General features: G+C 42.3%; 7 protein-coding genes across 13 annotated transcripts in view; 4 read left to right on the top strand and 3 right to left on the bottom strand.

Moving 5' to 3' along the window:
- Positions 1-26,858: 26,858 nt before the first annotated feature.
- Positions 26,859-34,679, top strand: KRR1 (KRR1 small subunit processome component homolog). Its single transcript, XM_064449818.1, has 10 exons — positions 26,859-26,991; positions 27,538-27,713; positions 28,220-28,354; positions 28,619-28,744; positions 28,840-28,923; positions 29,575-29,631; positions 30,139-30,309; positions 30,478-30,555; positions 30,669-30,762; positions 34,030-34,679. The coding sequence occupies exons 1-10, from the start codon at positions 26,907-26,909 to the stop codon at positions 34,170-34,172; spliced, it is 1,149 nt and encodes a 382-aa protein (XP_064305888.1). The 5' UTR covers positions 26,859-26,906; the 3' UTR covers positions 34,173-34,679.
- A 3,760-nt stretch (positions 34,680-38,439) lies between these two features.
- Positions 38,440-49,984, bottom strand: LOC104051995 (glioma pathogenesis-related protein 1). Its single transcript, XM_009513149.2, has 6 exons — positions 49,701-49,984; positions 45,160-45,405; positions 42,529-42,638; positions 40,809-40,891; positions 39,608-39,634; positions 38,440-39,523 (listed from the first exon to the last, which is right to left on the bottom strand). The coding sequence occupies exons 1-6, from the start codon at positions 49,878-49,880 to the stop codon at positions 39,372-39,374; spliced, it is 798 nt and encodes a 265-aa protein (XP_009511444.1). The 5' UTR covers positions 49,881-49,984; the 3' UTR covers positions 38,440-39,371.
- Positions 49,985-51,600: 1,616 nt separating this feature from the next.
- LOC104050850 (glioma pathogenesis-related protein 1) lies at positions 51,601-60,535 on the bottom strand. The gene is made up of 6 exons (XM_064456934.1): positions 60,258-60,535; positions 57,202-57,447; positions 56,677-56,789; positions 54,347-54,429; positions 53,048-53,074; positions 51,601-52,929 (listed from the first exon to the last, which is right to left on the bottom strand). Exons 1-6 carry the CDS (start codon positions 60,435-60,437, stop codon positions 52,700-52,702), a joined length of 879 nt encoding a protein of 292 aa, XP_064313004.1. The 5' UTR covers positions 60,438-60,535; the 3' UTR covers positions 51,601-52,699.
- Positions 60,536-73,521: 12,986 nt separating this feature from the next.
- On the bottom strand, positions 73,522-78,980 carry LOC135311893 (glioma pathogenesis-related protein 1-like). Its single transcript, XM_064442932.1, is given in 4 exon segments — positions 73,522-73,696; positions 76,010-76,037; positions 76,039-76,250; positions 78,843-78,980. Coding segments are annotated over 4 exon segments (486 nt in total). The 3' UTR covers positions 73,522-73,588.
- A 375-nt stretch (positions 78,981-79,355) lies between these two features.
- CCDC107 (coiled-coil domain containing 107) lies at positions 79,356-87,017 on the top strand. Its single transcript, XM_064449796.1, has 6 exons — positions 79,356-79,609; positions 82,513-82,718; positions 83,936-84,002; positions 84,386-84,476; positions 85,611-85,720; positions 86,332-87,017. Exons 1-6 carry the CDS (start codon positions 79,444-79,446, stop codon positions 86,604-86,606), a joined length of 915 nt encoding a protein of 304 aa, XP_064305866.1. The 5' UTR covers positions 79,356-79,443; the 3' UTR covers positions 86,607-87,017.
- Positions 87,018-88,583: 1,566 nt separating this feature from the next.
- On the top strand, positions 88,584-120,409 carry CAPS2 (calcyphosine 2). Of its 3 annotated transcripts, XM_064449767.1 has the most exons (19): positions 88,584-88,875; positions 89,318-89,447; positions 90,518-90,624; positions 93,011-93,057; positions 94,303-94,348; positions 94,477-94,596; positions 97,638-97,811; positions 100,185-100,307; positions 103,994-104,061; positions 106,687-106,806; positions 107,932-108,006; positions 108,888-108,983; positions 109,104-109,197; positions 111,082-111,197; positions 114,119-114,195; positions 115,802-115,956; positions 116,512-116,631; positions 117,665-117,761; positions 119,054-120,409. In XM_064449767.1, the coding sequence occupies exons 3-19, from the start codon at positions 90,547-90,549 to the stop codon at positions 119,227-119,229; spliced, it is 1,782 nt and encodes a 593-aa protein (XP_064305837.1). In that variant the 5' UTR covers positions 88,584-88,875; positions 89,318-89,447; positions 90,518-90,546; the 3' UTR covers positions 119,230-120,409. The 3 variants fall into 3 exon arrangements, with proteins under 3 accessions (XP_064305837.1, XP_064305853.1, XP_064305844.1); XM_064449783.1 differs by lacking the exon at positions 108,888-108,983; XM_064449774.1 differs by lacking the exons at positions 88,584-88,875; positions 89,318-89,447 and adding an exon at positions 89,790-90,421.
- An 18,686-nt stretch (positions 120,410-139,095) lies between these two features.
- KCNC2 (potassium voltage-gated channel subfamily C member 2) overlaps positions 139,096-141,638 on the top strand; it is a 103,413-nt gene continuing 100,870 nt past the window's right edge. For all 5 annotated transcript variants that reach the window (XM_064449757.1, XM_064449732.1, XM_064449748.1 and 2 more), the window contains exon 1: positions 139,096-139,819. In XM_064449757.1, the coding sequence (XP_064305827.1) occupies positions 139,184-139,819 (636 nt within the window). In that variant the 5' untranslated portion in view covers positions 139,096-139,183. The remainder of the gene's footprint in view (positions 139,820-141,638) is intronic.

Genomic DNA, 141,638 nt, shown 5'->3' with positions numbered 1-141,638 from the left:
TGTTTGCTTATTACCATTTGGTGATAGTGTGTCGATGGACCTGCAGTTAGACAGAAGAGAAACTGGGAGAAGAGCGATCCCTGAACAAAGAGCCTGTGCTTGTGCCTGTGACAGAAATGTGATCCTTTGCTTCAAAGGAACACCAAATAGGTCTTAAAGCTTTGTCATCTTCCTGAAGTTTGCCAGTGATGTACAGACAGGAGAAAAGGCAAATGAGGCACAGATAAGGCAGTGGCACGCAGCAGTCTGCATCACTTGATAGTCTGGTTGCTGTTCAAAACCATGCACTTAATGCAGCCAAGCTCAAATCCAGACACCCGAGGAGATGGGGTGCAGAGCATCCTTCTGGGGGAAGGGAAGCGCTTCCTCCCAGGAAACTGCAGCAGACTGGAAAAGACCTGGAGGCCACGCTGAACATGAGCTGTTAACCCAGCCCTTCTCACTCTCTGCCAAGTGATTAAAGGCAGGGGAATACTGAGTGGGAGTAAGTAGGATATATTACCTCCATGTTTGGCAGCAGCACAGTGGTCAAATGAGTCTGTTTCTGGTGTGAGCAATTCAAAAAGGATATTGAAAAATTGGAGGGGATTCAAGTAAGAACTACCAGGATGACAAAAAAATGGAAAACATGGGGAAGCCTCAAGGAGAGGAGTCTGTTTATCTTATCAAAAACTAGGCTAATGTAGCCTGTGAATATCTACAGAGGAAACAAATATTTATTAGCAGATAAATCTTCAACCTAACAAATACATAGCAACATCCGTCAAGAAGAGCCAAAGACAGGAACATTTTAGATTAAAAATAAGGTGCAAGTTTCTAACAAAAAGAGTAATTAACAATTAACCTCATTAATAACTACTGTAGGTTGCATTTTTTTCCTGCTGAAAGAGATGCTCTTGTTCCAACAGAGGTTAACAAGGAAGACTGAGGTCCATGTTCTGCAAAATGCCAAGCCAAATGATCTCAGTCATCTCTTCTAGCTCTGCTTTTGAATATTGTGACATATTCTCTTCCTAATTCAATATGGGAAAAAGGTTTTGTTTCAGTATCTTTAATTTCTACCAAATACTTTTGCATTCATCTTCAAGCGTTTTTGATTTCCTGTAATGAAATTTTGGCTGATCTTTAGCTCTGTGTTCATAAACATTGCTGGCAGATAACGGGTAAGGACTTGTTTCACAGTCGGGCTGCAATATCCAAAGCTTCACAGGAGGACTCTGTAACATAGCAGGCAATTATGAAAATAAATTATTAGATTATGAATCTCCTTCTGTGTCCTGAGGGAATTTCAGCCAAAATCCTACCCCTTTTTTAAAAAGAACAGTCAGGCCTTTTACCAAGGACTTGCAAACGGGGATTGAAAAAACAACTGATTGAAGCCCATATGTCACCTATACGCATATTTTATTGTATTTGCATATTGCAGATGTGTATTCAGGAGTACATAATTTTAAAAATAAATCTTTCATTGCTAGTTTGTGTGAGATTTTAATTTTTCAAAGCCTTCAACTCCCTTTCTTCCAGCAGCCACTTTGTTAGGGCACTGGAAGCTCAAAGCAGCTTTCAAAAGCTGCAGGATCCAGATTGGTACCTGGTGCTGCAATGAGCCAAAAGTGAGGTGGCACCAGGAGAGAGAGAAGCTAAAAAGAGCAAGTGGAGATGACAGTAACAGCTGTGTTGGTCTCTGGTTTTCTCACTGGAGGACCAGTCTGGCGTGCACTGCAAGGGGTGCACTGTGACGGTCCCCGCGGCCGCGGGAGGGCTGAAGGCACGCAGCAGCTCGTGGAGATGTGGGAGAGCACACGGAAGAGCTACCTCACAGTGAAGCTCTGCTCGCTCATGTGGCATCAAGGACCAGTGGTGGTTTTTGACATGATGTGACATCTTGTTTAAATGTGGTGCTTGCTGAAATGCACCTCTCTGACCTGGTTTGCCTCAGTGACTGTAAAGCCCACACCAGGCAAATATTAAAAGCTACTGAGCTACAGGATGAATATTTTACACTCATTTTCTCTGGGGGAGAGCGGGGTGATCATCTGAGCTTAGGGATATCTTAAATCAGGCCTTGTTAGGTACAGTGACTCAGTTACCCTACTGCTTGCCATGCCTACTCTGTGCCTCGCGTTTGAGAGAGCTATAATTTCCTCTTTTGAGGGATCCCTGCATTAGACCATTCCCTGGTTTTAGAATATCATTATCACTGTTTTACTACAATGATATTTTAATAATTATTATTGTTGGTATTACCCAAAGGGTTTACAAGGCTATGGCACGTGGACACATAATACATAGCATTCACACCACCATTGCGAACTGACCGTAAGCATATGCTAAAGCAATAACAAAAAAGCAGCTGTGTTTAAGGAGATAATGTTGCCAAATGCTGGATGTAAAATTTGAGAAAAGAGGATTTTTATTAGGGTTGGTTTAAGACGTCTGTTTGAATGACTTGTACGACTCACTTTTCCACTCCTGACATGGAGCAGTCAGAATCTTTTCTAGTTTCCATTTTTAAATGGTCTGGTATGTGCAGACACGGATTGATAACCCAGATCAGGCTGATGAACTGGGACAATGAACTCAAATGAACACATTTTCTCCATCAATTTGGACAGTACAGGCACACTTGTTTGACAATTAGCTGGTCAAACTAGCAATTTTTTCAACCAAAGTGGGGGAAGTAAAGGGGAAAATCCAATGCAAAGTGCACGGATTACGGTCTGGACTTTGAGGGCACCCCCAAAAGGATTTGATATTTACAGGGGTTTAGATTCAGTGTTTCAGTGCTATTAACTCCATTATTAAAGTCAAACTTTGTTTTTGGATTTACCATGCACAAACACGTGGTTAATACAAGCCTTCTGTGTTTGAATAACAATAATTTGAGTCACCAGTAAGCACAGACAAATTCTACTGAAAGACCTTGAGACCCTTTTTCCACACTTGCTTTAGAAGTCACCCCAAAGCCTTGGCTCAGACTTGCATTTTTGTTCCTCTGAGAAGCCTAAAACCCCACATGTTCAAAACACACACACCCTAAAATCAGAATTTGAGGCAAATTTGGTCTACAGACACGTGAGGGCTGAGACTGAGTCTTTTGCCAGAAAAAGACAAACCAGTTTGGCTTTGTTAGGGGAGTAGCTGGTCCAGTCTGGGTTTCTCAGTCGTGTCATATGAAGGCAGGTGTGTGTTTGCTGTTGCTTCTGTTTCCTTATTTTTGTTTCTTTTTTTTACTTCCCTTTTCATAAAAGATGCCTCGTGTCTAAGGCTGTATTTCAAAGCAACACTCCCCACTACAGGTCAGCAGTGAAAAAGAGAAAAAGCCACGGCCCTCCCGTGAGGAAGGGAGATAAGGATGGGGAATTTTTCATCAAATACTCTTTCCCCTGAGATGATCGGCCCATTGGGAACTTAAAATAAATAAGACAATTCTGTGCTTTAATAAATTTATAGGCAAGCCAACTTACTAATAAACTTTTTCTAGGTCTAATTACTTAAACCTTTTTGAGTTTTTCAGGCTAAAGTAAGGCTAGGCTTTGGATGAGCAAGGGTACACTGCAGAATTAACAGGGGTAAGTCAATAACTGCTTATGTTCATTCTTTAATTTATCAAGTTTTAAATTCTGAGCTCTGCATGAGAAGCTGTTCATATTTATGGATATGAAACTTAGGGAGGTGTAATTTCATTCTCAGCCTGCCTTCCAGCTAGCCTCCCTGCTTCTGGTCCTGGGCAGTGAGCAGCCCTTCCAGTGTCCCTGTTACGGCAGGCGGCTTTACGCCGACTGCTTTTATAATCTTCATAATGCCATGATAAGACCTGCTTCGAGGTTGAATGTGTATGAGTCATTAGTCTAAAGCAAACATGCATTTGCCCCTTGCAAATGCCAGGACGGGCTATGCCTGTAACTGGTTTTTGTACGCTCCAGTCACTGAAATGTGAAAACAGGAAGAATAGCAGCAGCAAACAAAAATGCCATTCCAAGAAAAACCATTCTGAGAAACCCCTGCAGATAAAAACTATAAGTATTAATGAATGTATTTTTGAGGTATAACTTTGCACAGGACTTTGTTCTGCATGCATGCAAGTCACTAAAGCTGCCTTATCGAATTTTCTGCTGGAGACACTGTCATTTACTGTGAAGGCACCCGTGGGAGGTAAGGATTTCAACCCCTTTTATTCAGCTGTATTTTCCTAACACCTGTTAATATTTCATTTGGAGTTAGATGTATACATGATGAAGGTGGGCATATTTCCTCAGGACCACCTATCACTAAAATGTCTTCTATGAATCATGGAAAGTGCATTTAATGCTCCTTGGTGCTTCACAAATCAGTATAGGAGTATGAGAAACAAAGTAAAGGCATGGTTGAGCATCTGTGTCCGTAAAGACATGGCTAAGCTGTTACTAAGGGTTATATCTGTTAAAAACAGACATAATTCAGAAACAAGGGTTTGCTCTGAGTTCACTTCTGTATTGAAGAAGGCTGAGGTAATTCACAAGGAGGCTTTATTATCCAGCAATGGCTCAAGACAAAAAAAAAAAAAGAAAGGATCTTTTAATTATACCCCAGTGACAGAAAAGTATGAAAACACTATTCACGATACCCTGGAGACCGCATGATATCTTGGTGGCAGTTGTTCTGTACAAACAAAATTATATAAAGGAAACTATTTACCTTTTGATGAAATACAGTCCTCCAAAGATTAATATTTACAGGGAATTTGGGAAAAATTGGTTTCATCTCAATGCAGATTATTTAAATGAGAAGCTGGACATTACATTACAGGATAAAGGATCCCAGAACAAGGTATAAACAGTGGCCCTGTTTGCTAGGACAGAGAAATGTGGGTGTTGGGAGTCAGCCTGGAAACTCGACTGTCAGGTGCTGGGTTTTAACTAATGCTGGCCCCAGCGAGGCTGCAGATGTGGCATAAGCAAAGGTGGCCAGACCCCAGGGAGATGAGGGGCCATGGCTGCTCTCTTTGAAAGAGGACAATGCTGGGGTTTTGCAGTTGCTAGTTCAACAGAGTTGCCTCATTCCTTTGTCTGAGAGAAATGAAGGCATTTTGAGTGTATATACCTGAAATCCCGCTGCTCAGATTTACTGGCCTGGCTGGCAGGAAATGTAGCAGCCCACAGAGATGGGCATTTGTTTTGTCACAGGCAGTTTTGATAACACACAAAGCTGATTTTCATACAAAAGAGGAAAAAAAATTATAGGTGTTATCTTTTATGTTCCTTATTATGTTTGCGTCTTGCCCCCTGGGGGTTTACACCTTTTTTCAGGGGGAGCTGTAACTGGTCCCTGCTGCAGGCAGAGCACTGCTCTACAAGGAATACTGGGGTGAGCTATTTCGGTTATTCCCCATACCTAAAATATATAGCTTTGTCGATGTGATTTTTTTTTCCCTAAAGCTGGGGGAGGGGAAGAGAGACAACCGCAGCCTTTCAAGGAAGGAAGGCCAATGGGAATTTTTGGTGTGCTCCCAAGTCATTAATTAATATCAGCTGATGCGTCAGAAAAATGTGGCTGTCTGCTGACTTGTAACGTGCCTTAGTAACAAAACAGGTTCCTGTAGCAGCAGTTCACCATTTCTAATGCAGAGCCAAACCCTCTGTCAGCCCTATATCCAAATAAAGGGCTGCATTTTGCTTCCAGTTTGCTTGTCCGATCTCTTGGTCCCCCTACCGACCTCTGCAGGCAGCCAAATAGTTTTTCTACAAACATGCAGCATGCTGTATGCAAGTATATATACATTTAAATGGAATCAATAAGGACACTCAATTGTGTCATATTCAGTGTATTTAATAAAATAGTATTCTCCTTTTTTAACACTGTATGACTCTCAGTGTTGAAAACTGCAGGGGTTTTGCAGAGTTTTGGGTCATGCTCACGGCAAAGCGCTCAAGGCAGTTGCTGAAGGCATCCCTTACCCCCTGCAAGACGTGCCCCCCAGCAGCCTAGCACCAGTTCTTACTGCCTGGAGAAGAAAGCAGCTGCACCGACTGGGATACGCCGCTGCAGGCACCTGGCTGCATCTGCTGCAAGACAATCTGCTCCTCGGGGTCAGCTGTGAAGGAGCAGAACTAGGGAAAGGGAAAGGCAGATGGCAAAGGGGCTGATCCTGCACTGAGCAGGAGGCTGGGCTACAGCAATGACCTGCTGAGGTCCCTTCCTACCTGAACTCCCTGTGATCCTTTAGCCCACACCAGGACCACTCAGGACCACAAGCCCCTGCACCCGCTTTCTTGAGTCAAGTATTTGGCTCTCTGGCCCATTTCCAGCCTTGGCTTTTGGCCACACATTTGCATCTATATCATCATTTTGTGACTTAGAAATCTGTTCCCCTCCTCTACCTCTTCTGGCTGTGCACAAAATGAAAAAGAACATTTTAGTTTAGGGAAATTATCCAAGCCCATGTTTTCTGGTGGATTTTTACAGCTTAAGATCCAGACTTGCTATCCAATCCCAAAGCTGAGAGACACGATTGTCCTAAGAAACCTTAGGAACCAGAACAAGAGGCATCCAGGGAGCCTGAGCTGCCAGTCACTGGGGTCCTCTATGCTGCTGCGTGGCACACTTTGCTTCCCGAGACACAAGCTGTTGTGGCCACCCTCTCCTGAACAGAATTGCACCGTGGTAACATCGCTGTGAGAGGTTGGATGTGTAGGTCCTCAGGATCACAGCAGAGCTCCCAGCCAGCCTGGGGTGCGGTGGCATCGCACCCTTCCCGCCACAGTGGCTGATCAGTCATTTCACTTCTCTTCATTCCTCTCTACATGCTAAAAGTAACACAAGAAATCAGGCAGGCAAAACTAGGAGAGACCGCACGTGCAAGGTGTTGCAGGATCTCAAGGCCAACAAAAAGGAAATGAAAAGGGAGGTTGGCCCCTTCCCTCGCAGGGGCTGGGATCAGGGGAGCACCCAGAAGGACACCCACTTCGGGTACGATTCAAATCCATCTCTCCTCCTGTGTTCAAGTAAAACAATTTGGTATTGCTCCCAGTGGACACACTTCTCAAACAATGTAGTGTTCGGTTTTTCTAACAAACGGGACTGAAGGGGGTTTGGGAGGGTGCATACAGAGACACATAGTTTCCTTGCAGCTGCTGGTTCACCTTCTCTGCTCCTCCCCTTGGAAATACCAGGAGAGACCTTGTGCAGGTGGGCTTGCACATCTTGCAGTCATTCTCCCAACCCTGAAGTTTGCCAGCAAACATGCAGCAGGGAGGCCAAAGCACTCTGACAGCCCATCTCAGGACTGAGGTAATGGTTCCTCCTCCCAGCTCTTGCCTCATGCCCCTCGGCTGCAGGGGTGCTTGGTCCCAGGCGCAGTGCCTCCTGTCGAGAAGCAGCAGCTGCGGCTCACCAGGAATGGCCGCCGTGGAGCTGGATACCCCTGCTCATGTGGCGGGACCCAGTGCCCGTGGGAGTCCTGTTGCAGGAAGACTTGGCATCCACATCCAATGGCTGCTGCATTGGGGGTGGGGTGGAAAGTCTTATTTTCCTTTGCAAGTTACTTTTTAAGATACTTTTAGGTATTTCACCATCAAGCAGTGACGCTGACCTTTAAAGCCCCTTTTTGGGGCAGCCTCTTCAGGTCTCCCTGTGGCTCAGGGAGGCAATGGCTCTGGGCTGATAACTGGCTGCTGCAGGAAGGAGAAGGAGAAGGAGAAGGAGAAGGAGAAGGAGAAGGAGAAGGAGAAGGAGAAGGAGAAGGAGAAGGAGAAGGAGAAAGAAGGAGAAGAAGGAGAAAGGAAAGGGGAAAGGACAGTTCAACCCTCACTCATGCCTCAATCCAGCAGCTGGCTTTGGGTGTTTCCCAGGGCCTGGCTCGGCTGCATGATTTCATCTGGCCACACATGTTGGTCCACAGTGACTTTCGCTAACCAGGTGAGGCCTTATTTACCCTGAACAGCCAAGGCTTTGTCATGGCCATCAGAGGGGGGCGATGAACACCTTGGTCCCCAGCGGGATGCACCAGCCCATGCCACCACCACCTGTTCCATGAGGCATCTGAGCCATCTCCTCCACAGCCTCCCCACTCAGACACATCCCCACCAGTGACACCAGCTGCAGGCAGCTCGCTGCCCATAGCCCTCCCCCTGGTTGCCAGCCCACAGCACCCTGGCAGGCTTGTGTTGGGTGGAAAGGGTTTCAGCCAGTGGCTTGTCTCTTTTCACCCAACCCGACCCGACCCATCTCCCCATGTTGCAAAAGGAAACATCACCTGCAAGATGCCCGACAGGATTTGGTTCCCTTGTAGGTGGCATGTCCTCCCAAACCCTGTTAGTTTTCAATATGGGAAGCTTTTCATCTGTATTTTCATTATATCCTTTTGGTGATCTCTCAGCCACGGTTTGAAGGGGAAAAAAAAAAGGCGGTTCAAAATGCAGTGTCCCCAGTCAAATAAAGGCACTGGAAATCCATTCACTCCTTCATATAGGGTAATGACTGCTCATGAATTATCTAAATTAGTTAATAGCTCAGAACAAACCTGTTTATCTGCTAATGTAGTAAATAATTGCTGGGCCACAGCACCATATAAGTGATGGCTTAGCAAAGGTGCTGTGTTCCAGGCACCTGCCAGTCATTGCTAATAGTGTTTCAAGACCTAAATGGCAAATGAATTGTGTTTTTTAATGTGAACTGAGTTCTTTTGCTTATCTGATTAGGCTTGTTTTCCTCCTGGTGGACCTCTGGCTAGATGAAAACCAGTTAAGCTAAAAATCAGCTTATGAGGCTGTTCTGTTTAGCTTCACAGGTTTCCATCTTGCTTTTTTTTTCCAGCTAGCTGCATATTTTTAATCAGTCTTGTTTGACAAGCTCAAAGGGAAGAACCTAGCTGCCTTTTATTCACGTTCAGTGGAAACTTAGACACATCTCAGTTTAATCATGATCACTGAATCTTATTTTGAGGAAAAAGACTGCTCAGAATATGTACAGCATCACAATGCATGCACTGTTTCCTCTAAATATGAAGCAAACTGGGGGAGACTGTAGGAAGGACATAAATATTTTGACACAAATAGACAGAAAAAGCATTTTTTCTAGTAGTTAATTTTCAAAATAGAAATCCTGGGGGATTTCAAAATAGAAATCACTTCTACGTAATTAAATCTTTTGAGACGTTCATCTGCATGCTTGTCCCTGCTGTAGGACTGGTGTTTTGCTGTCCATAATTAGGCACAGTTGGTTGCTCCTGCAGCTCCCCAGTGAATTGGTGGTACGGTCAGCAGCTCCTGATGTGTTTGTGGGGGATGTGGCCACCGCTCCAAGCTGGCACGCGCCTGGGAGGAGAAGGGCATTTGAGAGGACCAGCTAAAATGAGAGAAATGATCACATCCTCCAGGGGCCAGACTTTCAAAGATAAGCATACAAGCCCCATTTCCAACAGTGTTGCATGCGTAGCTAATGTCCACCCAGTCTTCCAACCTGGAAATACATTATCTGAATGTAAAGAAAATGGAAATGATGAGCTATTACAGAGATTTATCTCCCTCTCTGCATGGACTCAGGGTGGGGAAAAAAATACTCCCGCAAACATGAGTAGCACTCTGCACTAAAAATAACAGGGTAGTTTTGAGCAGACTGCTTTCATATGTGGGTGTCTCCTCTTCCTTTCTCTTTCTGTCTTTAGGCTCCATGGATTTCTCTGCACAGCAGAGAACAATGGCCTGTTATCTTTTGGAGTGCCTCTGTGTTTAAGACCTCAGTTGCGCGTATCTCCGGTATAATCTATCCAAAACGCACCATGCCCAAGCCTGCTGAAGCAAAGCAAATGCCCCTAAGCTGAGCAGTCAGCATTGGGGTGATGTGGGAAGCTGTTTGCTCCCGTGGCCGGGGCAATTGCTGGCAGTCAGCCCTCATCCGCTGCGCAGGGAGAGGGAAGGGGGGCAAGATGCTTACAGAGGGGTGGCAAGACCCTACACAGCCAGCTTCCAGAGTGCCCCGGGAAACATGTCCCATGCACTTGGAGATAGATCAGTGCTTGCAGGGAGGGTGGGGAGCAGGGAAGCAGCCCCCTTGCCCAGCGCGCCCTCCTGGATGAGCCTCAGTCCTGGGGTGAGCTGCTGTAGGGAGGGTGGTGGCTTTACGTATACAAAAAACCACAAAGTGGTTCCCAGTGTGATGGGCACTGGACCTTCCCAGGTGGAGAAGGAGGGCCCAGATGCCACCAAGGCACTGATCTGTGTCAGTGCTATGGGGCAGGCGAGCATCAGACAACAATGGCGTTGGAAAGCTCATGGAGGCTTTCCACCACGGGGACACCCCGCAACAGTCCCAGCCCCACTAGGTGTCATTCCCTGGGATGGTTCTGCGAGGTGAAGCCTCGCCAACACCACCACACGCCAGCTTTGCCTGCTGCCCTCGGGGGTGGGAAGGAGCCACCTGAGCACCTTGTGTCGGGCTAGGGGTGATTTTCATTGGTGCCTTTTACATGCTCCAGGAGCTCAGGAGTAACAGATGGCAGCATTTATTGCATTGCATGCTGTCCTCTGCCAGCTTCGCATTGATCCAAGCCCGACGGCGCAGGACAATCCCTCCCATTCATAAAACCCTGGGATTTTTATTGTTTCCCTTGATGTTTGGTTTTTGAATGATACTGATTTTTGCTCATAAACGTCTTAGTGATCTTGTGAAAAATAGCACGGTGGCATGGGGTCAGGGGCAGGGCAGCAAAACCGTTTCTCTTTTTGCTCCAGTTCTCCCCCAAGCTGGATGTGAATTATCTTCTGCAGTTAATGATGAAGTGCTGAGGCTGCCAGGACATTCTGCTTACCAAACAAAAGGAAGAAAGCTCATCTTTTAGCAAAAAGCAATATTTTTTTTGTACCTGAAAGACCAATGGTACCTGCAAAACACTGAGGCTTTGAAGTTGGTGTTCAGTGGAAGGTTAAGTGCATGCGGCAGTAAAGCTAACTGAGCGCTTTAGAAGTAGGGACACCTAAAAATTTTACCTTCTCAAATAGAACAGTGACACATATAAACTGTCCTGGATTGGGCTGTTGTCTCTTCATGTGCTACTATTCTACTTTTGTATTTTGTATTTGGATTTGAAGCTTACAAGGAAGAAAATTACTTCTGCTGCCGCTGCTTTTTAAGCAGAAATTAAAGATTATATTAGCCATCTGTACAAAGTGTGGAGGCTCATTTCAAGTGTTTTCTCAGAGACTGCTTGAAAGAAAAACATCCTTTTCCATAGTGCGTAGGTCTACCTCCTGCTCATAGCTGTGGTTACAGCTGGGAGTAAATGACTGTCAGAATAAAATGCTGTTATGGCATGGTGCTTACATGATCCTATGTGCAGTTATAGCACAGCTATAACCCGAAGTCCTGGTGAAAGGGGACTGTAAATGTCAAGACCAAAAGAGTCTTGACAATATAATACAACAATATAATATGATTTCTCAGTACTAAAGCTGCGAGTCTGCCCTGGGTTTCTTAAACATATGAACCGGTATCTTCTGGCATGGTAATTCAGATAAACCCTAGGCCGCCAGGCTTCTCAGTGGGTAGGAGCAGCCTTCGATGCAGCTAGTATCCCCTGAAGTTCCCCAGCACTTCACAGACAGGGGTGTTTGCTACCCCAAAGAGCCTCACTCCCCCTCGAGAAGTGCCCAGCTCCAGAGGTGGGACAACTGTGAAAGCTGCTTCCCCACACAACATGATAAATACCCATGTCCTACTCATTCAGCCTCCTGCACAGGGTCCCTGCCATTACTGTAACTGCGGACTTAAGCCTCAGGCAGACACAGTGGAGGTACATAGCACTGTAACGCCTACAATGGAGGGACAATAAGTAAAGGGAAATATTACTTACAATTTAAACAAATATGGCATATTGCTTACCAAGTATTATTAAATATAGTTTTTGATTTACACATTGACAAACTCATATATTATTTTTAACTTCATTTTTTTTCTTAAAATAGATTTGAAATTTAATTCACAGTCATGATGGCCTATTTTAAGGTCACCATAGGATATTAAAACAGCATGAATCGAATAAACACTGATAGATAATATTCAAAAATATGTGTCTGCTCTCAAAGTCCTTGAGACAGTTGGAGCTCTAGAATAAGGAGAGTCACGGCCGACCACCCTGAACCAGGGTTTTACCGAAGAGGTGTACTAGCTTTTGGCAGCAGCAGCCTCTTCTCCAGGTACAGAAGGAATATCTGCTTTACTTTCCTTCAGCTGTTTAAAATCCTTGACTATGGATAAGGCTTTCAGTAACAGAGTCATTAATTTCCAGTGCAAAAAGTAATTTGAGAAGAGCAACTGATACATGTGAAACAAACTTACCATGGTTTTAAATTTCTGCACTTTAATTAAATCCCACTGTCCATCCAGAAACAGCAGGATGCAAAAACGAGTTGGCTTTTTCAGTTTTCATTTGCTGTTCTCTGTCATATAAAATGAAGAACCTAAGCAGGGTATATTAAGTTGTGTAATGGCCTAAATATGTTCACCATGTGTCCTCCTGGATAGCAAAAACAAATGCCAAATTCTGTGCAAAGACCATATACAACTCCAAATCAACACATCTTCATGGCTAGTAATCAGCAAGGTCTACATCTCCCTTGCAAAAGAATCAGGAAAGAAATGCAGAACAAGATCCAAATCAATTATTTAAAGGAAAGTGTCTTGCTGCTAATTTAAATTGCAGTTAAAGCCACTGATAATAACCACTTTGGTTGTAATGAGTCTATTCAGATTCCCTGCCTTCTGAAGCTGCTGCTCGCTGTCTCCCTCCGCTAGAAGTCACAGATCCGGGTGGGCAGAAACTTTGAGGAAAACCAATTGCCCAAAGCCCTCTGCTGTGCATGGAACAAATCTGAAGACCAAATCTGAAGCAGGACCTGCTGGCCAAACTGGGCCTCAGGAGAGGAAATGTTCTTGCTGTAGGAGCGGGCAGGCATAGCCTAACTCTCTACTCCTAGCTTAAGGACCAGGTATGAAAATGCTCCTGCATCAAAATGTTGTCCCATTGCAGTGTAAGCCCTGACTTTACTTCTCTGAGACAGGGATAAGAGCCGTGGTCTCTCTGGAAGGGCTGACTGAAGCGGTATGTAAAATATGCGTGCTGCTCCTACTCGTGTGCTACCCGAATTAATCGTGAGGTGCTATCTGCTCTAACGTTCCTCATTCCCCATAGAGATGTCACAGCCTACTTGTTACCAAACACAGTCTCATAAGTTATAAAGAGATAAGTTTCCTCCTGGATGAGAAGGAATAAATGATGCATTGTGGTATTCAAAACATTGCAGGCATCTTTCTAACACATCCATGCAGAGCTTTGACAAACGGGCAGACGTTGCCTTGCTGAGATTTCATAAAATCCCTTTAGCAACTTGGGGTCCCTTTTCTTTCTGCGTTGCTGTATGCAGAAACCAGCCCATCCTGCTTCTTTGTTCACCAAAAGTCCAAGAGATCTTCCAAAGTCCTCTGGAGACTTTTGAGTGACTGCAGAATACTGCTGGCTCTCAAGGAGACCATTTCACCTGGCCTGGTGATGTATTTCCTGGTGTTTATCCCTCTGATTTGCAGTCCCAATGACTCATGAGTCTCTGTGCATCGCCCAATGTCTGCCCTGCAACACGATGCTCTTCCGGAGTTTTATCTGGGGCACCAAGAGCTTTGCAAACCTGTCCCAACTGTTGAATTCGTCGCAAACTGAAACCAGGAGAATTTTGCCTTGGTTTGGGAAGCAGCAGGTGCTTATGACTATTTTGGATAAGGCTGTCTGTAGAAATCCATGTTTCAGCCAAACTACTGAAAGAGAACTTTTAAAATTGGTGAGGTGAAATAGCCGTCACTTACAGTTCCTGCTGAACTGCTCCTTCGGATACTGAGGAAGCAGCAGGAGAGAAACTGCTGGATTTTATGACTTTTTGGGAAGTGTTGCTTGTCTGCTATCCTTGAGATAATAGAAGAGCATCAACCCTAAAGCAATACAGTACTTTTCCCTGCACTACAGGGTTGTGGGTTTTTTGCCCATCCTTCATCCAGTTCTAAGTATTGTCTGATCTAAATAAACAGTTCAAACTCTTTCATATCTTTATCCCATTCCCATGTACTCTTTGGTATAAGACATTTTACATGTTTTAAGTGTTTTTTATCGGTGATGTCGGGTTACTATTCAGCCGTTCAGCTCTGACCATCTTTTGACCATCATCCAATTATAGTCTGATTATTAGATTCCTGCGGGTAGATTTTGCTAGGTTATGTTTGACTTTTCTCATTTGAAAAGCAATCCTCTCTGAAATATTATCTTCCCTTTTTTTTGCTTTTTTTTTTTTTTTTTGTTGTGATGAAGCAGCCTTTGGTGTCAATGTAAATGCTGTGACATTTATAGCAGTTCAGCTGGGAACATACTGCCTGCCTATTCCTTTTATACCTAATTTGCTGATGATTTCCAACAGTGTAAGAGCACAAGCAAGCACTCTGTTTGATAGCAGTGTCTGATGGTGCCCTTTTCTTTTTTTTTTTTAAACCCTTATCTAATTTTGGCAGGACCGCGGTTCCTGCTCTTAAACCCGATAACAGGATCACCACACAGTCCAAGCCTACAGTAAAAGGCTTTGAGGCCACTTAGGCAGGATGTTTCAGTCCAGCACATGCTGAAATGGTGTCACCTGACCCATGAGATTGGCCGTGTCCTTCGGTCCCCATGAGCTTGCTGGGTGCCCGCGGCCCTAATAATCTTATTAGGTTACTGTTAGCTTACTGTTGCTACTGCCATGTCTTATCTTTCTTGCTGACTCCCTTTGTTTCCACTCTCCTGCTTTGAAAATGGTCTCAAATCCTAAATAAGAAACGCTGCTTAACCACAGTGATTTACAAGCATATTTTCTACTCTATTTGTGGTTTCCATGGCGCAAGCCTTAATGTGCAGAGTGATGTGGGGAGGGAACTGGGAGGGTCACAGATCTGAAGGCAAGAAAGGACCCTTAGATGTAGCACAGTTGCCTGCAGGGAACAGATCATTACATTTTGTTTGAACTGCCATATATTGAACTAAATAACTTGTGGTAGACTAAAGCATATCATCCAGAAAGGCACCAAATCTGCAGCTGATGCCATCAAGAAGTGGAAAAACCATTTATATTCCAACCCTTTCATAAACATTCTTCTTTTTGAAAAATGTATTTGTGTCAAAATTGCATTTCTTATTACTGCTACCTAAAACTGATCATTATTATCTATTGATAATTTGAATATTACTACTGAAACCTTTATCTGAGTTAATACCTTCTTAACACTAGGTATTCTGAAAACCTATAGAAGCATTCTGTACAGATTTTGACAAGCAAATGACATTTTTCTTGGAGCTTTTGGCAATTTACCTGTCCTCCAGTTATTTGGTGGGTCTCTCCTGCAAGTTAATTTTATTCTGTAAGAAATGTAGTCTCTAACCTGATGCAGGTTTCCAGGACCACCTCACCAACGTTGTATGTAAGCATTTGTGTCGCTGTGTTGCTCACTATTTTCTTGTCCACATACCCATATATCTTTTTTTGTGTGCCACATATATCTTCTTTCATGTCACGCCTTTTTTTTTGTTATATATCTATTTTTTTTTCTGAGTTGTACTGCTTGTTCTCTCTTAATTCCCAAACGCTACACACAAGTCATTTCTTTCCAAGGTCCTATTTCCCACTGTGCAGGTACAGCAAGCGCTCCTCCTTCCTAGATGTGTGGTTTTGCATTGCCTCGTGTTAAAATACTTCTTGTTTGGGTGACCTGAGCTGAGCAAGTGCCCCAGCTCACCCTCCATGACTGCCATATCATAGCGCATTCCCTTTGCAACCTGGGCACCTTCCACACATAGGCTTTGCAGTGTTCTTGTAATTGCTTTCAGGCGCTCAGCAAAGCCACTGCCTTGGTCCTACACTGATTGAGTCAGAAGTCTGGCAGTACATTTCACAACTGTTCCTCATTGTTAATCACCGAGGTCTTAATCCACTGGCTGTGTCCTGTATTGTGTAGTGGAGATTTTTTGTTGACATTGGTGGGGTTTTTTTGAGATAACAGCCGGCTAGCCTGTTACTACCAGTATGGGTTAGAAGTCTGTCATGCATCCACAATTGCCTTTTATCAGCCAAACTTGTAAACTGGAAAAGTAAAAGTCGTGTTAAATAATGCCAGTTTGTTCTTATAAAACATTGATGTCAGTAATTAGATGTACATCTTCTTGAGCACTGAATTGCACACCAAGCTTCTCCATAGTTTCACCCAGGATGAAAATCAGCCAGCCAGTCTACAGCTTTCAACCAGTGACCTGCTGCTTGTCCTGTACAATTAGTACATCACCATCTCGCTTTAAATTTTCTGTTATTTCCCTGGTACTTAAGAAGCTACTGAAAAATCACCTTTTTCAGCCAGTTCATTTGGGACACTTGGGATGCACAAGACACTCTGCTCCTGTTACAGGAGCCAGCATCCTGCATCTTGCAAAAGTAGAGAAAAAGTACTTTACTGAATATTTCTGCCCTTTTTTTTGTCTCATTTGAACCATTGTTCTATTTCCAGCTATTTGAGGTCCTCACTCATTTTCAGTTCTTGTTTTGAATATATCTGCATTTAATAATTTTCCCTGAACAAATGGTAGATTCCCACAGTAAGGAGATGCATCTATCCTGCATCGGCCATGAGATGTACTAGAGCTACCAGGACGACTGTCCTTCTCTGAGTTTCTGGAAAATCCTGGCATGTCACTCATGCAGCTATGGAGTGATGGGACTAAAGCTATACTGTTTTGGGGTGAGTGCAGCTGTGATGTTCTGCATGGGAAGCTGTGTAAGGTCCCCCTTTCCCTATAACCTAGCGGTTGTGCTGAAGGAGGGCTGGAGCCCGGCACCCGCTGCCTGCCCCGCGCCCGCCCGCTCACTCTACTTCTCACTTTTCTTTGGAAGCTGCAACAGCAACTTTGTGCTTTACAAGCGTGAGTTCTTTTGAGAGATTTCCAAAGCTCCCTGCAGCTTTTCCAACCTGCTCAGACTTGGAGTCTCCTTGTATGACAGCCTTTTGAAATGGCCACAAATATGTTTTCTCGCTACCCATTCATGTATTAAATACTCATCTCAATGATGAAATGCTTGCCCAGGTCTCTCTTAATGAACAAGTGTCAGATGTTTAGCACCAGTAGATTTTACTGCTCAAAGGCACAGGCTTCTTGGAGCTCATCTCAGCCACTTCCAGCTCTGTCTGACTGAAAGTAATGGGAAGGGGGGTGAGGGAAAGGAAGAGGCTGTTCCTGTCAATGGGATTCCAGCTGGTTTGTAAATAAAATCTTTCCAGGACACCCAAAATGCTTCATTCACCATTTGGACGTCACATTCTAAATAAAACCAATTATTTGGTTGACATCTACAACCCTGCTGAGGTATGTGATAATGGTGCCCCTTGTCTGCTAAGACAAACACACGCATTCTCCCCGCAGCGAGCAGCCAAGCAGCCCTCGCCGGCCTCGGCGGCAGAAGAATGCACCCCTATTCCCCACCGCTTTCTGTCTCTGCCTCCCCGTTCTGGCGAGCCAAGCCCGTGAGAATACCCTGGCATAACTTCCTGGCAAGAACCATAATTTTTATGTTGCTTTTGGGTAAACTTCAATGACTCATCTTGTATTCATGCTCATCTATGGTTGGGTTTTTTAAAATTTTTTTTTTCTTCTAATGTTCTGATCTGCCAAGCTGCGAGCAGTTTGCTGAACAATGTGCAATGCTCGGAGAACAGATGGGCTCTTTTCTTCCTCCCGGTGGCATGCAAAAATGAAATTTTATCAATCAAACTTCAGTCTGTGACATTTTATCCAAAATGGTTGTTTTAACAGCTACTTTGCCACCCACCAGCTCCGTTGTATTTCCTTCCGCATCGGATACGGCTTTACAACAAACTCAACGTTCAGCAGCCAGCAGTCTGCATTGCAGCTGTACCTCGCACAAGATCATCTCAAATTGCCCTCTTGTATAAACACATACTTAGAGGAAGTTCCTGCCCTTCAAAATATACAGTTTAGGCAAGGAAAGTGGTTTGTCAGGCTTAGTAGCAGCTCTGATAATGAATACCCAGGTCAACCGTAGAGTAGACTACACTGCCTGACTCCCCTTTGCCCGGGCTGGTGCAAATTCACTATTATTCAACCTATGAACTCTACTTAAACCCAAACAAAACATTTGGGGGAAATAATGGTTTGCTTTCCCATATGCCATTTCATGAACAGCTGACCAAAAAGATGAGGAGCAGGAGAAGGAGAAGTGGATCTGCTGCTCCACTTATTCAGAGGCTGCCTTTCCAGAGGGTTGACTGGTATCACTTTTTTCACTGAAACTTTGTTTGCTGCCATTAAGAAATAAGTGTGCATAATAATGCACACTGCATCTACACAAAATACCGAAGGGAACAGCTAAAATCAGAGTTAGCCTAGGACAACATGACTACTCAGTAAGTTAGATCTGTGACTGCTGTATTGCATACACTCGGTCCAAAGAGCTCTGGAAGCCTTGCTTGCCACCTGTGCAAGAAGAAAGGGTTTGCTCCTTGGTTGACCAAAAGACTTACTTCCCTGTAGATAAAAGAAAATGAATGTAACAGCTTGGACATTCCTATACGGAGCTGGTGGAGCTCTGCTTCTTGAAGCTGTTAATGACTGGCACAATGCTTGCCTAGAGCAAGATCAGCACATGGACATGCTAGGCTTTTGCAAGCTTTGAAGATGGATTAAACCAGAATATTCACAAAGCCTAATTAAGCGATAGCAGCTGCTCTTCACAGGTCGGTCTGCAGGCAGTGGAGGGAGGCAAGCTCCCGTGAGAGCGACTAAGAGCACCTCCCTACCTTAAATTCTTGTTCTGAATCACCTCCTGGGAGAGCCTCTGCTCCCCTTGCAGATGCCCCTCTCCATCGTTTCACATCACTCGCCTTTCCAGCTGGGTCCCCTGGGCTCCTCTGCTGCCACTGGGGATCCAGGCCAGGGGAAATGCTAAAAAATCTATTGTGAGTGGAAGGATAAGCATGTTGTAAATGACTTCACAGACTCAAACTGGGTTTGATCTTTCCAATTATGAAACACAGCTTGCTAAATTCTGGGTTTTGAAATTCACTGCTAATGTTTTAAAATTAAAAACAATAACCGTATGGGATTTAGCAAGGCACAAGCCAGGTTATGATGAGCCACTTGGTTTGTCAGTTCCCAGCTGCTACTTTGATAAATCACCAGGGGATTTCCTCACTGGCTAAGCTGCCAGGTATCCTAGAGTGAATACAGCAAACAAGAAGTTTTGTATTAGATTTTATGGGCTGGAGCTTTCAGTGTGCCCAGTCCCCTCTGAGCCTCATGAATGTGAACCAAGGACAAACTGACTCTGCTGAATCCCTGCATTTATGGGGATAGAGCTCCCCATGGGCACAGAACTGGTAGAGACACTGTTCCAGCTCCAGATTTCAGACACACGTCCCCTGGCACAGAGAGGTAGGAGGAAGGAAGGTATGTGGGAATAGGGTTCTTCTGTGCCCCATCCTCTGAGTTGCAGGCTCATAGCTGCTCCTAGCACTCCTAGGGACAGCTGGCCGTCACCTACAGCTACACATAACCACATTTACTGATAGATACATCTAACCAGGACAGGAATTGAGGTCATATGTGCGCTCCAGCACAGAGAGTGTGAGAGTGTTTCAGGGGGAGCCAGATGATTGCTGTAGCATCCCTCACCCAGGAAAGCCTTGTCAGACTTTGCCCCCCGGAGCGCCTCACACCGTCAGCAGCTGGGCGCTCGACCACACAGCCCAGCCGGACTCAGGGTGAGGAGCAGCCGTGCAGTCAGCTGTACAAAGCTCTGAATCTCAAAATTAATTTGCCTGTGGTTCTGCTGACACCTTCTGATTATGCTGCTCTCCCAGTAAAATAAAGGGTGTGCTGAAATCAATTTCCCATCCCCTACTCCACTGCAGATAGAACACAAAAGATATATTGCTAATTAAAATGTTCTTATCTGCTGGAAAGCAGTTTGTAGGATTGATTTGAATAAAACTGATGATGCAGCCCACTCAGATCACTGGGAAATGACCTTTCTATTATGAAGTCCCAGAATAACATAGCAAAGCAATATTGATTTCCTAAAATCTGTGAAAGGAAGAACTTCTCAGTTAGATACAGCACATAATATGGATACTCCTGAAATGTCCTCTGCTTAATGAACAGCTGATATTGGCTAACCTCGTGGAAATAAAAGAGAATTAGTACCAGCTGCAAAATGCATTCACTGGATAGTGAAACTGGCAGTTGGTATTATGCCTGCTATAAATATTTTTAATTAAAAATTGTTTTCTGTCTCTTCAATTGGTATAATAGCGATGATGCTTGCTGAGAGTTACTGAAGATGTAATAGGATTCCCCTTCATATATAGCAGAGCTATTTATTCTGCCGTAATATTGCTATAGTGGAAATCTGCATAATAATGTCCAGATTCTAGTACAAGAGAAAAATAGACCTAGGGAGAGTTTTATCTGTGTGTTTCAGAATAATGCACACTAGCATTGTTTCAAATTCCAAAAGAAAAGCCATGCTCAAACTCTGGTTGCTCAGGTATGACTTTAAAATTATTTTTAACAACCTTCTTTTGTAAATTCCAGCTTCAATCCACAGCCTTGCAGCGCCGTATGCCTTTGAGAAAGGGTCTGCTCTTTGCAAGTTTACAGGGAGCAGCACAGCAGATTCCCTTCTGCTGCTCTGGCAGGGCCCTCACACAGGGCTGTACCAGGGAGGACAGGGGCTTGCAGGTGCTTCTCCCACCCTGATTTGGAGAGAAGCAGCCCCTTGCCCCACGGCTCCCCAGGCACCCGCTGTGGAGGGGCTGGGAAAGGCACTGGCTGAGGGGACCCTGCAGCACTGTTGCAGACCTGAGCCTCCAGGGACCTGCTCCCCACATGGTGCTCTCCTGCCACAGCTATTCACGGGTGACAAGGGACACCTCCTCCTTTGAGGAGCTGAGAGCCATTAGACCAGCTCTGCCCTGGCAGGCACAGCCCGTGTTAGGCATTACCTAAATAGGATGGATACTGAGACAGCTGGAGAAATCTCTGTTAGCCGTCCCTGCTGGGCCTTTGGGAACGTGTGATTGCTGTCTGCACTATGTGGGAGGCTCTCTAAAGCAGACAGGAGCGATCATTTTCTAATCCCTGCTTGACTCTCTTCCCCTCTGGGGCTTTAGACCAGTATTCTGATTTAGGCATTTCCTCCCACTGCCTTCCTCAGCCCCCTGCCTTCCTCCTCCCTGGCTTCCGAAACACCTACCCCTGACCAGCACTCACCTTCACTCTCCCATTTTTACTCTCCTGTATATATCTCAGAGGTCCTGGCGCAGCTTGCGATGGCGTGGTGTTTGCTTTCAGACAATTCCAAGAGGCTCAAGTCAAGACAAAAGCCACATTCTGTCAGTCACTGTATGAATACATGATTAGGCACATTCCCTATTTCAAAGACCTTTAGATCTAAACCTGCTGCTTTGATTTAATAATGATTCTAAATTCCTTTCCCAGTTTGGCTCTCATCCCTTTCTTTTCCCCAAATTGACAGCAATTTTATTGCAAGTCTTTCCCCAGACAAAGCTATTGTCTTTTTTACCCATTGGTTCTTCCTTCTTATCCTGCGTTCTTCGTTCTGCCACAAACCATCTTTGCTTTGCTTTTCCAGCCAGCCCTTTCAGATGCTTTTATGGTTTGCAGTCCTCTCATTTTCCAGCTCCTTGTTCCTCTCAGGGTTCATCACGTGCTCTCCTCTCTGCTCTCTTTCAAAGGGAAGCCCTTGCTCTCACAAACTCAGCTACCCCTTAGCTGAGCTGAATTCATGATGGCCACCGTTCCCTCTTCTTTATCTTTTCACCAACTTCACAGGTATCTTCACTCTAGCTACATTTGATAGCTTTTCTAACAGGTCAGCGGTCACATAATCACAGAATCCCAGGTTGGAAGGGACCTCAGGGATCATCTAGTCCAACCTTTCTAGGAAGAGCACAGTCTAGACAAGATGGCCCAGCACCCTGTCCAGACGTCTCTTGAAAGTGACCAACATGGCCGAGTCAACCACTTCCCTGGAGAGATTATTCCAATGGTCGACTGTCCTCACTGTGAAAAATTTCCCTCTGGTGTCCAATCGGAATCTCCCCCAGAGCAACTTGTGTCCATTCCCCCTTGTCCTTTCTGTGTGACTCCTTGTAAAAAGGGAGTCTCCATCTTCTTTGTAGCTACAAAGTGATATTCTTGCAGAATCTTCCTCATGTCTTTCCAGCCTCAAAATATGAACAGATATCTGACTCTGTGTGTCCTTTTTTCCTAGGTTTTAACCCCACTGACAGCGAATGTGGGTTTGTTTTTGTCTATCATGTCCTTGTGGTAAGATGCAGATTTGTTATCAGATGAAAAGATAGCTCAGAAGGATAGGAATTAGCATATGATTCTGTGATGATACAGTATGTATCTTTGTTTCTTTTGAAATCCATGTTTTGGACTCCCATTTACCTGTTGTCACCTATGACGAACTCTGCCTGCTTGGGCATTTCCCCAGCTCTCCACAGAGAAGGCAGCAGCACCACTGCAGTGCGGCTCCTGCCTGACTGGGTTTGTGATGGGCACCATTACCTTCATCTATCAGCGCCTCTGCAGATCACTGAATTTGACAGCAAAGACAAGAACAAAACAAAACCAGAGAAGTGATTTACACCACTGCCCAGAGAGAAGGAGGGAGAGGGAGGGGGAGAGGGGAAAGAGAAATGAAGACCACAACCCCATCCGCCTAAGGGCACAGAGGTCATGTTAGCCCGATGGGGAATGAATCAAAAGGGACTCTTCTCGAGGTGGCTGGGCAGGGGGAGTTTCTGTTTGGTTACTTTAATCCTGCCAGGCTGCCCCACAGTACCAGGTCACTCAGAAGTGTAATTTTGTTCCAATAACGAAAGATCTCTATATTAACAAGAAAAAGGACAGTGCATTTGTGATTTTTTCCTCTATCCGGTCCAATTAATAGGTTTCAGTGGGCAGTCTGAACTGTATTTTGATCGCTTGAGATGTTTTGTATGAAAGAGCTGATAATTTAAGAGCCAGTCACACCAAGAGAAGCTCGCGCTTGCCTGTATGCCTGTTTCCTGCCCTGTTGTAAACTAAAAGAATTAAGAACACCCTAAGCCAAGATAAACTTGAAATATAATTCTCCAGTTATTTGAATCAAAAGGCAGTATTGATTATTTAATTATGTAGAAATGATCCAGATGCTGAGCATTTACTACAGATTAATGACTGTCCCAGAGCAGTTAATGACCCTTCTCGCTGCCATCAACACAAGCTGCTTATTAATCCCTGGAAAATGGCTTGCATAACAATCATAACCTGCTGTTAAAAGTTTATAAATAGATAAAAGTGTCACATGAATTTACGAGTGCTGAGGCTGAATGGGATCTGTGTGGCGTTTCTAGTGAATGAATGCCATGTGCATGAGCTCATCTGATTGCTTGAATTATCGCAAAATCCCAAGTTGCTCTTTTGGATTGGAAAATGGCACATAAGAAAGTGCCAAGTGGCTGGAGTCCTATCTACTGACTGGGAAATAATTACTTTGCTGCATAATAAAGCGGTACCTTCATTCTAACAGCAGTGCTCTGCCCTTTTTATCATATAACCTGAAATACATGTAAGGGAGGCTGTGTGGCTGTGCTGTTTCATTCCTTTGCTTTGCTTTTAAAAGGAAAAAATGCTTGCACATATGCACACACACAGAGCTGATCCAGGTCCCCCCAAAGCCCAGCAATGGGTTCAGTAGGCATAGGGGTCTTGCTAGGCTGGGATCTGTATTATTCAGACAAAGGTCTTTAAAGGAGCCCTTCACACCTGGGTCTCTCCATCCCACAGTGGGCTGCCCTAACAATGAACATGGTATGTGCTGCCAGCAAAAGCTGCTTTCAGAAAACAAGTTGTTCCTTGATGCTGGCAGAGCTGTGAGGGTGCGCAGGCCCCTGGGGCTGGGGGCGCTGGGAGCAGGGAATTCCAGCGGCGCTGCGTCCCACTGGCCGTGGGGTAGCTGTGCCCCACCACTGCCCTGGCACTCACGCTGGCCCTTCTGCCTGGAAGTTCAGCTGCCAAGCCAGTGTGTGGAGGACCCTGCTCCTGCGGGGCTGCAGCATCCCTGCTGCAGCACAGCCCAGCTGGAGTCACCTGGGCACCAGCCTTCAGCCCCCTGTCCCCTCAGCAGCCACTGTCCCCACAGCTACCTGTCCTCACCCTCCTAAGCCTGCCAGATGAGTGGTGGCTGGTTATTGCATTTGAGCAGTGACTAATAACAACTATACAAATATGCTATTGTCTGGAGCCTGAGAAGGCTGCCTGGAGGAGCGTAGCGGGTCTGTGGGAGCATCCTGTCCCTACCAGGAATTAGGGAAGTGGCTTCCCTGTATCCGACCAGACCACAGATCCTGGGGTGAGAGGAAAGATGAGAAATTACTGTGTCCTTCAAAGAATCAGACAGCAGGGGACGTGAGGGCCCTTCCTGAATCATAGCTTCCAAGCCTGTTAGCACGACTGCCTCTGCTTTCTATTATTTTTAGCGGACCTGTCTCAATTGCGCAAAGACACGTTTCAGTGTGGCGCTGGACCAGAGAGGGTTGTCCATCCTTTGAATCAGAGAAGCTGGGTGCCACAAGGCCCCAGTCCCTCACCCCCTACACCACGCACTGTGCACCCCTCTCCTTCCCTGGCACAGAGGCTCGGGGGTCTCAGTGACCCCCACGCAGCAGTAGCTGGCACAGGGGCTGGGATGCAGGAGAGGAGCAGGTACATGAGTGGGCTGTTGCTGCCACTGCAGAGGCATGAGATGTATACCCAGAGCAGGCACACTGCCCCAGAGGTCTGCAGGTTGGAGAAGAAGAAGGTGTATCTCATCAGAGACCTTTTCTCTGACCTTCAAAACTGCTCATAGACAGAGTGCTGCTGCCTCACCCACCGTCCCTGGCCATGCCGCCTCCTGCTCTGCGCCTCTCCCTCCTCCGGCTCCCTGTTCTCCCTCACCGCAGCCTGTAGTTTGTCTTCGTGCTCTCACCACTCCATGGCCTGCTGCCCTTCTACCTCTCCCCTCTCATCCCTGGTCAGGAAGCTGATTCCCACTGCTGAGTGCTGAGAGCACACCCCACTAATTTTTTGGTGGGTTGCATCCTACACGTAGCATATAAGCAAGTGCTGAACCTATCTAGTTGTCCTCCCTCAAATTCTTCCCAAATCTGCTTAGCTGCGCTTCCACACCACCTGGTCAATTTTCAGCTGAGACGTGCACTGTGCGCTCGTGTGCTACCTCCCCGAGGAGAAATGCCTCCCCGGGCCCCCAGCCCTGCCTTCGCACCGACCTGGTGTCTACATGTGGGCTGGACCCTCGTCCCCTGCTCGCAGGCTGCGCAGTGCAGAGGGATACCAACCCAGTAAGCAGCCCCAGGAGATTTCTCTGCCCGAGAGCTGAGAGAAGCAGATTTGCCTCCCGGTGCTCGCTCAGGGACACTGCACCTTTCTGTCAACGGCATACGGCATCCAAAGTCCGGTGCCAAGCGAGGCAGGAGCAGGACCCCAGCCTCTCCACCCAAGGCAGGGGCTGCGCTGGCAGAGGAGAGCACGTTCCTCATCACCTTCATCTCTCGTCATCTCCTCCCTCAAGCAGAAACCACCGGGCGAATGGCAGCTCCGTTTGGGATGCTCCACTTATCGCAGCGGTCACTGCCATCTAGCGGGATCGGGGATGGATAACCAACCATCCCAAATGGCCGGAGGGACCCACCAGCACCCCTCTGCTGCGGGGCCTGGCCGATTCACCTTCCCGCTTTTGTTTTCCCTTTTCTCCTCAGAGCAGACGGGTTTCAGAGATGTTTCAGAGCAGGGATGGTGTCCAGGGACACTCTACCCTCCGAAGGCCCACAAGAGCTCCCACAGCATCCTCCCTGTTGGAAGGATATGGACAGACAGAAATTAAAATAAATGGCTAAAACCATGCACCAACTAGAGAACAAACTTGTGGGAAGAAGGGATCTCGGTGTCCCGTTTGTTGTGGGGGATGCAGCTGGCAGAGGGCTGGGAGATGGGGCAGGCTAGGAGACATCAGTCAGGGTCAAAGAAAAGTTTTTGGGGGTCAAAACTGATTTTTGAATTGATATTTTGTTTATGTGGAGATCAGATGATAGTAATATCTTTCTCGTCATGGTGGTAATTAAACACCCCAGAGCGCAAGCTTTTATGAACAGGTCTGACGAACACCTGCCTCGGACAATGCCATCCTGCCTCAGAGATGCACGTGTTCTTGCTCTTAAAAGGTCTGTTCCAGTTCTTCACTCCATTGGCTTTTTACGGTCCCCATAAAATAGAGGGAAGGAGGCACGTTCTTCCTTTTTTTCCTCAAGAAAATGCTCGGCTACAGGTACAGGGAGGGGGAGGGAGGAGGATGCTGAGCACCCCCAGACAACCTTAAATTATGTTATTCAGCTGAATAATTGGGTCTTATCGGGAACATGTTTTCTCTAGTTATGAGCACTGAAGTACTTCACAGATTTATCAATGGGCTTCAGCTTACATTTTGCTGCTGCTGCTTCTTTTTTCCTTTGCGTTGCATAATAGCGATAGAAAATTCAAACCTCTCACTCGCCCGTGTGCCTCTTCCCTGCCCCGGCTTTATTTTAACTTTTTTGCCCCCCGAGAGAGACAACCCCGTAGGAAAACGCGTGTTGTTCCGAACAGAGAGGGCGCTACGACCCGCACAGCCTTTCCCGCCCGGCCCGCTCCCCTCAGGCCCTCCTCCCGCCGGGACTACCGCTCCCGGCGCGCCCCGCGCCCCCGCCGCTGCCCGGCGCGCCCGCTTCCGGCGCCGGGTGCGCGCGACATGGCGGACCCTGCCGAGGCGGCCCAGGCCGGGGCCGAGCAAAAAGACAAACCAAAACCCAAAACTAAAAAGAAAGCGGCGGCAGGTGGGTGCGGGGTGAGGGTCCGCGCAGGGCTGGCAACCGGGAAGCCCTCGGGCTGTGAGGGGTCCCCCCGCCGTGGCCGGGGGGCTGCGGCCCCGTCCCGGCGCCGGCGCTCCCGCGGGTTTCCTGCGGCAGCCGGGGGCGGAGGAGCCGGGCCGCGGCTCCGCGAAGGCGGAGGGGCGGTGTGAGGAAGGCGGCCGGGGGGGCCAGGGGCGGGTGTTGGGAGGGGGGGGCGCGCAGCGGCGGTGCCTGCCCGTGCTGCTTCCCCCGGCACGGCTCCCCCTCGCCTCGGCCGCTCAGGCCCTGGTCCTGGGTAGCATCCCGGCCGCAACGCGCATCTGGGTCGTGCGTGTTATTCTGGTAATAAATAGCTTAAATCAGTAACTTCTCTAAGGTCAGACGAGATGAAAAACATATTCAGCAGTGTTAAACGAAGCATTGTGTCCCTGCTTACAGTTATCGTACCTTTTGTAGTTAAAGGGGAAGGAAATGTAAGTAGTCACTGATGAAAGACGAAAAAAACTTTTGGTTTTTTTATACCCGTAACAGTTGATGAATCTGAACTTCTCACTGTGCCAGATGGATGGAAAGAGCCAGCCTTTACAAGAGAAGATAATCCCAAAGGGCTGCTGGAGGAAAGCAGTTTTGCAACGTTATTCCCAAAGTACAGAGAATCGTACTTGAAAGAGTGCTGGCCGCTCGTCCAGAAAGCTTTGGGTGAACATGTACGCATACTTCCTGACTGTGATACTATGTTTTATATTTTGGGAGATACGGGTGTTACTTAAGCTTTTAAAAAGGGTGCAAGTTGCTTTTCTTGTATTTGTGTATATTTCTGCTGTGCTTATGTTTAGAATTGGTAGAGTAATTTTTTTTTATTGGCATCGAAGTCAGTGAAAGTGTGTGTAGCCAGACTTGCAGTCCTACACAGATGCTGTCAGTAAAGTTCTTTGCAGCAGCAAGTGTCTCACCATCCCGACGCTGACAGCTTTGTTGCACCTGAATTCAAGGAGATGAGGGAGGTGGTGTTTCGAGTGCTGTGACACGTATTCAGTCTTCTTTGTGCAAGTTTCTGTGTGAATTTCCTTAAGCTGAGAGTCACTTTATGAATTTTGGAAAATGGATCTGCGTTCAGTATGTAGTGTTCTGTTTGTTAACTTCTTACTGCCAAAGATGAATTCTGAGGTTTTGATTTAGAAATTGTTTCACTGTTTCTTTTCAAATATTTCAGTATGTGAATGCAACGCTGGATCTAATTGAAGGAAGCATGACTGTCACTACCACTAAGAAGACTTTCGATCCATATGCAATCATCAGGGCTAGAGATTTAATAAAACTTCTGGCAAGAAGCGTTCCATTTGAACAGGTCTGTATTAAATCTGGAAGTTGGTATCAAATTCTATCATAATACTCTTAACAATACATTATGATTACTAATAATCATATCATATTATGAATAATCATAATATTACATTTTCAAAGTGTGGGATTTTCAAGTGAGTCAAGTAAAATATATATTTAAAGTGAATAAATCTGAAAGCGAATCAAGAAGAATAAACTGCAGTATTCCCCTGACTTCTGAATAATACATTTGCATTCAGATGGTACTGCCTGCTTCTTGTCTCTTTAGGCAGTTCGTATCCTTCAGGATGATGTTGCATGTGATATCATTAAAATAGGCTCTCTGGTGAGGAAGAGAGACACTTTTATTAAAAGAAGAGGGCGACTTCTTGGACCAAAAGGATCTACTCTGAAGGTATTTCCAATAGGTGTACTAACCAGAAAATTCTTAGACCCAAATTTATGCCAGATCTTCAGTTTGCACTTACTTAATTCCTTTTTTTGGTCTAGGCCCTGGAACTGTTAACGAACTGTTATATTATGGTGCAAGGCAACACTGTTTCAGCTCTTGGGCCCTTTAGTGGGCTAAAAGAGGTAAGGAAAGGCAGGTGAGCAGTGTGTGTAGTGTACTACTGTGCCCAGCTCGAGGACAGACAACAGGCAAAATCTGGCAACCTCGGGCGTACGTCACTGACTTCTCAGCTCTATGTTAGTAAGCTGCATTTACACAAATGCCCATATTTTGTTTAGACTCTCAGATCTTTGTGTCTTGGAAGTAAAAGAGTATTTGTGAAATACTCTTTTTTTTTTTTTTTTTTTTTAAATTATTGGTAGAAAGAATTTTTGTCAATTCGTATAAGAGGTATAAGTGAAAATACTGCAGAGTTAATGATACATAGCCTTAAGGAACATCTGACGTTTTTAGTAACTTTGTAGAAGAATGCTTGTCAAAAGCAAGAGTTTCTCATGACACCATAAGAATCCACAGTAACCTGAAAGTAAAGTTTGTGAGGCATGCTGGAGTGTATTAGAAACTTGACAGCGTTATTGATATTTCTGAAGTGCTGTGCTGTCTAGTTAGCCATGCCCATTAGCGTTTTAAATCTATCTGCTTTTGGGGGTGGGGGTGACAAGGAAGCATGGTAGTATACCTGGTATTTTAATTTATTAGAATATGAAATACTTACTGAGTTCTCTGTGCATTTTGGTGTTTTTTTGTTTTGTTTTTTTTTTTATTAAATACAGGTTAGAAAAGTTGTTCTGGACACAATGAAGAATATACATCCCATATATAACATTAAGGTTAGCATGGTCCACTGTGCATATTTATTTATAAGAAAGTGCTATTTCTTCTCAGAGACTGGTATGTTAAATAATATACATGTTTCTGTGTGGTACTCTATTTCTGAGAATTTCTGTAATGTGCTGCTTTAAAAAAACCCTGATTCTGATATCCCCCATTTTATCAGGATATAGTGCCATAATATCGTTAAAATTATCAGAGAAAACATCAAAGGAAAAGTGTGTAAAAACTTTCCTCCATTCAATTGTTTGCTTGATACTTGCTCATTTAAAATGAGGCACCTCTCCAGTGCATTCTGTCCCTGTTTTGAGACACGTCTATCTTTCTGGTTCTGCTGTTCAAAATTAAACCCCTCTGCTCTTACTGAAGTCAGAGGTGGAAGGTTCGGATGTAGTATATTCACTGTAAGAAAAAGTTCAGTAAAGCTAGAGTTTGGAGCTCTTTGCTGCTGCTGTAATACTGTTATTTTTTTATAACTTTTTTGTGACATTCTAAAACTACTGAAGACTTTGATGATCAAAAGGGAATTATCAAAAGATCCTGAACTGAGGTCACAAAGTTGGGAAAGATTTTTGCCTAAGTTTAAGCGGAAGAACTTGAAAAAACGCAAGGAGCCAAAGAAGAAGAATACTAAGAAGGAGTACACACCATTCCCACCTCCGCAGCCAGAAAGCCAGGTCAGCTGAAACTTTATTTGGTTATGCAGAAATATAGCACAACATGAAATCTTGTTCTTGCTTACAAGAGGTTGGGAGGCCTTTTTTGTCAAGTTTTGATTTCCTAAGAGTATACATCTGGCTTATATTGCATAATTATCTAAGCTTCTTGGTACTTGTCTTACACAGATTGATAAAGAACTGGCAAGTGGTGAGTACTTCTTGAAAGAAAGACAGAAGAAACGAAAGCGAGTGGAAGAGATAAAGGTAAAGTAGTTTTAACCGTGTTCAGTTAAAAAGCATTTGACTGCTGACTTGGATTTTTTTTGTCTCTCTTGTCCTGCTCTACTGATAACTGGCCTTTTTATTGGTAACTTTAGGCAAAGCAAGCAGATGCAATCAAGAAGAGGCAAGAAGAAAGAAATAAAGCTTTTATCCCACCAAAGGAAAAGCCAGTTGTGAAAACAAAGAAAGGTAACCATTTATTTTTTTCCTGGTTTTCCTAGGAACCAACCTGCTGTTGGTTCCTAGGCTGACTGATTTTGCAGAAATAACACCTGTAGGAAATAAGAAAGGTCATGCAAAAAACACCAGTGGTTAAATCCATGCCTGGATTTGCCAGGGACAGTAGAAAGATAATGCAGCCCATAACTCTGTAGTTACAAAATGACAGTTCTCTGTAGAACATTTTCCTGATGGAGATACTGAGCCAGCCATCTCAATTGGTTGTTCTGACTACATCTATTTTTGGCTTTCAGTCTTGTAGTGAAGCTGCCATAACTTTTGCATTCAGATAGCTTTTCTGTTAAGAAAAAGAAACCCAAAAGCAATACTTACTTGAAGACTTACGCCACAAGTAAGTATTGGTATAAGATGTGGATGGGCTGCAAGGTGGGGAGTAGGGGAGCGAAGTCCCTCCTGCTGTAAGAGAAGATCAGGTTCGTGACCACCTGAGGAACCTGAACATACGTAAGTCTGTGGGACCTGACGAGATGCATCCCAGAGTCCTGAGGAAATTGGCTGATGTAGTTGCCAAGCCACTCTCCATGATATTTGAAAAGTCGTGGCAGTCAGGTGAAGTCCCTGGGGACTGGAAACAGGGAAACATTGCACCCATTTTTAAAAAGGGTAGAAAGGAGGACCCGGGGAACCACTGTCCTGTCAGCCTCACCTCTGTGCCTGGGAAGATCATGGAACAGACCCTGCTAGAAGCTATGCTAAGGCACATGGAGGACAGGGAGGTGTCCCTGATCTGAGGCAGCCAGCATGGCTTCACCAAGGGCCAGTCCTGCCTGGCCAACCTAGTGGCCTTCTCTGATGGGAGTGACTACATCAGTGGACAAGGAAAGAGCTACAGATGTCATCTATCCAGACTTCTGTAAGGCCCTTGACATGGTCCCCCACAGCATCCTTCTCTCTAAATTGGAGAGGGATGGATTTGATGGATGGACTGTTTCGTGGATGAGGAATTGGTTGGATGGTCACATCCAGAGGGTAGTGGTCAATGGCTCAATGTCCAAATGAAGATCAGTGTTGAGTGGTGTCCCTCAGAGGTCCATAACAGGACCAGTGCTGTTCAGTATCTTCATCAATGACATAGACAGTGGGATCGAGGGCACCCTCACTAAGTTGGCAGGTGACACCAAGCTCAGTGGTGCGGTTGACATGTCTGAGGAACGGGGTGCTATCCAAAGGGACCTGGACAAGCTCGAGAAGTAGGCCCACGTGAGAACCTCATGAGGTTCAACAAGGCCAAGTGCGAGGTCCTGCACATGGGTCAAAGCAACCTCTGGTATCAGTACAGATTGGGGGATGAAGGGATTGAGAGCAGCCCTGCTGAGAAGGACTTGGGGGCACTGGCAGATGAAAAGCTGGACATGAGCTGGCAATATCCGCTCGCAGCCCAGAAGGCCAACTGTATCCTGAGCTGCATGAAAAGCAGCGTGGCCAGCAGGTCGAGGGAGGTGATTCTGCCCCTCTACTCCACTCTGGTGAGACCCCCCCCTGCAGTGCTGTGTCCAGGTCTGGAGCCCCCAGCACAAGAAGGGCATGGACCTGTTGAAGCGGGTCCAGAGGAGGGCCACAAAAATGGTCCAAGGGATGGATCACCCCTCCTGTGAGGACAGGCTGACAGAGTTGGGGTTGTTCATCCTGGAGAAGAGAAGGCTGTGGGGAGACCTTACTGCACCTTTCAATACTTAAAGGAGGCTTATTAGAAAGATTGGGGCAACCTCTTTAGCAAGGCCTGTTGTGACAGGACAAGGGGTGATGGTTTTAGACTAAAGGAGGGTAGATGTAGATTAGATACAAAGAAGAATTTTTTTTACGATGAGGGTGATGAAACACTGGAACAGGCTGCCCAGAGAGGTGATAGATGCCCCATCCCTGGAAACATTCAAGGTCAGGTTTGATGGGGCTCTGAGCAACCTGATCTAGTTGAAAATATCCCTGCTCACTGCAGGGGGGTTGGACAAGATGAAGGTCCCTTCCTACCCAAAGCATTCAGTGATTCTAAGGTAGGGTAAATAGCTGTTCTAAAAGTTAAAGTAAAGCCATGCTATATGCAGAGTAAGAACTTGTGTTCTCAGGTAAGGTGATTTGGTTTTTTACATGGTAGAGAAACAAGTTTCAGTTTTCTGGATTCGTTGATTATACTACATATTCATTCATTGTATTAGATATACTGTGTAAGTTTTGTATTAGCTATGCTACCTACATATTATTACACTATGTATTACACAGTTTCTTGTGAACTGAAAAGTTCATGTTTCTGGAAAAGCATGTGTTTTGCAGCATTGATACAGTACTTTTCTGTGATGGCAGTAAATTTTCAATAATCCTGCTATTGACCGTATAGTATCTCAAATACTGTGCTTTTCCAGCTGCTCTGTGTTTTGACCTGAAATCCTTCAGTCTTCCAAGAGTAAATGACAGCAATAGTTTGTATGTAGAGAAGAAACAAGATCCAAAGAGGACAGCTGGTACTTGCTGTTAGATGTAGGAATTAAGCGTGTGAGATAGAGTTAGATCCAAGCACATGCCCAAAAGAGAATATACCATCATCCAGATGAACATAAGAGGAGGTTATTGATGTTGCTCAGCATTAAGTGTTTAACCTAAGTACTCTGGCACTCCCTGTAGAAGTCTCTTATAGAGGCCTTCATGCGGGGGTCAAAGATGTATTCCCCCAGCCCACACTTCCCCGTGCTGTTTCCAGCTGCAGCCATTAATGGATGGCCAGGGAGAGAGTATAAGGATGGGACAGGCATATTTGGGATCTTACCACCTTAGTTACTTGCAGAAAGACAAAATACCATGAAAGCTTCTCCAGGTATACGAACTCAATAATTAATTTCTTCTTTTTGTATGTAAGACCGACCAAGACAATAGGCCTATGTCTAAGAGCAAGTATGTATTCATTTCTGAGGAGTACACCTGTGGTCAGAGGAGAGGGTGATAATACTTAGTGTGTGTGCAGAGTGTGGCATCTGTGTTCCAACGCAGTTATATAGGATTTTTTTATGTTAATGTTCTCCTTTAAATTCTGCTGAAAGAGGTTTGTGGATAATACTAGTTTCAACAAAAATTACTTTTAGAATAGTTCATAAAATCATTAGTGAACATAACCAATGCCTCAGGATGCAGCTTACTGTGTTTACATATGAAGTCACCTTGTAGACCGTTCAACTTTAGAAAAAGTAAAATTCATGTCTGTTATCTGTGTGTCTTTTACTATGGTAGCCTCCACTGAGAAAAAAATTGATATTGAAGCCATCAAGGAGAAGGTAAAGAATGCAAAGAAGAAGAAATTGGGAGCACTTCCTGTGGAAGAAGTCAAGTTAAAAATGGCAGCAGATCAAAAGAAAAAAAAGAACAAGAAGTAATTCGCCATCTGAGATGCTCACTTTTCTCCCATGTTAATGAACATTTTCACACTTGGAAGATCTGAGACTTCTTGCTGTCAATATAATGTGGACAAAAAAAGACTAGGTAGAAAGACGGTTTTCTTCTCATAAGTACACTTTAATTAGTGGACCTGAAGCAGCTGTGCAAAACTGCAAAGGTTGAGGAAGAAAATCTGTGCTGCTGTGTTGTTTGAGAAGGTAAGAGAGTGTATTTTGATAATATTCATCTGCCTAAAAGGATAGGTTTTGTAATAGAAATGTTTAGGTGTTTGATACAGGATGTTAAACATTAGGGTCAGAGAACTTGGAGGGAGTTTAATTCTTCTGTGAAAGACTACCAGGCTATTGCAGCCTCAGTTACGGTGATAACTTTTGCAAAACGGGCAAGATTTATTACGATATTTTGCTTTTGTTTCTGTAAAAGCTGATTGTTTTTACATGTCTTGTCTTGGTGTTAATAAAATATTTTAATACATTGTTCTTAAATCCTTTAATTCGTTATCTACTGCACAAGCTACATGTTGTTTTCCAGGAAACAAGCTCACAGCTTCCTGTGAGAATTAGACAAACCATAATCTTAACTGAATGCCATTAATAAACTGTCATTGTCCCGGAGGTTATTAGACAATGCAGTACGAAGCAAGTGTCTTTCCACACGGAATGTGCTGCAGGGAGAGCATAAAGTGTTGTTACCTTTCTTTATTTATGTTTTTAATTTCTGCTTGCAAGAAAGTATAAGAAATTGGGTTCTTTTTTTTATTATTATTTTTGAGTCCCTTCACCTTTTTAAGGAAGTCTAGAGGTTTTCAGTTGCCTGAAAATGAAAACTGTGCTGAAGTAAAGTTCACTGGAAGAGCAGATGTTGTTTACTTCATACATCTGAGATTAAAGAAGCAAATGTGATGATTAGGAGGTGGTAGTGCCACACCAATTTCATGATTGTGTTGGAGTGTTTTTGCCAGGTTTGTTTTGGAATTTCAATCACCTGCATATGCAGTGGAAATGATTATGTTAGAACATTGCAGCTTGCTGCTTTTAGATTCATAGAATCATAGAACACTTTGGGTTGGAAGGGACTGCTAGAGGTCATCTAGTCCAACCCCCCCTGCAGTGAGCAGGGACATCAACTAGATCAGGTTGCTCAGAGCCCCATCAAACCTGACCTTGAATGTTTCCGGGGATGGGGCATCTACCACCTCTCTGGGCAACCTGTTCCGCTGTTTCATCACCCTCACTGTGGAAAAATTCTTTGTATCTAATCTACATCTACCCTCCTTTAGTCTAAAACCATCACCCCTTGTCCTGTCACAACAGGCCTTGCTAAAGAGGTTGCCCACATCCTTTCTGTTGTCCCCCTTTAAGCACTGAAAGGCCGCAATAAGGTCTCGCTGCAGCCGCCTCTTCTCCAGGCTGAACATCCCCAACTTTCTCAGCCTGTCCTAGTAGGAAGTTAGTAACTTTTAATTTGAAACTAGTAAGTGAAAACATAGCCATTTCCTTTTTTGCATATACAAGAATTTAGAATATGTGTGGTTAAATAGCCAGGACGTGTGCATTGAGAAATAGCTAAGATGCTTGCCGTGTAGGGTAGGGGATAACATTAGCCTTAGCGTGCCTTTCAGTTATGTGATCACTTCTTGGCACTTAATTGTTAAGGAAAATCTACTCTCAATCCTTTCAGGGACTGCATTGTTTATAAATGACAGTTTTTACTTGTGGAATCCATCAGAAAAATACTACTTCAACAGATACTTCACTGAGAATATGATCAATAAGTCACAAACACCCATCTCAAACTGTAATGAGCTGACAGGTTTAGCGATGCCAGCACTATGAAAAGCTTTTTAGGAACACCCGCTGGTGTTTAGCAGTTGACGGTGTACGGGGGTGACCTAAGTCAGTACCAGTCAGGTAGTTCAGATCTCATATAGCGAAAGGACTGCTTTCAACAGGGGGCACTGCAATACTTGAGTTTGAATGCCTGTTCTCACCACGTGATCCCACAAATGAGTGCTTCAACAGAAGAGTCTGCAGAGCTAGAAGCCAATAAGGAAGAGCGTGACTGTAGCCAGGGAAGGAGAACGAGTCCTCCGTTCTAATCTGACTGGATGAAGCACCTTTCGCTGCAGAGGGCTGATGCAGGTGTTCCCCGTGTTAAAAAAGTTAAAAACAAGCATAGGGCTGGTTGCCCTATGCTGGTCTTGTGGGCTGGCATTTCATTTCAGGAACCTCATCTAGCTGAAAGCACCTTGCAAAAAAGTTTCCCAGCTGCATCAGCCTGGTGGCCTGAGTTACAGTGCAGGGGAACATAGCTCAACATGGTAGCAGCCTGGCCTTAAATTATATATACTTCCATTGTGCTTTTTTAATTTAGGACCCACACCTGAGGCATCTGTGTAGCTTTTGCATCAAATCCCTATCTGTAGTAAAACCCTTACAGACTTCAAGGAGTCTTGTCCTTCTGTTGTTACGGAGTGAAAAGGCTTTGCATTGTGTTTGATCTTTTTCAGTTGTTAGGGTTGACAGGTCTCAGGGACTGTTGGTTGGACATTTATTTAAACTGGAAGAATCAAGAAAGCCTACTCATATTCCTCTAGGCCAATAGAGTTAAACCAAAGGGTTTGTCTGCTTAGAGTCCATATCTGAATGGTAACTGGCTGCATGGGCTCACTGTTGGTGCTTTCTGCACCTGTTTTCTCAGAGAATATGGCTATACAGTTCTAACACTTGTATAAAAAGTAAAGACTAGAAAACAAAGTGGATTTGGAAGGGTGAAAAAGGCTTCTTTTGTGTTTTCAGAACAACTTGAACTATTGCAAATTATCTCCTTAAACTGATTTTAGAGTTTACAGACTTGCAAAAAAAAGTACCTCAAGGCTGTATTTATATATCAGTGTTCTGCGTTTATCATATGGAATTCATGGGCATATGCCATAAGATAAATGTGGACAACTCAAAGTGGTTTGGTCATCAGGAGTTAAGTATCTGGATTTTTGGATGCACTTAGAATGGGATGCAGTACTTGTTTAGCTTTGATTTTTTTACTTTCAGGCTTTTGTTTGAAAGATACCATGTTGTAAAGTTTTGAGGATATTTTCCTCTAAGCCCCAGTGATTTACAGGGTTTTTAATGAAGCTTTTTTGTGGTATTTCCTTAGAGCTGCTAAAGTATATAGTTAAACGACAGTGCTGTGAATGTTTTGAACTTTAACGGCTCTGTGTTTGTTCTGTTTACTCTCCTGGAGACCAAGCACGGATTAAACTAAGCAGGGGAGAATTCCTGCTAAGCTCATTTTTGCTCCCTAGGCACAGCAATGTAGGATCTAACTGCATGTGGCTTCAGTGGGGCAGAGGCAGTGCCAGGCTCCGCGCTGGTGTGGGAGCCCTGTGCAAGAGCGCATACACAGAGTAAGTCCTGCTGCCCATGAGCTGCTTCCCATCCCGTTTTCAGATGGGACCTTGCAGTGTGCAAAGCTTGAGTCTTGGGTCTTGCACAAAAGAGAGTGGCAAAAAGACAAGTGAGGAGGAAAATAGCTGCTCTTTTTAACTGATAGACTCATGGCCTTGCTTTTGCAATGGGGATTATTTTTTTTTTAAACTCCCTAATCTTCCTAGTTTGGAAGACAGAACTGAGCTTGGCTCTCTCACAAGTAGGTCAGCACAGGTACTGGGACCCTGGTCACTGGAGTGTGGAAAAGAAACTGCTCATCTGTCTGTGAGTGTGACGTCTTGGCTATAGAGGGTCTGTTTATAGAGGCTGTCTGTATATCAAGGGCAAAATTTGGAATTTTGTCCCCAGCCACATTTGCATTTTGAAAAATTATTTTTTCAGGGAATGCTATGATGCTGAGATGATCCTAGTGCGAGCAGTTAACTACCTGGAAGAGTAATAAGAAACTTTGGGTCCCAGTTCCAGTGTTTCCAGTTAAGAACCACTCCAGCAGTGGGGTCAGGAGTGGGTATGCAGAAACGCTGACTGGCTGCAGGGGCAAGACTGCAGAAATGAAGCAGTGAGGGGAACTTTGTGGCTTCCTTTACAGCAGTGTGTGTCTGTGCCCTGCAGAGGGGCATGGTGCATCTAACCCCGCCTCCGAATAGATACAGATTGCTGTGGTCCAGCTGTGTGCTGGTGCAGCTCCGCTCTTTGCAGCCTCCGCTCGAGCTGAGCAGCTGCGGTTGGTAGAGGACATGCCCAGCTGAACACAGTAGCAGTCCCCGCTGCTTTCTGCCTGCTCCAGATGTGCAGATTCCAGGAGACTCATCCCTTGGCAGCTGTTGAACCAAAGGCATAACTTACAGGCACAGCATGATTTTATTTGGAGTTTTATGCCATCATTCCCAGCATTGTGTTTCTCCGCATCGTGCAGGTTGGAGCTGAATGTGGGTTTTTTTGTGCACCAGCAGTTAAGCTTTAGGTCACATTGCAAATACACAACTGCCATACGTGGGAAGCAGGACATAATGATTTATTGTTTGAAATAGCAGTCAAACGCCTGTGCTCAGAAAAGAGGAAAAAGAAAAAAAAAACAGGAAAGATTGTGGTGATACGTAATCATGTCTTGGCTCAGATGACATGTGTTTAAAACCAAATTCTAAGCAAAGAGAAGTACCAGTGGCCCCAGTGCACTGTGGGACTCAGAAGTGCACTGCCTGTCCCAGGATGAAAATGCCAGAGCTCACATGGTCCAAAAGTTATTAGAAAAACATCTAAATGAAAAACCTCTCCAGGCTACTCTGCAGCTTGCTGGAGAACTGTCCAAGGAAAGAGCGCAGTAGGAGCAAGAGAGGTGCAAGCTCTGCCTGGGGCTTTGGCCAGGGCTGGGGCCAGGCTTCTGGGCTGGGCACCCTCCGGCCCTTCCTAAGAAAGTGTGGCAGGCAGCTGCCTGCGCCTCAGTGCGCTGCCTGGGCAGCGTGCTCCCTTACCCGCCAGATCCTGCTCACACTGCTCCACTTTGGAAAAAATAACATGGGTAACTTAGAACCAGTTACTGGTCCTGAGCAATGAGAAGGCTGCTTAGCAGCTCTCCGAGCTGCTGCCTGCAATGAAGATGGTATTTCTGTACTTCTGAATCACCTGTGGGTGCAAACAATGTCTCTACTGATCTTTGTGCTGCCAGTAGCTCACGTGCAGGGAAGGGGTGAGTTGGCCTAAGTGCTCTCATGGTCTTATGCATGTGTGTCACTCACTGGCGGGTGCTATAGACCGGTATTTTGGTAGGACCCAGGTGGCCAGAATTGTAAGTACAAGGAGTAATGGCCTTAAAGCGATAACGGTGATGCAGTACTCGTCACATGCAGGTCTGTCCCAGTCTGGATACCATGTGGAATCACCTATGAACAACAGAATTTACTTGTTTTCAAGTATAACTGTGCCAAAGGCAAAAAATGGAAGCAGTAAATCCTGGTGGTACTTACTAATGACTTTGTCACGCTCTGCATTTTCTGGAGAGAGAAAAGAAGTGATCATCAGCAGACTTACACAGCATAAACAATTTGAGCCTAAGCAAAAGGGAATGAAGTGTGAACCTCACCACAGGCTCACAAATGCAGCTATGGGAGCTGCGTGTCTTTCCAGGAAGAAGCAAAGACCCGCTGACTTTGGGAGAGCTCTGCAGCGACTCCCGGGGCTTTGCTGAGGAGCGCTTGGTCACACCATGTTGACTTCTCCCCCCACCAGTGGTTGGCATAGAGAGGACTCGCTCCCCCAGGTGCACTTCACAAGATCACTCTGGGTTTTGCCCAGTGCCTTGCGTTTACGATCCTCAGCCGGTAACTGATGTTAAATGGCCCTGTGAGTCAGGGGCTGCCCCTCCTTCCTGCGGTGCTGGTGTTTCAGTGCCACCTTCCCACTCCGTTAGTTCACTGGGGTTGAGTGCTGGGGAAAAGCGTGACCGTCCCCTCAGATCCCCTGGGGCAGATGTCCACAGCACAGTGCCTTGGCCTTCTTACAGGAATTATAAGTCTCCTCTGCACCTGACTCCGTCTGGCTATCACAAAGGCAAGGGCAGCTGAACTGGGTGGGCTGCCAGGGGCTCAGGCTGAGCACCACATCCCTGTGAAGGGCTCTCACACCTGCACATGTGCGTGTCAGCCTGGCTCCCTCCCAGTGCTTAGGGGAAAGCAGGTGGGCAGGCTGATGTTCAGTGGAGCGAGCAGCTTTGGCAGCACCGTGGCAGCGTTCGCCCCCGGCAGCGGCAAGGTGGGGGCAGGGCTCGCTTGGACCTGCACCAGCTCAGGCTGCAGTTCATGCATGAGGTAGTAACCTGGAGCCCCTGGGAGGGGATGTGTATCCCCTTCTGTGCTCCCATTCCTGCAAGCAGTAACTCCTGGCTGGGGTAATAACACCTTAAACCGCAGCCACAGCATCTCCTGTATCATACCCTCCAACACCTGAAGAGCAGATCCCATCCCATCAATTCCCAGTGGAGAAAACATGCTCTTTCTGCCCTCCTCCCCCTGCTTTGTGCATCACTGCTCACTTGGCTTCTGACTGCAGTTTTTCAGGCTACATTTGGGAACAGGGGAGCGCCGTGCCTGCCTCCTGCCATTATCTTTTTGTGCGTGCTTTCCATTTCTATGTGTCCTTGGGCATGAGGGATGGTTTTTGTCTACTTACGACACAGCTGGCTGGCACACTGCTCGCCGTTGCAGTCGCTGCACGCTGCTCCCATCTTGTATGGGTGCTCTGGGTAGTTCCCACTGCGAAGGAAAGTAACACTTCTCTCAAATCACCTGGGCTTTTGGCTCAGTATTACCTGCCCACCTCTGATACTGCACCAAACGCAGCTCAGTGCTTCTGCTTTGCTTGGAGCATGGCCAAAGCAAGATTTACAGCATGCCTCAAACTGCCCATAAACACTGAGAGGGATTTTATATGCATGCAATCTTCAGCAGTGCTAAACTTCGTGGTAAAACCTCATTACTTTCAGCAAGGTGAGACTTTGCTTGGTCTAACCTGAGGAAAATCCTTTGGAGTAAATTCACTTTAGGAACTGAAATTGTGCATGCATCTTACTTTGGCCCTGGGCAGAGTTGAAAACAGTTGAAGATTAGTTAAAGAAAGAACTTCAGTTGCTGCTTCTCAAAAGCTGGACATGACATTACCCCTCTTCTTAGCACACAACAGCCTGTTTGCTGTGTCCTCACGCAGCAGAGAAGGACCCAGCTTTAAAGCCCTCTCTAGAGCCCCTCGCCTCCCCGGAGAGCACCTGCCTGCTCTGCTGGGTGCTGTCGAGGGTTGAGGGCACCCCTCCCCTTCCCTGTGGGGTCCCTGCCAATGCAGGGCAAGCAATCCAGCATGATTTCGGTCTTCTGCATGATACAGGTATTGGCTAAGGAGCAGACGGAGGAAGGCTTGGCTTGTGTCTTTGGGAGAACCAGGCGTGAGGCTCGAGGGACAGAGAGCACCACCTGGCAGTGTTTGGGGCCAGCTTGCCTGTGCACAGGGTTTCTGCACCATCTGGCACAGTGGGGTGCGTAGCAAGTGCTGAGAAGGGAAAGGAGAGGCTGCCCTGGCTGATCAGTGGCTTTTGGCTCGAGAACCAGCAGAGGCAATGGTCCCATGGCCTGTTTGGGCGTGGGGCTTTTGGGGAGAGCAGCAGCTGTATCATTTCAAGGTAACTGGGTACATATTCTTCAGGGGTGAAGCCTGGACAACAGGAATGCCAAACTTGCTCGAGCCCGTGGGCTGGCAAGGCCTTGGCCCAACATGGTATGCATGTAAAGCTTTTAAAGCTGTACTATGTAGAGTGTGGTGGCATTAATCACCTGGGGAAGGGTAAAAAACCATCAATCCTAGATGCAACAAGTATCCTAGTGACAATGCATATGAAGGACCTCCAGGTAAACTTTTGTCTTGAGGAGCCGCAGCCTCACAAGCAGCCCTCAGCCCCAAACTCTCACGCTAAAGCTCAGACTGCAGCTGCAAACAGTGCACACCTTAATATTTATCCAAACCATAGACCTAGGGGCATAATTCTGCAGGCATGTCTGTAAATATTTTCAGCCTTTGGGCTTGTACTTTGGCAACCATCTGGGGCTGTCTTGGGACTCAGGAGCAAGGGATTAGGTTCCAAATTATCACTTCAGTATTTTCATTTCAGTATTTAAATTCTACCCTCTCTACCAGGGCCAATGCTTTTTGGCTACCATACATAGTCCTCATGTAGCCAAAAAAAGCTGGTTGGTTAGACAGAGGTGTACCTACTTCTCTATTTTGGGGACCATTTCCTCCCACGAAACACATGAATGGATGGACCAATCTAACAAAGTCGCACGTTGTGGGAGGGAAGGGGCAGGACCCCAAACTCTGAAATATTTGTAATGAAAAACCTTACGCCGGCCCGTAGTTGCAGATGAAGTGTGCTGCGTTGCTTATGGGGTAGTACGCCACCCTGGGACAGAAATGGACAGCACAGCCAACCTTGTAGCTTGTAGCCCAAACGATCTGCAAAGACAGATGGGTACACCATGACAAAGGCTTTGCTTCAGCATCTGAAGCGTTACGGAGAAGACCTGCCTTCCTCTGTTTCAAGACAACAAATTGGCTGAGGAGCGCTCCTTGGGCAGGCTTCATAGGGGAAAGCAGCAGTGATGGATCTCAAAATCATAGTTTATTCTGAAAAGCACCTGATTGTTTTGCATAATTCACCAGGTGTTTATTAAAATGACTGACAGAAAGAAGAACTGGCTGTAACAGATAATTTTCCTCTCTTGCAAAGGAGAAGGTAAAGTTTGTCTCCTTTACTTCACAGCAATCCATTAGCTTTGCTACAGCTCCTAGGAGGGCTGGTTGCCCCACTATTAAATCCAGAGGGGACGTGTAGGCAAATAGCTGGAAGGCACTGATGTTATGGAAGGCACATGTCCAGGCTGTGGGTCCACCATTTAGCATCATGGCCACGACTAAGGTAATCTACAGCTGAGGGTATTACATCGTGTAATGATCCTCTGTCTGCTACAAGCCATTCAGTTTGACCCAGCATTCTCTACCCAGCTCAGAGATTACAGTGCAGCCAAATGCTTCAGTCCTGGAAAAACAAACCCTGTGCCAGAAGCAGAGGGGGGGCAAGAGCGCAGTGGTACTTGAGGGCTGTACAACAGCAGCAATGACTGACTATGTGAGAGATGTGGAGAGATCCTGGCAGCACAGGAGATGAGGAAACACTCGCACCTCTGCCAACTCGGAGGGGAAGCCTGGCCCTTTCTGTTTGTGGCTATTTGGTGCCAGCTCTGGGGAGATCTGTGCTGGTTTTGGCTGGGGTAGAGTTAATTTTCTTCGCAGTAGCTAGTATGAGGCTGTGTTTTGGATTTGTGCTGAAAACAGAGTTGGTAATAGAGGCATGTTTTAGTTACTGCTGAGCAGTGCTTACACAGAGACGAGGCCTTTTCTTGACTTTTAAAAGCAAATAGGCTGGGGGTACAGAAGAAGCTGTGAGGGGACAGAGCTGCGACAGCTGACCTCAAGTCATCAAAGGGATATTCCACACCGCATGATGCCATGCTCAGCATATAAAGCTGGGGGAAGAAGAAGGAAGCGGGGAACCTTCAGAGTGATGGTGTTTGTCTTCCCAAGTAACTGTTACGTGTTATGGAGCCCTGCTTGCCTGGAGATGGCTGAACACCTGCCTGCCGATGGGAAGTGGTGAATGAATTCCTTGTTTTGCTTGCGTGCATGGCTGCATGGCTTTTGCTTTACTTATTGAACTGTCTTTATCTCAACCCACAAGTTTTCTCACATTTACCTTTCCAATTCTCTCCCCATCCTGTGCAGGGGAGTGAGCGAGAAGCTGGGTGGTGCTTAGTTGTCGGCTGGGGTTAAATCACAACAAGGACACACTGCTTGGGCTCCTGAGGGTGTTCTCAGTGCAGCAGCAGAGCAGAGGCTGTTCCCAACATCAGCCATAGACAGCTGCATCCCTGAGGATGGTAAAGGACCAAATCACAGGACCCTCCCCCTCCCAGCCGGCCACGGGCTGAGGCACATGCTGGGGATGTGGTTCTGGTACTGCAGTAATTGTACCACAAGAAACTCCTTCATAGCTGGGAAAGAGGGAGAGGAATGAGGGTTTCCCCAAAGGTGCAGACCCAGGGTGCCTCCCAAAGCTGGGCAGATGTAGCTACAGTCACTATCACTGCTGACTCCAAGTGAGAATAATCTTACTTTCTCATTCTCCCCCATGCAACCATCTGGGCTACTCCTTTACAAACAAGGTGGTAAACAGCACTGCAGCTTAGTGCCAGGTAAGGTGCATTTTACCACAGTTTCCAGATGCTGACTCTTGCTGTGTCCTTGTGAGCAAGTTTGAAAAGCAGCACACTGTCACCTCTCATGGCTCCTGCATCCAAATATCTTCTCTGCAAGAACCTGCACATATCATTCAGACACCCCGCCAACTTCAGCTCATCCCTTCAAGTCCTAAATGCTTATATTTATCTCTGCAGAAAATATTAAATAGCTTCAGGTCAAAATCTAATCCCTAGAGCCAGTGTTGCAAGCCATCCTGCTCTCCTATAGCTGTGGTCAGTTGTTTGGGAATTGTGGTTGGGAAAAATGTGCACGTGATGCTTGCACAGCTGCAGACATCTCTTCATGTGCTGCTATTTCCTGAGCCCTTGGCATGGCTTGTGGTGCCATGCGGAGGCTGTCTGCCAGAGCTGGGACCTCATCCCATCACACACTGCAGCCCACAGCCATTGCTGTTGCCTGGTTTTTGGCCACTGCTTGGCTAGATAACTGTTTGATGGCTGTCCTCTTTTCCTCCTGGAAACAAAATACAGCTGGCATATTTAAAAACAAAAATGCAGTGACTCTTTCCCCCCCTAAAATGGGGACATGAGAACATCTCATGCACCCAGACAGAAAATAAGACTACAGCACCTGGAAACCAGTTCATTGAATCTTCAATAGAAATCTAGAGTTTCTGTGTCAAAATGGCATGGTTTAGATGGAAAAATGCAATGCCTACCTGCGTATAGTGGCTGCATTGTCCTCTGCAGTTATTGGTGTTGTAATTGTAGGCGCTGACCTCGTTATACCAAGAGGTGATGGCTCCTTGCACAGTAAAAAGAGAATGTGAGCCAGTCCAGAGGTTTTCTCCAACAGGGGTAAATTTGGGGTGAGCCTGCCCTGGATCTCTGAGGTACGTATTATGTTTAAACAGGCATTTCTTTGCCCAAGCTTTTGCGGTCTTTGCCAAATCTGGATCCCAACTCTGCAAAATAAAGACAACTAAAAATCACTATGGTAACTTAGCAATGCAGTAATTCAGAGCAACTTTCTGGAGAAGCTGGGTCTCAGTAGCATATATGCTTCATGGTCATTTGGTATTTGCTTCTGCTGAGACTGGGAGAGCTACATGATAAATTGGCTTGTAGGTTCATTTCTGATTTGAACTTAGTCACTCATTAAACTTGAGGGAGTTTTTGGGGTGGTGGGTGATCTTGGCTGACTGGTTTGTTGAACACCAAGAGCTGTACATCAGTCAAATACAGTGTTCGGGGTGGAATGTTCATTTCCAGGCTGTGCCAGCCATGAGAGAATGTTAATTTAATTTTAACAGTGAATTTACAGGAAATCTGGAGATTGGGGGTTACGCTTATCATACCAGTCAGACTGGAGTGCAGCCTCATGCATTAAGGCCACTGCTTCCATGTCAGTTCACATGCATGCGGCAATTTTGGGGATGGTTTAAACTCAACCCCTTGGCTTGCATCTTTGTGTTTGTTGGCTTCAAGTGTTAGTGCTGATTTCACATTTGTGGAATCACTCATTTACCTGCTATTCAATCCTACAAAAAGTGGTTATTTAAGTGACTGAGTTATAAAAGTGTCTTTTGTTTGCACTGGAGGTGGTGTCTGGTTTTGCTGGGTTTTCTTGTGCATACAACTTGATTGAGCAAATACAGCATTGTACCTCCTGGAAAATGCAGTACCACGAGTGTATGCCTGTACTGCTGGTTACATTTTGTGCCAAACTATTTTGGATTGGACTTTTTGAAAAAATAAACTTTTTTTATTTGTCCTTATCTATGTCGTGGTTTAGCCCCAGTCAGCAACCAAGCACCACGCAGCCGCTCGCTCACTCCCCCTTGGTGGGACGGGGGAGAGAATCGGAAGAGTTAAAGTGAGGCAACTCATGGTTTGAGATAAAGACAGTTTAATAGGTAACGCAAAAGCTGCGCGTGGAAGCAACGCAAAACAAGGAATTCATTCACCACTTCCCGTGGGCAGGCAGGTGCTCAGCCATCCCCAGGAAAGCAGGGCTCCATCACACATAACAGTTACTTGGGAAGGCAAATGCCATCACTCCAAATGTTCCCCCCCCCCTTCCTCTTTCTTCCCCAGCTTTATATACTGAGCATGACATCACATGGTATGGAATATCCCATTGGCCAGTTTGGGTCAGCTGTCTTGGCTCTGCCCCCTCCCGGCTTCTTGTGCACCCGGCAGAGCACGGGGAGCTGAAAAAGTCCTTGACCAGTGTAAGCGCTACTTAGCAACAGCCAAAACATCTCCACATTATCACCACTGTTTCCAGCAAAAACCCAAAACATAGCCCCATACTAGCTACCACGAAGAAATTTAACTCTATCCCAGCTGAAACCAGGACAATCTACATGGATGAAAATATCTCTATTGTTCCTGAAAACAATAGAATCACTAGAGAATTTGTTTTGAATGGATCAAGAACCATGACTAAGGAAAAGGGCTTAGAGGTTGTTAGATTTTATGGCTAAGTTTTACGTAATATAACTGTTTTGTGCCACAGATAAGCCTGAAAGATTTGTGTATTGTTTATGATACCACTAAGTAAATAAAAATTGCAAGATCATACCAAAATACATTTATAGAGATTTGAAAATAGTTTGTAACCTATGTCTTCCATTTGTATCTATGGCTAACATTTGGGGAGGGGGTGTATTTTCCCACAAAACTAACACATAAATAATTTGCCTAGGAACTCGGGGTATCTAATATTAAAGGTAAACTTGGAGCAGGGGATCTTATTTCAAGTAAGCAGTTGGTATTTCCTTAGATGACAACTTTTAAGGATAATTAACAAAACCTGGCACTGTACATAAGTTATCTCCAAGTCCTAACATTACTGCAAGTTAAGATAGAGGCTGCAGTTTACATCTTGGCAATGCTCTGAGGCTGCAAGGAGAAGACCATGATGAAAGATGTATGACAGTGGTGGATGCACCTTAGTGCTTCACAATCTTGTTTTTCACACTTTGCTTTTTAAGAGTCCACACATCTCTTTTCTCCTTCATCCTGTAATAGTATTAATAATAAGTTTAAAGTTCCATAAAGGAATACATAATAATAACTTTAAAGGTAAATTAATAAGTTTAAACGTACTTTCTTTTTTGTGTGTGAATGCTTAAACTGGCTGACAGTTGAAAAAGCAATGCGCAGAAACTGATAGTTCAGAGTGATCTCTAGTTTCACTATAGTTATACTCCTTATTTGCTTATGAAACTGCATTTATGCAAAAAGATTGGACTAAACTGCATAGGGAAGAATGCACAGGACAGGTAGGTTTGCATATAGGTATCCTTGCTGCTTGAGGAAATAGTAATTACAAATATTTTTTTCCCATGAACTATTTCTCAGTTTTGGTTTTATAACTCAGATGAGTTGCTTGCTGATTTACAGAGGGAAAACTGAATGTATGATAAGTGAAAAGTGATGCGAAGCAGCAGTAAGTGAAAGGAGACTGTTGTGAAGCTCCAGTTCAGCTGGTGAGACTCTTTCTGCTGGTTTTGAAGAGCCTTGGAACAGACCTAAGCAATGCTTGGGGTGAATGGGAAAGCAGTCACCTTTGTCAGGTAAAAAAAGTTAGATCAGCATTCTCATTTTATAATAAATGTATTTTAAATATAGATGGTTGGGCTTTGTTACTTGCAGTTAAAGGAGTTTCTGTCTTGTATTTTCTTTTAAAAACTATTTTTCCAGAAGGTGGAAATGCCCTGAGTTCATAGTCTTCATTTTTACATATCTAGGTGGACGGTTATCAAGAGCAAACAGGAGTTCCCTGTGAAATGAAGAAATCATCTTTTCCTCATTTTTGAAGTGCAAAAGGCCATTCAAAAATGAAGAAATAGGCTGTTTTCAATTCCAGTGCTTTTACTTTCATAATGGATTTTATCATGTATTGTACTGCTTTCTCCAAATTAAATTCTTCCTGGGAGAGGTCATACCTCAGACTAGGGTTTCTGCAGTGTTTTGAATGAAACTTACCATGATTTAATTCTTTTTTATTTGTAATAATCTTTATCTGTTTTTTTTGTTTCTTAAGCCCTTTTTTTTTTTTTCAGATTTCAGGTCTTCACGTTTTTCAAACGGAAAAATTAGGCACAATTTAAAAAGATGAATAATGCTCTTTTAATATGTCATAGCAAGATTTTGTTAGCGTAGGCACAGTAAAGCAATTTAGAAAACGGGGTCTGGAGCAATATGTACTGGAAGTTCAGGATGCCCAGCTGAAGAAAGCTGAAGTAAAAGACACATCCAGAAGAGAAACTAAATTATTTCCTGTCAGGCTTGCAACTTGAGCTTGCTCTCTGCTCACTTACCCCTCCCGAACGGGAACTTCTTTTTTAGTGTTTGACAACCAGAAGTGGAACTTCAGTTGGGGTGTTGCTAATTACAGGTGTGGTTATGTTCTCTTCTGGCAATGCAAGATAGTAAGAAAGAGCTACTCAAGCTACTGGGATTGAACATCTCACAAATCGGAGATGGGCCTCCCAGGCAGAGGCCCAGGTTTCTGCACCCATATACAGCTTCTTCCTTGCGGGGTGTTCCTTGTGCCACCCAGCAGGGAGACAAGCGTCACGAGCCGTCTGAAGTGAGAGGTGGCCACTTTTGGGCATATTTTGAATCACAACAGGCTGTCTTTTGCTCGGTGATTGCAGACACTGCCCCCCAGTGTGGCCAGGGAGAAGGCAGGGGGGCACAGTGGTGCAGGGCCTGATGCCTCCAGCGCTCGCTCCTGCTGCTCTTGTTGCCTTTTGGCTTCCCCTGCAGGCCCAGCACCTAGGAACAGCTGCTCTGTTGGCTCAGTCCGAGAGCCTCACAAAGAAACCTTAGAGAAAGCTCTCCCATGTCATTTGGCAACAGGCTCTGCTCTTGCCGACTCAAGTATGAAAAGTTGTGCTTAGGTCTGCACATAAATTACACTCCGGGCTGTTGAGCTGCAGTGCCTGGGAACGAGGAGGCTTTTCACAGCACAAAACAACAGCATTAGATTGAGGGTTGAAATCTTGGGTTACAAATGAGGAAATTAAGCCACGAGAAACTATACACGTACCCGATCATATAAAGCCATGTGATACTCAGAGCCTTTTTCTCTGCTTTAGAGAGAAGTAGCTCTTATGACCACAGCAGGTTGGGGTTTTTTTTGTTTCTCTTTTTTTTTGCATGTGATCACAAAAACAATCTTTGAGAACTGTAAACACCATCACAATGCTACACACTTGCACGTAAGTCGTGAAGATCCCCTTACCATGTAGAGCATGTTGCTGGCTGGTGGGTTCACTCCAGACCGGAATCTGTTATGGGTTTGCACACATTCTTCAATAAACTTTGGATCTCCAACATCAGGCAGTGCTGGTGGTTCATAGGAGTCAGAGCAACGACAGAAGTGCAGTAAAGCCAGCACACAAGCAAAAAATCTGCTTGTCATGTTTCTCAGCTTCTGGTCTTCCAGCTTTAAGAGCAGAGTGTTTCAGCTGTATGAGATGGTTTTAGCTCCACCAGCAGCATTTGGCTTGGAAAGCTTGTGGGCTGGACTTATCTTAGCCATGGTAATTAAAGATGGCATTGGTCACAGGAAATGAGTCATACTGCAGGAGCGTTGCTATGAGAGTAAGGAAATAAAGCTACAAGTACACATCAGAGCTGTAGCAGCATTATCTCTCTCTTTTCGTCTTCTTTCTTTAATTGTGGTGAGCAAGCTTCTTTTCTCCTGTTCTTTGGGCTTTTTTGGTTTTCTTTCTTTGGCCCCCACCATCCCATCCATAGCAATCACTAGGGCTTGACATGAAGTTTTGGATAAATTTTCTGCTTTTCATGAAAACAGCACTGCTGTTAAGGCTGTTACTCTGAGCCAAAATGCTGTGAAAAATAATTGATTTAAACTATAACTTTTACTACATTATGAACGGTCACTCTGGTCATACATCAAGTTATTGGAGGGGTAAGTTTGGCTGAGAACTGCAATTTAAATATGCTGTAGTTATTGATGGGTTTTTCTTGTAATCGCATGCTTGTGCTATGTGTTGCTATGAATTTCTCCTTCCAAGCATTAGCAATTCATAATTCATGCCCTGCAATCCAAGCCCCCAGCAAAGTTGGGTGGTATGAAGGTTGGTGCAGACTCATGCCAGGTGCCCAGCACCCACACTGGGATTCACAGCCCAGAGCTGGAAGCTGATATCCTATGCACGTTGCCTCAGGTACCCAACACTCCCTGCTCAGACCCACCACCACCACTACCCTCTTCCTCACACTGCCCTTAACTATCACCTGTCCATCAAGCTCAGGCCCGTTCCACAGTCCCAACCTGGACAACTCTGTGGGAATGAGGTTGGGTTTCTTCCCACTCCAGGTTTCATTTTAGGAATCTGCATCCTTTGGACAGCTGGGTGTAGGTCCCAGTTATCAATTCTGCACATGCAGTCCTGTAGGTCCTCGGGCTGGCAATGCATGTTCAAGTTGGTGGCCCAGGGTGACACTGTGAGCCTGCAACAGCAGCCCCACCAGCACACATTAGGTCCTGTGGGTCGCACATCTCCAGCTATTTATGCAGAGACAGCTTACAGGTGAAAAAGACCCTGTGAGGGAACTGTGGATGAGAAACGCTGTGCTCACAACTCCCCTACAGACTGCTTTTTAGAGCAGAATAATGTGGTGGGTTGACCCCTGCCAGCAGCCAAGCACCCACAGAGCTGCTCACTCACTGCCCCTTCCCCAGCAGGACGGGGCGGGGGGAGAAAACAGGAAGAAGAAAAGTGAGAAAACTCATGGCTCAGGATAAAGACAGCTTAATATGTGTGCAAGGGGGCAGGGGGAGGAGGGGGAAACAAACAAACTCCCCAAGTGATGCAAAGGCAATCACTCACCACCCCCAGTGGCAGACTGATGACCAGCCTCCTGGCAATGGCAACCCTAGAAGCCAGCACCTCACCTTTCTCCTTCTTCTACACCAGGGATTTTTTTTTTCTGCACACAATGTTATGTGGTATAGAATTTCCCTTTGATCAATTTGGGTCAACTGTGCCAGCTGTGTCCCGCTCCCAACCACTTGCCCCCAGCCTACTTGCTGTTGCTAGATACGAAAGATGGCAGCAGACAAGAACTGACAATTGTGAAATTTAATATGTGTTTACATATTAGAAGGTGACATTTTGCAGCATACAACAACAGCCCAAACATTTGGAGCTCGTTTTTGCTCTGTGGGATGCCGTGCTCCTTCAGACAGCAATGTGGCTCAGAATTTGAGTCACTGTGTTCTCAAAACATTAGGACTAAGATAGAGGAGGAGTAATAGCTTTAAATATTGATAGCGCAGTTAAGCATTGCTAATAACAGCCAGTATCACTTAGCTCGAAAGACAGGTTTGTTTCCCTTACTAACAAATGTATATAGGAATAATAGGGGTCAAGGCCTAAAGGTCTCTAAAACCAAACTGAATCCATCAACAATTTGGCCTTTTTTTAACAAGGCCAAGATCATCTATTTCCAAACCAGAACCTGTCCTGCGTCCATTTCATCTTCCCTCTCCCGTTTTCCCACCCTGGCTCCCCCCACCTCTCCTGCCTGCAAGCTCAGGATGGCTGTCAACTGCTCTGCATTTCAGATTTTGTCACCACCTCACATCCTAAAATTAGGTTCTCCCCATTGACACTCCATCTTAATCCTTGCTCTATCAGCTTTCCGTGGTATTCTTCTAGCTATGGAGGACAAAACTTAACTCTGAGAGAAGAAGAACAGAATAGTACAACTGACAGAGTAACTTTAATGGAGGGTGATACAGATAGGCTAAGTAGAGTAAAAAGGACAAGCTTTACTCTTTCTGTTCTTAAAAATAGTACATACAGTCAAATATCTATTATCTGGGAAAGCAATGTCTGGGATAATTGAAGATTAATGGAGATGAGTTATTGCTTCTTTTGGATCCACTATACTGCTTCAGACATGTCTCTGTGATGCTCCGCATTTCCAGGTGGCTTGTAGCATGTATAGTAATATATAGTCTACGTGGTCTCCCTAGCAATCTACTCCTGCGCCAGACCTAAGAGGCTCATGCAGATGTAGAGGCATGTTGCACCCATGCCAATAAATGACACTAACTCTATGCACAGCCACTTGTGCCTTGCCTTGAGTAAAGAAGCAGCCTTTTCTATGCTGGATAAACATCCCAAGGATAACGGAGAGATGACTGTTTCTGCAAACTCTCTCAGAGTAATACAGCAGTGGGATCACTATCAGCATCTTACTTGATCATTGCTCATAAAAAAATGGGTGTGAAAACCGCTGTTGTACTAAAAGAACAGCACCAACACTCAGTACCAAACACAGTGGCCTTAAAATTGAAACACTAAGACAGTACTGGTCACAAAAGGGGTGCAGATCCTCAGCTGGTGGGTTGTACGGTGGTGCTGGAGGCCTGGGGGGATGGGGCTGTGGTGGCTGGGGCTGTGTATCCCAGTCCGGATACCAGTGGGCATAATCTAAAAAACAGTGAAGAAACAGCTGTTAAGACCCATCACACTTAGCCATTGTCATGGTTTAACCCCAGCCAGCAACTATGCACTTATAGGAAAGCAATTAAGACAATTTGATACGTACTTATCAGCTTCTCACGTTCTGTATTTTCTGTAGAGAGATCAGAAAAGGAAAAAAATGTGAGTATCATTCAGTGGTGGTCCTTAATGTAAAGAGGTAAGCCATTGCTGCTGCTTGGCTGATTGCACTGATGGTGCCAGTCGATGCCCAAAACATCCTGTAAGAGGGAAGCAGGCCAACAAGAGCAGGTTCCCAACTGGCACGGGGCTCATACTTTTTACTGAAGCAGAAAAGAAGCAGCTGTATTAGGAAAAATTTGTGTAACAGCAAATAAAAACAAAACATGGAATTTATTTAAAATTGACACACAAACCAAATTTAAGTCGTTATAGACAGACAAATATAATTAATAAATTTATCACAGAAGTACACCTTTACTAAGAGCTTCGATGCATTTGCAGAACTGCCTATGTGCATCCTATTGGAATTGCTGATTTGCCTTATAGGAGAATATGGTAACATGGGTTGTAGGATCTAGCACTTAATTTTTAAAAGCTCTCTTCCTCTTCTCCCTCTCCCTAGTCTTTCAGATGTTTCTAGTTTTCCTGTGATGCTTCAGTCTGAGACTTCAAGATGAGTCAGCCAGGATATCACAGAAGGAAATAAGAATAACAAATGTTCAATTATTTCTATAGCTGAAGCTGTCTAGAGCCTGGCTAGTAGAGACCATCCCCATTAAAACTCTGTATAAATTTCATATTTGATTTAAGGCATTGTTGCGTGTCCTTTCATCTCTGTTTATTCAAAACACTATTTCTGACTAATTTGGGACTAGGTGTAATGACATAAAGGTCTACAGCTGCAAACTGCTATGGCAAAACAAGCTGTCTCGGCTGTATATCAGAAAACTGTGGAAGTTAGAAGTAACTGTGCTTTTCAGTAGAGTCACATTATATGACTCTACTGAGTCATATAAATACAGAGTTCAGAACTATAGTTTTCTAGAAAATGTGATAGAACATACTAAACAAGCAGAAAGCAGAAGTTAAATATACCATCTGCTAGGAAAGAAGAACTGGACAGGGAATATTTGTTGGGGCTAGTTTCATATATTACTTCCTGTTCAGATAAAAGGTGGAAAGTAGCCTAACTGATACTTCTCTTCATCAGAAACTCTGGCTTCTACCCCTGAGGGCCCTCAACAGCAAAGTATTTCAATTAATTCCTTCTTATACTATTCTTACCAGGGTTTGGTACTATTGCAGTGTGGTGGGCTACAGACCCGCAATGTACTTAATGCAATTGATAATGATGCTACTTTTGTTTCTATGCAATTTTCTTAGTTAATCACTTTGGTCTTACCACAGAGCTTGTCTACACACTTCTCATTAGTGCATCTACTGCATGCTGCTCCTGCTTCATATGGTTTTCTTGGGTAATTCCCCCTGCAAAGCAGAGCAACAGTATTTTGTTAGCTTAGTTGTTTGAAAAGCAAGTTAAATACATGTTTTCATCATATTGTTAGAATAATTTATCATTAAAATATACTGGGACACACACACACACACACATGACACAACACAACAATTCCTTTATCCAAAAACTGATCACTGCAATTGTTTGAAATTCCTTTTAGATCAGATTAAAGCTCTCACTGGCATGGTAAGCACTCTCGCCATTTGAAATTAATGAGACTTCTCAGGCAATGCTGTATAATTCAGTGTAAGCATACAAGAATCTGCCTCTAGTCCCTCATTACCCACCTGTATTTTAAAAACAAATCTGTAAAAGGTAAGTCCAGAAATTGCAAGGTATGAGATAAACTAGAAGATTATCTTCCTGTTATTGCTTCAATTAAAATATCTTGTTTGAAGTTCGGGTGGGGCCATAGAATGATCTTTCTCAAGCAGAAAGCTTGCACCTTCACCACTTTTCCTACAGAGACTGAAGTCAAAACAGATCTTATTCTACCTGTCTTGGTTATGGCAAGTGCTGTCAGCTAGGATCTGCTTGCCTCCTTTTTTAGCAGGGGATTTTCTGCAACTCTGACTATGTCCAGCAGCTTCTCTCCATCATTTATCCACAGTCCTGGTTAACAGGGGAGGTTCCAGATGACTGGAGGCTTGCCAATGTGACACCCATCTACAAGAAGGGCCAGAAGGAGGATCCAGAGAACTACAGGCCTGTCAGCCTGACCTCGGTACCAGGGAAGGTTATGGAGCAGTTCATCTTGAGTGAGCTCGTCAGGCATGTGCAGGACAACCAGGGGATCAGGCCCAGCCAGCATGGCTTCATGAAAGGCAGGTCCTGCCTGGCCAACCTCATCTCCTTCTATGACAGGGTGACCCACCTAGTGGATGAGGGAAAGGCTGTGAATATTATCTAGCTGGACCTTAGTAAAGCCTTTGATAGTGTATCCCACAGCATCCTCCGAGAGAAGCTGGCGGCTCATGACTTAGACAGGTGTACTCTTCACTGGGTAAAAAACTAGCTGGATGGCCAAGCCCAGAGAGTTGTGGTGAACGGAGGTAAATCCAGTTGGTGGCCAGTCACAAGCAGGGTTTCCCAGGACTCAGTTTTGGGGCCAGTCTCGTTTAATATCTTTAACAATGATCTTAATGAGGGGGTTGAGTGCACCCTCAGTAAGTTTGCAGATGACACCAAACTGGGCAGGAGTGTTGATCTGCTTGAGGGTAGGAAGGCTGTGCAGAGGAATCTGGACAGGTTGGATCGATGGGCTGAGGTCAGCTGGATGAGGTTTAAAAAGGCCAAGTGCTGGGTCCTGCACTTGGGTCACAACAACCCCAGGCAATGCTACAGGCCTGGGAGACAGTGGCTGGAGAGCTGCCCGGAAGAGAAGGGCCTGGGGGTGTTGGCTGACAGCCAGCTGAACATGAGCCAGCAGTGTGCCCAGGTGGCCAAGAAGGTCATCAGCTTCCTGGCTTGCATCAGGAATAGCGTGGCCAGTAGAAGTAGGGAAGTGATCATGACCCTGTACTTGGCACCAGTGAGGCCACACCCTGAATATTGTGTTCAATTTTGGGCCCCTCACTGCAAGAAGGACATTGAGGTGCTGGAGGGTGTCCAGAGAAGGGCAATGAAGCTGGTGAAGGGTCTGGAGAGCAAGTCTGATGAGGACCAGCTGAGGGAACTGGGGTTGTTTAGCCTGGAGAGGAGGAGGCTGAGGGGAGACCTTATCGCTCTCCAGAACTATCTGAAAGGAGGTTGTAGTGAGGCGGGTGTTGGTCTTTTCTCCCAAGTCACTAGTGATATAACGAGAGGAAACTGTTTCAAGCTGCATGAGGGGAGGTTTAGCTTGGATATTAAGAAAAATTTCTTTACCAAATGAGGGGTCAGTCGTTGGAACAGGCTGCCCAGAGAGGCTGTGGAGTCACCATCCCTGGAGGTGTTCAAAAAACATGTAGACATGGCACTTCAGGGCATGGTGGTATTGGGTTGATGGTTGGACTTGATGATCCTAGAGGTTTTTTCCAACCTTAATGATTCTATGATTCTGTGACTCTGCTCTCAATGGCTGGGGGAAGTTTCCCTTGGACAGGTGACATGTGGACATAGCTTCTTCTGAAATTTGTTGCAACTGCACCCATCATTGTTGGCATCTGATAATCAGGTCAGTTATTGGATATTTCAAAAATAAAAAACCTACACCCCAGATGCCATAATTAACTTACGCTGGCCCATAGTTGCAAACAAAATGTGCTGCTTTGACAACTCTTGGAAAATATTCAACTGTATTGCAGAAGTGAACTGCGCAGCCAACTTTGAAACTCTCTGCCCAAACGACCTGAAAAGGCAAAGGGAAATATGTAGTACACCTGTTCAAGACTGAAAAAGCAACAGCATTAAGGGAAGAAGGAGAAGGGAAGGATCTTGTGGAAGTTTAAAACAACCAGCACAGGAGCAACATTGACAACCCAAAGGGTAGCTTAGACTGATTGATAGATGTTTTTGCATTTATTATATGGCTCCCCTGGAAACATGAAATTGTAAGGGGGATAATCCCTTTCCACCATTGCTGTAAATAGGACTCAGACATTCCTGGGACTTAGGACATTTATTTCCAATCTCATGCAGCAATAAACTGGGGGGTGAAAACCCCTGCTGTAATTCCTGTTCCAAAGCAGTCTGTTCCAAGCCTGTACTTGGATATTCCGTGAAACCATTACATTATAAGCAATTGGGCATGTAAGACTCACCTGGGTGTAGTGACCACATATGCCACTGCATTTATTATTACTGAAAGAATAGCTTCTGACTTCGTTAAACCAGTTACTGAGAGCTGCATCCACAGAGAATATGGTGGCTGTGCCAGTCCAGATGTTTTCTCCAACAGTAGTAAAGGTGGGGTGCATCTTCCCTGCAACTTTAAGGTGGATATTGTGCTTAAACTTGCACTTCTTTGCCCATGCTTTGGCACTCTTAGCTAAAGCAGCATCCCAGGACTGTAGAAAAGGAAAAAAACGTAATATAACCAGCACTGCCATGACTTAGCTGAATTAAAATATATTTAAACAGAAACTTGTAAGGATTCTTTCCCCCTTTCCCACTTCCCATCCCCGCATTCAGTTTCATTCTCTGACTTGACATTTCTACTCCCACTGCAAAATTTTTTTCTTCTTTCTCCCTCAGATATTGCAAGACATGTATATCATTGTTTAGTCCCAGTCAGCAACTAAGCACCACGCAGCCACTCACTCACTCTGCCCACCCGAGTGGGATGGGGGAGAGAATGGGAAAAGCAAAAATAAGAAAACTTGTGGGTGCAGATAAGAATAGCTTAATAATGAAAATAAAATACTAGTACTACTACTACTGATGATGATGATGATGATGGTGTAATGAAAGAAAAATAATGAGAGGCAAAACCCAGGGAAAAAAAAAACAAGTGATGCAACTGCTCACCAATTGCCGACTGATGCCACCAGTCCACAAGCCACGATCGCTGCTTTGGCCAAATCCCCCCAGTTAATAAAGTGAGCATGACGTCATATGATATGGGATATCCCTCTGAGCAGTTTGGGTCAGCTCTTTCTGGCTGTTTCCCCTCCCCTCCCAGCTCCTCGTGCACCCGGCAGAGCATGGGAAGCTGGAAAAGTCCTTGACTAGTGTAAGCACTACTTAGCAACAATTAAAACATCCCTGTGTTATCAACATTATTCTCATCCTAAATCCAAAACACAGCACTGTACCAGCTACAGTGAAGAAAGTTAACTCTATCCTAACCAAAACCATGACAACATAGTATCTAGCCACTGTCCTGTGTTACATGACTTGTTAAAATATTTAGAGCTGGATTGCAGTCTTTAAGCTTCTAGGCCTGGGAGGAGGTAACGGGGTGAAACCCCCATCCTCAGAGGGGCTTGAGGGACTTTATGCCTGGGAGCTGTTGGCTGTCTAGGGATTTGCACTTTGCAATTATCACTAGATCAGGTAGGAATTCTGTTCTGCTGGACAGGATGGAGAGGAGAAGGGTCACAGCTACTCCTTTTCCCAGCCCCCTCTGCCTCTCTGCTCTTCTCCCTCCGCAGCATGTGGCCAAAGCAAATCAAAGGCTCACTCATTTTTGCTGGGCTGAGGAGGAACCATTCCCTTCCTGAGTGGCACAAGTGATAATTTAAGAAACCGGTCTGTGAGACTTAAGAAAGATTTTATGCCACTGAGTGACTAGCCAATAAAATGGCAGGTAAAATTCAGTACAGAGAAATGTAAGTTAAGGGATGTGAGGAAAAAAAAAACTCAAACCAAACGATTTTGACTTTGTGTTCATAATGACAGGTTTGGAGGTGGCTATTACCATTTGTGAATCAATGTTTAGTAGTAGTCTAAAAAGCAAATAAAGTGTTAGAAATTCCTTGAGAAGGAACGGAGAACAAAACCATATATACAATTACACCACTGTAGAAGTCCTGTTAAATGCTGTTTGCAGCACCCCACCTTAAGAAGGGGACACCTGAACTGGAAAGGGCAGAGAGAACATGGAGGAGGATAATCATCCTCAAGTATGATAGGGCTTTCATAAAGTAACAGAGAGTGCCCTGCAGCTTTGATTAGAGACAGCTCGACATCTTCTGTGAAGTAAGTAAATAAGCAATAATTAATTGCTCCTTCAAATACAGAGACCAGAGACTATCAAACAAAGCTAGGAATTAATAGGTCTAAATCAAATGCAAGGAGATACTTTCACATGACTTCTGGTTAGGCTGTGCAGCTCTTGCTACACAGTGCCAGGGACGATAAAAATTTGCATGAGCTCAAGGCTGAAAAAAAACCCATGCAAGAAAAATCCATCAAGAGCTTTTAAATACAACACAACACCTTTGATTCAAGGTTTCTACATATTTGTCCTGCTTTTATTCCAGGCTTGCTGGGTCTTTGGTCTGAGAAGCTAAGTTTGCTCCTGTGAGCTAGCATTTTAATTTTAAATTTTTTTTTTTTAAATGGCAAGAAATGAAAATCATGAGTAGTCTGAATTTTACTCCTTTACTGTGAACTTCCTTTTACAGAAATGATTCATACCATGCATGCAGTTATGCATTAACTTCCTTTCCTGCTGTGCTGCACACTGCTGCAGGGCTCAGAGTAATGACATGAACTAACTGGAGTTACCTCCCTCAGTTATCTATCTACCTTTTTCCTTATGTATTCCACTGAGCAAGCTGAGACCTATCCATGGCCTGTTCTGATATCCACTGTATTCATAGGAAGCTCTGCTTTCCAGCCCAGATATTAGTATCCCTACTCCCCAAACCCTGACAGAGCAGATGAAGATCAGGTATCTAAATGGATGTCCCGCCAAATCCCTTTCTTCAACACATGTTCTAGATTGGAAGAAACAAGGGGAGATGATAGATTTTAAACAAATCCTGTTGTGCAGATTGCCTATTCGAGAGCTTTTTAAGATCAAACAACTTCCCTGTACAAAACTTGGACTAACATAAAAGAGATTGCTGTCTTTCTTAGAAAGAGGTAAATGAAGTGCTGAGAACTGAACAGTTTTTGCAATACAGCCCTCTGCTCTGGCTGAAGTTTAGAGTAGCAGTCCATCCCTCAACAAGGAATTCCCTTCAAATTGTTAAAACTGAACAGTACTGTAAAAATTAATGTCTTTTCTATTACCCTCAAAGCACTAACACATGTAGTACAGAGATCATTGACAGAAAGGTCAAGAAAAGCACGAAGTGAATAATAAGGTGGACTAAATCAGCAGCACAGCCTATATTAATTTTCAGACAGATCACAAATGCCTCCTTACCATGCGAAACATATTGCTGGCTGGTGGATTCACTTTGGATCGAAACTTGTTGTGAGCCGTCACACAGTCTTCAATGAACTTTGCATCTTCTATGTCAGGCAAGGGAAATTGTGGATAAGCATGACAGCAAGTGAAGACATCCAGTAAGAATAACGCAGCAAAGTAAAACGTGATTTTCATAATTCATCAATGCTTTTAGTATTTTTTTTAAGTTTTTAAAAGAAAAATCTCTTAGGTGGAGATGATACTGGCAAGCAGTTCTTCAGAACTTGTCCCCTGGGTGTGGGAACACTTCGAAGTGTCAACGTAACAGGAAGTTAAATTGCTTCATGAAGTACAGCTTTGCATGACATCATTGCTGGCTGTCAGAGAGTAAACCGTAAAACAGGCATATTAGCAAGGAGCAACACTCCAGGTATAATTCTGCCTTTTCTTTGAGTGTGCCCATTCTGGTTGACTGCCAAACCATTCTGTGATTTTAAGTCTTATCTGAAGAGATGTTGCAGAACAGCTTTCCTAAAACCTTCATCAACCTTAAAAATTGTAGCTTTGACAAAATACAAATCTGCTATTCAGCTGGTTTTCCTACAGTATAGCTTAGTCATACCAGCTCAATTACAATTATTTTACAGGACCTTGCTTCTGTTTCAGAATTACTCTAGGAAATACAGAATGAGGGAAATTGCATATATTGAAATTTGACCCACCAGAAGAAAACAAAAAGTTCCTGAACAGAAGCCCGCTGCAGAACAGAACTTCTGACCTGGTTTGGTGTGGAACAAAAGTATGCAAGAGCATAACAACCATATGTTTTAAAAGCTAAGGTCTTGTAACTCAGATTTAGGTAGGTTTACAGAGAAAATATGCTGCAGATTGTAAACAACATCCATGGGTCTGATTCCCTGCTCAGCTTTGCAGGTCAGGTCTTATCCTGCTGAATGTTTGTGGAAATTACCATTCTGGTGTTGCCTTCTCTATTTGCGTGATCATTTTACCCCCTTAAATAATATGCTTGATTTGCTTCAGAGTCTGGTAACAACCCGTACACCTAATTCAGATAGGCTGAAGGAGCTGTAGCCCTCCAACACCATCACAGCTATACCTATCTAGGCTGTTCATGGGAGGTATATAATTATTTCTCTGTGTGCATGTGTTTCTGGATGTCCATGCATTACTAATTCTCTACCCCCTCCTCTTAGCTCTGCCATGACCAATTTCATGAAGGAAGGGGCAGACGTAGAAAGCAACAAAATTGCAGGGGGTGGGGATGAAGGGGTGGGGGTGCTGGTGTTTTGGGTCTTTTGGGAAAGAAACAAAATGGGGGCCTCCAACTATTCTTGTTGGACAGGCTTAACACAGTCCTTACCAATAAACAGTCCTCACACGCGCAAGAGACCTGGACAGAGAGGGAACTGAACAAGTATTATCTTTTCTTCCCCTTTCCTTTTACGACAGTTTCCTGTGCTTTGAAACTCTCTCAGTAAGTTCACTTTTTTTTTTCCCTCTAATAAATTACCTGTTTCAAAAAGACCAAGCCGAAGTTGTCAGTGGGAGGAGACTGGCGACTTTCTCTTTCTCCGTGGGCACAGCAAGCTGGGTGCAAGATGCTTTTGATCCTGTCGTGTCCTTGATGAAAAGATGCATGAGGCACTACCAATCATCTCAAACTCTCACCTCCCTTGGCAAGTAAAGGGAAGTAGGAGATGAAGCACCACACACCCTGACACAGCCCCAGTCCAAGGCAGACACACATGCAGCCCAGCTATTGGCTTTTAGCTCTAATTGCATTTCCTGTTCCTCTGTCAGTGGTTGACTGTGGCTCCATCAGCCGCCAGAATGCGTAGGCAATGGTCACAACCTCACCTACATTTACCAGATCCACCTGCTGACTCTGCCTCTTGGTATACCGCCAACAGTGCCAATGTCCCTTGTCCAGCAGGCGTAGCTTCTGTGCTCTTCTGCTGTCATGCTCTGTCCCAGAAACTGTGTGCGGGTATTGGCAAAGATGATAGGGGGACAACTTAAAATGTACATGAGGATGGCCTCTTGCTGGCATTGGTGATGGCTGGTCAGGCTGGGATGGTGAAGGGGATCTTGGAAGAGAGATTTCCTCCTGTGGCTGCCATTACAGAGGCTGGTCTCTCCTGTCAGCTGCCAGCTTCTGGGCTACAAGGACCTTCCACTCCACTATGTGCCCTCCTGAAGCCCATGAGGTACCACCCAGGTGCCACTGGCAGTACGGTGTGTGTGTGGTGCACCAGGTAATAGAGAGATCCTAGATCAAATTATGACAGCTTAGATCATTATGGTGAATAGCCCCCTCCCCTGCTTCTAAAGTGAACATTGAGGCTTGTCCACTGCTTTGCTTCCTTTGAAAGCCATCTTGCCTCTTTTCTGAACCAAGGCCAACTGAGTTCACTTTACTGACAGTTATTACCTTTCTCCAGCTGAATATTACCTTGAAACTAGAAAATAAGTACGTTTTCTTTTTTTTTTTCCTTTTCTTTTCTAATGATGCCCATGCAGTCTATAAGAAACTAAAGCCTTTGGTCAGCTAGGCTTAATATAAAACCATGGTTACATTACAACTACATGCAATTTGCACAAAAATTATCATCACACTAAACCTGCACCATGAATTTAACAATGCAGTGAGCTGGCAGTTATATATGTGTACAGTTGAAATTCTGTGCTTGGAAACTGAATTGAGATCTTTATGAAGTAGGAAATTTTGACATATCCAGGATGGTCCAGGTTATAAAATCCTCTCCTGTAGAGATGACTCTGGCTCCACCTAGTGATTCTGTCTATAATTAAAGCAGAAGTCCAGCCTGCCCTCAAACATCGATAACCAACTTTTTCTTAAAAAGAGAGTTATAATCATTTGCCAGCATTAATCAGTGGAGCTTGTAAACCAGATGAAAGTTAAGCTTTAGGATTTGGATATCACATTATATTTGTCTGGGCAGTACAAGCATTGCCTGTCCCTGCATAGACCTCAAGTGAAATTTAGCACAATGAGCTGGGTATGGGCAGGAAGCTGTACAGCGCAATGATTTTGAAAATTTCCCCATGTTTACATCTCCCTTTCTCACTTCTCACCTACTTCCAGTTTAAAATGGCTGGGAATATAAGATCTGAAATTCTTCGTTTTTCCCTAATGTATGATTGTCAGAGGACTGAAGGCTGGTGGATTACCGACTATTACAGAAATCCAAGATTTTGTCCTCAAATCCTCAACTTCCCCACAGAGTACTGTTATTTGTGTTGGGGAGGGAATCTGTTTGTCCTTGACTTATTAGGTTCAGCTGAACAAACGGGTGGATCTGCCGGGATTTCTTGTTCTGTCCACAGGATTAGGCAGCTGCAGGATCACTTGGCCTTCCAGACCTGTGAATAGACTAATATTCTGACATGCATTGCTACTTCTGTTACACAATTTCACCTCAGGGCAGAAAACAGGTTAATAGAAAGGATGGTGGTGGTACTGGATTTCCACAAGAACTATTTTGTAATAATGTGTTTTGTAATTGTTCGTGGAAATTTTAAAAATCTTGCAATTGTTTTGTAATAATGAGGCTGTAAACATCCTCACAATGAACGGGGGAGGCCACCAGTATGTGGCTGGACTGCAGGTAGTTTTACTTAGTTTTCACTAGGGGCATTTGTACAGTGCTGCTTACTGCAACCATGCCTCTTGCCCTAACCAGGCAAAATCGTAATGCATTGCTTGCTGCATGCTCTGAACAAGGTGCGGGGATGTCATGTGCACCAAAGCACAAGAGGTTGGTAGTTGTTCCTTCCCCTGCAGTGCCTACCTCCTGCCAGTCACATCTACTTTGCCCCTCAAGGACAGCCTGTTTCACTCCCTCCTCTCAAGCAAAGGATAAGGGAAGTGTGACGCACTCACTGAAGGGAAGGCTGGCTCCTCCCTTTGGTGATAGATCTGCTAAAGATTGTGAAGGGAAGAGGGATAGGCAGTGATAAAGCTGTGGAGACAGCCTTCTCTTGAACCATATAAATACCTGAAGGGAGGGTGTATAGAAGATGGAGTCAGGCTCTTTCCAGTGGTGCCCAGTGACAGGACCAGAGGAAATGGGCACAAACTGAAACACAGGAGGTTCCTCCTCAGGAAACATTTTTTTTTACTGTGAGGGTGACTGAGCACTGGCACAGGTTGCCCAGGGACGCTGTGGAGTCTCCATCCTTGGGGAAATTCAAAAGCCGTCAGGAGATGGTCTTGGGCAACCAGCTTTTGGTGGCCTGGCTTGAGCAGGGGGATAGGACCAGATGACCTCCAGGTGTCCCTTCAAACCTCAGCCATTCTGTGATTCCTTGATGGAGCCAGAGCTTCAGCAGGTTGTGCAGGATGAGGGATTTAGCATGACCTCGACCACATAGATACAGGAAGCTTGGTACACAGTGTAAGTATATGCCTAGCTGGACAGGATCTCTGGTTATGTTCCTTGCCCTTCATACATGATTCAAATTTCTTGAACTTAAATTACTATCATTTGTCATACGTGTTTCTTTCTGTTTAAATTCAAGGCATTTGAAAAATGAGGTTTTCTGCTCTCCATCATAAGCCTCTTTTCACAGGGTAACACCAGAAATGGTTGGTGCTTGACAGCAGCACAGAAGTGTGAAAGTTCAAGAACTGCAACAATACTATTGGAATATTACAGAATACTATTCAGGAGTCTCCCAGGCGAGGATATGGCAAGCTATTACAATCCGCACCCGCTGTTTTCAAAAAGGGGGTCTAAGAACTATCTTCTCAGCCATTCATATATTTCCTCCCAAAGACAGAAAACTGGGGGAAAGGGCAAACTCTATGTATTTTGTGTGGACTCCAGAGGAACCAGCACTAAGGACAGAAACCTTATATCACAAGTACAGGAGAGCAGAAAGAAAAAATATTTTCATGGATGGAAAACTATTTCATTTATTGAAACAGGATCCGATGGCACCACTATCTGCACATCATTCAGTGTTGCAAATTCCACACTGCATAGCTCTGGAAAAACACTAAAAATTCTGTCTCAGATGAAAGGCCTACTGTCAGCCTGGCATAAATATGGCCAGTAGGAACCAAGGTTCTTCTAAAGCTGTGGGAGACCACAGAGCTCTTTTCCAACTTTGCCTTCTCTCCAAGGCATAGTCTGATGGCCACAGTCCTAACTGTAATGGAATTACTAAATGACAAGAAGGATAGTTATTCTTAGGGACAGGAATTACTCTGTTAGATATTAATTTCTTCCAGGCTAGGTTTGAGAATGTAATCCAAGTTTTAAATAACAAAACTTGTATTTGAAAAGTCTGGTCTGTATTTTAGTAATTTTAGAATAGAAAACTTATAGAAGAAATAGCTAGCACATGCCTAATATTAATCTACAATAAAAGTCTAGCTTATTTTCTTTGAGACTGTTTTATAATCAGTGTTTTTATATAATCAATGGAATTATCAGTATTGATTTAGATAATAAATTGGAATGTTTTAGACCTAAACTGTCAATCACACAGAGAAAGAAAATATAAGACAAACTAGTTCCTAAAGTTGAACTCACAGAAGCTTCCTTTAAGCTCAATTTGAGTACTGAGCATTAAGAAAATAGCAGAATTTGTCTTTGTGCATATTTTTATTTGTTCATTTTACAATAATGGTGAAGTATTACCTAATAATAATGAACTTTCATAGAGTCATTTTGGCATTCACTAGACACTAGACAATGTAAGATACAATCAGGAAAGAAGTTTCAGATTCTTGTATAAATTTGATCTGTCTTTTGGAGAAAGTGAAATTAAAGCATATTAATGAAAGACTTCACATCTTGGATACAGAAGAGTATCTGTGTTGATTAAATGGACTTGAGCAAGTTTCAAGATAAAGAAAATTTATTATTAAAACCTTAGAACACTTACAAAGCAGGAAATATGCTATGTCTAAGTAATGGTACACATGAAAAAAGAATATTAAAAGTAAGCACAAGGTATAGAGGGAGTTAGGAACAAAATAATAATAAATCTAAAGCTTCACGTTTTGAACGAGGAACAATAAATTCATTATCTTATAAACATCAAGTTGTACTAACTTTACAAACATCAAGACTTCTAAAGAACCATCTTTCTCTAAAATCTTCTTATTTTATAAGTTTTATTCAGAACATTCTGTCACTCTAGGAAACAGCACTGAGTACATAATACGATGCTAGCTTTCTCTCAGCATCTAAATTAAGCAATTGTCATTTCAAATATTGGCTTAGTATGAATCGTAACAGTTGTTTCATTGACACATACTTTTCTCCTTGAATTCCAGGAATTGAGTATGTCATGGCTTTGGGAAATCTGGTATTTAAAAATAAGGCTCCAAACCTTACCAGATACACTTCTAGCTTAATATTTTCCCAATATGGGTTTTACCCATATATAATGTAACTTTTTTTTTTCTTTGGCATGTAGCTTTTTCTAAGAAGCATAAAATCACAGCAACAAAATTATTGTCAAAAAATTGTTTTTAAAGTCATGTCAGAATTACTTTATTGCTTAATTCATTCGTGAGTATCTTCAGAAGATCGCATGTATTTCAAATCCAGTTAGGTGGACATGTGCATGTTTGTAAAGTGGTTTTTGATAAAGTAAACAGCTACAAAAGCAAGAAACATCAGTGACGCTCTCAAAACTGCAAGAGTGATACAAGCCTCATCGCATACAATTCTGAACTCCCAAGCAGCGTGCCATCTTGAATAATCTATAAATAAGCATATAAGATTTATTGGGAGTATATATATTTAAAGTAACTGAGGAAATAAGTAGCAGTGTAAAACTGTAATGCATATACTTTCTGGATTTCCTGGAAAAGGGGAAAAAAAAAACCAGTTTTACCAGCAGCCATTATTTACCTTTCCTTAAATCTTTACTAGCTAGCTAAAACAAACTCACCAGATTTACAGTCAATAGAATTTGAAAAACTCCGAGAATTCCCATTGATCAACCTTACTAATAAAAAAAAGCTAAAATGTTTTGATAAAAACTAAACCCAATACTTCATAATATTAATGTCTCCATACAGCTATTATTATCTAGAACAATGACATGGATGGGGAAGAGGGGCATATTGTACAGCCCCTTTATTTTCAGTCTGAGCCCCCTCTCCTTTATCTTTCTCAAAACAATAAATACTGTTAGTAATCAGAATCTACATATGAACTAGTAAATACTATCAAATACAATTTTATGGATGAGAATGGGAGACAGAGTGTTTCCAAAGTGCGGCCTAATCCTGGGATCAAGTATAACCTGGTATTCCTTGTATCTGTTTTTCAGAGGTGTCTGCTACCTAAAAAATGAAGACCTACAGGACTGCTGAATGTTTTTAAAACTATACTAACATATATATTGAGTAAAGACAATAACTAACTGTTAAAGAGAAACCACAAGCCTTCCTCCCCATTTATTAAATGAAACTTAAAACATATGTCCTAACATTAGCCACAGGAAACTTCTAGCTTGTCACTTCCCAGTAGGTGGGAGTTGTGAGGTCTAAAGCTTTCTTGAGAGACCACCTACTGTCTCTCCATGTTTCACTCCGTCAAAACATGATGCATACTTAGCAATTCATGACACTAATTCATTTTCTTAACAAGAAGAGAGTTAAAAGAATTACCCAGTTTAAGGAACGAATCCTATTCACCATGGGGAAAATACTTTATAGCTGGAGAATTAAATCAGTATGCAGTCCCTTTTCCTACAGACATAACCAGGTGAGAAAGACAATGTGCTTCTGAGAATAACTTCTTTCACAACTCTAACAAGAATTACAGACCCAGAATGAGTTCCCCACAGTTACTGTGACTGCTTACAGACCGTACAAGCACCAGCTATACTGATGCTCGAATGTTATTTTTCTGTGGCTGCACAAAACAGTCACAACAGACTCAGAAACTGCAATTTTTATATTTTAGTCTAAATACAACTGATTTTACATTGGTACGTGGACTACTAAAACAGAATGTTCTGGGTGGAGCTTGGTTTTAAGTGAGGAAAAATGAAGATTTTTGAGTGGAAAACTTTAAAGCTGACACAGTCCCAAATAGCTTAAAACAAATTATTTAGAAAAAAAAAAAAAGAAGAAATAAAAGCAGTCTTGCAAGCAACTTACTGTTGAATTATAACCTTGAGAAAGAAGACCTTCATTCCACAAAACACAAATGTCAAAGAATAAGTATGCAGTCTTAGCAAAGACACTGGGATCCTCACATGCTTAAGTACCTCATCCAAGTGGAGCAGGAGTATTCAGGTATAAAGATCAGCCTGCAGTACTTACCATTGCACATTCGCAGTAAAGCTCCTTACCCATATAACTGCTGAAAATGACAATGCAGATACCATCACCCTGGCTGCCTGTACTACACAACTAGGTAATGGGAAACACATCTATTCTGTGCCGCATCCGTTCAAAAAGAAGCAGCAATGCTATGTGTTACAGCCTCATCCTAGGAACACAGGAGCAATTTAGTCCCCTCAAAGGACTGTGGACTATTATAATTAGCTTTGTTTGCCACTCTACTCACCTCAGTAGTGGGCACTGTGGGGACTTTTTCTCAAAGGAGATAATTTGCCTCAAGACCTGTAATAACTTTTTTTCAGGATTCTAAGTCTCTATTTACATCCTATATACTCTTCTATATTTATAAACAAGAGCTGCGCACCAGACATACAGATGTAAGAGTTGGTATAATGTTGTTGTAGAAGACAGAGGGAGAACACCCAAAAAGATTACCTGCAACTTCCTTGCGACTATTCTTCTCTGAAATGTCTTTTATATGCATTTACACACAGATATACTGTTGGCCTGAGTTTTATCCCAGGAGCATCTACAGCGAAATATTGCCAACAGTGTGCCCTGACGTGCAGTCCAGGCAGTAATTAAATAGAAGGAGGATCTTATGATCCCCAGAATCAAACATAGCTTTGAACTTGTCAGAGAGGAGCAGGAAGGAGAGTTGTGAATATATGTATGCATATATAAATATCTCAAAAATAAAAACTCACAGGTTAAGTAACATATCTTTTGGGTGATTGTCTGCATATACACTCACAGCATGGGTGATTCCAAACAGTAGCCCATATAGTTGGTTATCTTAAAAAGGGCCTCAGAATCCAGAATAAGAAAGACTGAAGGACAAAAGCATTGCTTCTAGAAGCTCTGGCAAGAGCATAATGCCTCATAAGGGCGTGAAAGCAGACCAAGTTGGTGACTGTGCACATTTCAATTGCAGGAATGCAATACAAAGCAGCCACAGATGTTGCCTGAGCTGCAATTCAGCAAGTCTTTCTTGGTATCAAAGGCTTCCACTGTAAGCAAAAATTACACTATTATTTCACACAGTTCATAATCCACTGTGAAATCCTCTTTGAGAAGACTCATAGAACTCAGCCACAGATCCAGAGAGATTAAAGACCTTGCATTTTTCTCTGAGAGGCCCCATCTTGTCATTACAAATGAGTAAATCCATCTATCTACAGATTGGTTAACACCTAGGTTGTACTGCCTCATAGAGAAGGTGTAAGGAATGGGAAAAAAAGGCACAAATTAACTTCTGGAGAGAGAAAAGAAGTCACTCTCACAAGGATCTGCAGGTGGCTTCTGAAGACTATGTTACTTAAATGAAATAAAATATATGGGAGACTATCATATGGGCTTCAATTTAACTTGTCTTACTGGTCCTCTAACATTGTAAGTCCCCCAGATTCTTCAGGAGAAACTGAGTCCTAAAAATGGCAGATTCAGCCACTATCAGAAACTGGATGTCACTTACCTTTCTAAAGAGGTGGTAGAGATCTGGAAGGTCATATTCATGGAAAGGTACAATAACAAAAAGGTGATGAGCTGTTATTTGTATTCCCAAAAGCATAGAAGTATCACAGATTATAATTTTTTCTTAGAACAGAAAAACTGAGAGGCATTGAGCGAAGTTGGGACAAGGCGGTAGTTTTTCCCACATCTGTTGAAAGCCATAGCACATCTCTTGTTCTGAGGATGCTGTGATCCACTGACTAGGAAAACAGGGATATCCTGTCCCTGCCAATATTCCAGGATCTCAAGGAATCCTCTTTTGATGTGAAAAGGTGAAATGACAGCATTTGGATTGACAGCACTTAAAACTCACAAAATACAGGTACTACCTGTAAGACAGACTGATAGGAATATAAAAGAGGGTACCTTGCTGTTTAAAGGCATCTTATTCTTTTTAACAGTGTTGGGATAACCTCAACCAATACAAATCTTGATCTGAAACTGTAAATACAGCTGTTCTAATTTTGCAAGATGTGTCACCATCAATTCACAACGGAAAGGAGTTATAAAGTCCTTTGCTCTAAAATAAGTGGAAACTTACAGCTCCAAAACCAGGAGAGGCTTCCCCTTCTGCTAAAGTAGACTTAAGATAAAAGCTTCCTAAAATGCAGTAAAATAGAAGTACAAGTAAGAGCAACAGTCTGAATTGAACTGAATAAATCTCCTCAATGACATCTACAGTCGATCTATCTGTGAAGGTATTTGGTATTCCTAACCACTTTGCAATACAGTCATCCTGGTAATTTTGATATACAACTTCCAAATATGTGAGAGAAAATTGAGCATGAAGATAAAGACTTTCAGCTGGGATATCTGATCTGCATGCATTAAACTAGTTTCCCTAGAAGTCAATGTAGGATTAATCACTGTCTCCTGTGAAAGACAAATTAAATGAACAAACTTTAAACATGAAAAGAAAATAATTAGAACAGGGTTTGGAATAGGAAGCAGAGCTGCCACATGCTAGTGTCTAGCAAGGCATTTTTAAGTGTCTCAACAGAGACTTCCTTCATAGTATAGAGTGGAAACTATGTGATTTCAAAATGACTTGAGCATCATAAATATGTGAATATTGTGTAGTTTTGGAACAAGCTGGAAGTCTCCAATGGAGGTCCTCTGGTATGTCTCCCTGGGGCTGGTGAGTGCAAATTCTTCCTGATACTTAAAAAACAATGCTAACATCCAAGCTGAGACACCAGTGTTTCACTGGATCCACTGAATCCAGTTCAGATTGACAGGTTGCCTTCAACTAGCAGTGCAGTGAAGGCTCCAGAAACTATCAGATGTAAGGAGTCTTCTGACATCATGTAAATGTCACAGCACCTGTATTCACATAATGCATACAACGCTTGGTAATTTGGTAGTTCCAACTGATCCAATATCTTGTGAAGTGATAAATCACCACAGTATCTAGCTAGTCTTCACTTCAGGATTCACCAGATTCTTTACGCTTCTTGCCTTTAGCCATGATTATCAGAAATGAGACAGATGTGAGTGCTCAGTCTTTCTAGTTTGGACTTTCTGCCTGGGGTGCAGAAACTGAAGAGCTGGAACAGAAAAAGAAACTAGGCAAGTGAAAACAACTGGGTAAAAGAAAATTATTAGTTGGGAAAGCTCTCTAGGATGGTCGAGAAGAATGTCCAGTAAGCTACATGACATCCTACTAAACCCTTTCAAGGGCATTTCTAAGATTCTGCTACCCTTCAAACGAAAGGACCGTCTTGAGGCTCTTCTTAGAGCCAAAGGTTTCTTGGACATAAGAGGAGATGATTCATCTACCAAGAGGAGTGTAGGTAGAAGAGATGAAAAGAACAGCATGACAGACAGAACCTGGTAGCAAGGAAGTGGCAGCTAACTTTGGGTGTAAGAATGATGACAGGACAGGGCACGTTCCAAAGGAGCGTATGCTTCTTTTTGAACAGAGGAAAGGAAACTGGGCATCTCAGACATGGATGCTCTCAGCAGCAGACCTTCAGAGATGACCTATAGATGGTCTACAGTGTAAAACTGCTACACTGAATAACGTAATTTTGGCAAAGTGGTCCTTAAATTGGTGCATCCTCAACTCTGAAAAGAAACTGCTATCTAGCAGGGTAACTCGGCACTAAGGGTCCAAACCTCAAGAAGGAGTCATCAAGGTCAAGTTGGAAAAGCCTGTTCCAGTATCTGGAGTGTGGTGATGGCTGGTGGCAAGGTTAAAGTTTACCTATTTTTCCAGACAGTGTAGGAAGGGAAAAGGCTGTTAGAAGATGGTCTGTCTGCTCTAACTCCACTTGTTTCTGTGGTGACGTAAAGATCAGCGTCCTTGGTATCAAGCAGTGGACAGAACAACAATGGCATGTTAGACCTTATCTTAGAAAGCTATTCAGCTTAGCTACCAGTTCCCCAGGATGTGCAGAACAGCACAGCAAACCAACAGGGTATGTTACAGATTAGAAAAGACTCAGGTGACAAGGACTTACAGACCTCTGTTGATGTCAATTAGTCATTATTCTGAATTGGCAACTGGAAATATTTTAGTTCATATTTTAAAAAGAAAACAACAAAGTTCCATACCCTAGCAAGTTTGAAAATAACAATTCAAGTACAAGTCCAGTTTTGGGGTAAAGGGAGACAGGTGGAAAGAGCTCAATGAAATTTTTAGTTCAGGCTAATTGAACTCCCCAGTAATGGCCCAGGTTAGCTAGAAAAACAGTTGTCATGCAGGCTCACAAGCTATGTATACTTCAAAAAATGTCAAACAGATCGCATATGCACATGCTTGATTATAGACTGTGCATTATTATGAGACAAAATATATTCTTTTAAAACTCTGCCTCTGTGTTTTCAAACTCTTCCTGCTTTAGGAAGAGCACTGGCTGGGGCCTATGTTTTTTCATAATACCAATTTAAATGTAAAATCACATGTTGCAGTTAGCTTTTTCTCGCATTGATCATCTACTGTTTTCTAATGCTTAAAGAATATTTGGTATAATCACAGCTATTAAATGGGCAAGAAATGATAATGTAATTTTATTTTACTCAGTTGCACAGAAAGGAAAAGCAACTGATCTAACAACTGTGCTATTATTTCTGTCATTTCTAAAGATTAAAAACAAAAAAAGAAATTCAGTGTAAAAAGCTAACGTACACAACTGCAAGAGGTAATTCCAGCTCTGACAGCAGTTGCCTGCAGCAACTTTCTCATTTCTTCTGCTTCGTATGAAAAACAAATCAATGAAGTGGAGCACGAACTAAGTTTGGGATTTGTTTGCTTAAGATTGGCACCGAATGAGATTCATCAGTAAAGTTAACAGATTAAAAAACAAAGCAAGTACATATTCTGGTGCTCATGGCTCTCTTGGTAACTGAATTAGACAACCATCGTTTTCTCTGATTGCATTTACAGGACTACCAATAAATAAAGAACCCAATTTACTTTCAGCTAAATGTCATTACAATTGCTTTCTTTTTTTTTAACATTTAAACCAGCAACTTACCATGGTGAATAGTTGCAAACAAAATTTGCTGCATTTTGTATTCCTGCAGCTTCCTTACAAAGAGTAACAGCACAGCCAATTTTATATGAATAGTCCCAAACAACCTAAAAAACCACAGTTCTAAAATAACTTTAAAACTACACTCAGTGGTTACCTAGTCTAATATCTAGAAAGTTTCTGTTATTTTCAGGGATCCTGTATGTTATTTTCATTTTGCAATATCTTATCTGTTTATTAATTTTTTAAAAATTGCTGGTAAGTGAGCTTTTTAAGATGAACTTCTAAATATTCACCCTTCAAGAAGTGACCTATGCTGCAAGTTTCCAGAGCCTTCTACAGAACAATTTCAGTAATTCCAAGGAATAAAAGGGAAATTAGTGGCAACTACCCAACAGCTCCTTTAATTAATTTCAACATTCATAACTCAGAAGCAAGAAGGGCTTCTCCTGTGTGCTAGAAGTGCTCTGGCTGATTACTACTGTCAACTTAAGTCTGAAAGCACTGCACATTTTCAGACTGACCAGTGTTTCTGCCATACTTAAGAGAAGATGGTTTACTATCACAGTTTGAGCATCCTCTGCTTTTTCCTGGAGATTCTTCTTATACTTTCTGCATATGACTAATCAAACTGTACTGAATTCAGGTAAAAATGTTTAACGATGTACCTAGAACATCTGGATGATCATACATTCTACATCTGGAAGACTTACTGCATTACCCTCAGTATTATCCCAGTACGAAGAGTACAGGCCTCAGACTGACAAACTCAATTGAACATCCCCACAAGTTCCATCTCTTCAGCTATAGCTGCAAGAATCAGTTATGTTCAGAAGACATAACCTTTCTTAGAAAAGGATCTTAATGTTTAATGCTGTGTTACCCAGATCCTTAAATAAGGAGTAAGCATTTCAGGGGCCTATATGTAACAGTTTCATGTGGTTTTTTGTGGATTTCCACCATTTTGATTTCTGTGCTGTGGTTCTCTTAGCAGGCCTACACAGCCTATCCATTGATGATTTGTAAATTTTACTCCTTTTCAATTTTGTGTCTAAGCTTTCAAGACCATGATGGCTCCTGGATCATGCAGGGTCTTTGCTTATCAACTTTGAAGAAATATGTACTTTTACATATTCATTGGTGTTTAGCCCATGTACTCTGCTTGTTTCTACCAGTGATTAGTTTCCTTTGTAGTCCTGCCTGAAATCATGCCTGAAATGCATGAACATTTTGACAAAACTTAACTATGTGTAACAAGAAAGAAGCAAGCAATCTTAATCAGGGGAAAGAACGCTTAGAAGTGAACATCGATCCAAGAAAAATGTGCAAAAACCTCCAGAATTCTATGTAGACAAGGTTGAACAGCAAATTTTACCATGCTAAGAACTACCGTGTTATGTAACTTTTTATGATTTCTTATGCCAGAGAAAAAATGAAAAATACTTTCCTGAGATATTGTGTAGTTCTAATCTTCTAAAGATTTATTGCCCAATAAACAGCAAAACTTAGATCCTCCAGTCTCGCTTTCGAGCTTGTTACAGGCAGAACTAGGAGCAGGAAACAAGAAGTAACACTTGAGGAGAGATAAATGAGACGAGAGACAAAAAGAGGTGCAAAAAGTCCCAAACAGTAAATGCTTTGTAAATGATTCTGATAACCTGAAGTATTTTCATTTCACAGTCCAAAGTCCACTCAAAAAGAACCTCACAGCTACCGTTGTGTCTGGTAACAGTTTCACTGTAAGTATGCTGCATGGTATTTTCATCTGTAATTTGCACAGAAAGCAGTCTAAGCATGTTTGAATACTGACACAAGAAACTAAAGAGTCACTTTAACTAGATAAGATCTGACTTGACATTAAAATTATCTTCTGGTTTAGGTCAGTGAAATATTATGTGTTTGGTCATAGATGAAACATTCTACTGCAAAGCTTATTTTTTAAAATGGGAAAGAATAAATCCATTTAAAATAATAAGTGTTTAAAGAAATGCTTTACTTTCTCAGCAGAATGAAGTTTCTCAGAATTACCACTGAGAAATTAGAAATATATCATGAATTGCCTCTTCTGTTGTTGATGCTCTTTTTTTCTCCCTTCCTTTTTTATAATATTTATAAAGAATACAATTTACTTTGGCTGGATTTTCTCCTTCTGCTAGAATTTCTACTAAGGAGTTCCCACAGATATTCTGCAATTACTGTGATTATTTCAAACAGCATCTCCAAATTTACAGAATTCAGAACTGTGTGGCTTTGCAGCTAGAGAACTTGAAACAATTATTTTATAAAGTTCATGTAGTACTTCTAGAATGAAATGAGGAGTGAGGCTTTCAGTGAGGTCAATATTGTGCACAAGAAGAATGGATTATTATTATTAATCTGGTAGGCACTATACAGGACATTTTACTGAAGGTAACTCTTACCTGAATGTAACGACCACAAACGTTAGTACTGCACTGCAAAAGTATAGAATCTGACCTCATCATACCACGACTTAATGGCATCAGCAACATAGAACGCTTGACAGCTTCCAATCCAAATATTCTCTCCAATAGATGTGAAGTTAGGATGGCACTGATGTTTCTTACTTAAGTATACGTTATGTTCAAAAATGCATTTATTTGCCCATGCCCTTGCAGTCCTTGCCAAAGCTGCAGCCCAGGTCTGCAAAACATGAAAGGTGAAACAGTTGTGCAATGTTAAGTTACAACCAGATCTTAAAACAATCAGATAAAACCAGCCAGGCAGTAAAGTACAGACAGATATCATATGCTGGAGTTTCATAAAGAAATACTTTCCCTTATTTAGGCAAGCACCCATTCATATGCTGGAGTTTCATAAAGAAATACTTTCCCTTATTTAGGCAAATACCTGTGGTTTATTTTCATTAACTTTTCCTGTTGCAGCACAGAAATATGAACTAATTTCATTATATGAGTTTCCTCCCCTTTCACCATTGAAAATTAACTTTGCAAGAGCAGTTGCTAGCAACTGAAAAGATGTTTGAAATGCACTTTTCAGATAAGAAATTACTGTCACACTAATTAAACATGAAACTTTTTTTTTGTTGAACAGGTCATTAAGGATTTCTATTTGGTACATTAAAATTAATTCAAAACAAAAATGCACAGCTACTGTAGATTGAGATGTATAAATATTTTAGGTATTTAAAGACAGCCTCCAGAAACAAATACTTACTCCTTCTACAGTTAAGCTTTCAATATACATCAGTGCATTTTACAAAGACAGCTTCATGAGGTAAATATGCCAATGTTTGGCCAGTAACTCATTCTGCCACCCTTGCTTCTTTGCAGTCTGCCACCGCTAACACAGCTTCTGATTCCTGAACATGAATGATCTTTGATATTTGTCTTCCAGTCATGACTGTTTTTCAGCAAGTTTCTTCTATCATTAAAATACCTATTTTTATGTCTTAGGTAGAAGATCCTGTGCTTTATTGCCTAGGTTTATTGGTCTTTGTACATTTCAGTTCACTCTTAGTCTCTATGTGGACCTTACTATAACTGCACTGGCTGCTGCTATTGCGAATGGGTGATTTAGATCACTTAAAAGAATCATTGTCAAAGGGATTAGCGAACGTGGTTTATATATGAACTTGTACAAGTGTGACTTAACAAAGCTAGATGGCAAGGTTCACTCTATTACTGTACAGCACAATCTTATCTGACATTCTGGCTTCGAATCCACCGAAGCGAACAGCATTCTTTGCCATCAGTATCCGAGTATGTGTGTGTTCCCAAGCCTTCCTCAGGGTACTCATCCCTTAGCTGCTCATTGCTCACAACATTTTCCTCTTGAGGTACAAAGTAAACTAAATGTCAAACATCCACTTTTTTTGGCATCTTCTTCAGTTTTGTTTAACCCTTTCCAGCAAAATTTTTCGACTGCAATTTGTTTTGGGTATGGCAAACAAAGATTCTTCCCTGCCCCCAGAAATCTCCTTCATCCCCAGCACTGCACTTTATAGAATCATAGAATGGTTTGGGTTAGAAGGGACCTTTAGAGGTCACGTAGTCCAACCACCCTGCAGTGAGCTGGCACATCTTCAGCTAGATCAGGTTGCTCAGAGCCCCGTCCAGCCTGACCTTGAATGTTTCCAGGGATGGGGCATCTACCACCTCTCTGGGCAGCCTGTTGCAGTGTTTCACCACCCTCATTGTAAAAAATTCTTCCCTATATCCAGACTAAATCTACCCTCCTTTAGTCTAAAACCATTACCCCTTGTCCTGTCATAACAGGCCTTGCTAAAGAGATTGCTCCCATTTTTCCTATAGTCCCCCTGTAAGTACTGGAAGGCTGCAATAAGGTCTCCCTGCAGCCTTCTCTTCTCCAGGCTGAACAACCGCAACTCTCTCAGCCTGTCCTCATAGGAGAGGTGCTCCAGCCCTGTGAGGTACTAGAAACTTGTCTCAACATTGTTGGTGGGACAAGTTTCACTACCAAAGCTTAATCACCACGGCAACTGAGCGGGACAGTGGTCGCCAGGGCAGCCTGTTGAGTCCTGCCCAGCGGTAGCGTGCGCGTCCTGTTGTCTTGCAATACATGCCCTCTGCGCATGCGCCTCAGGCCCTCTAGAACTTTCTAGCACCCTCTAGTGATGGTACTGGGCATGCGTCCCACCGCCGAGCGGGAGGCATGGATATGAAAACAGTCATTGACTATGCAAGAGGACAATGCTATAAAAAGGGGAAACCCGCGAAGAGTGTTCTGGAACATCCACCCCACCAGTGGGTTTGAAGATACATTGGACCGCGCCAACAGACCGCACAGAAGGATGGATGGACTGACCACACAGACGGAAGGATGGGCAGATGGACCGACCAAGCACCCGGACCGCCACAGATCCATGGTGGTAGCTATTGCAACACTCTCACACTCTCTTTCTCACTTTTTTTCCTCTCTTCCTCTGCTTTTCTCTCGCATATTTATTGTTGGCCAAATAAAGTGACTTGGCACTTGACTCCGTTTTGAGTCTTGTTTCCAAGAATGTAAAAGGAACCTGGTAACGATAAAACACTGGAGTCAGTCAGAAGTTAAGCCCAGCTTCCCCCAACCTCCCAGAATTATCTGAGGTTGGTTGGAAAGCAAGGGGCTTTAACCTCTGCCAAATTGTTCAACCCAACAGTGGATCGTGACAAGCCCTCTGATGATTTTTTGTGTCCTCCTCTGGACCTGCTCCAACAGGTCTGTGTCCTTGTTGTGTTAGGGGACGCAGCGCTCCAGGTGGTGTCTCACCAGAGCAGAGTAGAGGGACAGAATCACCTCTCTTGACTGGCTCGCTTCTGATGGAGAGCCGAACTCTTCTGGACCAGTCCTGCTGCTGGACTGTTGCTTCTTCATGAGGAAAAATTCCTTGGGGTGAAATGTGAACATCTTCAGCTCTCCTGTGTCACTTCATCCTCCTACAGCATACCAGCTGTTTCTAGACTCACCTGCCTACAACTGACTCAACTGACATCAGTATTTCCTATCAAATAAACGCGATGCTCTTCAAACACAAAGCAGCCATGCCATTCTACTCACCTCGCCCAGGGATCACCAAGAGACCCTCGGCCCTCTACCCCACCCCCCATCCCCACCGGCCACAGGGCCAGCACCGCCGTCCGCGGCCCCACAGCCCCCGCTGCCGGGGCCACGCGTGTTTGGCTCGCAGCCGGCCTCTTCTAGAACCTTCTCCGGCAGGGCCGGGCCCGCACCGCCGCGGGGCGGCGTGGTGCGCGGAGCCCGCCGGGGGGCGCTGTGCCGCCGGCAGGGGAGCGGCAGCCGCCCGGGCGCCTCTCCTTCGCGCCGGGCGGCGGCTCGTTGGCGGGCGGCGGGGCCGGCTCTGGCGGCGGCCATGGTGCTGCCGGGGCCGCAGCAGGTGGTGGTCTCGGTGGCGCTGGTGCTCTGTGTTTTCGTCGTCATGCCCAGGATGTTCGGGGGAGGAGGCGGTCGGCCCGTTCGCTCCCCGCGGGGCGGCAAGGCCGGCCCCGGCCATTACGATCCCCGCCAGCACCGCCGAGGTAGGAGCCGAGGCGGCGGCCGGGGCCGCGCTGCCGCTGGGGCTCCGGGAGCTGCGGGACTCCGGGAGCCGGCCCCAGTCCCGGGCGGGCGTGAGGGCAGCCCCCGGGAGCGGAGGGGCCGCGGGTCGCGTCGCCTGGGCCCGGCGGGGGGCGCCCCGGCGTTGGGGGGGCGGGGGTGGCCCTGCCAGGCGGCTCGGAACTGGCGTCTGTGCCTCAGCCTTCCACACACCCCTCGCACCCCCCCATCCCCCTTATAGCCTTATTTTCTCGTTCTTACTGGTTTGATTTTTGTGTTGTCTGAAGAAAATGGCTTTTAAATGCAGGTAACACCCTGTTACTGGAAGCGTATCTTATCAGAGTCGTTGAACGAATAATACCTGCAGGGGCAGAGTTACTCCAAGAGATGAGTAGCTGTCAGGTGTTAGAGAGGGGAAATAAATGCACTGCGCATGTTAGAATTGCAGCAAGGAAGCCAAGTGTTACTCTTAATAAACATAAGCACAGAATCGTATGAGATTTGCCAGGTAGTGTATCGGAAAGAGTTCAAGACGCTTGTTTGGAAAAGAAATCACTGCACGGGCTAGAGACCTTACTGTTTCTTGCACTTTGAGGGGTATAAATGTATGTTAAGCTATGTCAGCATATGTCAGATGAGGATTTAGCTCAAGATCCAAAGGTCTGCTTTTATTTTAGAAAATAATAAGCCTGCTTTCTTGAGCTAGCTCTGTGATTCACTGGTGATGCCTTCCAAGGCATTGTAAACCAACAGAGAGAAAGTTGCTGTAATTCCCCAAATTATGTATCTGTGCTTTTCCCCGGGAGGCAGAAAAAGTGAGGCTCGAGCTGCTGCCGTGTTTTTCCCAGCTGATGTCGAGCTTACTATGCGTTGTAAGCTCAAGCCTGGCCTGTTTTGCTTGATTCCTTCTAATTTACTTGGTAGCTGTAATTCTGTAAAGATCAAATTCTTTTAAAAGCAAACCTTAAAAAAGCAACCCTTCACATGCCTCTGATTCTACTGATGTATTGGCCCAGCACTGCATAAAATAAATTTCAAGTGGATCTGTTGTTCTCACCTGTCTGGGTTCTTTTTTTTTTCCTGTTTGGCCAGTAACTCACTCTGCTGTTTTTTCTGTGGGATAAACTTTGTGCAGGACGCTGGACTCCACTAGAATCCAACATCCCTGCTCTCTGCCAGGAAGATGTTGTTTCCCTTGACCACATTCTTATTTGTATGACCTGTGAAAATTTTTTCATCTGTGCTATTAGGTATTTTATTAAATCTCCTCACTTACCTGAGAAACAAATAGAACTGAAAGTAAAGAAAAAACTAGTAATCAGTGGGAAACATTCTGAAAGGAGGAAAACTATGTATGATAAAACATGATTTCTAGATTAGTTAGTGCAGTTTTAGTAAGTTTAAACTCGCCTTTGTTGAAAGGAATATCTGCCAGAACTTGCATTAAGTGATTAAGCTAGGGCATTTAATTTTTCGTGTAACTGTTCAGTTCTGTTTCGAGTTCTAGTGAGCAAACATACAGATAAAAGGTCTACTCCAAATGCGCATGTTGCAAACTGATCAATGACAGGTGGAAGAACTTGCAGTAACGCCTGGCATGACTTGACTGCAGAGCTGATAGTAAACTTCGCTACAGTCAGGGTCATCCCTGGAAGTCTGAAAAACTTCCCTGGCTAATTCACTTCAGACAATTCTAAAACACTGTTTGAGATCTCTTATCATGAAGTACCTGCTGAGGTTAGCAGAATTAGATTCCTTTTTCTTTTGTATTTGGAGGAAGCCGTAGTCAAACAGTTGTTTCACTGGGAGTTGTAACTTACGTTCATTTTTTTCTGTACCTGATCGTCTCTTGCACACTCAGTTGTGTTACTGTAAATTCTTGAAATGCCACTGTTCCAGTATTAATTGGCAAGGAGTGATTTACATAATGGTCTTTTGTTTCGGAGTTTTAAAGATTTTGAATCTTGTTTTACCCATACTAAGTTCTGATATATTAAGGTATGATGAACTAAATGTTAAGGGATTTGAACATATAGGTTCTGCCTAGGTCTAGGCAGTCATTTGAGATATCAGTGTAAAACTTCACTCCCTCCCAATCACCTGCTGTCTGTCTTTGCAGGCATCTGCAGTCTTTAGCTTGTAGCACTGTTTCTCATGTGCCTGTCCCGTGAACCCCAGTATTAACTATCAAATAACCGAATTCCTAAGCCGAGCAATGACACTGGCTGTTCTTTCATTTGCTTCCTCTTCTGGCAGGCAAATTACATGCAAAAATACTTGAAGACTTCCAAGGTTGCATCTCTTTGCTATTGTGTAATCTTTTCCTGCTAAATATTTGATTTGCAGAGGTACAGCACTTCTAAACCAGTGGGAATATCCACAGAACACTGATTTTACTGTCAAAATAACGAAAGCAGCAACACAGCATGTATATTTCAATAAAACATTTTTTTTTCTGGAACTAGACAATTCAGTTTTTACTTCTTTCTTTGTTACAGAGGAAGAATATTAATTTGTAACTGTTCTTGGCATTATCAATGGCTTTTTTAATGTCAAGATTTAAGTTTTTTCTACCTTTCTGTGGTTTGCTGTGGGTTTGCCAACGTTGATGTGAAGGAAGAAACTAAAAACTTGTACATTAAAGAATTATAGAAACTTAGTTTGGGAGTCTTTGCTACCTAGATTTAACTTTGCATTCTATTCATGAAAGGGTGGTTTTTAATTTTTTTTTTTGGTAACTTTATTCAGTTGCAGGGGTTAACCACCCCATCTTAGATGACTGACGAACAAAAGAGGATCACACAAGATGAAAACAATTCCAGTTGTGAAACTAATTGGACTCTTAATGTCCTTTCTAACTTTGTCATCTTTCTTTCAATTTTTTAAGGTAGTACTCAGACAGTTCATCAAGTTCACCTGAATCCAGGAAATTCTGACAGTAATACTTATCAGAGTATTCAGCAGATGAGAAATGCAATGGAAAAAGAGATAAAGAGCGAGAGAACAAGAGGAAATGGTAAAGAGTTAGTATTCACCCTCATGCCATTGTATGCTCTTGGAGTGGGAGTGTTTGCAGCATACAAATTTCTTAAGGTAAGCCATAAGAAAGGCATGAAATTATTGAAATTAGAAGGAAACATAACTGGTTTGGTCCGTCCCCCCCTATTCTGAGCCCATGTATATGGTCATCCAAAAACCATTTCTTGCTTTGAATGTGAGCTCTAAAGTTAAAATGATAGCATATCTGATTCTTCCTTATGAAGGCTTCTGACTTACCTTTTTTTAGACACTTAAAGAAGCGAGAATCTTACCCCCACCCCTGACCTCAAATAAGAATCTGAGAACCTGAACAGCGCTGTTATCTGAGGCTGTAACTTAAGACTCATCAGTATTTCACTTCCTTTTCATTCTCCAGAATGAGATTGAGTATGGGAAGGAGATAGACGACTCCTAGAGAGAAACAGTCTTAGATGAGCAATTAGATAGAATAGTGAGTAGACTAGACCTTTTATTTGGACTTGTCATTAGGTCATGCAGCTGCAACATAGACTTTTATCCATGAAATGTGATACCTTTTCTGCCATTAGTAAATTAAGAAAGGAGGACACATGGTCAGTTGTTGGTTTGGTTTGTTTTTTTTTTTAAATATCAGTCTTGATATGTATCTCTTATATAGTAAGAGATATTACAGTACTTGCAATGCTCAGAGTGCACATGGAACATTGTTGCTTGCCTTCAGGGGAAAAAAAAGCCAAACCTGAACAGGACAGGAGACAACATCTTCATTTCCATTGTCAGTTTTATATCATCTCCTATGCAAGAAGAATACAACAGTTTAGCATGATGAACATAGAGGCTGACCAGTTTGGTTTTAAAATTAGATTTAATTAGATTGTAAATAAGATTTAAACATCATAAACCCAATATTTTGGGTGTTATAACTCTTTACACTTGCATTTGTGGGATTGAAATTTAAATATTTTTATAATAGCATTGTTATTACTTTAAGAAAGAAGTCTTACCTCCTAGTTAATGGTAAGAGACTGGCTCCAGTAGGTTCCTTGTGTTCATTTTTGAAAACGAGTTGAAATAGCAGCTACTTTCTTTTATAACTTTTCTCAGGCATGTTGTCATTGCTTAAAATCAGAAGTGTTAGTTTAAGGTAAGGAGAAGGCAAGGCAGAAAAAAAGTTTCTTTAATAGAGCACATTTTTGTGGTTGCTGTTTACTTTCAGTAAATTTCTAAATGCATTTTTGTTTTTAATATACAAATAGTGATTAAGTCTTTTAACATGATTATCTTTATTTAAGATGAAGTCACATGAAGAAAGTCTCTCCAAAAAGGAAAAAAGTACAGAAGACAAGGCAAAGGAAACAGGTAAGATACCCATTCAGAATGCATATGTTCACCAGAAATGTGTATTTGCTGCTGGAACAAAGCTACATATTTTCATTGATGCAGTATCTAAATGAGAACAATCTTTTACGTTACTTAAGTGCAGTTAGGAACCTTCAAAAACCACTTTGTTGTTCTATATAGTTGAAACATTTGTTAGAGGTTTGTTTGAAAGCTCCAGATGGTAATATTCTTTAAAACAGCTATTTTAATGTAGCATGATTGTCTGCCTTTTAATGTCTGATGTTTATCTCACTTAAGACCTGTTCAGTTTTCTTCAGTAGAACAGGATGTTTAAATATGATATAATAATCTTTATAGGGTATTTAAGAAAGATATAGTGATGTGCTTTTGTTTGTTGCTAGAGCATCAGCTTTTAGAACTGGAGCAGCATCTAGCACAGACAGAGAAAATGTTAAATTCCTTATTGACTCAGCTGGACCCACTGTCAAACTGGTGAGTGTTTCTAAAGCATCTCGGTTAGTATTGTTTTCTGTAAATTGAAATCCTCCAAAATGTTAACAGAGAGTTGTTAAAATGTTCCTTATGTATAGGTAGGGAACAGTGTTTCGGAACTTTCTCTAATTACTTACTGTTTCTGTAGCCTTTTGCAGGTAATACGTTTTCCATCATTTGCAGTCTCTTTACAGACACCTCCCATGTCCTGTTCACCAAACGTAAATGTAAAAGCTCAGACTTACAGTGAGGTTACTGTAGCTTAGCAACTTAAACTGTAATGCAAACCCAGGAGGGTAATACTGAAAAAATACTTAAGCTCAGTAGCATTTGAAAGCCCTTCTGGGAATTACGTTTCTGGTAGCAGAATGAGTTTATTTCATTTTATATCATTAGAAGACAAAACTAGTTATTAAGGTATAGCTGGTGATTTTTGTGGTTTGAAAGGAACGTGTTACGTGATTGCGTGTGTTTCAGGCAAACGTAATTTCTTTGTTGTAGTGTAAAACAAAGGAGTAAGTAACATAATCTCCTTGTAGTTTTAGAAATGTTCTTTCTTTAAAAAGCTAGGAACTTACTTATCTACTGGAAATAAAAGTATCCATACGGTCCATTTTGTGTAGACTGGCAGCCTTGATGAAGCCTAGTTTAAAACATGCAGAGCTTCATGATTGTTCATTTAGTGTACTTCTGAACTTAGTACGTGCTGAAACTATTAAGCAGCAAATTCACTGACCAATTTGCCTAAAAAATTTCAGGTAGTGATGGGGAGGAGAGAGAGTAAACAAAATATGAAATAAATGAGAAAAGCCCCTAAACTGTAAAGCTCTGCATTAGGCATTGTCCTCAAAACAAAATGACTTTGGGTAGTTGTTTCTTCCAGTAGTTGTTACTCAACCTTGGCCATTGGGGCGCCAATGCTAGAATTCAGTGACTAGGTTATTCAGTAGGTGTCAGTGATGGGCTCCCCACTTCTTAAGGGGCAGTTCTCAAAGAAAGGTTTGACTAAAACATGTTGCTAACTTAACTGTGGCATTTATCCACCAAAGGAAATATTGCAATCTTGTGCATCATTGTCAAGCACTCACTTCCAGGGTAGTCTTTCAGCTGTTGACATCTGTCTTTTTTTTCTAGTGTTAATGCTTTAGCTTGTGAGCAGAAAGATGAAATAATGACACAGCTCCAATCAATTAGACGACTGATGAAAGAAACTGGATTGGATAAATCAGAAAACAAGATGAAAGGTACTTTGATTTCCAGTAGGATAGTTAACTAAGTAGTTTATATTTAAAAAAAATAAACAGATCTTACTATAACAACGTTTAGCTCCTGCATCTTAGGTAATGTGTGTGGAATTAATTTTATTCTGGAATACCACTGTTCTTCCTGTTTGAGGTGTATCTAATATCAAATCATGATATATCATGATTTTTTTTAATAATAGGTGCTAAAAGGCATTGATCTAGGATAGACCACACAGTCACGTTATGCGTTGTTAAAACTGTCACCTTTAATGTGAATTCCTGAGCAGTCTGTTAGTATTGGACTAACTTTAGTCTGAGGACTCCCAGATAGGGATCTCCGAGGCTGGTGGTAATGCTTCCATAATATACTAAACAGCAAATTGTATATTAGTTTCAACTGGAGACTTCCAAGAGGTGCATAGTAATCCAAGAGAAATCTTCGATGTTATGAATGGTTCACTACAGATTTGGGGAATTTTTTGCATTAGTCAAGTTTTTAAAAAAGAGAGAAAACAAATAAAATATAAATATTCTACTTCTAAACTGACCCTGAAATGTGAAGCCTTTCTAGTAATTTACACTTTTGTTTTGATTTTTTTGTGAATTATAAGATGTCAGCCACGTTTGTAACGAGAAGCTTGAAGATCTTATTCAGTCATTTTCTGAACATTCTCAAGAGAGAGAAATAGATGAGAGAGAAGATGACAGTAATGAAGATTTCCTTGAGGATGTTGATAAAGATTACAAAATAGGAAAGCATGAATTATATGATGAATGTGAAGCACATTGGTTTGAGCCTGATGTGGTAGAAGACCAAGAAATGATACATAAAGATGCCACTGAATCAGAAGAGATGGTATTGAGGAGACGTAATATATATGAATGAATTCTGCATACATGAAACTTTCAAAAGCTTATGATTTTTTCTTCTAAAATGTTGTATGCACTTTAAACTGTTTTGAATGAAGTTATGTGCACTGCTGTATGCTTTAAAAGAGGGGTGAAATACTGCCTGTGCTCCTATCTATGATGGTTCTGTAGCTGACTTCAGTGGCAGCAGAATTTCACTTGGGATGTTTACATATTTTTTCTATTTATTTTTTCCTATAAAAATATTTCTGTACTCTGTATATAATGCACTGTAATTATATCTGATGCTTCACTAAAATATTGTAATATCTTGTAATTAAGACTATAAAGAATAGGTGTTTCATAAATGTTTTCTAACTAGTAAGCATGGTGCCACTTGAACTGTGACTTTCTTGAGTTCAATAAAGAGCATGCACTGATGAATTTAGCTCTGTGTGGAAAACTTTTCTCTAGGGGTGGGGAATGAAAAGCTGTACAGGTGAAGTCTTAGAGATGCGTTCATAGACAAGTTTCTTTATTTGGAGAGGGAAGTTTAGCCCCAGCCACTATTTTAAGATAATTACGTCTCAGTTCGCTGTCTCCTCAGGAATGATGTATAGTTTTGTATGTCAATTTAAACCTTAATGCATTACACTGGATCACTTAATTTCTTCCCCAGCTGTCACTGGTTAAACTCAGCAACTGCCTCATGATTGATGCCCATTAGTACTGGTATCCTTGCTTCATATATATTTTAACACTATAGAATCTTTTCCTTAAATCAGTATGAACAGGTAGATTGCTACATAACATTCCAGAACTGTGTGGCTTGGGGGTTTCTTTTTTCAATACATTATGGCAGCTCAATAGTGGCTTTTTCAGGTCAGTATTCAGAAAAGCACTTTTTTTTTTATTTTGCCAGAATAATTTTTGTCCAGACCTTTACTTTCTACTAATTTGTTTGCTTCATGCGCATGCCTATGAAATGGCCATCCGTTAGTGACATAAGAAGTAGGTCTGATAGTACAGCAGTGCTGTTAAATTTTTTGGTTTATAATTGCATAGCTTTTAAGCAGGCCAGTGATAACGCCTGAACTCTCCTGCTATCTTTTTTTCTTACAGGAAAATAACACTTGGATTTGTTTTTATGGAGTTAAAGGGACCAAAACTATTACTGTGTCACTCACTGAAACGGAATGAATTGTTCATTCTTGTGTAGAAACACAGTACGTGTTTGGTTCTAAAATTGGATCAGAGAGACCTGGAAAGAGCAGCATCCAGAAATAATCCTTAGTGTTAGTGTGTTATTAGTTTTGCAATAAGTGAGATTTTGCCTAACTTTGGAAAACTGATTGACCAAAAAGCTGGGGTTTCTCAAGAGGTGACAGATGTTTCCCCAAGACAGATCAGATGAATTGGAACTGGTACTTGGACACTTCGTTAAAAATAACTGGCGTAGGTCTGGTCATTCAGGACAACTGGAACTGTTTAAAATAAATTGTAATTGCATAGAGGTTATCCTCTGAGATAACTAAAGTCTAATAAAAGTGAACTGAAACGAATATCAAAGCCATTGATGGGAAAGAATGAAGGAAGGGGACCCAGGCGTGCGGCGGAGTTTGCCCTTTGCGGCTCCGGAGCTCGTCGTGCCGTGGGGGCTGGTGATGGTGCCGGCCCGCACCGCTGCCTCCCGGGCGCTGCCGCTGGAGCCCTTCTGGCCCGCGGGGTTTCACTGCCTGGGGCAGCGTTTGGAGCACCAGTGCCGTGGCTCGCACGTTCTCTAGACTGGGGATGCTGCTGCTACTTGATGCCACTGTCCGTAAGGCTTTCAGCGACTTTGGGGTAATTGCTGGATTTCTGCTCCAGGCTGACAAACCTCACCGTGAACCCTTTTGCTGCTATTTTTAAGTCTGATTTCAGCCGCACGGGTTGGTTGCGGACACAAACCTGCGCAACGCCTGAGTGCCCCGGGCAGGCAGCTGCCGTGCCTAGCCCCCCCCTGCAGGCCGCCGCCCGCTCCCAGCCATCCCGGGGAGCAGCCCCGTCCCCTCCGCCGCCGGACGGGCCGCCGAGCGCGGGGAGGGGTGCTGGGGCGCGCAGCCGCCCCCGAGCGGCGCGTTTCCACAGCAGGAACAGGGAGTCCGGCCTCCCCGCCGGGCTGGGGTGGTGCCGTGCCGACCTGCCCTGCGCAGCCGGGCTGGGGGGACCCCTCCGCGCCGCTCTACGCGGCAGGGCCCCAGGCGGGCGCAGGCGGAGGCCGGGGCGGTGCGGCGGGGCGCAGGCGGGCGGCTGGCGGCGGCGGGCAGGTGCGGCGCGGGCGGGCCCCGCCGGGGCAGGGCTGCGGTGGAGGGCGCTGGGCGGGACGCGGTTACCGTGGGGACGCGGCGCGGCGGGCCCTTTCCCTCGGCCCGGCGCGGCCCGTCGGTGTCACCGCTCCGGTGCGACCCCTCCGGGACCCGGCCGGCGCCGCGCCCTGCCCTGCGGGGCCCCGGGCCCCCCCTGGGGCCTGCCCCAGTGTGCTCCCGGGAGAAGACATCGTTTCTGTGGAGCTGCCTGGCACCATAATCACAGAATGGTGGGGGTTGGAGGGGACCTCTGGAGATCATCTTGTCCAGCCCCCCTGCTTGAGCAGGGACACCCAGGGCAGGGGGCACAGGACTGCGTCCAGGCGAGTTTTGAATGTCTCCAGGGAAGGAGACTCCACAACCTCCCTGGGCAGCCTGTTCCACTGCTCTGTCACCCTCACAGGAAAGAAGTTTTTCCACATATTCAGATGGTACTTCCTGTGTTCCAACTTGTGCCCATTGCCCCTTGTCCTGTCATTGGGCACCACTGAAAAGAGTCTGGACACATCTTGACATCTGCCCTTCAGGTATTTGTAAGTATTGATGAAATCCCCTCCTCAGTCTTCTCTTCTCCAGGCTGCACAAACCCAAGTCTCTCAGCCTTTCCTCATAAGGGAGATGCTCCAGTCCCTTGACCATCTTTGTGGCTCTCCAATGGACTTGCTTGAGCGGTTCCCTGTCCTTGAACCGGGGAGCCCAGAACTGAACACAGTACTCCAATAATGCTTATTTCACTTCTTACAGAACTGTTCTTTGTGATAGAGTTATTGCAGTGTGTTAACCGTTGAATGCAACAGTGCTCCCTTCCCCTTCTGCTCTCAGTTGGGAGGATCCTACATTTCGTGAAGAGCCTTGAGGTTGCGTAAAGACAGTGGCTCTTCATCCGAGGCGCTCTGGGAATGGGCGGTAGGGCTGGAAGGCTGTCCTGTCATGGGCAGCTCTGTGGCTGTCTCCGAGCTGGCCCTGCAGCTGTGCTTCTCCTTGGTAAAGGAAAGGATACTTGGGAGTTAAAACCTGCTCAGTGGGTACCAATGCGGTCAGCTTTTGTGGATGGTGGTTTGAAAATGGGAGCATCTGATTTCTGGGAAAGAAATTGTAGGCTTTTGTTTCAAAACTGGCTGGGTAGAAGGAGAAACCAGCCGAGCAGGAGATAGCATCCTGATAAAATGTCGCTCTGGAGCTGTGGGAGGCCGGCTGTGTGCCAGGAGGGCCCTTATGTCTTCCTGAAAATACTTTGTCCCAGGACATGGTGCAGGTAAGAGCCAGGCAGCAGCTGTAAGCGAAGAGTGAAAAAGGTTGGTTGTTATCGCTGGGTAGCAAATCAGTAATGCTGGTATGAGAAGGTGTCAAGAGAGAAGCATGAGGGAAAGATGGAGTTAAGGCAAAGAGGTAAATTTGAACAGGAATCTGGTTAAGCATTAGCAAGGAAAGAATGAAATTAAGAGGCCGTGGGAAAGGGAGCCCAGCAACATTTCATAGGTTGCTGAAGACAATCCCTACATTATTGGTGATAGACACGTTTGTTCTAATGCAATAATGTTTATTTACAGAAGTAATTATATAAAAAGTACATTATTGTCTTAACAGCTTTTTCTGTTTTCAGTTCATTCTGAAGGTTGTCATTGAATTTGCATGGATTTGGAAGTTAAAGGAGTTGCTGTGTCCCCTCGAAGGCAGACTCAGCTGTCATCGATGGGGAAGAAACGCCAGGTATGTTAATAGAAGGCTTGTGGTTGGTTTCCTTCTGTGTTTTGACATTTTTACAAATATTTTAATCATACTTCAGAATGTGTTTAGTATGAGGTTATAATACATTCTGTGGAGAAGGGAACATTTAAAGAAATTATTTTTGTCAGAAAGTGATAGTTTAGTACGACAGCTTCTCAAATGAGGGAGAGAATTTCAGATAAAAACAGCTGTCCTAAAATAACTGACCTTCTGGGTACTTGGCTAGGATGTGGAGAATTCAGGAGCAAACTAGTGCTTGCAGTTGAGTGCAAGAGAGGCTTGAACCTGTCTGTGCTGTCCCAGGCTGTTGGTGAAACTGGTAACAGGTGTGTCTGTGTTTTCATTTTCCAAGACAGCAAGAAAGTAAAGCAACTCCCAACACCTAATTTCAAAAGGCATGATTTCAGATTGATGTGCAAAATGAATCTCAGTGCTCTGCGTTCATTATGGAGGGGATTTTTGTTTTCCAGGTATTCCTAATAGTCTATGTTTTGAGATAAGTTAGGTGTGGCACCCTCACAAGATCACTGTAGCAGAAACTTTCAGGCTCACTTTTGAAAGCCTGATTAGTAAAAACATGATCTTGGATTCTAAGGGCCATTGTTTTTATTACAGCTAATGTAAATATTGTTATTTTTAATACCAGTTGATCTTTCTCACAGATACTGTGTACTTTATGCCCATGGTGTAAAGTTAATTGGTAATCTTCCCTCAGTCCCCAGGGACTTCCAGTCCTCATTTAACTTCCTTATTTGTTGGATGACCACATGAGGAATTCTTGGAGTTTGACTGCCAAGTTCCTGTTTTTCTTTTTTGTTTGATTTGGAATGAAAAAGCACCTTTTGTAGGGGATATCACATCAGTTTTATAATGTTACCTTTTAGCCAGTCTTTTGAGGATGAAATACAAGAGCATTTGGGGCATTTAGTGTAGGTTATAAAAGAAAATAAATGCCCATTATTCTCTGATCCCTCACCCCTTTTTTCTCCTCTTTCTCATGCCCCTTGGTTTCTAAATTTAGACTACCTGGTCCATCTGATTCTTGGTGGCTTGCAAAAATAAAACATAGATTAAAATTACGTTGAAATTATGTGCTTCACCCCGTAAATGTGGACGGTCTTCAGGATGATTTTTGTTTGCGTTCCTCCTGATTCAGTGACTCCTGGAAAAGGAATTCCATTAAGGCTTTAACATTTAGAATGTGGTATGTTCTCTATCTTATCGCAGTTGAAGCGGTATGGGAAAACAATATACTTGTAATTTAATGCATTATGTCTAGTTTTAAGAATAAGACTAAATTATGTAAAAAAAAAGTTGAGAGACCTATTTGACCACAAGGTGGTGGTGTTTATTATGTACGACCTTCTTGGAAAGAAGCTTTTTTCTAAACCTGAATACCCTTTTTCGAAGGCACTAGAGGGTAGTGTTGCTGAACTGTGAACAGTTTCTTCTGGAGCAGGCTACAAGGGTGTGTGGCAGGAAGGGGGTTACAGTTTTGTAACTGCTCTCTAATCATGAAAGGTGTTGGGGCAGTGCTGAAATAGGATGTCTGCTCAGTTCAGACTAGGATGCTGAGATCTCTGAGTTGAAGAGTGTGGAAACAAAGATGCTGGCCCTGGTTCAGAACATCCCGGAACCACACTTTCTTCCAGACTGGGAGGCCAGTTGGGGGAATTGTTACTCTGTGCTTGCCCCAGTCAAACTGTCCTCCCCAGGGATTTGGCTGTTTTCAGAACGCCGTAGTGGGGTAAATGGAACTTCAGAATGAGTCTTTTCTTCTTGCAGTGTTCTTGCTCAGTTGAGTTTGGAGATCTGTGTGGTATGTGGCCATGCAAAATAAACAGTGTGAGTACACAAGCTGCCTAGTCATTGTCATGTGCTGCTATACTAAAGCTGAGATGATACACCAAATATCAGGGCTTCTTTGCAGTCTGAGCTAGCTCCGTGTGACCCAGCTGGCTGTCAGTATGGTAGCTTTAGTTTAAGGGTTGGTTGAGGGGTTGGTTCCCAGCAAACAAGGACCACATGACCTAAACCCTGTGAGCAGTGATTGTACAAAGTCTCAGGAACATGGATTATTTTTAATGCATTATTAATAGCTGACGTGGATACTGTCTGGATTCTGGATTCTTGATGGCTGGAAATCCTTCTGTCATGATGAATATTCAGGCTTTTAGTCTCATGATCTGTAAGAATCAACTGTCAATGAAAAGTTTTTGTTTTGCCCTTTTGTTAGTAGCATCTCAGTCAAATATGTCAGACAGATGCTTTGAGGCATTGATTTTAAATATTCCAGGGGAAGTTGAAAGAGAACTGTGTATTTTAATCCTGATCCCTGTATGTATGTAATAATGTGTCGTTCCCCTAGGGCTGGAGACCAGATACACGGGCTACTCACGGTCCTCGCCCACCAGAGTAAGTCTGCTTCTATTTCTGATCAGATTGTGTAACTGTGCATTATTAACACAATACATTGGTATGCAACTCGTTGTTCCATGAAATTTATCATCATAGGTTTGTTTTCTATGATTTATATTTAGAGCAGAATTTCTGATGCATTATTTATATTGGAATTAAGTTGATTTACATTTGGTTGAGCTTAATGGTAGAGTTGTACTCAGGGCTTTCATATTTATACCTAGACTTTCTTGAATATTTTTAATATAATAGTCTGCAAAAAGAGAAAAAGTATTTTTTGTTTGTTTTAGCTATTAGCCTCCTTTGCAGGTATTACAGTAAAAGTTACAGAGAAACTGTTGTGAAGGGTTTTTACAAGCAAAGGGAAATTTTATACAGTGCCTATAAAATTTAAAACCTTATAGTGACTTTGGCAAATAAGCAACATCTGCTATTCCAAGGATCATGTTTGATAGGTCAGGGGTTTTTGTTTACTGAAATGCCTTACAGCCGATGTATCTCTCTACGTTATTTTACAAGTATGTGTGACCATGGCCTTGGATTGTGCATACTGAAGTCAAAGAACTTCAATTTCTGTGTACTGTCAGTCATTCTCTAATAAAAAAAGACTGGAAATAAAGGAGCTTTCTTACTCTAAGAAGTAATCTTGCTATAATTTCAGAGTATACCTGGAGTAAAGGCAGAAGACACAGAGATGCTTTGACGAATTGGGAAATGTTTTCCTTTCTTTAGCACAGTGGAAGCCAACTTTACTTCAGTATTTCATTCTGCTCAATCTCTTCCAAAAAAAATTTTGGAAGGTTTTAATCCCAAGGAGCTGTTGCTTCCCTGTTGCTTCCCTGTTGATTGATTATAGAGGAATATTGCCACAGACCTGCTATGGAAGACAGGAGTAAGGAATCCCTGATTTACGATCTTGTTGCAGCAGCTCCTGCTGGGGGGTGAAGAGAAGCCAGGATGGCTGTGCTGGGAGTGAGGAAGGGCCTTGCAGGGGCTTTTTTCAGCTGCCAGGGTACTCTGCACCTGGGGAGGAGGAAATGCTCGCTGGCCAGTTCCTGAGCTGAAGCAAGAGGGGCTAATAGGGATTTGCCAAGCAGGCCGTCTCCAGTTGTGGTGAAACTGTTCATAGCAGGGAAATTTTTGTGAAGGAGCTAATAATAATAACTAATAGGCAGTTTGCTTTAACTGTAATTGAAAAATAAGAGAATGTATTGCTACTAAAATTGTTTTAACTTCCTGCAGGGTGCCATGCCTAGATCTAGGAAGGCTGAGAGATTCTGATGAAGAGGTAATTATAAATTAATTCTGTCCTGAATAGTTTTTAGAATTCATGTGTTGCAGGAGTTTGTAAAAATATCACTCTGAATATAAAACAATTACGATTACTTGTCCTTCTTTTTTTTCCTGTAATTTTAGGATGGGGACTCATACATACCATACAGTGGAAGCTATCCTCATACATACCCTCTAGATTCATCTTTGGATTGGAGAACATCATTACAAACACCATATGCACAGCATCATCAGGCCCAGCAGGTCAGCCTGTCGCTTTAAAATATGCCCCTTCAGCAGTAATTTAGAAAGGCATAGTTAGCTTTATTATAAAAATTCTCTTTATTTCTTTTGATTAAATTGGTATTTCAGAGCGCTATTGGGCCAAAATACTTTTAGCAAAGTACTTTTTACTGAGAAACCTCTAGAATATTTAAAAAATCCTATTTTCTTAAATACCTTAGCTGTTCTTTGTTGGTTTATACACTCATCCATTTCACTGTACTTATTTTTGAATAGGTATACTAATAGCTAGCTTTATTAACAATTTGTCAAAGCAACTGAAAAATGTAATACTTTTGAGGTAGCCTGTAACTTTGGTTTATCTTTCTAACCGAAGTGGAACTTAAAGGAATTATAAAGATAAGATCAATAGTAGTTGGTAAGTGTCTGACTAAAGAAAAAAGATGTTTACAAACAGTAAATAAGTATTATTTATACAGAAGAAAAGTTACTTTTGGTGAAAAGGAGACTTTTGGAGTTAGGTGCAGCTGTTTCACAGGGTTTTTCTCAAGTCTCTTGTCTTTAAAAACAGAACTGTGATGTTAACTTTGGAATTGCGTTCAATTTGTCAGAGCACGTCTATTGTAAAATTTCCACATCACATTACCAGCACTTTTTTTCCCCCTGGATGACTAAGTTAATCAACAGTAATATTAAGTGCTCTATAAGGAAAATCAGTAGTCCAGATGCTAACATTCTGGTTTATAGCACAGTACAGCACTGTTCAGGATCAAATATCCTCTATAACAAGTTTAAGAATTAATTTAATTACTCAGTTATTGCAGTTGTTCCCTGAATGCAGGAAAAAAATTTCCTTTGAACTCTTATATCTGAATTAAATTTTTAAAAATGAATATGGCAATTTTTTGTTTGGTCATCAGTGCATATTTTTCTTTAGTTTAAAGAGGTGTCTAGGAAATCTTGTCAGAAGAAAACAGGCAAAGTAGCTGAAAAATATACACTGACAAAATAACATTATCAACTTAGTAGCAGAGGACTATAGTGTATGGTCTGAAAATGTCATATGTTTTAAATTCTTTTGTGAGACAGCAACTAGTTTATTGGGAAGACTATTTTTAATCTGTTGTACTTCCATCAGTATTTTGAATGTTTCAAATGTGATAATTAAAGGGAAAATGCAGAAGCACTGGAAACAGAAGTCTTCTGTTTGTAGTTGCTATATATTTGAGAGATTAGATATCTAGAGCTTTAAATTAGTTCAAGAATGCTGCCTACGTGATTATTTTCCATCATAATCATGCACCATATGTAATCATGGTAAAAATCTTACTATAGTAGTATGTTTTTATTTGGTTAGGATGCAGGAAATATCTTAATTTTGGGAAGAAATGGAAAATACACTTTAAAAATCCATTATTTCAAAAAAACTTATGTAAACCTAAGAAATACTCTAATGAGTATGTTTAAAACAGAAATGTAGCTGGAGGGAAAAACAGTTGTTAGTTAATTTGTACATAACCTATGTCCCTTGAAACAAATAATGTAGTGAGTTGTATGGCAGGACTCCAAATTGTCTGTAGCTCAAGGTGAATCTCCCAAGATCATAATTTTATATGTTTCCCTATGTAACCAAATGGTTTCTCAACCTGGAGAAAAGGAAAACAAAACTTGAAATGGTTACGGTTTTTTTTGTTGTTGTTGTGTTTTTTTTTTAATTTTTAAATAATGGATTAAGAATGTATTACTTGTTGGAAAATCTGTGTGCCCAACATAGGTATTCATGTATGTCCTAAGATGTAACTGTAAACATGTAACTATACATGTTAGAGTTGCTATACTCTTTTTAGGTCTGGATGCCTATAATTTCACTGCTTGCTTTACCATTTTTTTTAAATATAAAGTTCATACATATACTTCTGTCTGTCTGCAGGTAGGCTAATGGAAGGTTGGTATGGCTTTGCCTGTTTCTCAGGGTTTTTCTCCCTTTCTTCTCTGCTTTATCTCATGTTGCTTCCTTTGTGCTTTCATTATGTCTTAAATACTGACTTGCTGAATGTGCAGGAATGTATCTTCTGTTCACTTACCCTCTTTTGCTCACTCTCTCTCCTTTTGCCTGACTTTTTTTTTTATTCCCTCTTTTTTTTTTTTTGTCGAGAAGACTTCCAAGCAGTTCTAAAATACTTTAATGTATTCCTCTGAGTGGCCTTTATTTCTGCATTGCTTGCTTCTGGGGCCCTGACTGAGCATTCCTTTAGCAAGAGATATTCCAGATTCTTCAATAACATACTGTGTAAGTAAAGCTTCCCAAAATAGGTCACTTTTGGAAGAATAATTTAAATATAGTCTTGTCATTCAGGAATTAACCAGATAAGGAATGTGGATCGTCTTTTGAAAGAGAAAGCTGCCCTTTCAAAAACATAAATTGATTGGGTTTTTGTGAAATTATTTTCTAGAAGAGGACTGTTTCACTGGTATTGCAAGATGAGATCTGTCAAGGAATATTATTTAAACATTGAAGGTGTTAATTTTTCAGGGAGAGAAAGAAGAAAGGAGTCTTGGCCTTCTGTCATTGCTGGTGTTTCCACTGCTTGTGCCTCCATTGTGCAGAGCACTGAAATGGCCCTAAAGTTAGGAAGGTGTTTACCTGACTTCCCAGTCTTTTCAGCTGATGTTGATCTAAGGAAGGAAGCCCCAGTACTAATACTCATCGGCCATGCAAGAATGTTAGAACTTCTGATTGGAAAAAATCAATCAGCCCATTTTCAGCCATCCAAAATCTAATGTCAGAATTCCTGTTTTTGTGATCTGTAACACTATCTTATAGGACAGAACCACTGAATCTTGGCTTCTCTCTTTGAAAGTTATGTTTTTAGATTAAAAACTGGCAAAATATGAAGAACTCAATGAAAATTAAGCCTGAATATGCAGTCATATTTGCATTTTTCTTAATGGGAAGCATAGTGTTAAGAAGTTTCAGAAGTTATACTGGATGGGGATTATAATAATGCTGTTCTCATTCAATAGATCAACCAAAGACTTTTTTTGATTACTCTTTGCTTTAGCATTATGTGTTGGAGCAGAAGACGATACCAGAAAATCTGCCATCCCCAACAGACAGATATAAACTGAAGTATTGTCAGTATGAAGCAGATATGAAGGAAGAATATAAGCAGTATTCTCAGAGAATTGCAGAAAAGAAAAAAGACCACATCCGGTGTCCAGAAGCTTCGATAAAGGTAGCTGGCGAAGAAGGAATTGCATTTTTAAATAGCGAATGTATGCTGGTATGTCATTACAGTGTTTGGAGAGGTTGGCATGTGTGTGTCATTAATCTCTTCCATCTTTATCATATCGAAATAAAACAATTGTAATTTCAGCATCTAATGTTGAGTAGGAAATAAAATAAGGGAAGCTTGTTTCGGTTGTTCCAGACTGAGAAACTGAGGTGCTCTGAGAATCTAAGTATGCTTGTATTCGCTGGTAAGAAATGGTACATTTGCCCTCACAGTGCACCTCTAGCCTGAGCAGGAAGGTTAGTGTGATTGACAGGGAAGTTTGCAGCCTAAGAAGATGAGAGGCAGCAGGAAGATCTTAGTAAAATATTTCCAAATATAGAAATGCATTCAAGCTTTCTTATTTTTTAAATATAGAAGTACATTAATTATTTTTCTATTCAGTTATGACTGTATATAGGATTTAAGAAAGCAGAAGTGAAGGGTGTGATGTGTACCTCAGAGAGCTGTTAACCTGAAAATGGAAGGGATTATGGGGTTAAAATAATGAAAGATGTTATCTGTACTTTTTGCTTTGACATTGTATAAGATCCAGTATAGTTGGACTGCAAGCTGTATTAATTCTGCCAGGTTTCTTCTGTGTTTTTAAATTAAAACTAAGATGCAAACAAGGGAAGGTCAGCGAAGAGAGACTGGAAAACAAAGGGCTGAAAAAACCCCAACTTTCCTCTTGTTCTGGAAGACACAGTGGAGAAAGGTGGTGGCACAGAGCAAGATACATAATTGTAGGTGTAAGCAAACAGGAGACAAAAGTAAGCAACAGCTGTGAGGGCTGGTCCCATGCTAGGCTGAGCTAATGGTAGATGACCGTTTAAGAATCTTAATGAAAAGTGAAGCATGCAGATGTTGATGGAACATATTGTACTTCTTGCTTTTCAGAGAAAAGGTTTTTGAATAACAATGAGTTTACTGATTTTACTTCCTTAATGGTCACTAGAATGAAAAGGGAAGGTCTTACATAAGACAGATTGTGTCACGTTCTGTTGCTACTGTTTTACATATGATGTTGATAGTTCTAAAGGGGCTTTATCCTCTTACGCTTCTAGTGTTCAGATAAAACTTGGAAAACCTGCAAGTACCTATAAATGAACGTTCTGTGAGTAAGAGAGTTGAGTGAAAAATACAAATCTCTTATTTTGTTAACTACCACCAAACAAAATTAAACTCAAGATTGTCAGTTCTGGGGATTTGTTGTAGTATAATTTTTTTTTTATGATTCCACTCTTCTGTACCAGTCTGACAGCACCATGTCCTCTGTTTTTCAAGGAGTAACTCCTCTATATGTTGTATTGCAAGTCCATCAAAAGGGTATTACAGGAGCAGCCAAGTTAATCTGAAACCGAGGGAATAGGTGGCAAGTTGTATACTGGGAGAGAAAAAGTAGGACTGGCTTATTCTGGTGATTTTGGGTTCCAGAAAGATACTTGCTAAGTACAAGAAGCCATGTATGTCAGTTCCTGTGGCAGATTTTAATCTAACGCCTAGCAGAATAATTCTCTGTGTTAGATATTATCACTACCTGATTAAATTAATAGATCAAAACCTCTTTAGATTTCAAGATACTTATTGTTTTATCTGATTAGTAGAACTTTTAATAACTTTTTTCTCTGAAGAGAAGCTGCTCCTAGAGGAGCACAGCTAACAAAAGCTACTCTTTTGATTTCTTTCCTGTGTTCTCTCCTTCCTGACTTGTGTAAACACAGTCGTCTTTGTCAGTTTTCTTCATATCCTCCATGTAGGAGATATTTCCATAATACCCTTGGACTGTTTTACAAGTCTGTTAGACCTGGTTCAGCAGTATGCTTTGACTTGACCCTGTCTAGACTGTATTTAACTTTTTTTTGTCAAAAAGCAGCACCTCTGCAATGGTGAACTTTGAGCTATATGCATAATGGCAAATCTGCCGCTTTCTCTTGGCTGTTCTTGAGCAGAACAGAGAAAGGATGAGCTCTTGTCTTCTCAGAGAGGTACTAACAGCCCGCCTTCTCTGAATTGCTGCTGATATTTCACAGAGCTTGTAGAAACACAGTATTTTTGAGTTTTGGGTTTTTTTTCATTTCAAATTAGTTGAAAGCTGGTAAGCATTAAAAAGTTATAAGGAAGGACTAGAGAGCAAGATTTTTAAGTTCAGTTTCTATAGAAAGCTAGCCTTTAAAAATTTTTTACTTTTTCTAATTGGCGTGAAGTGGAGGTAGAGACTTTAAAAAATAAGAAAAATACTTTAAAATAAATTGTTGAGGTAAATGTGTGTGGGTTTTTTGTTTGTTTTTCTTACAATGAATAAAATTTGATCTACGAAAATTTATTTTTATATAGTGTACACAGCTTGAAGATGCACATAATGATGATCTTACAGCTCTTGATGAGAAAGCTCTTCTTCAACAACACTACACAAGCAAGCCCTATAATATGCAGCACAGTATAAGGAAATCAGAAGCTGTAAGTATTTTGGCTGATGTTATTCTGTTAACTTTCTAGACTTGTAGAATGACTTCCCAGATGTTCAACCGAAGTTAGGCCTTAGGTGATTTGGTCCTAGTATGTAATTGTACCCATTGAAGTCATGGGGGGAGTTTAAACATTTGTTTCAAGAAGAGCTGAACCGAGCAATCCAGTGAGCGTTTTTTAAAATATTATCTGCAATGCTTGTCTTTTACACACTATTATATATAAATGAGAATGCAAAATACGAATAATAAATACAAATATATGCATACAGCTAAGATTGAGTGACTTGTGTGAACCTGAGTATAGTGCTATATTTCCTTTGGTCTGTAGCTTGTACCTAAGCCTGTATCCCATTATCCATGGACTCCATTATTCTATCAGCTTTTACTCTGACTTGTTTCTGGAGTAAACAGGCTATTTTCTTTCATTAACTGCTGAAATGGAGTATGTGATGAGAACTGACTTTGTAAGCTGTGTGGGCCCTGCTGTGGGTATTAGATTGGCTCAGTCATGGCTATGGCTGTCTTCAATCTCCAAGGATGGAGCTTCTACAGCATCTCTAGGCAACACTTTCCTGTGATACGCTGTTCTCCTTGTCAAGAAGTTCTTCCTATTATCCATACCAAGCCTCCCAAGGCTCAGTTCGTAACCTGGGCCTCCTGTTATACTGTTGGCCACTATTAAAAAAAGTTTGAGTCTGTCTTCTTTGTATCTACCCTTTGGTTGTAGGATGTTTTCAGAATGCCTCATTGCTGCTTCTGCAAGCTAAACAAATGCAAGCTCCCTTAGCCTCTCCTTTCCGTTGCTTTGGCTCTGATCCTCTGTAGAGGTTTTCCAGATTCCTCTCATCCCTATTGGTCTTGGGAAGGAGAGAGCCCCAAAAACTGGAAACAAGTATGGCCTCACTGGCATGCATAGAGGGGAATAAAAACTTTTCTTATATGGATGCACCCAATATGTTTCTTTAATTTTTTACATAGACATAATGTTTACTCTTTTTAGGACTGAACAATAGGAGTCTTGCCCACCTAAGGCTAAGCCTTGAATTTGGGATTATTTACAATGATGAAGAACCTTGAGATTTGGTATTGTGTGATTCAGTATTTGCATATGCAGAGTGGTGGCTTTCAAAACTGGTTTTTGAAGCTATTGTTGAACAGAGTTAGCATTCTGACTTTCTCATGGAATACTAAGCCATGAGGAATTTTACGAGATTGTAAAAGTAATCCATAATCTTAATTGCTTTTGTTTGCTCATCACTATGCACTGGATTTTGCATCATTGCAAACATTTATTTGATTTCTAGTCTTGTCAAAGTGAATGTCAAAGTGAAGGTCACTGTTCATTTTCATGATAAGAAAATCTTTTCAGAGAGTACTTTTATGAAGAACTTGAAGAACTTCCTGTTTGTTATTTTTAGAATAAGTTTAAAAATCTATACTGTAGGGTGAAGAAAATAGAAAAAAAGTTTTGAAGTAACATTAGAGTAACTACTTAATGCTAAGTCAAATAAGCTGAAAACACTGCGAAAAGGGAGCAGTGCAGGACCACGAAATAACAGATACACTGCAGCTGGTATGCCTTAAAAGGAAACCAGCAGGCATCTGAGCAAGGTGTCTTGGGGACCTTTAGAAGCACTTCTGTTATTGATTAGCACTCATAGTTGCACAGGCTATCTGTCTCTTTCTAGGAGTATCTCTTAGGTTCTCTCAGGTTCAAGCTTTTAATAGTGGTAGGAAAAGTTGAAAAAATTGGAAGTAGTAACTGCATACATATTAATTCCATTGGGTATATGTTGCCTCAGTGGGAGGCATTTAATTTTAAGGTGTTTTAAAAATTTGCTTAAGAATACACAATATTAAACTTTCCTTTTACTATAATCAGTGCCAAAACCCCTAATGTTAAAGTTGATTTTCTCTTAATTTTTCTGTAGTTTGGAAGTTCCCTTATTCAAGACAGGTTATAGTACATGTGTGCTTGCCAATAGATGCTATCTATAATAAAATCAGGGTTTTTTTGAAGAAGATTGGTTTTCTCTGACTGATCATGCTTTGTGAGCAAGAGTTACTGTGAGAGCTGCTGCAAGTTTGATGTTTGTCTCAGCAATTTTGTAAATTCATAGTAGAGCTTTTGTCTAAGAGCTGAACAGAAGATTTTTCCATGGGAGAGTACATTTAGTGACCTAGTATTCAACTGAAATTCAAGAGGTAAGGTTTCTGTTGTTAAAATCAGGTTCTTTTCAGCATGCTAGCTGGTTTGGCTCTCTAAGCTGGGGTCCGTAGAATGTGTTGTGTTTACAAACACTGCTCCAATTATCGTTGTCTTCTCCTTTATATAATGTTTTTTAATACATCTGTTGTGGTAGTTAATGGGTAAAGATTCAGTAACTCAGTATAAAGCACCTGTATTTCTGATAGGTGCAAAAATGAAATATGAAATTAAACTGAAGAGCCCCCTATCTCCTATAATTCAGAAGTCTTTTAAGGCTTAAAATCAGTTCGGAGTAAACACCAGCTGGGCTGATGTTACCGTATTTATTTGGGTATTTGATTGGTTTTGGTGGTTTGTTTTAGGGTTTTTGGAGGGGAGGGTTTGTTTGCTTGGTTGGGGTTTTTTATTTGGCTAGTACCAATCAGTATTTACTTGAAGGTTGTGAATTATACCCAGAACATCTCTGTGGAATTAGGGATTATCTCTTACAGTTACCCAGTACCTGGGAACCAACTTTTGGTTTGATATATCTAGTATTGGGCTTGTACACAAGAATTGTATGGCAAAAAATAACCAATTAGAAAAATGTCTTAATTCTTGAGTTTCAGAATACCTACAGAGTTTTCAAAAAGTCTGTATAACCCCCCTCAGTAACAAGAACCTCTGTTTTCTGATATATACAAATTATTTTCTGTAGAAAAAATGAAAATTTAGGTGCAGTGAAATAGTTCCGAAATCTGGAAGATAAAACGAAGAGAGATGCTGGTGCCTGGTTGTTGCCGGTGGCCTCCATGCTGTCCTGGGGCATGCTCTTGTGCTTTGGCTTGTCTTTCTGTGAAACAAATTATGATCATCGCCTGAGCACTTTACAGTGAATGGCATGATGTTATGGTTCAGTGTTACTCTAATAAAAATAGTAAAAAGATCATGTTAAATCCACTTCCCCCTTAGGATGATCTTTCCTGAAAGGATTTTCAGATTGGCCTGTCTCAGCAGAAGATTATTGTGGCATGCAGCAAATAAAAATTGTGCTTTGAGACTAAGTCTTAAAATAATTTTTTTGACTAAGTATTGCTGCAGGTAAAGTTTCATTCTCTTGAGTTGGAATCTGTCAGCCATGAAACCTGGAACAGTGTGAATTTCCTCAGGCTCTATTGCACTTACAGAGTTTATTATTTATTGTACTTACAGAAACAGTACAGAGATAAGGATGCTGTCTGTCAACAGAAATACTAGAATTCTCATATTGACAACTAATATGCATAGGCAATTCGAGTGTGTAGCAGAGAATATTATTTGTCTGTTTGTTATACAAATAGAACTCTATTTAAAAACATAGAAAAAAAAAGGTTAATTGTGACATTGGTAAGATTGTGACCTCTGAATGCTATCTTAAAGGGTAATTTATTATTCAAAGGGTCTGGTGTTATACATTCAGTTTTCTCTCAGTCAGTTTTTCATTGCAGGAAGATGTTGCTGCAGAGAAGAGAAAACAGGCTGTAGTAGAACAAGTGATGGTGGATCAATTATCTAGGTAAGTGAATTTATAATGTAAAACTTCAGTTTTCCCTACAGAAGACTTTAGATCTGTGAATGCGTGGCTTTTCTTGCCTAGGAGGTTTTGAGCATCTCATTCCAAGTCTCATGCAGTCTTATGTAGTGTTATTATCTGCAAAAATTCTTTAAATGAAAAGGTCTGTTTAATTTAAATTAAAAGATCAGTTTAAAGTGCTATATCTAAGATAATTTATTTGAGAATAATTTTTAATTTTATACTTGAACCTAATGTAAGAGCTTTACAATAGCATTAATTCTCAGAAATAACCCTTTTGCACTTCAGCAAAATATAGGGATGCCTGCTGCTAGATATTACAGTTCTTCAGTATTTATTTTCTTTTCTAAGAATCTTAGTTTTATTAATATTCCTTTATTAATACTGACACAACATCCCTCTGGAGTAAAGGAGTATTATACCAATGTTGAGCAGATAGGAAAGAAGTTTGATCAAGGTTGTACAGGAAGGCTCTCCTAACGTCATTGCTATCCCTTTAGCTTGAGAAAGCATTGTTTCTATGTAGAAAGATCCCTTTATATGTTAAAGGGAAAAAAAAAAGGTAACAGGTAAAGATGAGCATAGTAAAAACATCTTTCCTTATTATTGTTCCCATAAATTTGTTCTCATTTTTAAGCACGCTTTAAAAATTCAGGGCTTTATCCAAGTTGTCTGGTTATGGCAGTATAGGATGCTACAAGCTAGTTTAATATAGTTTCACGTTACCTTACCCTTGCTAAAAATTATCTGTGGGTCACTCTACAGTATGTTGCATTCTGTGCTTAGTTTACAATCTCTGTAGTTATCTGTACTGATATTGTAGCCCATCAGATCTTAAGACTTTGAGGTTGAAATGTTGTTGAAAGGAGGCTGTAGCGAGGTGGGTGTTGGTCTCTTCTCCCAGGTCACTAGCAATAGGAGGAGAGGAAATGGCTTTGAGCTGCATCAGGGGAGGTTTAGATTGGGTATTAGGAAAAATTTATTCACTGAAAGAGTGGTCAGGCATTGGAACAGGCTGCCCAGAGAGGTGGTGGAGTCACCATCCCTGGAGGTATTTAAAAGACGTGCAGGTGCAGCACTTCAGGGCATGGTTTAGGAGACATGGTGGTGCTGGGTGGGTGGTTGGACTTGGTGATCTTAGAGGTCTTTTCCAACCTTAATGATTCTATGATTTTATTTTGTCTAGGTTGCTGTTCCAACTGTAGTTTAAATTACCTATATTGTTTAAAAGTCTGTTAATGCTTTTACACTATTTAAAGGCTGAGCTATCAAGAAAGTTGGATGATTGAAACAAGATTGTACTGAAACACAATGTTAAATTCCAAGTGTCATTGTAGCAAGATAAAAAATATGGAAGTGTTCAGTGCAGAAATCCCCAATTTTCAAAGAAATACTTGTCCCATGTCATATCTCTACAAAGTTGTAGGTAAAGCAGATGATTACAGAGGTTATTTTTAAAATGCTCTGGTTGTGTTGAAGTGTCTCAGTCCTACTGGTGTTGGATTAATCATACAGGTTTGTGCATCTTGGATCACAGATGTTAATTCTGTGCTTAACCTCCTTCAGCTGCTTTGCCTTACTTTTTCCATGTATTCCTTCTCCTGCTCTGAACCCTTCTGTTGACAATGTCAAAACAATATTCAGCAGTGCTGCAGCTGCTTCAGGATGAACTTCTAATTGAAAAAAATCTCTCTGTTTATGTTCCAAATATAACTGTGCCAGTACTGCCAAACAAATTGGTATCAGAGAGCAGGATGTTAATCGGGGAAGGTTAGTTCAAAACTGTTGCATGAAAAAAATCTATTAAAGGAAACATAAAGGTGTTTTGGTTTGGGGTTTTCTTTTGGTAGAGCCAATCTTGCAGTTAAATCAGTGTAACTGGTGTGTGCAAAAATGGATCTGCATAGATCAGAGAGCAAGTTTATAAAACTGTATTAGCCATGTAAATTATTTTTTCCTTCTGGTTATGAACCATTTCAATAATGTAAAAAGAATCTAATGTATTTTTAGAAGGTCTCTTCTTTTGTTTACTTGTTAAACTGATCCAGAGAATATCAAAATGTTCAGAAACCAGTTCATCTATTTCTCGTCTGCTTGATGGGACTTTGAGATCCTGTGAGCTGTGTAGTCAGTGCTTTGGGAGAGGAAGTGCCAATGTTTTTTTGGATGATGTCACTGGCCAGTACTAGTAACTGCTGTCACTGATTTTGGAGGGAGCCATGGATAAAGAATATCACTGATGGAATATTTCCAGAAATAGTGGAAATGAGAAAAAAAACCCCTTCGTAATCCTAAGATTTATTTTATATATACACGTATATAAAATATACTTTAAATAATACATATATACATGTAAAGTTACTCCCTAGTAGTGCACTGCAAGAATATTATTGCATATGTTTGATTTTGAGTAATAGACTTAAGAATTAAAAAAAACCAAACAAAACAAAAACAAAAAATAAGCCCACTAATTTATGCAAGCTTAATGAATAACTCCAAGATTTTATTGCGGTGTTATTCTTGGGTGTTTTCTGAGTAAGAATATGTAAGATCTGGAATTCAAACTTATTAATAATCAGAGGGCTTCTCCCTGCTCTTTCTGGTCAGAGCTGTTATAAGTGACCCAGAGCAATCCATGCGTGGTGATGTTTACAAGGAAGCTCATGGACTTCTGGGACTTAGGACCGCACCAATGCGTTTTAGAAAAAGAACGCTGCATGAAACAAAGTAAGTTTTCTCTAGTGGTAATTTTTTTTAAGAAATACATTTTCCGGTGTTGGGTTTTTTTTTGTTTTGGGGGGTTCTGTGAAGTCTCTTTGCTTTTCCAGATGTTTTACTTCTGGCTTGGATCCACCAGCTTCATGTGAGGCCTTTTTTGTAGCCTCCTGATGCTTATAATTGCTTAGTGGGACCTTTTTATGTGGATTCTCTGTGTATAATGATTGATTCATAGAATTAACAAAACCTGGGAGAACATTCTTAAGCTTATATAGATATTGTTCATCACAGGGTTTTGCCAGCCTTTTCTGAGCTGTTAAATGCTTGCTATCTTGTCATATCCTTTAGAGAGTCCTATCCCGTGGTGCATAAAATTGCATAAATATGCATCCGTAAATGCTAATGTAGATCTGCACAATATAATCATACTTTTTTTTTCATGTTTTGATTTCTGCTGCAATAATCAACCATATTGGCATTTAAGTGTCATTCTTGGCCTGTGAGCATTGAAATAGTAACTCGAAGGGCTTAAGAAAAACTGAGAAAATGTTGTGATCCATAGTTAAATGAATCTGCAGCTGCAAGTTTTGTTCTGTTAATCTTTTTCAACAGGCAGGGAAGCATCTCTGCTTTGCTCATTTTAACATCCTGCCCTAAAGTCTTTCTCAACAACTGTCGTATTTGTATTCTTAAAAAAATAAATAAATAAATAAAGGCAACAAAGATAGTCTCAATCTTACATGGACAAATCTCCCTTTCAGAAGTAGTAAATATGGCCAATGTAAAATATCTAGGTGGGTAAAGAAGCCCCAACCTGGGTATGTTTGCAAGAAAACACATTGATAGGTGGACATATGGTGAGTGGTAGAGGTTTAATTCTTGATACAAGTGTATGTAAACAAAATATCCCATTCATATCTGTGCTTTCTGTGAATGTACTCTCATATAATTAGAGAACACCTTCCCCATTACAACTGTGAGTTGCTTTCTAATTCAACTACGTGGGATCGTCTCCTCAGCCAGTTGCCAAGGATACCGTATTTCACATTTTTGCTGTTTTGAAGCAGTTGATTTTTATGTAACATTTCTGTGTGAGCATATAGGTATCATTAACATGCTGCATTATTTTTACAGAATAAGGACAAAATCAGCATTAACTGAAAACATGCTCTCTAACAAGCTACGCTTTGATAGTAGGATTATATCAAGGTAATCGCAAATTTTGTGAAGCTTTTCAATTCTATGAATTTATGAGTGATGATCTTTACCCTCCTGAAACAATCAGGACCTTTCTGTTCCCTACGTTTAGAAAAAAGTATGTGCTCTGTGAGTATATAGGCATATATGTGTAATACAAATGTTGACATGGCTGATGGATAGTGGCTTTACAGTCCCATAATACCGTGTTAAGATGCATAAGTAATGTTATGTTACAGTCATAGCCATAGCTCTGTGTAGGACAGTTATCACAGGGGCTGTGTAAAATAGTGTTCTTAGCTCTTGCACCTCAGTTGATTAAAATTTATTTTAGCTTTGTCTTAGTATGTGGCAGCCGCTTTGGATGGAAAGGATGGCTTTGTGTCGTGTTTGTAGCTCCTTATGTATTAAACTTGCAGGTTTAGGGCATCTTTGAAACTGTTCTGCATTGAGTAGCAGTGACATAAATGTATTCTTTAACTCTGCAAGTGGCGCTGTTCTGAAGCAATGAGCTGTATTCTTGTTAAACATAGCTGAGGATTCAGCCACATAGCTTCGTGTATTATATCTTCATGTAGTGTAATGAATGCGGTAGTCCTGGTGCAGATAATCCTTTAGTTAATGGGTGAAAATTACATTGATATACTAAAACATGAAGCCTTGAAAGGTGTTTTGAACATTGTGGAGTGTGTAATGTTGCATTAAAATATGTGTCCAAATCCAGAGGTTTAATTCTGTGGTGGTTTAGACCATTTTTCAAAGAAAAAGATTGTACAATATGTAACACTGGAAATAAAATGCATATTCCAAAATAAAAATGTTATTTATTTTGGGGTTGAATTGGTTTTATATAGATGGAAAAACATAAAGGTGCTTTTCAATTTTCCTTCTAGAAACGGTCACGATGCTTGTAGAGAGTTGATTGGATTTTTTTTTGCATGTGACAGATCCCTTACTGTATACGAATATCGACAATTTGGAAAAAATAGGTAGGATAAATTCTAAAACCTTTTTAAAAAAGTAAAACAGCTTCCAATGTATCTAAGAAATTTAAATAAATTTAATTGTTTTAATATCAGTTTAATATCAGTTTCTGAATTATTTCACAGAACAAATGCATTGCCGTTTATTCAGAAGGGAGTTTATCAACATCAACGTGGACAAAAGAAGGGAAAAGCTTATGATCTTAGTGACTTCTATGTTGTAAGTATTCTTCAGTTGAATGGAAGTCAATTTTGTTGGTGATTTGGAAGTAATATTTAGAAATTCAAGTTGAAAATTGTGATCTAGCTTTCAGGGAAGACCAAAAGTCTTTCTCTTAAGTAATGTTTTCGGATTAAAGATTTTCAGGAGTCTGGATTATTTTGCTGTCCCACATTTTAGAGATTCCATTTTTGGCTTCAGATTAACCTGTAGTTTGTAATTTTCCCACTAGAGGGCACAGGACTGCAGAGAGTGTAGACCTTTTTGTAGGCAAAATTAACAACTCGGGGGAGGAGAGTCCTGAAGATGAAGTAGACCAAAGTACTTGTTAAAAATTAATAGTCTTCGCAAGGTCTGCTGGCATTTTTGACACGAGGCAATGACCAAATATTTCTTTAAACATGAGGAAATTGCAGGTTAGTGGTTTTTACCTAAAGTTTGAAAATGTTTACCACCAGCTGTTTAGAGAGAGCTTTTGAAACAATGGTAAACTTCATCTACCAGCTAATCTGATGACTGACTACAAATCACATTGCATCTTCTGTGCTTCTGTTCTGGGTTAAGTGTGCCTGGTTTATAAATACTTGAGCAATTTTTCAAGTACAGATCGTTTTCACTGAGTTCTTTACATCTTCCTGCAAATCTTAAGTTTAGAGCAAAAACCGTGTTTGAATGAAGTATTTTGAAAGTAAAAGGAGACAACATTAGTTTTTACAGTGTTTTGACTAATCACCTGCCTAATCCTAAATGTTTACATGTGACTACAATATGAGTTTCCAAGATGAAATAAATTACTTTATTTACGGTATGGAGGTTGAATCTATTTTTAGAGATTTTTTTTTTTTGTCATGTGTATCTTTGCAACCTGCAGATGGAAGTGTGTTCTGAATAAAGATGTGTCTTAAAACCATCCAGAAAATGTACTGTTATTGAGTTCGATAGCTCTTTGGAATGATGTCATGTCTGTGAATCTCTGTATCTGCAAACTGGGTTTCTGGGCTGACATTAAGATATACAAATCTGTCACAAAGTCCAAATGGTTAAGACACTTGCACAAAACAGTGTCTCTGTGTCCTTCCTAATTTATGAGTTTTGGAGGGTTCATAACCGAAGCCTGCCTGGATAGTGCAGTTAGAGCTACTGCTTTTTTTAATTATTATTATTATTCTCAGCATTCTTTGCTTTTAGTATGCTGCTTTTCTTTCTCTCCCCTTCCCTCTTCTCCCATACCAAAAAACATCTTTAACTTTGCAGAATACATGAGGTGTGTCCTCTGTCCCCGCCTTGGAGGGAAGGTTTATACTAGGTAATAGAACGCTATGCTACTAATAACAGGTTTTTATTCAATATTTATTAGTGGAATCTAGCAATTTTTAAAAATAACTTTACAGTTAAACATTACAGGAGCGATTTGAACTTCGGGAAGGCTAGTTATTAGTTGTTTGTTTATCTCAAGTATGATTTCAGGTTATTGAAAATAACTGTGGAGGGTTTTTTCTAGTCCAAGAGAACTTGAATGTCACTGAATCAATGTGGCACCCTCTGTGGTCCCCACTGAGTTTTGAATCCCATAAGGATGAAGGCAGAAGATCCTAGCTGAGGGAACAACAACCTGTAGTCTCATGTTTCTCAGCTGTAGATTAGGCAACAGTAGGCCCTCTTACTAGACAAACCTCTGCGTAGAGGATAATGTATTGTCTTGGAGCCTGCAGCTGTTTTTATTTAGTACTAGAAAGGCTCTGTTAAGAAGGCTAACTGACCTTAGCTACACCTTTTCGTCATTTCATACCAAAGCTTTTAACAATTGTACTTCCTGAAAGTCTTGCAGAACAGATTGGTGAAATACATGACCTACTTGTAAATCATTGTATGCTTTACCAACAGGGGGCTAACCTAACTTTCCGAAGTGTCGATCATAACCTTCCAGAAAGTATTAAGCAGAGCTCAGTTCTCACCCTTCGTGTGATAAATATTGATGAAGCAGCTATGGATTTTCTAAAGTAAGTGAAGCTAACTGTTTTTCAAATTACCTTTCCTTCCCTAAGCAAAAAAGATTTTTTTAATAAGAGCTTCTAACACCTTGTTACTTACACGGCTAAAAAAAATCCATATTTAGGCTGCAGTTAGGTGAAATTAGCGATAGATGTTAGTGGATGTTTTGTAATTCAGCAATTTTCTAGAATGATAATGAGTAATTTTAAAAGAAGAATTCATTAAATAAGAAACTGTCTTATTTGCTTTGAAGTCAGATGTTTTTATACACAAATCATACTGAAACTTACGTGATGAACTAAAATACTATGTTTGGGGAAAAATGCCTTTTTTGTGATAAACATTATAATTGAACCTTTTGTGACACTTACGTTAAAAGCTTGTATCAGTCATGATAACGCAAGCGTTTGAACACAGGCAGGGGAGGAATTGGAGGTTTCTCTCTCTGTTTTTCTTTCTCATTTTCTTTTTCCTTTTTCTATCTGTTCATTCATCATTCTTCCAGATATTGCCACATGTTGAAGACTTAAGGAACTGGGACAGTATTTCTGCACTTACTCTTTCAAAATAGGTTTTAGTAAATTATGTTGTTCCATAGTCTGAGACATGGGAATTTCTTAGAACTTTTTCAGATGTTTAGGTGAATGGTTAACCTTTGAGTATGTGTTAATTTTAAAGGTAATATTCTTATCTCAATATCTATACAGAAGTAAACTGTCTAGGGAATGAAGCATTTTCCTCTGGGGTTTCTGGCTTTTATTGTGAGTATACTGGTTCTTAGCACAAGTAAAATCTTTGTATAAAATTTATTGCGCAGCTGCATTGCCTGAACATGGAGCTACATGTTGGAAATACAGTCAAAGTTTGATTACTCAGATATTGGTGAGGCGTGTTAGCTGACAGCAGATGTTACAAGGTACAAATTTTCATGGAATCATAGAAAGGGACCTCAAGAGAGTCTCTAGTCCAACCCCCCTGCTCAGAGCAGGGTTTGCTACAGAAGGTTGCTTAGGGCTACATCCAGTTGGGTTTAACATCTCCAAGGATGGAGGCTCTGCAGCCTCTGTGGACAACCTATTCCAGTGCTGAGTCACCCTCACAGTACAAAAGTGTTACTGATGTTCAGAGGGAACCTGCTGTATTTCAGTTTGTGCCCACTGCCTCTTGCCCTGTCATTGGGCTGCACCGAACAGAGCCTGTCTCAACCTTCTTTACTCCCTCCCTTCAGGTATTTATACACACTGATAGGATCCCCTGAGCCTTCTCTTCTCCAGGCGAAACAGTCCCAACTCTCCCGGCCTCTCCTCATATATCAGATGTTTCAACCCCTTCTTGACAAGGGACAGCAATAACAGAATCTCAGTAAAATACATTCGCTATCTAAAAACTACTTTTGTTAGAACAACTTAACTGACTATTATTTTTCTTTCTGCAAGTGTTCAGACACATGAATCTTGTTCTTAGTTATGGTAATATTCACTTTAAGGTCCCTTTACACTGAAAGCTTTGCAAAGGAGCCATAGTGAGCTAACAGTACATAAAACAGTAAATTCAAATGTAATTTGTTAAAGAAATGTGTATTTGTAGGATGATTAGTGCTAATTGTTCCCTCTCTGCAAGGTTTCCGTGAAATAAAAAACAAAAACTCAGTGAAATTAGATTATAATGTAAGACATTTCACACCTCAGAAGCCTATCATTCTGGTAAACAGCTGCTTCTTTCTTTTGCTGCTAATCTTATACCTGTGAAATATGGAGTTGATCCAGTGTTATCTCTGAAGGCTCCAGAATGAAGACCTGCTCTCTGGGTTGTAATTTTGGATTTTCTGCTACCTGTGGTTGAACAGATTGTTTCTTTTTTTATACTCTCTGTGTTCTTTCCATTAGTGACTAAATTTCAGATTGTGAAGTCTGTCTTTTTCTTCTGAATGGGGGTGTTATTGAACTCTGTGTTCTCTGGTGCAAAACTCGAATTGAGTCCTCTTACCCCCATTACTGTACTCACAGAGAGTCATCCTCAGGTACAGTGGAAAAGGTCTGTTGCAGGTGTTCAGGAGTTGTCACAAGCTGTGGATCTTTTGTGTTTCACATGTGTTTTAGAGAGACTACACTGTCCTCTGTACGTAGTTGTTGACTCTCCAGTTTAGGTGGTTTGATATAGGCAAGCTTTTAGGGACCTCATAATGGCAGGTACCCAAAGTGGAGATGAAAAGTATTAATAGGCAGCAGAGAGGTGCATCTTTGGCCTCAGAAAGCAGAAGGAGGAGTACTCCATGGCAAAGCACTGGTGAGCATGCAGCTCAGAGCTGACAATAGTGCTTCTGCGTTTGCCTTCCTGTTCTGATTAAAATAATTATTGGACTTTGGGGCTTTTTTTTCTTCCAGTAGGTTCTTCCACAGTATTTTTTATCAGCCTCTGTAATAATATCTGATAGGGGTTTCTGGGAAGCCTTTCTCAGAAGGGAATCACTTGTCAGACAAAACACAAAATTTAACCGTATTTCCTAAATCATACCTAAGAGATGTTGATCCAGATTTTGATCTACACCCCGGCTATTTCTTTTCTAAAGAGAGAATTGTAGCTACTCTGTGTATTTTGTTAATGGTAACTAACAAACTCTTCCAGTGACCTGAGCTGAAGATTAGGACTGTCTTGAAATACATTTCTGGAGATTTTACACACAGGAGGAATTATCAGTGATTAATGAATTAGTAGAGGAGATGCTAATGGAATATTGTTAGTAAGGAATTTCTGCATATCTGCGGCTGTTCAGCAAAGACTTGTGTGTGCCGTCTCAAACTCAAGCAATTGGATGCTATGCTTATCAGAGTAATGAGTTGAAGTTCAATATGCTTTTTACTACAGCTGTTTTGAATCCAGTAATATGACATGTAATTTCACTAATCAAGATTAATTTTGATTATTTTAGAGCTGCTTCTGTGGAATTCAAGCAAGAGCATTCCAAGCAAGTGGTTGATGACAGCAAAGTTTTCAAGAAGATTCAAGGTTTGTGTCTACCAGAACGCATTTAATTTTAATTTCTGTACCTTTATCTTTACAGCTCAACACAAAGAACAACAGTAATATTATAAATGAAATTAAACAAAAGTTAGATATTTATCAGGATATTATTAGAATCTGATACCAGAATAAATCAAGCATAAGAATACTTTCTCCTCTTTTTTCTTTAAATAAACAGTCTGCCTAAAGAGAGTAGAGACAGTACGGAATAATTGTGAATGCAATGAACAAGATGTTAATCTCTGTGTCAACATAGTCTCTGAAAAAATGCTGAAGCGTAGCACTGATCCTGTGTTGAAATGACACTAAATTTAAAAAGTTACTGACAAAATGAACAATCAATCTCATTTCTTCAGCTAATTTTGCGCTAGATCCTTCTTTGGGCCATTATTTCTATACACTGAGTAGTTGTTTTTTGATAGTCTTCAATATTATGCTTGTTAAAATATGTGAGTACAATTGAGTAGTATATTCTGGAATATGTAAATAATTTTACCAGGTTCCTACCTACAGTCTTTAGGACAAAGGCATAGCTTTTTGTTTAAAATTATGGAAAGGTGTTTATGCAGTGCTCTGTATTATCTTTGTAACCTGTGGTCAGCAAAAACTGTTGAACAGAACAGCTTCCAGCTTGTAGAATCTCCACTACTTACTGTCGTAAGCTAAACCTGTTTTAAGCAGGCACTCTTTGGTCACTAAAATCTGCTTGGGCATTTGCATTTATAAAAGTTGCTGGTATAATAAATTAGGGATATTTTGTAATTTAGTTGTTCCATGTTTTCCTTCGCAGAATAGACACTAATTTCTCAATTATCTGACTACATCTAAGGTTTGCTGGTATGGCTTGGAAGAAAGTTATGTGTGTATACTTCAAGATACCTTTTAACATACACTTGAATTTGAACTTTATTGGAAGGCAAATTCTTCTTTCACCATTTCCCCTATTTTGCTTTATAATTGTAGAGACAAGTAATTTGAAGGTGCAGTATGATAATAGCAGATGACTTCTCTTAATAGAGTATGCTGAGAAAATCAGACATACCTGAAGTAAACCTCCTACCCAGAGATGTTGATACAGCTGTCGCTTTTACTGTAGGATTAGTTCTCTTTATATCAGTTTGGTGCACGATTTTGCAGAAATACTTACATTTGTTCTTGTTTCCACATGTATTTAACATGTTTGTACAATGAAGGAGCAACTGTGTGTCCCATAATGGAATGTTTGTATTACCAAAGTAGTGTTCCTAAATGGCTTTGTATGTTGAGTCACAGTATGTAATCAATTCTAGCAGAAGTAAGCAGTTTTATACTCTGAGCATGTAAGGGGCAATAGCTGTTCTTCCTTTCCTTGGTCTCCTTAAATGTGCTGTTAGATGTTGGCTGCTGCTTTATATAAATTTCTACTTAAATGTTAAGTAGCTAATAGTTTAATTTTGAACTGGCATTGCCTTATCAAAGATAGAGGAGCCTGGATGCATCTGTGTCATTTTAACGAGCAGTATTATAAGTAGTGGTTTGCTTTTATATCAGCTCGATAGCATGTGGCCAACTTCACGTAAAGATTGTGTCCTTTATTTCTCTAAATCCTCAGGTATACTCAGAGGGACACTAAGTAAAAGAGGAGTTCGGGTTATAACAGGTTTAGGAAAGTATTTCCGACAAATGGACAAAACCAGAAATGGGTTTCTCTCTCAGGCAGACTTTAAAGAAGCTCTAAAAGTATTCCATTTGGAAATACCTGAAGGGGTAAGTCTAGCTGAAACGGTAATCATGGGTATTGTCTTACTTTAATCTATGGAGTTGCATCCTTTCTTTGCTTAAGTCTATTGTTTAATGGCTATTTTTTTGCAAGGGTGTTTTTGCCTTGTGGTATATTAGCATTTCTGCATTCAGTCCTTTGTGAAAATCGTAAAAATGAAATTAAAAAATAATAAATTTTAAAACATGCAATCTTTTTATGTCATGAAGAAGGAAGTGGGATTGCAATCCATTTTTTTTCTTTTGTGGCCTTTTAAAAATAATTTATATGATGCTATTTCCTTATCCTTTTTGTTTTGTTTTGTTTTTTCTTGGGTTTTTTTTTTTCTTGGTTTTATATTTTTTAAAAACAGCCCACAGCTGTCAAAACTGCAAATAATGTGAGTTATGGTCAACAGTGACCAATGATGAGTTGCGTTATTTTGACGAATCTTTGAGTCAGTTTTGATTTGGAAGTTGGCTTTTTTGTGAGAATACTGTAATTTCCTTTTATAGCAATTATTTCATTCTAGGACGTAGTGAAGAACTATTTTTAAATTTCAGGACTTTGAATCTTTATGGCTTATTCTTGATGATAGCAAGAGTGATAAGGTCGACTATGGAGAATTTACCCGTGCTGTATTTGGAGAAATGAACGAATATCGGAAAGCATTTGTAAGAAAAGTAAGTTTTATTGCAGATATTCTAGGTGTAGATATTTTGCAGTCTAACTTTGAAGTTATTTGTCATGTTCGGGTGGTTTTTGTTGTGTTTTGTTCTTTTTCTTGAATTGTGCATCTGGTAATTGACTTTTTAAACTTTCAGATCAGTTTATTAAAATAAGCATAACAATGGACCGGCATGCAGTCTTCAAAACTAACTAATTCAAATTAGAACTCTAGAATTTATTATTTTGAGTTTATGCATATATGTGCTATTCTTACAGTTCAAGCCAGCGTATAAAACATCTGGCACCCTGAAACTATCTCTTCCAGAAATCTGTTTCCTTATTTTGGCAGACCACTGTATCTGTGTGCAGATTTTTTTTTCCTCAGTGTTTAAAATAGAGGCAATAATACTTGTCTCCTGTGAGACTTACAATTGGAGTCATTATATCTGTGAGGCTTCCTATGTTTGAAATGCCATTTGTTATATGTCTATAATCTATGAAACACTGGTTACAAACCAGCCAATAGAGTAGCGATTGGATATCAAGATCAAGAAAAATGACACATACTTTCATACTTCGAATCACGGAGGATCTGACTCTCCTGGCCTTATGTATTAAGCATATGTATTTGAGTAAACTGAAATGAAAATGAAGCTGCTGTTAGCAGAGCTGAAGAGGCTGTGTTCAGGCCTGTTAGAATAACGCAGGAGTCTTAGTAATTGGAGGAGGCAGAAGGGAAGCAGCTTACCTTCTGATTTTAAGAACGAGCTAGAAATTTTGGAGAGAAAGCAAATTTTTTTGAGTTAGTGAGGGGTCCATATTTGATGCGAAAGCTGTTGAGATAAAATAATCGTGAAATTCCATAACCTAGAATAGTTTTCTGGTATCTGGTGCCTTACATAAAATGGGTAAGTTGACATAATCCATTGCACAAGATCTAAAAATACGTGCTAGGTAGTTAACTATATTTGATCTTTACACCTTTCCACCTTTGTTTTCTTTTTCTTTTTCTTTATATGCTTATGTGAATTTTTTTTCCCTTTATAGGCTTATATGAAACTAGATTTCAACAAAACTGGGAGTGTGCCTATGGTAGATATCAGAAAATGTTACTGTGCAAAGAAACATCCTCTAGTATTGGCAGGTAATCCACATAAACAAAAAAAAGTAAAATCTGTTAATTCCTGAAGTCATTTTGTTAGCGGAGTTACCAGATCTAGAAACTAGTTGCAAATAAAAACTGTTTTCATGCTTGTTTAGACTTGAGCTGTTAAGGAGAACCTTTTTCCTCTGATGACCTATGATGTATCTATCTGGAACATGACTATAAATAGTAATGGAGTTCATTTACGCAATTTTAATGTCAAGCTGCAAGCCCTGCATATATGCAGAATGGTTCCTTTCCCTACCTGTGTAGGACTGCATTTAAGTAGTCAATTCTGAATTTTGGTGTGCAAGTTCTCAGTGGAACATATGATATTAGTAATTTTCACTTAGGAGGAGACGCTCTTATTTTCATATTACTGTTTTCCATCAAAACATGCAAGGTTTCCAGCTGACACTGAATGTACTGAGCACTTGAAGTTTCTTATGAATAAATTATTCATTTATTTCTGGGACTGGATTGTCACCTGTTACAGAGGAATTGTTGGTATCTTCATTATTTTTTCCAGGATTCTGAAAAATGTTTAAACTGTGCCATTGAAAAATAGGACTTTAAATATTTTGTATGTCAGTTTGTAAAATAACATCGCCATGTACCAAACTAGTCACTGTGAAAGTCTCCCTAGTGTCCTGACCCTTTTCTGTTTTACCTGTAGAGGAGAGGATGATTTTTGTGTTGCCAGTGATTTTGATGGTGACACATGAAGACACGTGGTGGTATAGGGATGTTACACATGCAACTTTTTCCGGTGTTACAGTGCTATATTTTTTCCATTTTTTAAATCACTGCTATGCAGTCACCTTGAGTATAGTCTTTATTAAGTCACTAAAACACACGTCAATTGCAGCACACTTTTCAAATGCAAACTTGCATATTAAGGTTTTCCTAGAGATTTGAATTTGTATTACATTAAATATATGCTTTATTACAAGGCAACTTCTGAATTAACCAAAATTTTAGTTTACGAATGCATTATTTGGTTTTTGCAGTTGTTTAAAGAAAAAAATTCTTCCTGATGTCATGGTTCATTGAAACTGACTGTGGCTTCATACTTCTGCTGATATTTAATGCCATCGTGTGCTATTAAAGTAGGATGATTTCTGCAGCTGTTAAGTGAGCCAGTGACTTCATTTTGAAATCAGAATATTGAATTTGTTCAAGAAGAAAATATTTGCAAGCTAAAATTTGGAAGTTTCTTGCCTGAAATATATTAAATGCTATATACTCACTGTTCTTGAAAATGTGTTTAATGGAAAAATATACTTTCACAGGCAAAGCTACAGAAGAAGAAATTAAATCATCGTTTCTAGAAACATTAGGCGAGTCCTGCAGCAACCCCAGTGAAGTCTCCTATTCTGAGTTTGAAGATTACTATGAAGGATTAAGTATTGGAATCATGGATGATGATGATTTTGTTAATATTTTAAGGAACCCTTGGGGAATTTAGAGTTGTAGACAACAAAAATGAAGAAGAGACATTTTCTACACAAGGAGTGAGCTAAATAAGGGAGGATTTAGTCTTGATGTGCATTACTTCATAATTAGTGTCTTAAACTGATTTCAGGGACTGAAAATTTTAGATGCTTTCAGAATAATACATTGCAAATCTCTTAGAGTGGCTGTTGAGCTATGCTAACCAATTTTTTAATATAAATGCTGTTCATTCCTTTTCATTGGAAATAATAAAGGCTGTTCCCCATACCAAAAGGCATAATTTACTTGATACTAGGATAAAGTGGCCTATTTTAAAATAAAAGGGAATTAGAAAGCAAAATGCATGAAGGAGTATATGCAAGAGAAAATTTAGTTTTATGATGCATTGTGAAAAGCTTTAGATTTGACTGTGTAAGTATCAATGGTAGCTTTTCTTCAGAGTTTTCTTCTTATAAAAATAATAGGTTTATCCGTCTGACATTCTTTGTCTCATTTCTTGTTTCTTATGCTGGTACTTAGCCTGAAAGAGAGCAGGTCATCCTTTTCTCATTTTGAGGATGTCTGCAGTACTGAAGGAGCAGAGAAGTTCACACCAATTAGCCTTTGAACTTCTGCGGAGACTGTCTTGACTGATCTTACTTTTTCATCAGGCATCCGAAGCTGAGCATTGAATCACAAAGGTTTTAATAAGCTCACGGATATTTTGTAATGCACTTTTTCCTTTCTTATATTTTGCGAAGTGGTTTTCAAACGAATAATTTATATTTAAATATCTGGTTTCTTTATTTTCTATTGCTGTGATTTTTTTTTTAAACTGAAACTTAGCAAGGATATCCTTTGTCAAACTGATATAGCATTTCCTATCTACTCTGAAAGTATAAAACAGAAAAGTGTAAAAAATAAAAAAAAAGGAAAAAACAACAGCAAATAAACCAAACCAACCCACCTCTGTCACAACAAAAGTTAAACCATTAATTAAAATGTTCCTTGCTACTTCAAATATTCAGCCAGATATGCTTTTCAATGTAATACAGCTTGTTAATTCTGTAAAATTCTTTGTGTTAAGTAAAAAAGTGTATTATTAATTATATGTATAGAGATACGTAGACTTTGTTTCAATATACCTGTCACTGAAATTAACTTTACGTTGAACTGCATTTTTTAAGCTTATGCAATTAAAATATATTAGTTTTCTTTGTGCTTGTCTGCCTGGTTTTGAATTTGTAGTCTGTGGTTAACAGAACCTTCCTCTGAGACAGAATTTGTGTTTCATAGAAATTTAAGGGCAGTGCTGAAATGAGGGACTTTGGAACCCCTGTGGCTGACTGGTTTGTTCTAGGTATAGCACTTGCATGTTCCAGTAGCTCGTGCGTTGTTATCTTCTGATTGTCTGTGTTCTGTCCTCACTTGTAACTTGAACTGTAGTTTCTGCTTTAAATTCTCAAATGGGGGATTCTTTTTGGGCTGCAAAAGTCTGGATGTATTAGTTTACAGAGAAAGGCAAATTCTGTCAGTGCTTATTCTAAGCAAGAATTCTGATGTGGCTTATTACGATTTTCTTACTCCCCATTCCTGCTGGAGTGATTTTGTTAATTGGTGTTCTTGGAATTGGTGATTCTGAGAAGGGCAACCTCGGCTGGTTTTACAGGGATCTGTTAATGTGTCTGTTCCAGTAACTGAAAAATATCAAGTGGCATTGTTATTACTTTTTCAGAGAATCACCTAGATTAGACTTGTTGACTTAGGAGAGTTGTACCAATGTATAAAATGGTAGCTGAGTTTAATAAATGTGAAAGTGATTGTGAAATAAGCTATTGACATATTTCTTTTTGCAATGCTTAATTTCTTTTTGTGATCCTTTTAGGAAGATTATTCCACATTTTCCTATGGGGTGGAAAAATTGATGAAAGTGGTTGTATCCTTAGTGGGCCTGCTTATCAGCAGAAGCTGTGTAGGTCACATCTTCTGCAAATTAAGCATTCCTTATTTTGCTCTTATCACTAAAATGAGGTGCTGTTATACGAACATTATTTCCATAGCTTTGATAGTCATGCTTTTTTTTTTTCTTAATCTGAAGACAGAGCCTTAGCAGGGTAATCTGAGATAAATTCTAAAGGTCAGAAATTTCCTGAAAATACAAGTAGGTGTTCTGGTAATTATGTAAAACCTGCTAGGTATAGAATTTCTGTTAACTACGAGGTCAGTTACGCATCAGCAGTTGCCTCAAAACATCAGGTATGTCTGTGGTGAGTTTTGAACGGAGTTCACAAAAGCAGTTTTCCATCTGCCCGCTGTTTCTCACTGTCTAAACCTAAGATGGTAACAAAGAATTCAAAGCAACTTCTACCCAAGGCTGGCCCACCATGCTTACAGGTAGTAGAAAAACACAGAATCTGCATTCAAAGCAGGGTCTGTTGTGTCCAAGTTCTTCTCATGAACAGTGGCCTCAATGCCCTGATTAATTGCATTCTGATTTGCTCTTCTTGTAAGCATTTGATGAACCTGATTCCTTTTCTTTGATCAATGCGTTGTAGCTTTAAAACTTCCTGGAGGTGTCTGCTGGGGTTCACTGCCTTTAAATGTGTTTCAAGCAACACTTTCTACATTTGCTACCTTTCTCAGAATTGCCCATGTTTTCTGAATTAGGATGTGTTGTTAGAAGTGGTGTTCTCAGAGAAAGCTGGCTGCCTTCTTTTCTGAAACTGGCTGCTTAATAAAACTAGCTGTCTTTGTGCCACCCTGATTTACATTTATGCTAAAAAGTCTTAGCAATGTGCAGGAATGGAGAATATAAGTGCATTATGCTACAAACGTATTTTGTCCTACTAGATGTGAGCAGTCCCAGAAGGCAAGTAGAAATTAACGATGTGATGTAACTTCTCATTCTCGAGGTCTATGACCACTTCATCAAAGGAACATGCACTGGCAATGCTAGCTGGAATGTTTAAGGGCATTTTAAAAAAGCAAAAAACAGGCACACGTGCGAACTTTCATTAGCTTCCCTTTGTCAGCTAATGGAAATACGGCATCCTCACCTGGGGTACCTTTGCTGAGAGGAGGTGTTCTCTGCTGATTTTCACACCCAGAAGTTCGGTTCTCTTCCGTAAGAGTCACTGCCAGCTGATCAAATTTTGTGGGTCTTCAGGGCCAGAAAACCAAAAAGATTAAAAACGTATCTACCGCTGTGTTTTTGGATGGAGGTGCTGTTTAGTTTTGGGTTTTGGCGGGGTTGTTGGGGTTTCTTGGTCTTGTGGAGTTTTTTGGGTTTGGTTATTTGGTTCGTTAGTTGTTGGGTTTGGGTTTGTTTTTTTGGGGGTGGGGTGGTTTGGTTGGTTTGTTGTGTGTTTTGTTTGGTTTTTTTTTGAGTGTGCCATCTCTAGGTCATTAAAGAGAATGCCTAGAACTGATCTCTTATGTGTTGGTCTGTTAAATTCATAGAGAAACAAAGCAGGTGAGTTTATGTGGCAGAAAAGGGGAAGGTAGAAAATTACAGGCTTTTTTCTACTGGATATTACTCTAATAATTTATCCTTCCTCTCCTTCATATGCAGCAATTTGGAGACTGAGATAATTCTCTACTTGCTTTTCACATTGTTAACCATCTTGTGTTTGAGAAGCTGTCAGAAGGACTTTGTTGTAATCGTGAGGCATCTCCAGTGTTGAAAGAGGCAAGCAGTTATCTCCTTCAAGACCTATTTAGGCTATTTTTTTTTTTCCACAGAGAACATTTCAAAATATTAACTGAACTGGAAGGTACTCAGGAAGGAAATCTGGTAAGATGGCACCTACATGATGACCCTATAAAATGTTTTGGTTTCTGGCTTTTGTTGCACCCTTTTTGATTGTGGGCAGCTACAGGCTTAAAGATGATAGAAAAAGAAATCTGGTTATCACAGGTTTCTTAATGTTTATTACAGCATCTGTTGTGTTTACCTAGAATTTATAGTATCTCAGTACCTGTTTTCTGGCTTTTTCTCTCCTTGCTTATGTGTTACAGGTTGGATGGAATTAATTGGATTTGTGCATGGAAACTTCTGTGTTTATTGTTACCGGCAGAATTTTTTGTGTCCAGCATCCCCAGAGAAGCAGCTTCAAAATACGAAAAGTAATAGCCATTTCTGTGTGGTAGGATTTTTTTTTTTGCTGCTGTGTTCTCATGAAAGATGTTTAATATTTTAGGATCTTTTGCTGGCTTGTGTATTTTTTTTAGCTCGTGTCTTCTGACCTTTTGCTGTCATTTCCTCTCCCAGTTGTAGGAGAAAAGAGGAGCCTGAGACACTCTGGAAAAGGTAGAAAAAATGGTATTTAGAAGGTGTGCTGTCTAGTTATCTAACTAATGAGGACTCTCCCTGTAGAAACTTGACACTGCTTTCAAACTGCCCTTTGGAGGAGTCTAAAAGAACCTCTGGCAGACTCCTTCCAAGTACCAGAAATAATCATATGAAGACCTGAGAGGCTCTCCTGTTAGCGAGGTGAGGCCAGCAGGCAGCCCCTCACCAGGACTGGTGAGAAGGGCTAACCTCGGGGCTGGGAGAGGTGAAGGTGCCTGCTTCGGTCCCAGTGCCGATGTCTGCCTACCTCACTGATGGGCTCTTTGCTGACTGCCGCAATGGTGGGCTCCTTTCATAACCCCTGGTGGGGGAGGTTGTCAGGAAGGAGACCTGCAGACATTTAACTGCCTACCAACGTGCCTCTGCTGAGCTAGAAGGCAAGGACTGTCCCCCTCATGGCAAAGCTGGTCTTTATAGCAGCTTTTCAAACCGTCAGCCCCTTTAGTACTGTCTAGCTGCAGGCAGGCGTAATAAAGAGGGCAGAGGCTGGACAGAGATGAACTAGAGAGAAGATGTGAAGAAAAAGGTAAGGCAGAAGACTTAAAATGGTAGCGCTAAGGGGCAGAGCTTCTTTGCAGCCAGAAGGCAGCAGGGATTTGGGGTGCTTCTTCCCCATCTTTCCCCATGCTTCTGTTTCATGATGCATCTCACATTTGGTTGGAAGTTGGGAGTGAAACTCAGCAGGAACTGATTAACTCAGGCTCAGAGGACTCTGTTCCAAGGATACCTCCTGGTGTTCTGGTGTCTTTTATATATATATATATACCATTTCTGGGGTTGTTGGTAATTCTGCACGTTATTATTTTGAGAATTTTGGCCAAGGCCCTCACAAAACTCACCTTGGGAAGAGCATGCCATGGGCTATGGCTGTCTTCCAGTACTTAACACTTCTTGTGGGGAAACCCCAGGCCATTATAGGGAACCACAGGTTAAAACCAGTGGAAGCTAAAATAGCAGCTTTGGTGATGTATCTTAAAGCAATACTCCCTTTTCTTGCCACCTCTGTCAAGTAAGTGAACACTTAATATGACTAATTCTAGGATTCTATGATTTGTCTTGGCATGAATTAAATCCTGCACTCATATTGGTAAAATTACTTCCCTGAAGTAATTTCTTTCAACAATAGTATTTGCCCTGCAGATGCTAGTGATTAACCATAGGTTTCAGTTTTGAATACTGCAGCTGTTTTCATCCCCTGAACATTCTTGAACTCTTCTCCTTTCTCAGTGTTTCATAACCAAAGGGAACAGCAACAGAGGTCAAACCAATGCTACAAGGTTTTTTTCCCCCTTTAAAACCAGCATTTTGGAAGTGCCCGATATAGCAACACAGTTTAAACCAAGTTTTAATATTCTGCTTTTTATGGTTTTAATATGCTTTTGAGAAATATCTGTTCTAGATGTTATTGTTGCATAGATCCAAGTAACTATAGGGAAACAAGCACTCAGAAAAGTTTGTTTGTTTATTTGTTAAAACCAAGACAGTGAGAAGGGAATTGGTTGTCAGTGCCAGATAATTAATTTGCCATATTCCTTGTGTTTCTTTTCTGATACCTTAACCCTTCTTTCAGACTATGTGATTTCTAAGTTCTTTTTCCAATTTTATCTTGATATGCCTCCAAACTCTCTTATTTCAGATGCTCCCATCCTTCTTGGAAATGAGCTTCTTCAGTAACAGCCTTAATGCTAAAGCCTTTTCTGAAATAAAATATGAAGTAACATCCAGCAACAAAAATCCCTGGGGGAAGAGGATAGGAGACGGGGCAGATAAAAGCAGACAGTAGCTGTAATGACATCACTACTCATTAATATTTGTTGCTCATTCATATCTTTTGACTCTTCCCTCTGGAACGCCAGCTGTGAAGAACAGCCTCCCCAGTAGTATAGGTCAGTGTAAATACTCCTCCTTCATGTACAGTCAGAAGCAGTCAGTATGGAAGAGATTTCACGAGGCTGTTTACTCCATTATTCTATATTATCTGGAAAAAACAGTGTGCCTTCTCATCTGTGATGGAGACTCAACCATATTCTCGGGTAATCTGTTCTATTGCTTCTCTGCACTTCATGTTAGAAGTAGCTCCCTACTGACTAACCTGAATCATTCTTGCTACAGTTTAAGCTGATTAGTGTTTCCGCTATCCCATCCTTTCATTATGCAACAGCTTTGGAAACTATTGCTTTGATCTGAAGTCTGCTAAATATGACTGGTTAGGAAAATTACATTAACTGGACATGTTTAGTCCATTCTCATTATTCTCCCTTAAGTGCCAGTTGGTGCCTTTCTTGTGCTGAAAGTGATGCCCTACATTAGGCACAACGCTCTGGTTAAAGTCTTGCCAGTGAGGTACTTGCCTTACAGATTTTATTTGTCAGTGTGTTTTGTGTCTCTGTTTTTTTTTTATTTTTTGGCAACAACCTGATGTTATTAAGTATTGCTAAGGTTGTGAGGAGTTTTAACCCACAAATTTTCTTCTCAAGAACTGCTTTTTCTGGCATCATTTCACTTGAGGAATGGTGAAGTTCTGCCATGCTATGAGATATGGGGAGATGTTCCTGCTGGAAAACGTGGCCTTGAGTGTCTTGGTTGCATGAGAGCTTTGTGCTTATGCTTCTTTTCAAATAGCTAACATGCTCTTGTCTGCTTTTACCTGAGATCAGAAGTATTATTCCTCCTTCCTAGTCTTGCTTTGTAGTATAGGTGTCAATGAAATCCGTATTATCAACATGGAGTCATATAATGGAAAATAAAGAAGACCCAACCGATGATTTTTTTTAAAAAATTTTTTTTAAGAGCATGGGGGAGGGTAAAGGGAAGCTGAACCAAAATGCAAGGTGTTTAACAACAGCTCTTTTCAGATGCTGTAATTTAAATGGCCTCTTATGCAATTAATAAATGTAAAATAATTTATGCAGGTATTTATTAGAATATGTTTCATCATTGCTTATTTTTGATGTCGTGGAAAATCTTTTGTCTCAGCTGAAACATATCTTTATTAGACTTTGCTACGCATACTAATCCCTGCTACTGTCTGATGCATACCAGTGCAAGCAGACCACCTTCAGTCTACAGTCACTTTACTGTAATTCCCAAGCCAAACCTTGCTTCTCTTCAGCAATGTTCAAGGTGGAGGACTTCTATTATTTCCTGCTGCTCTGTTTTTTCTTCTTTTACTTAAATTAGGCTGTCTCAGCCTGGTGAACTGGAAGGTAGTCTTTGGTAAACGTAGTGAAAGAGCACTGTTACCGGGTGAGATTTTTCCCCTTGTTACCTTACTGCCATATTAATTTCTGCAGTGCCTTCCCCCTCCTCCCCAGTGACTTAACTACCATGAATAATACATAAAATTATGAACTGCCTTTCACCCTAAAGGAGCAGACCACAAGGTTGCTTTAGACACTAGTCAGGATTATGTCAAGATTACCAACTTATTAGTATTACCTTTTTGGCTTAATTACTTTTTTCCCTCACAATAATGAAAGGAGTAGTAAAGACAGTAGCTGTAGCAGTTGCAAATAATCACAGACTTCAAACTGTTCCTTTGCACTTTTACTTCAAAGGCAGCATTTTTGATAACTTGTTAGATTGACTTGTGCTTTTGGGCTGTACAGAGTATTTGATGGCAGCAGTTAATGCAGACTGCATTCATCACTTATATTTATGAGACATTTAAAGGTGTAAAAAGATGGTTCTGACACTTAAAAAAACAAACCAGAACGGTAACAACATAGCAATGCTCAGTTTAGACTGAATTTTAATTGCCAGTTCCTGATATCTATCCTCATAGAAAACGTTCAGAAGTATCTAGCAAAAATTGGCATGGTAGATGTCAATTTAGTAATCAAAGAAAATGTAAGTGGAGGTTGGCGACATGTGTTTGTGCTACTGGAATTGCCTTATGCCAATTCTGTGCTGTGAAGCTGAATGTCCTGATACCAAAGCAGGATGTGGCAATGCCCTTCCTTTGGGAGAGACGATTGACCCGAGGCCTTTTGCCCATCTTCATTCTTGAATGTGCTTTGCCCCAAGGAAGGGCTGGGTGGCTCTAGGGTGTGAGCTGACACATGGAACCTCCTAAGCAATTTTCGAAATGAATATTAAAAGCCTAAGCCCAAGGAGTTATTAAAAAATTTAAATGAACCTGATAAGTGTAGCATTTTTTCCAAGATTAGTGTAATATTCACATTAATTATGATACTGCCAGATTTTAAACTAGAGCTTCCTTTTCTGGAGCAGGGGTAGCAATCTTTCAGTCACAGCAGTGGGAGAAGCTTAAAGGTACATTTAAGATGGCAGCTCTGTTCTCAGAGCATCTCTTTTTGCATTTTGATTTCCACTGTGCTTCTCCTTTTGATGATGAAATTTTCTGAGCTGGGACGTATGTCAGTTCCTGTTTTAATGTATTTTCTAGCTTTGAAGCTCCTTAAAACTAACTGAGCCACGGACTGAGCTGGTCACTATGAAAACAACAACTTTGTGACACAGTCCTTGCCTCAGAAAATGTAAAATCTGAGTTGGAAAGGGTACAAGAGGAGAGGTGAGGACAGGAGACAGAATATTATGTTAATGATACAAGCAGCTAACATTTAATGTAATAAAATCTTGGGTTGCCTCTTGCTTAACAAGTCTCAATAATAATCTGTAGACTGAAAAGATTATTGAAAAGTCAGAGCAAATCTTCATCTCTGCATTGGTTAGCAGGAATGCTAAAGTAGAGCTTTAGATATCTAAAATATTTAAAATATTTTAGATTATTTTAAAATATTTAATATTATTAATTATGAGGCTTTTCTTTGTTTAGGAAACTCTCAAACAGAAGATCTTTAGAATTCATTCTTTTTTAGAAAGGTCCTTTGAGTCTCCCATGTGATACTTCTTGACTACAGAAGGTTTTAAAAATGTAATTATTACATGATATGGGAGTGCTTCTTCCATTTTGACAGTCAATATTTACTAAAAAATACGATAGGCAAGATTTTGTTGTTGTTTTTGCATGTGTATTATTGTTGTTAGCCTCCATCTTGGGGAAAAAGCAGATGAGAACGTGAGTGGAACAAAGTGGCACTAAGGGACTTCCTCGTGCATGCCTGTGCCAGTAGCTGTCTTGCATACTGAAATGGCTTTCCTTGCCACGGCAACAGCAGATTGACTTCTGTCTCTGCTAGTCCTGCTAACTGCTGAATTGCAAGCTAAGTAGAAGGGTGAAGGTTACAAAACTGACACCCTGAATTCCCACTGGAGGCTGCCAGTAAGCCTGTACCCACGCTGCAGCACGCGCGCTGTGATCTTGAAGTGAAAATACTTTCTTAAGAGGGGTATAAAACTCTCAGGTCGTTTTAGCCTGCATGCTTTCAAGGGGTAGGGGGATGAAGAAGGAGTTACAGCAACACAATCTCAAGAAACAGAGCCATGAGTTGTTGTGGCGAGGTCTCGGCGAGTCACTGGCAGGAGTGTGCTGCTTAAGTTTAGGCAGGTGCTTTAGGCACCTCTGTTGTGCTGCTACAGCCTTTAGGCTGTCTGTTTATTCTGCAGAAAAAGAAGGGTCTTCCAGACCTTTAAAGGCATGTGTCTTTCTCTTGTTGAATATGTAAAAGCTTTAAGAAATTACCATAGCTAAACTCACTAGCAAAAGTTAGGAGGGTATTCACTGCAATCTGTGGGACTCAGATGTTAAAAATTGATCCCTACCGTAGTTTCTGTGGTTTGGTAGATCAGATCAGTCCAGGACTTAACAACTCTCTGTGTTCTGAGGTTCTACTACAAGAGGTATGCAAGGCCTTAGACAAGACTGCTGATGCCCCGACAGTCCCGTTTCCTCTGGCCCAGACACATCTCTCCACAGTTACGTTTACAGCCCACGTGCACAGGACAGGTGTGTGGCCAGGGCTGGTGCCTTGTGGGCTGTGTTGTACCTGCTTTCCCCCAGCCAGGCGGTGTGCCCCTTAGCAGCACCTGCAGCAACAGCAGCCCCTGAGCCCACACCTTCCCCCTGCTGCTCCAAACTAGCCCTTCTTTCCTTTAAGGAAGGTGTAGAACGACTAGGGCACTGCAGTTAAAAAAACAAATTGGGAAAAGATCTCAAGGGTACCAAACATTGCTGAAATGTTTACAAGATTAGCATGGACATGGCATGTTCTTGAACAACTAAGTGTAACACTCAATGTGACCAATGTGGTTTTACTCTGCACTTAAGTATATAAGCTGACTTGTTCAAAGACATGCGGAGACTTGAGAGATCGACTTGCAGTTTTACAACCTTGTATTATTTTCCTTACACTGAGATGGGCTACTAATTGGGAGTTAGTTAGGCTGTTTCTGCCAAGACTTCTCTACCTCAGCATGACCTTGCAGAGCTTTTTAAGGCTCACTGGCACCTTGCCTCTGGGGAGGAAATGCTGACAATGCTACCAGCGATGGATCTGGTATTCCCCATCTGGCTCTCCCCTCTCAGGTAGGGTAATGGTCCGGTTTACAGATTATAGCAGAAATCCGTGCCAGCACCTCTAACTTTTGCAAGCAAGACCGAAGCACAAGCAGAGGAGATGCAGTGTTTATCTCTTGAGAATACTGTTCTGTTTCCATGGCAGTAGACAGCTCAGTCCAGATTTGGGCAATCTTGTCTGCAAAGTAGCATGAAAAAAATTAGGAGAGAAAAACTTGACTGCATCTGAATGGAGGCAGTCAAAATTAATCAGGCTTGCATACACTGAGATTGGGTCTGCTATATGAGACTGCAGACACTATGAAGAAACCTCTTTGCTTCCTGCATAGCTAAGGTACCTGATTTAAAACCTGCCTGCCTCAGTCAGTGAGACTCTGTGGGAGACGTCTGCCACTCACACTCGGAGTTTCCCTTCTGAGAGGTAAACTATAACTACTCCCAGTGGGAAGACAAAACCACTGCAAAACATAATTATTGAACTTTGACTCAGTAGTAGAGAATGAATTACTGTTACAAAATCTCTTCTATACACTAAGAGAGTAATCCATTAAATGGCTGTTGTTTCAGGGATGCCTCGAACATCATCAGTGCAAATATCTTCAGAAGATAACCTATTAAAGCAGATCCCTTGCCTTCTTGGGGTATGTGTATTATGGTCTCTTACTAAAAATTAATGAATGTCAGAAGGCCAATGGCACCCTGACTTGCATCAGGAATAGTGTGGCCAGCAGGAGCAGGGCAGCGATCGTGACCCTGTACTCGGCGCTGGTGAGGCCGCACCTCGAATACTGTGTTCAGTTTTGGGCCCCTCAGTACAAGAAGGACATTGAGGTGCTGGAGCGTGTCCAGAGAAGGGCAACGAAGCTGGTGAAGGGTCTGGAGAGCAGCTCTTATGAGGAGTGGCTGAGGGAGCTGGGATTGTTTAGCCTGGAGAAGAGGAGGCTGAGGGGAGACCTTATCGCTCTCTGCTACTACCTGAAAGGAGGTTGTAGCGAGGCAGGGGTCAGTCTCTTCCCCCTAGTAACAAGCGATAGGATGAGAGGAAATGGCCTCAAGCTGCGCCAGGGGAAGTTTAGGTTGGGTATTAGGAAAAACTTCTTCACCAAAAGGGTTGTCAGGCATTGGAACAGGCTGCCCAGGAAGGTGGTTGAGTCTCCATCCCTGGAGGTATTTAAAAGAAGGGTAGATGTGGTGCTTGAGGATATGGTTTAGTGGTGGACTTGGCAGTGATTGGTATGCTGTTGGACTCGATGATCTTAGGGGCCTTTTCCAACCTTAATGATTCTATGAAAATAATGGAGTTTGGTCACAGAGGAAAATGATAGATAAGTTTCCATGAAGCTTTGGTGGACCGCAGAAACTAGGTGGAACAATGCCAGTCATCTGAAAACCCTTGTAGTTCTTTTAGTGTGTTTTCATTGATTTTGATGGCATGTGAGGGAGGGTTTGCTGACCTCCTCAAATAAATCACCGTCATATGTGGGTTATGTTTCAGATTTGAACTGATTTTAGGAGATCAGTAAAAGCTAACGTTAAGTGAAACATAAAACTACTTCCAGAAAATTTTAGTAAGTGAACCTATTCTTTTAAAAACACAGACTAGCTCTTCAATAACAGTTTGAATATTGATTGAGGTAGTAGATAGAGTGTGTGCTGGATTATAGATAACATAATTTACCAAAATAAAAATGTAAAGGTCTCTTCTCCCCCCCTTCCCCAAGAGTCAAATTATGTCCAACTCAATTTGATCACTTCAGAGACTTAGAAGCTAAAGTCCACTTTAAGTTTCTTTGCAAGGTGGTTTAGCGGTACTTGTACAGTATCCCTATAAATTGCCTCTTTCTTAATACAGTCTTTGCCAATGAAACAAAACCGGCAGATGTTTCAGAACAAACTGTGTCATAGATCTGGGGATTTTTGTTGTTTTTTTCTTTTTCTTTTCTTTTCTTTTCTGAAAAGACTGCTAAAATAGATAATAAGGCACTTCTGTTTAGACAGATTTAGTTCTTTCAGGGCCTGCTCTTCTTCAGCTGAAGAAAACTATTTGTCCTGCATCTTCTAGGTGATCGTTGATTATTTATGTTATGGGAGTGCTTAAAACTTGCAACAAGATGAGGCCCTCATTACGCTGACACAAAGTTTTATTATTGATGTGTTGCCCAAAAACTTCAGTCAAAGTGAATGAGGTGGATAACGAATAGACAATTGCAGAAATGTTGGGAATAACATTTCCCAAAACATTCATGAGGCTTGTGTTCCTGTGTCAGGAAGCAGAAGCAAGGTCAATGGAGGCTAGCTCATCTCTGCTGGCTCAAATAACCATGCTGTAAGAGAAGATACGTGGCTTGGGTATTTCCCCATTTTTCCATCTCTCTGCACTTTCTGATTACAAATGGAAAGATTTACCCCTTTTGAATGATCAAAGCTTCTACCCAAGAGCTGTAACTGGTTTAGAGGTTCTGTATTTCCCTGTCCTCAGGACTCTGTGTGTTTGACTAGGTCATTCCAAGACCTTTTTTTCAGTCTCTGTAAGTATGCAGAGCACCTCTAAGATGCTCAGTCCATGTATTTACATTCTACTTGAACTAAAGAGTAAACACCTGTTGTGGAGCTCAGTACTGTTCTCACTGTTTAATTAGTCTTCTTTGCAAAGCCACTATCTTACTGGTAGGTGACAGTCCCTCAGAAGTGGCATCATGTGTTGGCAAGTTATGAATGAGAAAGACACATCAATGACCTTTAACTGGAATTGAAGCAAATTTTCCAGATAGATCAAAAATTCATTCCAACTATTTCATCATTGGGCACTAAAAAATGCAAGTATGGATGGAGCCTGAGGCAATGCCTCCTTTTATAAGCGGAATGTAATATCCTATGTCTCTTGAGAAAATGTACATCCCACAAACATGAATCAGCACTGACAAAGCTACTTGAATTACAGCAGAAACAGGTGAGTAATTCTTCTTTCCGCCATCCTGCGTTGGTAATACCTCTGGCATTAATAAATGGCGGGACGGGGGGGCAGGCGGGCAGGTGAAGGGCACGCCGGGGTCATGAACAAAAAAGGCAGTGGCTATGGGGGTTGGACAAGATGATCTCCAGAGGTCCCTTCCAACCCCTACCATTCTGTGATTCTGTGGGAAGGTTCTGGGGTGGTTGACATTTGAGCAAAGGGTATGTGGGATCCACTCCTGATTTAGGGAACAGTGGAACTGAAAGTGGAGGGTGACGGTGTCTAAGGGATTGCCCCCTGTGAGAGCAGGTACTTTGGATCTGTGCGTTCAGGAAGCTGGTTGGAGGAGGTGATTGATTAGAATGGCTCCACTTGCATTATATGTGTGTTCTTGTAGCATTGTTGGCAAAACAGTCCTGAGTTAGGGAATTTTCACTTTATTTGTTTTAACCACATGGGAGGCAAGCACGTGGAGGGCACACATGGAGGTACATGGAGGGCAGGGGGCTGCTCACAGCGGCGCAGAGCCAGCTGGAAATGGATGGGACCAGCACCGGGCAGCTCACAGCCACCTCCCTGCAGGAACCTTGTAGTCCTGCTGCCCAAACCTTGCTGTTTGCTCCCAATATGCTTGGTCAAAATGATCGCATTTGAAGGAATGTGTTTTGCCACAGAAGCAATGCTAAGCAGGTTGCTGAACTTGCACGTGCCAGTGCTAAGGAGAGCTTTGGAAAACAGGGAAAGGTGGAAAGAATTCGGGAGAGGAGCAGGAAAGAGATGGGGAAGATGTATGTCTCTGGAGGGAGCTGGGACACAGAACAGGACAGGCTTGAGTTCCTCTGGGCAGGACTCTGAGGGATACCCTGTGGAAGGAGCCCAGCTTCACCTCAGCCTCCAAAAAAGAACAGCCAGATTCCATGCTGGAGGTGCCTGAACCTGGAAAGGCCAAAAAAATGGTGTAGCTTATGGTATTGGAAGCTTGTGAAGAGACATGTTGCTCTGAAACCTTTTGAGCACTGTAGGAAGACTGGAGAACCAAGAAGACAACAAGAACATACAGGTTGGTGTGCTCCAGGGTCTCAGCTTACTGCAGAAGGAAACACGGGGATTTCTGAGGGAAAGTGCAACTGTTCGGCTCAGAGCTGAGGCGGGAGCTGTGTGTGACACAGGGCTGCAGCTGGACTGCAACACAAAGTAAAATGGTCCAGTCCCAGCTCTACAGTGATATTGCTTCACACTCCCCAACACCCATTTCTTTTGAAAAGGGAAACTTGAAGCCTCTTCTAATGTATGTAAAACTGTACGCTTTACCATTCCCTCCCCACCGCCAGGGAAGGCAATGATTTAACCATGTAGCATGGGTTGTACTGTGGATTACTAAATAGGCAATGCAATTAGTGCTCACCTGTTTTTTCCTACTGTGTCATGCGTCTTCTCAGAAGATCCCAATCTTGGGTGTTCTAGTTTTTCTTTCCTTGATAAATATAACATACAAGGAACTTCTCCAGTTTTTCATTTTTCGATGAGAGATACCACATTCCCCAGAATTTCACAAAGAATTGAAGATGTGGGGTGTGGGAAGGCAGATGAAGCACACCTGTGTGCGCAGTGCCTCATGTAGGGGACTCCTCCCTGCTACTGTGGGACTAACAGTAGACTGATTTCATGGCAGCTTTCAAGTTTTGTCCATCTGTCTTGTCCAATCTGAGTTTTATTTATATTTTCCTACAGTAAGACTTGTTTTCACCAGTTCTTGTTACTGATCAAACCAAGATTATATTTCAACTGCATTAACTAAAAACGCAATCATGCTTTGGAATTTAAAAATAATGACAGCTTGCTGCTGGCTTTGTTTCCAGCCTTGTCCAACTTAACTACACCACGGCTCCTTGTGGTTGTATTTCACAGACATTTACTTAATCTATTCATTCTTTTTTTTGCAATTTCAGAGTAGGATTCTGACTTATCATCAACGTATTTCAGTATAACGTGGCTGTCGTGTTCTGCAAGATCTGTAATGAATTCGTCATGTAATTGTAAATAGTAGAGGTGATTATAAATAATAATGGAGAACAGAAGAATACGTGAAAGAAACAAGTAGAAAGCTTAATAAAATGTTAATTACAGTGGATATTTAAAATAGTTCATTTACTTAATCATCAACTAAACTGATATAAATCCATTGTATTTTGGCTGTGTTGCACTGTCTTCATTTATCATTTTCCATTATAAAAGATATTTTTTTTGTTTTGTTTCCCAATTACATCATCATATGAAAAATATGAAATGGTGACCTACACTAGGAAAACTTGGTGGCTTCTGCTTCTCATGTCCTCCTCAGGAAGACAGATGGTAGCTGGACAGGTTAACCTTCCCAGGGACCCCCTAGTCCACAGGGACGGAGCTCCTCCAGACGGTGATAGAGAACATGACTGTAACTGGGGTACTCTGCATTTGTCCTCAAATTTGTTTTTATTTTCCACAAGCCCTTTCTTCCACTTACTCTTTTATTGTTAGACAGCTGGTAACCCAATGACTTTGCGGTACTCAAGCTTGCAGGAAGAATGATTGCTGCTAGTAAGTAAAATGCTCATTTGGCTTGGGTTTCTGATAGCCGTCTTCACATCTAATTTTATTGCTTTGTAATTTAAAACAATAACATGGGACCTTTCCTTATGTAATACCTATCCAGCAGGGAATATTGGTTGTTCATTGCTCAGTGCCACTCAGCTCCTCAAAGAAAGTTCCAAATCCTCAGCTACAGAAATGTTGCCACTTAACTTCTACATGAATATGTTTCAGAGTATGTGTAAATAGTTTTGGGTGGGGTTTTTTTTGCCATTTCCAGATATATTTCATGGTAAGACTCACTCAGGAGGTGCCTTTCTCTCTTACATATGTCTCATTCTTCCACTTTTATTGGAAGCACTGAGGAGTGCAAAAATTCAGGTTAGTCTCTTGTAGGGGGGGAAATTACTTCATAAATGCTACTACAGTTGCCTATGTAGAATATTGTCATTCAAGAAAACATTGGCTCTGGAAAGTCAATGCCTAATATAATTTCATCCTTTATTGAGAGGTCTGCCACATGCTTAAAATACAAGGAAGTGTGACACACAGAGAAATTAATAGCATTATATTTAGTAACAGACATGTTGCAGAATATGGACATTTTGACATGACTGAAGGACTATTACATTCTGGAAGAGACCATTCCTTTTCTTACCAATTGGAAAAATTATTCGTGTGGCTTATTCTTCCCCATGCAATAAAAACCCCTGTGTGCTTAAGAAAGCTGAAGCACAAGCAGATTTCTCATAATACATGCCCTTTTCATGGCACTGGCATTACGAGGTATGACTGTAAAGTTTTTGTTTATGAGACGCCATCCTTGTCAGCCTTAGGTTTCTTAGGTCGTTGGGTGGGTTGTGGGGTTTTCCTTTGGGGGGGTTCTAGGTTTTGTGGGGTTTTGTGTTTGGTTTTGTTATTTTGGTTTGGGTTTTTTGTTTGTGGTGGTTTGGTTTGGGGTTTTTTTGGAGAGGAGTGCTTGTCTTTTAACTCGAGCACAGATGTGGGACTTGAGCAGACAGACAGTTCAGAGGGAAGTCCTGGTATTCTGTGATGGTACAGTTTGTCTAGTGTTTTGGCAGCTACTGCCACCCCATGGTTTTCCATAATGGATGAATGCTGCAGAGCTTTAAGACGTTGCATTTCTCCAGAAACCTCTCGTAGGTCAGAGAGAAGACAATGAATATTCATTTCGTCTTAGTCCTTCCTTCTCTGCATCCCCTTTTCAGAAAAATCCCCTCTGCAAAGAAAGCAAGTTTGGCAAGTGAAGCGTTGCTTTGGTTTAGAATTGGTGAGTCCTTTCCACTGGATTTACAACTATGTAATTGAATATTAATTTTGGCTCCCGGGAGTTTTCACTAACTGATTATATCTGCTTTGGCAGGATATATTTTGTGTGGTGGGTTTTTTTTTTGTAAGGAGCTTCAAAATGTACATCTGGAGAAAGCTTTTGAAACCCATTTTGTAAAGTTGCTGCTGCTTTGGGAGTCTGTTGTTTACATCATGGATGCCACATACAGACAGATCTGGGTTAAAGCAATCTGGTCTAAGCAGAGTGTCCTCTGAGCATCGCTTCCAGCAGAGCTTTGCCCTCCCAACGCCAGCAAGTGCCCAGCCAAAGGCTCTGATGTGGAAGGGGGGACGTTTCAGATGCCATTTATTCCACTCATTACCGTACTTCATGCCAGGGACTACTCTTGGTGTGGAGAAAGATTTTTCTTTTGCAGGAAGCGGCAAAAGTGATCACCTCTCATTTTGTTTATCTCCTCTCTGGGGCTGGAGGCTTCTTTCCCTTTGGCCAGCCCAGGTGAAACCAGGCATCAATAAAATAGGCTGTAGAAAATAACTCAGCTATCTTGGAGGCAGAGACCTTGGTGCAGTCATTGGGCTCCCTTCTGCATTCCTGGGGCCTCTCAACTTCCATCCCCGCCGCAACCCCCAACTTCCAATGTATGAAGCACACCAAGCATGAAGCGTAGCCCCTGCCCTGTGTCTGTTTTTTCCAGCTGACATAGAAGTTGGATCCCCTCTCCTTGAGCCCTCCCTCCCCGACCCCCGGAGGCCAGGGCTCCTCCAGCTGCTGGCCTGCGCTGGAGCTGGCTCCCGGAGCTCCCCCGGGGGTTACCCGGGGGCTCCCGGGGAGCCGGGGCGCTCCTGGCCGCCGCAGTCCGCCAGCACCCGGCGCACCCCATGCCCCGCACGCCGAGGCTGGGGGACCCGGGTGCTGCAGGCACAGACCTGCCGGGTGAAGGACCCTCTCCTGGGGGGCTGAGCAGCCCCTCTCCAGTCACCTGTAGCTAGGCGCTGCTTCCCCTGCATCCCTCCGAAAAATAGCTATTCTCAGCCCCGCTCCCTTCCCGCGTGTTTTCCCGAAGTGCGAACCAAATTTACATGTAGCGGGAGCGGAGGCGGCGTTGCCTTTTTTTCGGAGAGATGTGGTATGTGTTTTTGCTATCGCCTCCCTCCGCCCCACAGGGCCGGGAGTGGGGGGCCGGAGGGGGTACGCAGGGACGGCTGCCCTGCCCCCGCCCCGGGGAGGAGCTTCAGCCCCAAATGAGGTGCGTTTTCACCTTCATCTTCCCGAAGAGGCGGTGGGATCCCGGCAGCACCGCTCCCCGAGGCGCCCGGACCCGCCGCCCGTGGCGCCGCTCCCCGTCCCGCCGTGGGAAGGCGGCGGCGGCGGCGTTTCCCTTCGAAAACGACGGGACCGGGATCTCCCAGCCGGCGCCTTTTCACGCCTTTCGGAGTTGAGCATGGAGGGAGGTAAAGCAGCTCCCTCAGCGCGGAAGGAAAAGCCCAACAACAAGTAGTTCTCGCCCAGCGGGGTCGCGGCGGCCGCCCCCGCGCGCAAGCGGAGCCCGCCCGGCAAGAGGAGCCGCTTTCTCTCCTCCGGCGAAGGTAGGGGAGGGCGGGGGGCTGGCGGGGAGAAACCCACGGCAGCCCGGCGCTGGTTCCGCCGGCTCTTCCCTGCGATGCACGCTCGTCTTCATCATTTGTCTGAGAAAGTAGCGAGCCCAGCTCCGCGCAGGCAGCTTTTCCAAGGGTGTGCCTGAGCTGCTGGGGGGCTTTCTTCCCCCAAAGCAATCCCTCCCTCCCAAAATAGAGGCGGGGGGAGAGAGGCAAACCCCTAATCCTTCCTTCCCCCCCTCCCCCCCCCCCTCCTTTAAGCTGTTAGGATAATGAAAGATAGAAGCCCATTAAATAATTAACCGCACACTTTCTATTCCATCAGCTCGGTTCACGCAGCCCCGCGAGGGAGAAGGGGGTGGGGACGGTGGCGGATCCGTACGCGGGAGAAGCGGCAGTGCCATTTCGGTAGCCCTCGTTAGCGGGGGGAAAGCGGGGACATTGCCAGGAGCTTTGCCCGGGGCGGGGGGGGCCGCAGGCGGGAGACGCGCGGCGGGGGGAAACGGGGCGCCGGGAGCTCTCCCGGCCGTGCGGGGCGGCGAGAGGTCTGGGGGGGGCGGATGGAGAGAGCTGGGGCAGGCGGGGAGTAGCCCCGCCCCGGTGATGCTTGGGGGGGCTTCTCCTCGATTTCTTCTTTCTCTTTGCGTTTAAGGCAGAAGCTCGTCCCCCCGCGGACCTGCCCGCCACCGGCTGCCCCCCTCCCCGCCCCCAGCCCCTCCATCCCCGCCGCCGCCTCCCGCGCCCTCCCCAGTCATGTCCGACCCGGAGCGATGGGGAAGCTCGAGGACAACGAGAGGGTGATCCTCAACGTTGGGGGTACGCGGCACGAGACCTACCGCAGCACCCTGAAGACCCTGCCGGGGACCCGCCTGGCCCTGCTCGCCTGCGAGTCCCAGAGCGAGTCCCCGGGCGGCGAGGAGCCGCCGCCGCCGCCCCCCCCCAACCCGCCGCCGGCGGCGGGCGGCTGCCCGGATCCCGGCAGCGGCTGCAGCCCCCGGGGCAGCGGCGGCGCCAGCGAGTTCTTCTTCGACCGGCACCCGGGGGTCTTCGCCTATGTGCTCAACTACTACCGCACCGGCAAGCTGCACTGCCCCGCCGACGTCTGCGGGCCGCTCTTCGAGGAGGAGCTGGCTTTTTGGGGCATCGACGAGACCGACGTGGAGCCCTGCTGCTGGATGACCTACCGCCAGCACCGCGACGCCGAGGAGGCCCTCGACATCTTCGAGGCGCCCGACCTACTGACCGGAGAGCCACCCCCCGACGGCGACGACGACGACCTGGCCGCCAAGAGGCTGGGCATCGAGGACGTGGGGGCCACCGCCGAGGGCAAGGGCGGGCGCTGGAGGCGGCTGCAGCCCCGCGTCTGGGCGCTCTTCGAGGACCCCTACTCCTCGCGGGCTGCCAGGGTAAGCGCCGTCGGACGGCGCTCCCGCCCAGGGCTGCTGGGGAGGCCGAGGGGCTGCCAGGGCTGCGCACGCCGCGGTCCCTTGCACAGGGGGCAGGCGTGACAGGCGTCAAAGGGAAGGTCGTCCTGCTTGGGGTGGGCGTGCAGAGGTGTTGCTTTAGTGGGTTGCTGCGTGGGGGTGATGTCAGCCCCAGTGGGGAGGTGGTGCTTGTCCTCTGTGCACAGAGGCAATGTCGGGCAACGAGGGGGTCCTGCTGTGTCGGCATCCCCCCCGTGGGACTGTGTGTGGGGTGAGGTGGGAGCTGTGCCCCGAGGAGCCTGCGAGGGAGCCGCGCTCACCCCTCTGGCCTGGGTGGGGCTATGGAGGTGCTCGCCGGCGGACCTGTTTGTGCGTGGGGGAGCGTGGGCAGAAACAGCCCCAAGGTGCCCTCGTCCTCTCGGAGCACCAGCATGGAGGCGCGTTTGGGGCCGGGTCGGCTGGCCCCACTGGGAGGCCATCATCCCTCCCCCGGCTTTTGGATGTCTCGGGTTTGGGGTGAGGTGGTGACAGCCATGCAGGAGAGCAACCGCAGCCCTTTCCCAGCTTCGATCAGTCTGCGCCTGGGAGGTGATCTGAGTTCAACAAAGTAAGTGTGACGGGGGTCACCCTGGCTCTCCCTGCATTGATTTCTCAGGGTGACTCTCACCAGCTCTGTGACGGAGGGCATGGGTACAGGGCAGTAAATGATTGTCCTAAGTTTCTGTTGTTTGAACAGGGATTTTAGATTCTGATGCTGACTGCTTTCTACTTAGGTGGTTTGGATTTTAGTTCAGTCTTTTAGTCGCTGTTGTCAGCGGCGATGTGGGTTTGCTTTCTAACCCAGGGCTTTGAAGCAAACAAATGGTTGTAATTCCTTTGAGGGAAATACACAACAGTGCCTCAAATACCACAACGGGAAAAGCAACCATAGCAGCAAATTGTCCCTGCAATACAAGAAAGAGAACTTGTAATTGGAAATGTTTGATTACAAAATGGTAATAAGTGTTCTGCAGCATATTTACCAGGATTCCCGTGAAGTGTTCAGGGCCAAGCCTCATCCTGCAGAAAGTGCAGTTACGGTGGGTGTCATCTCCTGATCGGTTCCACTGGTTTCACTGGCAGTCTCATAGATGTGACCATAAGCGTGTGGTTAAGTGGCTTTTTTGAATTGTACCCTGTGGCCTGGTGCAGTTTCTTGTGAACGTTAGCAACTCCTGTGAGCTTAGTGAGGTAAGTTAAACAGAAAGTAAAAGTCGTCGTAGTTATTACTGTCACTTGCTGAGTGCCAGCATTGTTTATGTTTTTGAAGGTTTCCTACCAGTATGTTTTGCCTTGACAGCTGGCTCCAGCTGATAATTGCAACACGTTTTTAATAAAGGATCGGTTCTGAAGAAAAACTACGAGAAGTGTCTATCTTTGCTCATCAATGACATACCCACGTTGCTCGCATCTTAGCTGTCTGAATCCTGAAGAAAATTTGGCTGTCAGTTACCTGATGAAACAGTAGCGTGCGCAGTGATTGCGTTGCAGGTTGTCTTTCACCTACTCTTTCGTGGAAAGTTGCTGACAGTGACGAATCTGCAGCTTTTACGATAGGCAATCCTTCCACTCAACTTTGCTGGAGAACTGCGGAGTGCCAAGTAAATGTTAAATGGAAGATAACTAGGAGAAATAGGAACGTAGGCATGCTGATTGCAATTGCGCCCTGGACTTGTAGCTGTTACTTGGTTTTTAAGTCAGCTTTGGTCCACTCTTTGACAGACCTGTAGGTACTTGCTTTCCAAATTTTCTGTCTGTACTA

The sequence above is a fragment of the Phalacrocorax carbo genome, chromosome 1 (genome assembly GCF_963921805.1).
Source record: "Phalacrocorax carbo chromosome 1, bPhaCar2.1, whole genome shotgun sequence".
Taxonomy (NCBI): Eukaryota; Metazoa; Chordata; class Aves; order Suliformes; family Phalacrocoracidae; genus Phalacrocorax; species Phalacrocorax carbo.
Note: the sequence above shows the minus strand (reverse complement) of the source record. Positions and strands in the feature narration are given on the sequence as shown.

Coding starts and splice junctions, on each gene's coding strand:
- KRR1 (XM_064449818.1), top strand. CDS start 26,907: ATGGCGGACCCTGCCGAGGCGGCCCAGGCCGGGGCCGAGCAAAAAGAC. Junction 27,714..28,219: donor AGAAAGCTTTGGGTGAACAT/GTACGCATACTT, acceptor CAAATATTTCAG/TATGTGAATGCAACGCTGGA. Junction 29,632..30,138: donor ATCCCATATATAACATTAAG/GTTAGCATGGTC, acceptor AAACTACTGAAG/ACTTTGATGATCAAAAGGGA.
- LOC104051995 (XM_009513149.2), bottom strand. CDS start 49,880: ATGACAAGCAGATTTTTTGCTTGTGTGCTGGCTTTACTGCACTTCTGT. Junction 40,892..42,528: donor ATCTGCAACTACGGGCCGGC/GTAAGGTTTTTC, acceptor TTTCCTTCGCAG/TGGGAACTACCCAGAGCACC. Junction 39,635..40,808: donor GTGTGCCAGCCAGCTGTGTC/GTAAGTAGACAA, acceptor TTCTCTCTCCAG/AAAATGCAGAGCGTGACAAA.
- LOC104050850 (XM_064456934.1), bottom strand. CDS start 60,437: ATGAAAATCACGTTTTACTTTGCTGCGTTATTCTTACTGGATGTCTTC. Junction 56,790..57,201: donor TATGTGGTCACTACACCCAG/GTGAGTCTTACA, acceptor TTGCCTTTTCAG/GTCGTTTGGGCAGAGAGTTT. Junction 53,075..54,346: donor GTGTGTAGACAAGCTCTGTG/GTAAGACCAAAG, acceptor ATCTCTCTACAG/AAAATACAGAACGTGAGAAG.
- CCDC107 (XM_064449796.1), top strand. CDS start 79,444: ATGGTGCTGCCGGGGCCGCAGCAGGTGGTGGTCTCGGTGGCGCTGGTG. Junction 84,003..84,385: donor AGACAAGGCAAAGGAAACAG/GTAAGATACCCA, acceptor GTTTGTTGCTAG/AGCATCAGCTTTTAGAACTG. Junction 84,477..85,610: donor CTGGACCCACTGTCAAACTG/GTGAGTGTTTCT, acceptor TTTTTTTTCTAG/TGTTAATGCTTTAGCTTGTG.
- CAPS2 (XM_064449767.1), top strand. CDS start 90,547: ATGGATTTGGAAGTTAAAGGAGTTGCTGTGTCCCCTCGAAGGCAGACT. Junction 108,007..108,887: donor GATAGTAGGATTATATCAAG/GTAATCGCAAAT, acceptor TTTTCCTTCTAG/AAACGGTCACGATGCTTGTA. Junction 114,196..115,801: donor AGTTTTCAAGAAGATTCAAG/GTTTGTGTCTAC, acceptor CTAAATCCTCAG/GTATACTCAGAGGGACACTA.